The following is a 144179-nucleotide window of genomic DNA, read 5'->3' as shown; positions in this document are numbered from 1 at the left end:
AAGAAGAAAGGGGGAGAGGGAGAGAAGAAGAGATGTTAGTTCACCTCTTCAGCCAAACATTTACCCCACAACTACTCTTAAATAAGTAAGAACAAAGGCATTGGGAGAGATTTTTCAGGGGATACCAAAAACACCAGTCAGGGTGGAGTCCGAAGGATTATGCCATAAGCATAAGAGTTCCTTTTTAATATCATAAAATTTCATGGGTCTTTATATAAGAACAGAGCCATACCTAATGATTAAAAAGCTATTAAAATGAAGCCTTTACATGAATTTATATTTCATTAATCACAATATCTAAATATATTTAAACATAACAAAACATATATAAATGATATGTCTGATCAGAAAAGGTCTGCATTTCCCATGACACCATGACCCAGATCATAAGCATTACTTGCCAGAGAAGGTGGATCCCTTTTTCCATTTCCCTTTTGCCCCCAGCAGATCTATCCATATTATTGTGTGGAAAGTCTTCTAGGAAGGATAAAAAAGACCACTGCAGTGTTGAGAAGCCCAGAGGTCCAGATCTTAGAGCAATCCTGTGGTCCCATGGCGCATGAAGTGAAGACATCTTGGCTGCAGAGTTACTGAACTTGGATGAAGTAGGAGACATGTCCCAAACACATACAGCTGGCTTTCCCAACTCCACACTGACTACAAGGATTTCCCCAAGCATTCTATAGTGGAATGGTGAGTTTTTAGAGAGGTTTAAAGCCCAGATTATTTTGAGAGGAAGAGAATGAGATCCTTCACCATGAATATAGGTAGTGAAAACTTTCCGTTGTTTTACTGTGTATATTTATATCTTAAATGAATGTCTTCTTATTTCAAAGTTATTTCTAGCCTGGGTCGCTAATATGGTGAGCTACTAAATACCTGGGGACTAACTTAACTTCGCAAATAACCAGAGTTATCTGGATGAAAATTTAAAAAGAAACAAACCAGAGAAATTAATTATTGAGAAACCCCAAGATATAAACCTGGGTCCGTGTGAATTCACAGCTGTTTGGGGACATAAGTTATATTTTAGAGGTAAATTACTCCAGGAGGTATTCAGCAGAGATGTTTTTAAGTCTAGAATGATACCAGAGAATTCAAAATCATAATTTTCATCACACCTGACCAAACACAGGAATCCTGATGCTTAAGCAGAAGGGTCACTAGAGTCACTATGTGGCCTTTTTAATGTATGAATGCCATCATAAACAGTTGGGATTTTGACTCTGTTCTTGTCGACACTGGACCAAAGATGATGCTTTGAAGTCTGGGAAGAGAGAGAAAAGATGCATGACAAGGACACCACTTGAATAAGAGAGGCATAGCATATATTGTAAGCTCCTTGAGGGAATTGATTCTTTTGCCTCTTTTTCTATCCCCAGTGTTTAGCACAGTGCCTGGCATACAATAGATGTTTAATAAAGGTTTATTTATTTATTGGAAAGAATGCTGAACTTGGATTTTGAAGGCCTACATTTGTTTCCTGGCTCTGCAACTTATTACCTGATTGATGTTGGGCAAGTCAACTTTCCCCCCCCTGATTTCCATTTTCCCCTGTGTAAAAATGAAGACTTTGGTCTGTATGACCTCTGAGGTCATTTTCAGCTCTAGATCTATGATTGATTCTATGTATGACTTTGGGCAAGTCAATCTTGTCTACCTCAGTTTCCTAAAGGTGTTAGACTAGGTATTCTTTAAGGAATCTTCCATTTCTGGAGCTTGGATCCTATCACCTAACTTGGAACTAAACTCATAAGAACACAAAGAAGAACAAGCAACAGAATGATGTACAAGTTTATTGTCAGGAACTCCAGCCAGGAGAGAGGATAGTCCTAAGAAAGCTGATTCCCAGAAAAACACAAGAGAGAAAGACAGTGGAAGACCACCCCATCTAAAGTAAAGATTGGGTGATCCTCTAGTCTACAAAAGTCTCGGAGAATGTTCGTGGCTCTGCAAAAATGACACATTAGGTAGGTGTGTCACAACTAGGTCAGCAGATATAGTGCTGGCCCTGGCTGTAGTCAGGAAAACCCAAACTGCCTCAGATACTTATTGACTGTGTGACCCTGGACAAGTCACTTAACTCTGTGAACTTCTGACATTTGTAAAATGGGCTTAATAACAGCACCCTCTTCCCATCATTGTTGTGAGGATCCACTGAGATAATATTCGTAAAGAACTTTGCAGGTGTCAAAGCACTATATAAATGCCAGCTATTATTGTTAACTACCAGCTTTCCTGATGGGTACTCCCTAACAAAGAGAGTTGCAGATAATGGTCCATATGGGGACCATTTCCCAGAGATTGAGATGAAAAACTTGCCAGAGATTGGGATGAAAATGTTAACACCATTCCTAAGAATGCTGGGAAAGATGCTCTAGCTGAAGGGAAACCTCAGCCCTAACAAAGTTGGAGTGCTAAATCCAAGGACTTTCTTGCATGTCTGAAACTCTAACTATGGAGCCTTGGGGGAACAGGAGCCACCTACAGAGCCCCACTCCTTAGAGGTGGGAAGAAGTAAGGTTTACTCAGTGAGAACCACAGGACCAGAAGTGGGTCTACAAGTTAGTGTGCTTGTTGTTGTTCAGTTGTTTTTCAGTCCTGCCTGATTCTTTGTGAGCCCATTAGGGGGTTTCTTGGCAGAGTTACTGGAGCAGTTTGCCATTTCCTTCTCCAGCTCATTTTACAGGTGAGGAAATGGGAGGTAGACATGATTAAAGTGACTTGCCCAGGATCACACAACTAGTAAATGCCTGAGGTTGAACTCAGCAAGACTTATCTTCCTGACTCTAGGCCCAGCACTCTATCCACTTTAATGCCACCTAACTGCCCCAATCAATGGGCTAGAACAACACTTCTTAAACTTTTTCTACTCAGGATTTCTTTTCAACTGAGAATTTTTTGCGTGACCCTAGGCATATAGGCATATAAAGTAGATATACAAATCAAACATTTACTGATAATTCATACAGAAATCTATTTTAAAACAATTGTTTGGTTATACATATAATTTTACCATTTATAAGATGAAAGGAAATCTGCATACTAATATGCTTGTTTATTTTTACATAAAGAATTAAATCTTGGTGGAATTAAATTTTGGTGGAATATTTGATATTTTTTTCTGTTGCCAAATTTTTCACAACCTCCATATTCACTTGCATGACCCCATATGGGGTCTCGACCAATCACAATTGAAGAAGTTTTGGGGGAAGCTTATGGAAGACATATAACCTTCTACAAGAGGTGTGGAGGTTGACCAAAGGTACAGAAGTAAAGGATATTTTGGGAGAACATCTATAAAGTCCAAGAAACCTGGAATGACAGTGTCCCAGAAATCTCATGGTCCTAAGAGAGAAGAGAAGACATCTGATTGCAAAGAGATGCCAACAGTAAACAGATGTAAGAAGCTGCAAAGAGTGAATTTTACAATTCTGCCCCACCCTTGCCATCACAGAGTGGTTTCATTCAGACATTACTTATCAGAACAACAATTTTTGTAGCAGGTTTGAGACCTAAAGGAGACCTGGAAGGAGGAGAAATGAGATTATGCTCTTTGAAAATGTGAGGAATAACTATTTATGATTGTATTACTGTGCCTTTTTATCCTAGATAAATGTCTTATTTCAATACTATTTCTAATATGGTAAACTGTTGAATACCTGGACCTATGTACCTTGATATTGGATATTGTTGGGTGAGAGAGTGAAGTGTTGAAGCTGATGCCAAGATTGATAAGCCTACTAACAAGAAGCAATAAGGGTTAAAGGTAGAGTACGTAAAAGGGAATGACGTTTTATAGTCTGAAAAGATAGGGTGGAACCAGATTGTTAAGGATTTAACTTCTTAAAGGTGTAAAATGAGCCAGAGACACAATTTGGAAGACCCAAATTATTCATTTGAATTACTGTGTTTAGAACTATTTTGTAACAAAAACAACACAATACTTCAGCATGGTATTCACAGGACTCTTGAGTTCTTGAAGTCTAAGCCAAAATAATGCATGGTCTACCTGGTTTTACCATTCTAGAAAGTCTAACCGTAGCAATAGACCTGTGTATGCTGTAAGAGACCCAGTCCAACTAAGACAGAGAGGTTCATCACCAGTAAACTAGCAACTAACTGTAGAGACCCATGTAACCAAGAAAAATGCAAATGAACCCCTTCTACTTTTCCAGAGATAATGGCAGAAAGAATGCAAAGAGTCCCACAGCTTTTATATGGGCTATAAATAGTAACTAAACTCTAAAGTAGATAAGTGGTTATTCCATTTCCACCTTTTGGGGGGAGAAACTGGTAGGAAATTGGAGTTAAGGAGAGAGATTGGGGCTAGATGGAGATTTGGAAGCCATCTGCATAGGGATGCTCATTGAACCCATGGGACCATGCTGATGAGGTCACCAAGGGAGTGAATATATAGATATAATGAGAAATAAATCTAATGTGGAGGGAAAACAGTAGGCATTTTAAAAGACTGAAAAAATTGCACAGAGAAACCAGCTTGGATTTTAAAAAGCCATGATCATAAGATGAAAGCAAGGTCAGGTTCAGGGGGCAAATACAAAAATGTGGCCATGTGTCATAAAACTTGAAATGAGCTTGGATCTGCAAGAAAAGCTAAAGATGGGCTTCTTGTATTGGTTTTTTTAAGCTAAAGTGGAGAAAATAGAAAGATCAAAGTAAGGAGGAGAGCTCTACTCAGGCATAGATAGGTCAATTTACTACAGAGGTCAGGTAGAACTACAAGTCTCATTTTGTTTGTGTTTTCTAAGTTGAGGAGAAGAATTTTTGCCCTGCATAAGAAGAAAAATGGCTATTATACAGCTGATCCCCATTAGAAGTGAGAAGCCAGAAAGGGAGCATTTAGCTGCCCTTGACAAATATGAATTAACAGAATATATCCCACAGCACTTAAGGAATTAGGGGATCTAATTGCAGAGCCATTGTCATTTTTTCTTTAAAAAATCATGGAGAATGGGAGAAATTTCTTAGGACTGATTTCTCTTCTGAGTCCCAGTCCAGCATCACCAATTGCTTATCAGTTCTTTTGAATTGGATGTACACTATAGGCATTGCAAGCTAAACATGTTCAAAATAAAACTTCTTTACCCCCAAAAAATACCTTCCCCCCCTCCAAAATTCTCTATCAGACAAAACTATCTTTCCTATTATCATGGTGGCAATCTTGGCATCATCCTTAATCTTTCACTGTTTCACCCAATAAATCCAATGAGTTGTCAAATCTTGTCAATTCAACTTCCCCAAACATTCTCCCATTTGCCCCCTTCTCTCCACTCACACAACCAGCAGCCTAAGTTAAGATCTCAACTCTTACCTGGACTACTGTAACAGTTTCCCAATTAGCCTCTCAGCCTCGAGTCAACAAATGTTTACTGAGCACCCACTATGTACCCAGTACTTTTGCTAAGCACCCACTGTGTACCAGATACTGTGCTAAACACTAGGGTTACACGGAAAGACAAAATCAGTATCTCCGACTTCAAGGAACTCAAATACATATAAGATACATGAAGAGTAGATAGACGGTAATCTAAAAGGAGAAGTTACTAAAAGTTAAGAGGACCAATAAAAGTCTACCTCAAAAGGTGGGATTTGAGATGAGTCTTATAAGCCTTGTAAGGAAAGCTAAGAGGCAGAGGTGAGGAGGCAAAGCATCACAGGCTTAGGGGAACAAGGGCAAATGCATATAGATAGGGATAATAAACAGGCCTTTGTAGCAGATTATAGAATGGATTTACCACACAGCTGTCAAAGTAACAGGCCTAAAGTGTAGGCCTATCTAGCCCTTCTGCTTAAGAATCAATCTTCATTGGCTCCTTCTTCCTTCTAGGATCAAAAAGAAACTCCTCTTTGGGACATCTGAAATTTTTGACAAATGAGATACTACATGGAATGTAGTTTTGTGGAGTTTTTTTTCCCCCACTTTCTTCCTTTATCCATACTCCATTGTAAAGGATGGCTTCTTAAGAGGGGGATGAAGAATAGAGTCAGAAATACAGGTGTCAAAATAAAAACAATAAAAATGAATTTTTAAAAATTGTCCTTTATAATCTGGCTCCAACCTGTCTTTCCAGACTAAGAAACATCATTCCCCTTTATGTACTCTGCAATCCAATCAAACTTGCCTTCTGACAACCTGTTGTCCCCTCCTTCCTATGCCTCTTCCTATAACTCAATCCTTCCTTACCTCTGCCCAGTTTCCTTCAAGTCTTTGGCTCTACTAGAGGCTCTTCCTAATCTTTCTAGCTGCTAGTCCTCCTCTCCCTATTCCCACAACCTTAGATATGATTTTTTTTAATGAAAATTATTTATTTTAACTTTCTTTTCTTTTTTAACTTTGAGTTCCAAATTCTTTCCCTCTCTCCTAGTCCTCTCCCACCTACTGAGAAGATAAATAATATATCAATTATATGTGTGAAATCATACAAAACATAACACTATTAGCATATCACAAAACAACAAAAAAGTGAGAAAATCAAATTTCAATTTGCACTCAGAGGTCATTATGAAATATGCTATTTCATCACAAGTCCTTTGGAATCATCTTAGATCATTGTAATGATCTGAGTAGCCAAGTCTTTCATAGGTCATCCTCATGACAATATTGCTGTTACTGTGTGCAGTGATCTCCTGATTCTTTGCACGCAGGTTTTTCTGACAGCATCCTGCTCATCATTACTTATGGCATAATAGTACTCCATCACAATCATATGCCACAACTTGTTCAGCTATTATTGAATTGATCAGTTTTCAATTCTTTGTCACCACAAAAAGAATTGCTATAAATATTTTTCCTTTTTCTTTGATCTCTTTGGGACACAGACCTAGTAGTGGTATTGCTGGATCAAAGGTAGGCACTTTATAGCTATTTGGACATGGTTCCATATTGTTTTCCAAAATGGTTGGGCCAATTCATTATACCACCAACAATTCATTAATATACATATTTTCCCTCATCTTTTCCAACATTTGTAATATCTGATAAGTGTGAGATGTTTTAGTTTGCCTTCCTTTAATCAAGAGTGATTTGAAGCATTGTTTGCATGACTCTAGATAGCTTTGATTTCTTCTTCTGAAAACAATTTATTCATTTGACCATTTATCAGTTGGGGAATTGCTCTTATTTTTATAAATTTGTCTTAGTTTTCTATATATTTGAGAAATGAGGCCTTTAGCAGAGAAACTTGTTATAAATCTTTTATATTATTACTTCTTTGTCTATAGTATCTTTTAACAAAATTTAGTTTCTCTGATTATTTCTTTTAATTAGTAATTTTTACTTTTCTTTTGTCTGTGATCACTATTGCTACAGCAACAGCTGTGCCTTTTTTATTTCAGCTGAAGCATAACAGATTCTGCTCTAATCCTTTATTTTAACTCTGTGTCTTTCTGTTTCAAGCAGTCTCTTATAAACAATATATTATTGGATTCTTGATTCTAATCCATTCTGCTATCTGTTTCTCTTTTAAAGGTAACCACATTTCATTCAAATTCATAGTTATGATTACTATTTTCCATCTATCTTATTTTCTTCTGATTATCCTTATCTTTCTCTCTTTTTATCCTGTCCCCCTCAAAAGTCTGTTTTGCTTCTTATTACTGCCTCCATTAGCCTCCCTTCCATTTTATCATTCACCCCCATTTTTTATCCCCTTCTCCTTCCATTTCCCTATTGAGTAATATAGATTTCTATACCCAAATGAGTGGGTATATATATATATATATATATATATATATACATATATATATATACATATATATATATATATACATATATATATATATATTCTTCCCTTTTTGAACCAATTCCAATGAGTGATGTTCAAACACTGCCTCCCATTCACACATTTTCCCCTAATTATAAAAGATCTTCCTTATGTACTTCTATTATGTGAGAAATAGTTTCCCATTCTACTTCTCCCTTTCTCCTTCTATAAATGCACCACCTTTTCTCACCTCTATTTTTTTTGGAGATCATTCCAACATAATCAACTCACACCTAGGCCCTCTGTCTATTCAGACTCCTAACTACCCTAATAATGATAAAGTTCTTAAAAGTTACATGTATCATCATCTCATATTTATATAAATAGTTTAATTTTACTTTTTTATGATTCTCTTGATTCTTTTATTTGAATGTCTAATTTCTATTCAGCTCTGATCTTTTCATTAGGAATGATGAGATACAGTTCTCTATTTAATTAAATATCTACTTTTTCTCTAAAGGATTATGTCCATTTTTACTGAGTAGGTTATTCTTGATTATAACCCTAGCCTTGTAGAATATCATATTCGAAGCCCTCTGATCCTTTAACATGAAAGCTGCCAGATCTTCATTGTGGCTCCACAATATATGATTTGTTTTTTTTTTTTCCTGGATATATATATATATATATATATATATATATATATATATATATATATATATATATATATATTTTTTTTTTTTTTTCTCTTTGACTTGTGAGTTTTGGAATTTGTCTACAATATTCTTGGGAGTTTTCCTTTTGAGATCCCTTTCAAGAGGTGATTGGTAGATTATTTTAATTTCTATTTTACCTTCTGGATCTAAGATATCAGGGGCAGTTTTCCTTGATAATTTCTTGAAATATGATGTCTAGGTTTTTTTTATCATGGTTTTCAGGTAGTTCAGTAAATCTTAATTTATTTCTCTTCAATTTATTGTTTTTCCAATGAAATATGACATTTTTTTCATCCTTTTGACTTAATTTATTGTTTCTTGATGTTTCATGGAATCATTAGTTTCCACATGCCCAATTCTAATTTTTAAGGAATTATTTTCTTCATTGAGCTTTTGTACCTTTTTTTTCCATTTGGCCAATTCTGCTTTTTTTTTTTTTTATTCATTTTTCCAAATTATCCCCTCCCTCCCTCTACTCACTCCCCCCAATGGCAGGTAATCCCATACATTTTACATGTGTTACAGTATAACCTAGATACAATATATGTGTGAAAATACCATTTTCTTGTTGCATATTAAGTATTAGATTCCGAAGGTATAAGTAACCTGGGTAGATAGACAGTAGTGCTAACAATTTACATTCACTTCCCAGTGTTCCTTCTCTGGGTGTAGTTGTTTCTGTCCATCATTGATCAACTGGAAGTGAGTTGGATCTCCTTTATGTTGAAGATATCCACTTCCATCAGAATACATCTTCATACAACATTGAAGTGTACAGCGATCTTCTGGTTATTCATTTCACTCAGCATCAGTTGATTCAAGTCTCTCCAGGCCTCTCTGTATTCCTCCTGCTGGTCATTTCTTACAGAGCAATAATATTCCATAACCTTCATATACCACAATTTACCCAACCATTCTCCAATTGATGGACATCCATTCAACTTCCAGTTTCTAGCTACAGCAAAAAGAGCTGCCACAAACATTTTGGCACATACAGGTCCCTTTCCGCTCTTTAGTATTTCTTTGGGATATAAGCCCAGTAGTAACACTGCTGGGTCAAAGGGTATGCACAGTTTGACAACTTTTTGGGCATAGTTCCAAATTGCTCTCCAGAATGGCTGGATTCTTTGGCCAATTCTGCTTTTTAAGGAGAATTTTGCTCCCGTGGATTTTTGTGCCTCTTTTACCACGTTGTTAATTCTCTTTTCATTATTTTCTTGTATCATTCTCATTTCTTTTCCAATTTTTTCCTCTACCATCCTTATCTGTTTCTTTCATTCTTCCAATCAAGGTAGAACCCCCACATATGACCGGGATATGCCTAACAGTTAAAACATACTGAGTATACAACAGAGAGATTTGTGCAGTTGGCAACAGAATTTTGAGGATGCTAAAGGAGCAATTGGAAAGCACCATGGATGTTACTGCTATGGAAATAAGGCAATCATTACAATCATTAGAATTACCAGCCCAATACTTATTATGTCAAATCTTTGAGAATAATCTATACACATATCTAAGAAAGCATTAAAGAAAATATGAACAGGAAACAGGAAGACTTTTGTAAATGATTGTCTACAGCAGAACACATCTTTATAATCACACAACTGATTTGAAAGATAAATAAAATACAAGATCTCACTGTGTTCACTAGTTCTTGATTTAAAAAACATTTGATTCAGGAATATAAAATGTAGTTTTAGGACTACAACTGAGTATGATAGTTCTGAAAGTAATGTTTTGAATTGATTATATACTTAAAAAGAAAAGCAGCTGGGATGCAATCTAGATTCACAGCTTCCTGTGCAATTCTTGTTATGTGCTCTACTTTGCATATGGGAATGTTCATTTTATTTAGTGAAGAATAAAAATATTTAAATCCAGCTTTATAGCAGTCCACCTAGGAACCTCCAATGCATATGTTTAAGTCACATAAGATTCCTTGAAAGACACAACAGAGATAACTTTAACAAACTTCTATTGATGAATATTAAGCAAAAGAAGACATATGTTCACCAATGCTGACTCAGAGCCCAAATGGAAGAAGGATTATGAGCACTATCACCTCAGAGATGGCAAAGTCCTCTAGATGCTCGTATTTGCCAGTGACATTTTGCTGATTGCTTCAAACTCTGAAACACTGTGGATTCTCTGAAATAAGATACATAATCACCCAAGAGTTTGGCCCAACCCTAATAATCCACACAGGAAAAAACATGAAAAAAAATGTATTGTCTGGACTATAATATGTAGTCGAATGAACAGCCCATTGAGCTGCTTGATTAACACCTATATTATGGATTATAGACACTGAAGATAGACATTGAAGTGGAGTAGAAAGATGAGCATGGAATGGATTGTATCTTGGAAATCGTGCAGCTTTTTCAATGACTTTCAAGCTAAGTTTGAAATGAAAACTCATCTTTCTAAGTGATATTCTTTGGATGGTGCAATTTGGCTGAGAATCATGGAATATCACAATATCCAAAGAATCAAAATCATAGGTTATATGGAAAGATGCACAGTGGGAAGAAAGATGTTATAATAAATTATCATAAAAGTCAATCTGAAATATGTGGTTGGAAATGAAGCTTTGTAGGTCTTGTAGCAAAATCAAGGAACAACTGCTAGACAGCCTACCCTGCTGCAATGGTAACTTCACAATGTTAAGGAAGAAAGCCTCAGCCCTTCTCCTTCTTAGATCCAAACAAATAGAAAGACTTGTCTACACTCATTGCCTTCATTTCATCACTTCTCAACTTTGTCTGGGAACGTTACCATTCAACACTGTAATCAACAATACCTTTGCTGTGACATAGGGTAGCCTTTTCTAAGTTCCTATTCTATTTGATTTCTCTCCAGTTCCTTATTTTCTATTGACCACACTTTCTTCCATTTGTGTCCATATCACAACTTTCTTAGAATTCTCTTCCTCTTGAGTGTTCTGAGTCTCCTTCGCCAGATTACCATCCTCTTTCAGCTAACCAAGGGGGAACATTTCCAAAAACTCTGTTCTGAACACTCTTCTCTATCACCTATAGTCTCTACTCTGATTCTCCCATCTGATTCCATATGTTTGAATATCTCCATGTAAATGACTTTCAAATGCATATAGCCACATGACATCTGTTCTGAGCTCCAGCTCTGTGCTATCAGCTGCTTGTAGCCCACCTCAGCTGAGTATCTTACAGTCATTTCACCTCAATATGTCTATGCTAGAACTTTTCCCCCAAAACTTATCCCTCTCCCTATCCCTATTTCTGCTGAGGGCACAACCTTTTAAGTAACCCAGGTCTACAATCTTGGGGTCAGTGTTGATTCTTCCCTCTCCTCCCCTCTCACCATACCCAATCAGTTTTCAAGGGACCTGAGACCATAACATGTGAAGACCTTAGAGCTTCTATAGTCGAATTGTGCAAGTGAGAAACTGAGGCCCCCAAAGCAAAAGTGGCCTGTCTAAAGTCACCTAATGAAATAGTGGTAAAAGCAGGACTAAAACTCACATCTCACAGACCAGTGTTCTTTTCTTTAATCTCTTAATCAATCTAAAATGTGACCATGTGTTTTATAAACTAAATTAATAACTACTTTTACCTGATTTTATTAATTTTGTCCCAGAACAGATGCTATCCAACAGGTTCATATGTGAAGAAAGTTCACTATATTTTATGAACAATGAATGAAGTAGTGAAACAATAATTTATTAAGTACCTACTATCTGCTATACACTCTGCTAAGTGCTTTATAAATATTATCATATTGGATCCTCACAAGCAAGGTAGGTGCATTATTATCCCCATTTTACAGTTAAGGAAACTGAGGCAGGCAGAAGTTAAGGGGACTTGCCCAAGGTCATGGAGCTAAAAAGTGTTTGAGGTCAAATAAATTTGAACGTGGGTCTTTCTGACTCCAAGTCAAAAACTCTGCACTACCTAGCTGCCTTGAATAATCGTTAGGATTGACTTTTATCCAGTAAGCTGGCTTCTATGATGGCCAGAAACATGGTGACTTTCCTTTCTTCCTTTCTTCTATTTGTTACCTGGAATAATTGCTGAACATTCTAAATTCATGGCAACATTTTTTGGGAATTTATTTTCTATTGAGTTACTAGAAAAAACAATTTCAAGATTCTACTAAAGTCTCTATTTAATCAATTCTCAACCAGGCAGATTTTACAGAGTAAATTTAGTGGAGAGATTTTCAGGTGATTCAACTTGTGACTAAGAATAATTCTCATTATTTTCCAATAAGAGAATAAAATGTTAGAGACAGGCTATACTACTAGTTTGAATCCAAAATGCTAATACAAAATTAATGGGGAAAACAACACAGTATCTACCAAGAAGTTCATTTATTGATTATGTTGTACTTATAAGTGAGTCAGTATTCACCCATTTGAAGGGAATTTAGATTAAGAGCTGGGAGACATGTCAACTGGTCCAACCATACCAGAAACCAATTTGAAATAATGCTTTTTAAAAGTAATTAAGTTGTCTAAATGTTCTGTGACCTGAAGATACCATTGCTAGGCCCAAGGAGAACAAAAGATGCTATTTAATGACAAAATTAATATCACTTTTTTGTGGTACCAAAGAATAGGAAACAAAGCCCAATCACTGGGAAATGGTGAAACCAGTTTCATGAATATGATAGGCTATAATTGTATAATAACAAACAGTGAATATGAAGAATCCAACTATATTCAACTGTTTAGTTTCCCTCTTTTAAAATTATTTTTGCAAGGGTAGGAGACAGAAAGGGCCATCTAGTGAATTGCTTCTCATTTTTTTTAAAGTACCTAGGATTAAAAAGGAAATTGATTACATAGAAATGAAGTTATGATTTTTTAAATTCATAGATTCCAGATTGAGAATTTCTGTTTTAAAATCTCCCATATCTGCAATTGAAAGATGTTAGGGATCCAGATAACCAATCAAGATCACAGTAAAGAAAATGTTCATCCTGGCTACAAATCCATTATAATGAGTATTTTCTAGTGTGAAAAAGTAAATGTAGGTTCGTGTTTTGAGATTGGCTTTGGAATTGGAGAACATGAGTTCAGATGCATGCTATGCAACCTTCTAGCTGTGTGACTGCATTGCAAAATGGAGGTAATAACATTCACACACCTCACCTCACAGCAGTATTCTAAAGATCAGCAATAGATCAGATAAGATCAGCAATAGAAATGTTTTGTAAAAAACCATACACTATAGAGACAGCAATTATTATTAGTAGTAGTTGTCACCACTGAAGTGACATTCATGAAAAAGAAATGGGAATTGATATCTTAATCTTAGCACAATTTAAAAATGTAAACTTGAAATACATGAAAACATTCCTTTTAGCAGCTCTTTTTGTAATGGCTAGAAACTGGAAGTTGAATGGATGTCCATCAATTGGAGAATGGTTGGGTAAATTATGGTATATGAAGGTTATGGAATATTATTGCTCTGTAAGAAATGACCAGCAGGATGAATACAGAGAGGCTTGGAGAGACTTACATCAACTGATGCTGAGTGAAATGAGATCACTGTACACTTCAACAATTCTGTATGAAGATGTATTCTGAAGGAAGTGGATATCTTTAACATAAAGAAGATCCAACTCACTTCCAGCTGATCAATGATGGATAGAAACAACTTTACACAGAGAAGGAACACTGGGAAGTGAATGTAAATTGTTAGCACTACTGTCTATCTACCCAGGTTACTTATACCTTCGGAATCTAATACTTAATGTGCAACAAGAAAATTGGATTTACACACATATATTGTATCTAGGTTATACTGTAACACATGTAAAATGTATGGGATTGCCTGTCATCTAGGGGAGGGAATAGAGGGAGGGAGGGGATAATCTGGAAAAATGAATACAAGGGATAATGTTATTAAAAATTACTCATGCATATATACTGTCAAAAATGTATAATTATAAAATTAATAAATTTTTTTAAAAAACCATTCCTTTTCCCATGCCAAAAACCAAGGTGAAGAGCTCCCATTAAGAATAAAGAAATATTTTTGGTAGCTATGATCATTATTGTGATTCAGTGGAATATTCATTTTTGAGTCACAGGATCCATCTTCAAATCCTGCCTCTGCTTGGGTGACATTGGCTAAATCTTTTCCTCCCCTTGGGCCTCTTTCCTCTTCCATAAAATAAGGCAGCTGGACTTGATGTCCTCTAAAGTCCATTCTAGGTCTCAATGAGCCTATGACATATTCCATCAGAGGGCCATGGCACTGTGGGAACTGTCCAAGATTCCTAAGTACAAACATGGTGCTCCAAGACACTATTTGCTGCACTGTTTGCTGGCTGATGTTTTGATGGCAAGCCTTCCCCTTCTCCCCCTCTGCCCCCAACACATGCACATGATGGCTGCATGCTACAGTCAAGGTTTCTTGAGCTGGGGTCTATGAACTTAAACACTTATGACTGTATCTCAGTATAATTGCTTTCCTTTAAAAGCATCTGTGTTTTATTTTATGCATTTCAAAACAATAGCAGAGGCAATTGGTAACAGAGGCAGTTGGTGGCACAGGGTGTGGAGTCAAGAAGACATGAATCTCAAACCTTGCCTCAGAGACTTCCTAGCTGCGTGACCTTAGACAAGTCACTTAATGTTGTTTGCTTCAGTTTCCTCAACTGTAAAACTGGAATAAGAGCATCCACCTCCCAGCATTGTTGTGAGGATCTGATGAAATAATAATTGTAAAGCACAGTGCCTGGTACGTAATAAGTGCTTAATAATTGCTTATACCCTTTCTACTCTTCCCATTCTTCTGAGTAAGAATTTCTACATTTCATCAGAATCCCAGAGGGGTCCATGACACAAAAATGGTTCAGAATACCTGATGTATCAAAAGACCATTGGTTTATATCCTGGCTCTGCTACCTCCTAACCACTTTTCATTTCCCCAAACCTGTCTCTTCATCTATACAATGAGAGATAACACCACCAATGTCCTCCTTCAAGGTGAAAAAAGTACTGTCAGTCCTAAAGTGCCAGAGAAAAATGCCTATCAGCATTTCATCACACTCCATATTAAAAGTGAAAAAATTATTAGCAGAAGACACAATCAAGGAAATTTTTTAATACCATAAATTAACAAGGGCAGCTAGGTAGCACCATAATGCACAAAGGACCAGGCCTGGAGTCAGGAAGACTCATCTTCCTAAGTTCAAATCTGGCCTTATATACTTACTAGTTATGAGGCTTTGGACAAATCATTTCACCCTGTTTGCCTCAGTTTCCTCATTTGTAAAATGATCTGGGGACGATAATGGCAAACCACTGCAATATCTTTGCCAAGAAAACACCAAATGGGGACAACCAAAAGTCAGACATGACTAAAAAACAACTCAACAACAACAAATACACATTTTTAATATACACTTAAAAAAAACTTTCAAACTATAAGGAACAGGAATTAACAGTTTCATCTTTTTTGTTCATCTTTGCATATTGAAATGTTCCTACTTGTTGATTAAGTTTATAATAAAAGAAAGTTTAAGTAAAAATAAGCCCTTGCCCAAACTGAGTTATCCAACACATTCTCATTTCAAAATCTTTCTATTTCTTCACTCATTCTCTCCTCCTTTACTCCAATCTCTAAAGAAGAAGAAGCCCTTCTTTTAACCAAAGCTAAATCCTCTACTTATGCTTCATTATACACCATCTACTCTAGAAGTTCACCCCATCACTCATTCTTTCTCCTTTTCTCTCTGCCAATTTCTTCCCACAAACATACTCAACTCTCTCCAGTTTTAAAACCTTTTGATCTAGCTTCTAAACCCACCACTCTAATAAAACCATCTCAGTGGTTTCTTGGGAGGAAAGTACCTTATAAATATACCTTAAAATATGATAGGCCACCATGTGAGTGGTCATTAAATTTCCTCCACTATGTCTTTAGTCAGTTTAAGGTTGTATATCCTTTTGACCTACACAGACACAAGTAGATGAAATTCCTACTACTAGTTCAGCTTTGCCATGTAGACTTAAGCAATTGTCTTAAACTCAGTACTAAGGTAACTTCAAGAGGAAGAGAAATGGCTGTCTCTACAAGTTTATCTTTGAAGTCCTTTGAGACCCACATATGAAAGAACCTTTAGAAAACATTATTTTAGTTCACCTAAGGAAAGATACTGGAAACTCTAAAGTGTCTTTCACCTTTTAACAGGGAAAAAATTGATTTTATCATGTTCATTACAATAAATACTGTTTGTGCCAAGACAAAGTCATTTGTCCTCATCTCACTCTAGGATAATATGTTCTAACAGGAAAGGAACTGCAAAAGGGGCATCCTCCCCCCTCAACTATCAATGTCCCTGAAGTATCTGTGCAACTCAAATTGTACTTGTCAATACGGGGCTTCATGCACTAATGAGATCTTCTAGTCCCTGGAAAATTAGAATCATAGGAGAACATTTTGATTTCATTTAATGGATTTTTAAAAAGTAATGTGATATCAGTCTCAACACATTAGTCTGAAGTTTCACCACTGTCACTTTGAAGGCAATTTGTCACTTTAAAAATTAAATTTTAGACAAAAAAATTACCTTACTTCAGAGAGGTTGGCCAAGAAAAAACTGACTTTAGCTGCCACTCTTTGCTCAAAGCCCACCTGAAGATCACCATCCAGAGGGTCTGCAATGTCTAGACTCAAATGAATGGCTGCTCTTGTTTAGGTTAGCTCTTTTCTTTTTTTTTTTTTTTTTTTAACTCAGTTCAGATGTAATTTGATTGATTGATCTGGTATTTGATTTATTTGTTTACATTCAAAACTTTTTTATATTTGCTTTAAAATTTTTGACTTCTAGGTTCTCTCCCTTCTCCCCATCCACAATAAAGAAACCACTTGTGAAGTTATGCACAACATTTCCATAAAAGGAAACATGGACCTCCTATCCTAATGAAAATAAAATCCCTCAAGAAAAATTAAATTAAAAAAAGAGATAGAGAGAGAAAGGGTGCTTCATTCTGTATTCAGATACAATAAGTTCTTCTCTGGGTATAGATAGATAGGATTTTTTTTTTTATCTTAAGTCCTTCAGTGTTATGGGCTAGAACTCTGAACTTGAAACAAGGTGTTAAGTCAGTGGAATTGATAAAGACAATGGTAGTTGAGTACATGTACTTAGTACTTAATATAATTGTTTTACAAGATTCATACCTACAATAAGAGCATATAACCCCGGACAAACTCAGCCAGAATCAGAACTAGGGAATACAGAGACCGTGGTGGTGATCTTCTGCCTTCCCCACAGAAACCAAGATACATTCAGGAGGACCTCAAGAAAGCTGGCTCGGGCCCCAGGCAAGGAGATAATAAAGGATTTGGGCTGGCTACACTTGTTGTGATTACTGAACTGAAACAAGGCTGCTCCCAGAGACCCCAAAGAAACTGAACCAAAGATAACACTACACTGGAATAGTCGTGGATGATTGCAGTACTGGAAAAAGCAAATTTATTTATACCTGGTCATTCCGGAATATTACTATTACTTTGTATACAGTACATTTCACTTTGCTTGACTTCATGAAGGACTTTACAAGTTGTCTTTTTTTTTCTTGAGAGGATCTTACTCATCATTTTCTTGGGTTAATTCTTAACAAGCAATGCCTGTGTACCTGGTTAGCATGTTCCACAAGAAGATATAAAAATTCCTTCAGTGGAATGAGTATTGAAGCTTATACATTTATAAAGTCAATAAAATATATCTCAAGGCATGGTTAATCCTTCTTTCTCCTTATTTGCTGTCCCTCCTGTCTTTAAAAGACTCCAAAACACTTAAGACCCAAAGAAAACTTCAATTAATGATCACATGCAAAAAACCCCAACTATATGTGGGCAGTTGAGGATTTCTTTATGTCATGGTATAAAATTGTAAGGGCCAGTTTGGGATATGAAAATAAGCCTCTGAACAGATTCTTTATAGAACTGGGGGACCACTGGTATGGAGCATTTCATAGAAACAATTAGACTGTTTTGGTTAGATGAAACTTGGTTTTTTTCCTTTCTCATAAACATCTTAAGTCATGCTCTCTGGAAGGGAGAAGATATAACAGGAGAGGTAAATGATATAAAAACAAAATTAAAGCTGAAAACCATTAGTTTGGGAAGAACTAAGTACCTTGCATTGAGAGTGTGTTGCCTGGATTTCTAGGCTATTATATCTATTCTAAAAACAGACTGGCCTTTTTCCTAGAAAAAAAAAAAAGGTGAAGGGATGGGAGAAATACTTCTCCATGATTCCAGTTATCAGTGGCAATGAAAGTGTTCCTAAACCAAAAACAAGACTCCAATGAGGAAGGGGAAAAAAAGCAATATGAAGGGAGAGACTGGAACCTTGATTCTCAAAAAAGAGGTTCGAGAGCAAAGAAATCATACATAGATGAGGAAAGGAAGGAATTATTTTTTTAAATTGAAGATCACCTTGAAGAACTAACTTGGCTACACTGAGAAGAGCAGCCACTTCAAATCAGAAAGCAGATTTGAAGAAATTGACATTTGTTAGAAATCATCCAATAAGGGTCAGAGGAAGAGGAATGAAATTGTAGTTGTCAGAACTATCCTGCTCAGGGGTACTGAGGCAGACATTTGATGACCTGATGACAGTAGAAACCATCTGTAAGCTGCCTCTCCTCAAATGTTTATACTCAAATGTCCAAAGTTTAGGCAACAAGTGCAAGCAAGAAGAATCCAAGGAGACAAAGTTGATCTCATAGGTACCATTGAAACTTGGTGAGAGGAAACCTATGACTAAAATATGATACTGAATAGGTATAACTTATTTCAAAGAAAAAAAGATAAATAAAAGGGTGGGTGGAGCCAGTACTGTATATGAATAAGATAAACTTGTGAGGCTATCTAAGCATAGTGGAAAACATTTGGTTAAAGATTAGCTGAGAGGTAAAACGAAGCAATTTTGTCACTAGAGTATATCATCTAGACAAAATAGAGAAAATAAGATAAGAATTTAAGAAACAGATCACAAATCTGGCCCAGAAGTATAATATAATGGTGATGAAGGACTTCAATTATTCAGATGTCTGTTTGAACTCCCTCTTTGTCAAAAGCACAGCAGCTAATAGCTTCCTGACTTGCTTTAATTATAATTCCATTCTTCAAAAGGTAGAAGAATCTCAAAAGGAAATTTTATTCTTGATCTGTTTCTCAGTAATAGGAAGAAACTGGTTACTGAGCTGAAGATGACAGGAACTTTGGGGAGGGGGAAGTGACAGTTCTGTCCCAGAGTTTATGATAGATATGGGGAGGAAAGATAGGCATAATCAGATTATTCACCCTAGATTTTGGGAGAAGAGATTTCAGAGGGTTGATAAAGGATATGGGTAATTGAGATAGAAACTCTCAAGAATGCAATTCTAAATGCACCAAAGTAAATAATTCTAATAAAAGGAGAAAATGAGAGTGTTCTAAGGAGATTGATATAGATAAATGTGTAGGGAAATCATTAACCCATTTAGGTTTTCAAAAACTATCTAAAACAAAAAATAGGCACTGCAAAGCTGTGGCTATAGGAGTTGGTGACCTGTACAAATACTGGTGCTTTACCTGCTCTCTTGGCTTACTTTTGGGTCTACTCCTCTTTACAGTGCTGGGCTCCTAGTACTTGAATTTTATGCCTACCTCATCATCATATTTCTATTTTGGGCTTTTATTTAAGTGGTCCTCTCCAGTAAGAGGGATGGAAATGGAAGAAAATAAAGATACCCAGAGAATAAATGTGAATCAGGTCTTGAATAGGCAGTTTTATTCCCACATAGAAAGGGAATGATCATTGATAAGGAATAAGAGATCACACCTTATTGGAAAACATGCAGTTTCTTGGAAAGAGCTGTTTATGTTCTAGTTTACATGTGCACTGAATACAGCTCAAGCAGTGCTGAGTGGATTCATTCTTCCCCTCTTTTCCGGTTCCTTTCCTTTAAAGATTCATTGTTTCTTATTTGTCCCATAAAGACCTTATTTGTATATATTTGTTTGCTTCTCTAGATTGTGAGATCCCAGAGTGGATCAGCAATCTACTCATAGGAAACCATCTATCCTGGATGACAGGACCTTTCCATGATTCCCTCGGTGCCTAAGGCAATTGAAATAGCCTAGAAAAATATTTCATGTTCCTTTCTTTACAGGGCACAACAAAATTTCTCTAGGGATCCTTATATCATAGTCTAGCTACAGGCAAATATTCTCTGGATCATTATTCCAAAACCATCTCAAATTTTCCCCAATTGGAATGCTAAACTAGATAGAATTCTACCTCACCCATCAGGGATAAGTAGGCTCAGTTTGAGAAAACAGCAAACAGTTCAATAATCTTATGATATGGGGAATCCTAAAGCACTAAGGGCTTTATTTTTTTTATTTTTATTTTATTATATATTTTTATTTATATTATATATTATATATAATATATATATTATATATTTATTATATATTTTTAATTTGGGATTTCCAGGCATACAGGCAAAATTTACCCTAATAGACTTGCAAAGCCTAAGGATTTCACAATAAAACAATATTCTAGGTATATTTAAATGTAACAAGAAAAATATAAATATTTCTCAATTAAACACAGTTCCCCATGATCCCAGATCAGAACTCAGTGGTGTATAAACAGGACTTCTGAAGAATAGTCTGTTGTTTCTTTTCTGGGTCTATCTACTTTGATGATGGTATGACTATTTCCTTCAATTGAAGACAGTAGCAATATATATATATATATATATATATATATATATATATATATATATATATATACATATATATATATATATATATATATATATATATATATATATATATATATGTATATATATATATATATATTTACTATCCTGCTGCAAATATATTTAAAATTTTCAGCAATTACTCCCAATTTAATTTGAGCTACTGAAACTCCAATTCCCCTATCTCCCAGCGTTTTCCTAGTCCATTATATTATTGATGACATATATCTTGTTTAAGAAGTGATCCAGGCTACCTTTATGGCTATTCAAACTCAAAGAGACTGGTTAGATAGCCTCAGTTATGACTTTCTACAATCAGCTGGGAGAAGCTTTTGTCTAAAAAGGAAGCTAGCCATCTCATTCATTAGACCCTGGATTTGGGGGAGTGCATATCTCTTACCTGGGCTCTCATTTATGGCTTACTACACTTACCCTAATGAGACCCAGAAAATCAGCAGACCCTCAAATGTATTATCCAGTAAAAGTCTTGAAATAGGTAGCAACTCACTACTGCCTACAAACATGACCATTTCTTCCCCATCCTCAGGTTTGTGAAAGCCACAAACTGCATTGATTCTGGGCCTCTAGGTCCTGCTACTAAAGCACATTCTGACTAGAACCTGTGGCAATAGGCAGTGAACAGCTGCCATTCCAATCAGACCTTAAAGTACACACTGTTCATAGACAGTTTCTGGTCTGCTACTGGTCTGTGATAGGGAAAGTACGCTGGCCATATTGCTAATCTCCAAATGGAACTCCTCATCACATTCTAGGGATTCTCCCAACCTCAAGTCACCCACAATTGGTCCTGTCCAGAATGATTCTGTTGTTGAGTAGAAACTATGTATGCTAGATCTAGTTATCAAATGAATACTTTGGTCAACAATGTCAGCACAACATATCAAGATTCCACTCACCTGTGGCAAGCCATGGCCATCTCTCCAGAAGACACAGAGAAGCTCCTCACTGCTACCACACTGTCCTCCTAACATGTAGTCATAGGAATGTCTGTCAGCATTGGAGATTTCTACCATGAAGGTAGAGGTTCCCCTTAACATTGGCCAGGTTGGGATTGGTTATAATAGCTTCCCCTTTAGAAAGGAACCTCAACACTGCTACCCTATGTGTATGCCAGAGTGGGTCCCTCACATTGTTGTGTTACATAGTATTAGGCAGTCTGAAGGGGTCAGACTAAAGCATAGATTGTAGTGACATACCCATGGAAGGTCTCTGAGTATAGTTGAATATGGAAGCTGGCCTATCTTTAGACCTCAGTTTCTTAAACTGTGGTTTGCAACTCCATATGGGGGTCTCATAAATGAATATGGGGGTTGTGAAATTATGAATTATTAAAAGTAAATGTTTTATTTGTATATCTATTTTATATATCTACCTATACCCAGGGTCACAAAAATTTCTTGGGCAAAAAGGGGTTACAAGTGGAAAAAAGTTTAAAAAGTCCTGCCCTTGACTAGGGTAATGTATGCCTCCTTGGATGGTTTAGAGACTTGTGTATTATTTTCTAGGCCCTGTAGATTATGCTTACAAATGCTTGGGATCTCTCCGTTCATGGTAGGAATCTCTAATACTGACAGATATCATGGATCAGCTACCAGAAACCTAAGAAAAGGGAAGTAAAACCTGAGAATATACAGTCATCCAACATTACAATAGAAGTGAAACCTGATACAGTTAGGAGAGGACTTAGCCAATGTAGGCTTTTGTTTGTCCTAAGTTCAATTATGATCAGATAGATATATTTACCTGAGATCCCTCTGTTCTCACATGGGCATAGCTAATAGGTGGATCAGACCTCTACTTTCTTTGACCTAGTGCCAGGAATGTTAAATCTGTGCTCAATATCAAAAGTTAATGCCTAATCATTTCAAGTACAATTGAATCAGAAGTAGATTATGATAAGACCTACTTGGGCTCACCAATGGCAAGTGATTCCTTCACTTCCAAAGATCTCTGAGTTAGTGAAATTTTCTTACAAGATGCAGAAGCACAAATAAGCAGCTTGCTAGCATCACTCAACCATGATACTTTCTCTCCACTGATGATCTATCTCCTTCCCTGATCACTCATTTTCTGTCTTCTTTGTTGGATCTGCCTACACAAACACCCGTTAGCTGTGGATGTCCCCAAGACCTCTGTCCTGTGCTTTCTCCTCTGCTCCCTCTATGCTATCTTATAGTGATTTTCTTTAAAACTCAACTTCTTTAAGACTTTAAGACTCAAAGAATATGAACAGATAATTTTCAGATGATGTAATTGAAACTATTTCCACTCATATGAAAGTGTTCCAAATCACTGTTGATCAGAGAAATGCAAATTAAGACAACTCTGAGATACCACTACACACCTATCAGATTGGTTAAGATGACAGGAAAAGATAATGATAAATGTTGGAAAACTGGGACACTGATGCATAGTTAGTGGAGTTGTGAACAAATCCAACCATTATGGAGAGCAGTTTGGAACTATGCCCAAAGGGCTATCAAACTGTACATATTCTTTAATCCAGCAGTGCTACTACTGGGCATATATCTCAGAGAAATACTAAAGAAGGGAAAGGGACTTGTATGTGCAAGAATGTTTGTGGCAGCCTTCTTTGTAGTGGCTAGAAATTGGAAAATGAATGGATGGGACTTCCAGCCAAGATGGCGGCGTGGAGGCAGACAGCTGCTTGAGCTCCTCGTTTTCTCTCAGAACTTACTTCATGACAAGCCTCTGATTTAATGCTTGACCAAGAAAGAAATCCACAAATAATTACCAGAGAAGACATCCTTGAAAGTCGCCAGAAAAGGTCTGTGTTTGCTCGGGGGAGGGTCAATCAGACTGGGCGCAGACTGAGGGCAGGCAAGCCAGAGAGAGACAGGCAGCTCGCACAGCTCAGACCGGAGGGGGAGGGGTGTGATCTCTGCCGTTTCTGTGAAAGGGCTTTTGCCCCAGTGTGGATGCTCCATCTTGGCAGCAAGCCAGGAGCAGCGGAGAGGGTGTAAACACCGGAGGTGAAGATTAAAACCCCAGAAAGCCAGCGGCTCTCAGAGCCCGGCCACCCCCAACCCCCACCTGGACTGACTCGGTGCGTTCTCGGAGCCTCAGAGCGCAGACTCAGTACAGTCATTGCTGTTCTGTTAGTGGCTCTCTGCTGCCCTACCCCCAGTCTGTAGAGGAAGCCCATTAATAACATCCAGCCCTATCCCCCACAAAACAGACCAATTGTTTCTCTCGTCAGTTTGTTTTCTTTGATTCCTACTTTGACAAAATGAACAAAAAATTCAAAAGGGCTCTAACCATTGACAGCTTCTGTGTGGAGAGGGAGCAGACTTCAAATGCTGAGGAGACTAGGAACAGACTGTCCCCAGATGTATCCCCTGGGAGGGATATAAGCTGCTCCTCAATACAAAAGAACCTCATAGAGGAAATCAAAAAGGCTCTCACAAGAGACCTGGAAGAGAAATGGGAAAAGGAAAGGGAAGCTTGGCAAGAGAGCCTGGAGAAGTCATCCCATGCATTCAAAGACAGAGTGGATAAAGAAATCAAATCATTGAGAAACAAGATTAGTGAGCTGGAAAAGGTAAACAACTCCAAGGAAAACAGGATTAGTGAGCTGGAAAAAGAAATCAGCTCTCTAAAAAATAAAATGGATAATATGGGAAAAAATTGCATAGAAGATAAAAACTCAATTGGACAATTACAAAGAGATATAAAAAAAGTGAATGAAGAAAATACATCAGTGAAAATCAGACTGGAACAAGTAGAAATAAATGACTCAATGAGAAACCAAGAGGTAGTCAAGCAAAACCAGAGAAATGAAACAATTGAAAAGAATGTCAAGTACCTTACCAGAAAGACAACAAATCTGGAAAACAGATCCAGGAGAGACAATTTGAGAATAATCGGACTCCCTGAAAAATGGGAGGAAAAAAAGAGCTTGGACACCATTTTCGAGGAAATTATCAAAGAGAACTGCCCAGACATTCTGGAAACAGAGGGTAAAATAGACATTGAAAAAATTCATTGATCACCTACTGAAAGGGACCCTAAAATCAAAACGCCAAGAAATATAGTGGCCAAGTTCAAGAACCATCAGACAAAAAAAAAAGATATTGGAAGCTGCTAGAAAAAAGCAATTCAGATATGGAGGATCCACAATAAGGATAACCCAGGATCTAGCAGCGTCCACATTAAAAGAACGCAGGGCCTGGAACATGATATTCCGAAAGGCTAAGGAACTTGGTATGCAGCCAAGAATAACTTACCCAGCAAGAATGAGCATCGTTTTCCAGGGAAAAAGATGGACATTTAACGAAATAAATGAATTCCATCTATTTTTGATGAAAAAACCAGACCTACATAAAAGGTTTGATCTTCAAATACAGAACTCAAGAGATTTCTAAAAAGGTAAAAAGAAATCTTGAGAACTATACTTCTATCAAAAAAATATGTAAAGAACATATGTACAATTTGTCTTAGAAACTAGAGGTGGAAAGGAGATTATATCATAAAAAAGTGTAAAGTGGTGGCACTACATCTCATGAAGAGGCAAAGGTAACCTATTATATCTGAGAGAAAGAAAGGAGGGAGATGAACATAGCGTGTATCAATAGACATATTCGATTTATGGTGAAACTTCTTCCACTTCATTGAAAAGTGAAAGGGAAGGAGTAAGCTAAGGGGAAGGGAATACAGTAATTTCGAGGAAAAGGGGTAAAATAAGGGGAGGATCTTTAAGGTGGGGGAGGGATCCTAAAAAGAGAGGGCTGTGAAAAGCAAGTGGTGTTCACCAGTTTAATACTGGATAGGAGGGTAAAAGGGAAGGAAAGGGGAAAAGCATAAGCAGGGGTTAATAGGATGGCAAGCAATATAGAATTAGTCCTTCCAACCATAAATGTGAATGGGGCAAACTGCCTCATAAAGAGGAAGCAGTTAGCAGACTGGATTAAAAGTCAGAATCCTACTATATGTTGTTTACAGGAAACACACCTGAAACAGGGTGAGACATTCAAACTAAAAGTAAAAGGATGGAGCAGAATCTATTATGCTTCAGGCAAAACCAAAAAAGCAGGAGTAGCCATCCTCATCTCAGATCAAGCAAAAACAAAAATTGATCTAATTAAAAGAGATAAGGAAGGGCATTATATCCTGCTAAAGGGCAGCATCAATAATGAAGCAGTATCAATATTAAAGATATATGCACCAAGTGGTGCAGCATCTAAATTCTTAAAAGAGAAATTAAGAGAGCTGCAAGAGGAAATAGATAGCAAAACTATAATAGTGGGAGATCTCAACCTTGCACTCTCAGAATTAGATAAATCACACCACAAAATAAATAAGAAAGAAGTCAAAGAGGTAAATAGAATACTAGAAAAGTTTGATATGATAGATCTTTGGCGAAAGCTAAATGGAGACAGAAAGGAATATACTTTCTTCTCAGCAGTTCATGGAACCTATACAAAAATTGATCATATACTAGGCATAAAAACCTCAAAATCAAATGCAGTAAGGCAGAAATAGTAAATGCATCCTTTTCAGATCACAATGCAATCAAAATTACATGTAATAAAAAGCCAGGGGAAAATAGACCAAAAAATATTTGGAAACTAAATAATCTTATACTAAAGAATGATTGGGTAAAACAGCAAATCATAGACATAATTAATAACTTCACCCAAGAAAATGACAATAATGAGACATCACACCGAAATGTGTGGGATACAGCCAAAGCAGTAATAAGGGGAAGTTTTATATCTCTACAGGCCTACTTACATAAAATAGAGAAAGAGAGGGCCAACGAATTGGGCTTACAACTAAAATTGCTAGAAAAGGAACAAATTAAAAACCCCCAGACAAACACAAAACTTGAAATTCAAAAAATAAAAGGTGAGATTAATAAAATTGAAAGTAAAAAAAACTACTGAATTAATTAATAAAACTCAGAGTTGGTTTTATGAAAAAAAAAAACAACAACAAAATAGACAAAAAGGAAAGAGAAAAAGCAAATTGATAGTCTTGAAAATGAAAAGGGTGAACTCACCACTAATGAAGAGGAAATTAGAACAATAGTTAGGAGCTACTTTGCTCAACTTTATGCCGATAAATTTGATAACTTAAATGAAATGGAAGAATACCTTCAAAAATATAGCTTGCCCAGATTAACAGAGGAAGAAGTAAGTAGTCTAAATAGTCCCATCTCAGAAAAAGAAATAGACCAAGCTATTAACCAACTTGCTAAGAAAAAGTCCCCAGGACTAGATGGATTTACAGGTGAATTCTACCAAACATTTAAAGAACAACTAACTCCAATGCTATGTAAACTATTTGAAAAAATAGGGATTGAAGGAGGCCTACCAAATTCCTTCTATGACACAGACATGGTACTGATACCTAAACCAGGTAGATCGAAAACTGAGAAAGAAAACTATAGACCAATTTCCTTAATGAATATTGAGGCTAAAATCTTAAATAAGATATTATCAAATAGACTTCAGAAAATCATCCCCAGGATAATACACTATGACCAAGTGGGATTTATACCAGAAATGCAGGGCTGGTTTAATATTAGGAAAACTATTAGTATAATTGACCATATTAATAATCAAATTAATAAAAACCATATGATCATCTCAATAGATGCAGAAAAAGCATTTGATAAAATCCAACATCCATTCCTACTAAAAACGCTTGAGAGTATAGGAATAAATGGACTATTCCTTAAAATAATAAGGAGCATATATTTAAAACCTTCAGTAAACATCATATGTAATGGTGATAAACTAGAACCTTTCCCTGTAAGATCAGGAGTGAAACAAGGTTGCCCACTATCACCATTACTATTCAATATAGTACTAGAAACTCTAGCCTCGGCAATAAAAGCCGAGAAAGAGATTGAAGGAATTAGAGTAGGAAATGAAGAAATCAAATTGTCACTTTTCACAGATGACATGATGGTATACTTAGAGAACCCCAAAGACTCTGCTAAAAAGCTATTAGAAATAATTCAGAATTTTAGCAAAGTTGCAGGATACAAAATAAATCCACATAAATCCTCAGGATTTTTATACATTAGCAACACAATCCAACAGCAAGAGATACAAAGAGAAATTCCATTCAAAATAACAGTCGATAGTATCAAATATTTGGGAATATATCTACCAAAGGAGAGTCAGGAATTATATGAGCAAAATTACAAAACACTTGCCACAAAAATAAAGTCAGATTTAAATAATTGGAAAGACATTCAGTGTTCTTGGATAGGCCGAGCGAATATAATAAAGATGACAATACTCCCCAAACTAATCTATTTATTTAGTGCTATACCAATCAGACTCCCAAGAAACTATTTTAATGACCTAGAAAAAATAACAACAAAATTCATATGGAAGAATAAAAGGTCGAGAATTGCAAGGGAACTAATGAAAAAAAAAGTCAGAGGAAGGTGGTCTAAGTGTACCTGATTTAAAGCTATATTATAAAGCAACAGTCACCAAAACCATTTGGTATTGGCTAAGAAATAGACTAGTTGATCAGTGGCATAGGTTAGGTTCACAGGGCAAGATAGTGAATAAAAATAGCAATCTAATCTTTGACAAACCCAAAGATCCCAAATTTTGGGATAAGAATTCATTATTTGACAAAAACTGCTGGGAAAACTGGAAATTAGTATGGCAGAAACTAGGCATGGACCCACATTTAACACCACATACTAAGATTAGATCAAAATGGGTCCAAGATTTAGGCATAAAGAACGAAATCATAAATAAATTGGAGGAACACGGGATGGTTTACCTCTCAGACTTGTGGAGGAGGAAGGAGTTTGTGTCCAAGGGAGAACTAGAGACCATTATTGATCACAAAATAGAACATTTTGATTACACCAAATTAAAAAGTTTCTGCACAAACAAAACTAATGCAAACAAGATTAGAAGGGAAGTAACAAATTGGGAAAACATTTTTACAGTTAAAGGTTCTGATAAAGGCCTCATCTCCAAAATATACAGAGAATTGACTTTAATTTATAAGAAATCAAGCAATTCTCCAATTGATAAATGGTCAAAGGATATGAACAGACAATTTTCAGATGATGAAATTAAAACTATTTCCACTCATATGAAAGAGTGTTCCAAATCACTATTGATCAGAGAAATGCAAATTAAGACAACTCTGAGGTATCATTACACACCTGTCAGATTGGCTAAGATGACAGGAACAAATAACGATGAATGTTGGAGGGGCTGTGGGAAAACTGGGACACTGATGCATTGTTGGTGGAGTTGTGAAAGAATCCAACCATTCTGGAGAGCAATCTGGAATTATGCCCAAAAAGTTATCAAAATGTGCATATCCTTTGACCCAGCCATACTACTACTGGGCTTATACCCCAAGGAACTACTAAAGAAGGGAAAGGGACCTGTATGTGCCAAAATGTTTGTGGCAGCCCTTTTCATAGTGGCTAGAAGCTGGAAGATGAATGGATGTCCATCAATTGGGGATTGGTTGGGTAAACTATGGTATATGAATGTTATGGAATATTATTGTTCTGTAAGAAATGACCAACAGGAGGAATACAGAAAGGCTTGGAGAGACTTACATCAACTGATGCTGAGTGAAACGAGCAGAACCAGAAGATCATTATACACTTCAACAATGATACTGTACGAGGATGTATGCTGATGGAAGTGGATTTCTTCAACATAGAGAAGAGCTAATCCAATTCCAATTGATTAATGATGGACAGAACCAGCTACATCCAGAAAAGGAACACTGGGAAATGAATGTAAACTGTTATTTTTACCTTCTGAATCCAATTCTTCCTGTGCAACAAAAAATTCGGTTCTACACACATATATTGTATCTAGAATATACTGTAATATATTTAACATATATAAGACTGCTTGCCATCTGGGGGAGGGGGTTGGGGGAGGAAGGGAAAAAATCTGAATAGAAGTAAGTGCAAGGGATAATGTTGTAAAAAATTACCCATGCATATGTACTGTCAAAAAAATGTTATAATTATAAAATAAAATTAAAAAATTAAAAAAAGAAAATGAATGGATGCCCATCAGTTGGAGAATGATTGGGTAAATTAAGGTATAAGAATGTTATGGAATATTATTGCTCTGTAAAAAATAACCAGCAGGATGAATACAGAGAGGCTTGGAGACACTTACATGAACTGATGCTGAGTGAAATGAGCAGAATCATTATACACTTTAACAACAATACTGTATGAGGATGTATTCTGATGGAAGTGGATATCTTCAACATAGAGAAGATCTAATTCAGTTCCAGTTGATCAATGATGGACAGAATCAGCTACACCCAGAGAAGGAACACTGGGAAATTAGTGTGAACTGTTTGCATTTTTGTTTTTCTTCCCAGGTTATTTTTACCTTCTGAATCCAATTCTTCCTGTGCAACCAAAAAAAAAAAATTGGTTCTGCACACATATATTTTATCTAGGATATACTATAACATATTTAACATGTAGAAGACCACTTGCCATCTAGAGGAAGGGGCGGAGGGAGGGAAGGGATAAGTCAGAACAGAAGTGAGTGCAAGGGACAATGTTGTAAAAAATTACCAATGCATATGTACTGTCAATAAAAAGTTACAATAAAAAAAAAGACTTTAAGACTCATTCTCTTCTTCTGGATTTGCATCTTGAGCATCCCTGTCAACTAGGATTCTTTTTTTGTTTGCTCTTTCTTCTAGCCTACTTACTGATTTCAAGGCAAGGCTTTGTGCACTTCTGGACGGAATGTCTGAGCTGAAATTTTGTCCTATTGAGTCATTCTTCTGCTTTCTGAGGGATATTGAATTTTGTGTTATTCTAGTACCTCAGGGACAGCTCAAGTTGGATATCTGCAAGCTTTCAATGATCTGATCTGGACAAAGTCTGATTGTAGCCCTGGTTTGAACTCTGCAAATTCCTGATCTGGTTTTGGCATATACATTCCCTTTGGTCTAGGAGTCTTGTGCTAATTATTTTCCCCCTCAGGCAATTGGGGTTAAGTAACTTGCCTAGGGTCACATAGCTAGGAAGCGTTAGGCATCTAAGGTCAAATTTGAACTCATGTCCTCCTGACTTCAGGGCTGGTGCCCTATCCACGGCACCACATAGCTGCCCCATATGCTGGTTATTCTGCTGCCGGTTCCAGACTGAGCTAAGAAGCTGAATCGGAAATCCTGATTAACTCTTGGAGAGAGAATCACAGAGTTTCTGTCTGCTTCTGAACTTGTTCCTCACTCAGTATATTGTCTAAGTACTAGACTTCTATACATCTTGTAGTGCTATTCCTAGGCATAGACCCCTCCCTCAGTCCACTCTGGATCTGTGATTGTGAACAACAAAGCTGCCAATTAGCAACTGTTCTCTACATCCTGCATAAGGTCAAAGTACTTTCATTATGGATCTGGAACCTCTTGTTGCTATGGTGCACAACTTCAGTCTTTTTTCAATTCCAGTGAGCTAGAATGTTACTTAGGGTGAACCCCTGCCCTGACTCAGACTTCAGTGTCCACAGACTTCTCTGTCTCTCTCTGTTGACAAAGACTAGAAATACAATCCACTCTATTATTTTTCTTGGTTTGGTATATTTTCTAGATTTCTATGAATTTGGGCCATATGCTTTCCTGCTACCCACCACCTTCTCCTCTAAATATCTCAAATTCAACATGTCCAAAACAGAATTTGTTATCTTTCCTCATACAATTTCCTCTCTTTCAAACTAGAAGGATGATCAAGGGCATTACTATTTTCCCAGTGATCCAAACTCACAAGTTATCCGTTATTTTTCACCCACACTTAGCCACACATATCCAATCTATTGCCATACTTTATTATTTCTACCTTCTTATCTCTTCTAATCCCCTTCTCTCAACTCTCACAGCCACCTGATACAGGATCTTCTTAGCTCATGCCTGGACTATCACAAAAGCCTAATGGTTGATCTCCCTACCTCAGTGGCCAAAGTAAATTTTTTAAGTATAGGTTTCACCATGTCACTCCCCTACTCAATAAACACCAATAGCTCTAGAATCAAATAAAAAATCCTTTCTTCATCTTTTAAGTCCTTCACAACTTGATTCCTTCATAGTTTCCCAATCTTTTTCTACTTTATTCTCTCCATATAGTATCTAATCTAGGGACACCAGTCTTCTTGCTATTCCCATTTCTAGACCTGGTGCCTTTTCACTGGCTGCCCCTCATGCCTGAAATACTCTAGCTCCCCACCTCAGCCTTCTGGCTTCCTTGTTTTCTGTCAAAAGTCAACTTAAATTCTGCCTTCTACTAGCTTTTCCCACAACCTCCAATCCCTATTGGGATTGTCTGATTATCTCTTCACATTACCGCCCCATTGCATAAATTCCTATTAACTCCAAAGTCAAATATTAAAACATCTGCTTGGCATTTAAAGCTCTTTTCATAGCCTGGCCCTTTCCCATCTTTCTATTCTCCTTGTATTTTGGCCTCTGAATATTCTACACCTAGTGACACAGTCTGCTCATTGCTTCCTGAATCTGTGCTTTTTCACTGTCTTTTGGGCTTGGAATTCTCTCCCCCTCAGCCCTGCCTCTTCTGTTCAAATCCCACCTTGTGCTGAAGGACTTTCCTGGTCCTCCTTCCCTTCCCTTTGATATGACCTTCCACCTAATCTTTATATATTTTCTCTATAGTTATTTACATAATATCTCCCACATCCATATGGAAGTTTCTTCAAGGCAAGGACTGTGTTTTGTCATTCTTTGTGTCTCAGTATCTTAGTACAAACATATAATAAATGCTTAATAATGCTTGTTGATTAGCAGAACATCTTAGTGGATCCCTCCTTGTCTACCAACACAACATTCTTATGTGTTCCATAGGTAGGGTAAAGTCATAGATCATGAGAGTTGAGAAAGATGATTAAGAGGAGTGCAAAATTATTCAAGTGGGAACATCAACACTGACACTGAAATCCTCAAGTACAAGTAAAAGAGACTGGACTAAAGAGGAAGATTATAAACCAGGTTGTAAAATCCTCAGGAAATACAGAATAGCAGGTAACTAATACTAGGATCTAGGTTGGGTGATTGATGGGAGAGAATTAAACTTAAAAAAAGAGGATTTGCTGAGTGATGGCAGTAAGAAAAGGACCTGGAAGTGATATTAAGAAGCAAGAAGTATACCTCCTCAATCAAACTGTCACTCTTTGCAGATGATATGATGGTATACTTAGAGAACCCCCAGAGATTCTAATAAAAAGTTATTAGAAATAACTCACAACTTTAGCAAAGTTGCTGGATACAAAATAAATCCACATAAATCCTCAGCATTTTTATACATCACCAACAAAATGCAACAGCAAGAGATACAAAGAGAAATTCCATTCCAAACAACAGGCAAGAGTATAAAATATTTGGGAATCCATCTACCAAAGAAAAATCAGGAATTATATGAGCAAAATTACACAACACTTGCCACAAAAATAGTCAGATTTAAATAACTGGAAAGAGGCCGAGCGAATATAATAAAGATGACAATACTCCCTAAACTAATCTATTTATTTAGTGCTATACCAATCAGATTCCCAAGAAACTATTTTAATGACCTAGAAAAAATAACAACAAAATTCATATGGAAGAACAAAATGTCAAGAATTTCAAGGGAAGTAATGAAAAAAAAAGTCAGAGGAAGGTGGTCTAGCTGTACCTGATCTAAAGCTACATTATAAAGCAGCAGTCACCAAAACCATTTGGTATTGGCTAAGAAATAGAGCAGTCGATCAGTGGAAAAGATTAGGTACAAAGGACAAAATAACGTACATCTATAGCAATCTGATCTTTGACAAACCCAAAGATACCAACATTAGGGATAAAAATTCATTATTTGGAAAAAACTGTTGGGAAAACTGGAAATTAGTATGGCAGAAATTAGATATGGATCCACACTTAACACCATATACCAAGATAAGATCAAAATGGGTCCATGATTTAGGCATAAAGAGGGAGATCATAAATAGATTAGAGGAACAGAGGATAGTCTACCTCTCAGACCTGTGGAGGAGGAAGGAATTTATGACCAGAGGAGAACTAAAGATTATTATTAATCACAAAATAGAAAATTTTGATTACATCAAATTAAAAAGCTTTTGTACAAACAAAACTAATGCAAACAAGATTAGAAGGGAAGTAACAAATTGGGAAAACATTTTTACAGCTAAAGGTTCTGATAAAGGCCTAATTTCCAAAATATATAGAAAACTGAGTCTAATTCATAAGAAATCAAACCATTCTCCAATTGATAAATGGTCAAAGGATATGAACAGACAATTTTCCACTCACATGAAAGAGTGTTCCAAATCACTATTGATCAGAGAAATGCAAATTAAGACAACTCTGAGATACCACTACACACCTGTCAGATTGACTCAGATGACAGGAACAAATAATGATGAATGTTGGAGGGGCTGTGGGAAAACTGGGCACTGATGCATTGTTGATGGAGTTGTGAAAGAATCCAACCATTCTGGAGAGCAATTTGAAACTATACCCCAAATTTTATCAAACTGTGCATACCCTTTGATCCAGCAGTGTTACTACTGGGCTTCCCAAAGAAATACTAAAGAAGGGAAAGGGACCTGTATGTGCCAAAATGTTTGTGGCAGCTCTTTTTGTAGTGGCTAGAAACTGGAAAATGAATGGATGCCCATCAATTAGAGAATGGTTGGGTAAATTATAGTATATGAATGTTATGGAATATTATTGCTCTGTAAGAAATGACCAGCAGGATGAATACAGAGAGGCTTGAAGAGACTTACATGATCTGATGCTGAGTGAAATGAGCAGAACCAGGAGATCATTATACACTTCAACAACGATACTATATGAAGATGTATTCTGATTGAAGTGTATATTTAACATAGAGAAGATCTAATTCAGTTCCAGTTGATCAATGATGGACAGAAACAGCTACACCCAGAGAAGGAACACTGGGAAATGAGTGTAAACTATTTGCACTATTATTGTCTTTTTATCCTGGTTACTTTTACCTTTGGAATCCAATTCATATCGTGCAACAAGAAATTTGGTTTTACACACATATATTGTATCTAGTATATACTGTAACACATTTAACATGTATGGGATTGCCTACCATCTAGGGAAGGGAGTAGAGGAAGGTATGGGAAAATTTGGAAAAGAAGTGAATACAAGGGATAATGCTGTAAAAATAAATTACCCATGCATATGTACTGTCAAAAAAATTATAATTATAAAATTAAAAAAAAAAGATGTATGCCTCCTCTTCTAGTGGCCCAGGATGTTGGTGGGATATGAGACAAAATACATTCAGCCCTATAGAGGGCAAACATGGAAGCAGTGCCTTCTAGAGAAAGCCATGTTAAATGCTTCACCAATACTATCTCATTTCATCCTACAACAACCCTGTGAGTTAAGTTTTGTTATTATCCCCATTTTGTAGTTGAGGAAACTGAAATAAATAAATGACTTATGCAGAGTCACATAGCTAGTATCTAAAACTAGAAGGAAGAGGTCTAATATGAAATTCCATTTGTTAACAATATAATAGGTAGGACGTCAGGCCAAGATGGTGGAAAGGACACACACATCTGTTTAAGCTCCGTCTTGCTCTCAGAAAATTTTTTTCATATCAAGGCCTCGGAATTAGTGATTGACTGAAAAAAAACACAAATAATTACCAACAGAAGATATCCTCAAAATTAGCCATAAAAGGTCTGTTTTTGCTCATGGGCAAGACAGTTAGATCAGGCGCAGTGTGTAGGAAGACAAGGACAGAAGAGAAGGCAGCTCACACTGAGCAGACCTGAGTGGGGAACAGTGTGATCTCAGCCATTTCTGTGGGAAGAACTTTAACACAGTGTGGCTACTTTGCCCTGGCAGCAAACCAGCAGATCAGCAGAGAAGCTAAAAACACAGGGGGTGAAGACTATAACCCCAAAAAGCTAGGGTCTCTCAGGACTTGTCCACACCCACCCCAGAGTGTCTCAGAGCCTCAGAGCATAGACACAGCACAGCCATTTCTGTCCTGCTAGTGCCTCACTGCTACCCCTGCAGTCTGTAGAGAAAGCTCGGTAATACCATCCACTCCCCGACCCCCCCCAAAAAAAAAGCAGACTGCATTTGTTTTTCTTGTTAGTTTGTTTTCTTTGATTCTTCTTTGACAAAATGAGCAAAAAATTAAAGTGCACTCTAACTACTGATAGCTTCTATATGGATAGAGAGCAGACTTTAAACCCTGAAGAGACTAAAAACAGACTGTCTCCAGATGAATCCCCAAAGGGGGATATGATCTGGTCCCCAACACACAAGGCTCTCACAGAAGAAATTAAAAAGGCTCTCACAAGAGAGCTAGAAGAAAAATGGGAAAAGGAAACAGAAGCTTGGCAAGAGGGTCTGGATAAGTCATCCCACTCATTTAAAGATAGAGTGGATAAAGAAATCAAATCCTTGAAAATAGAATTAGTGAAATGGAAAAGGTAAACATTTCCAAGGAAAACAGAATAAGAGAATTGGAAAAAGAAAATAGTTCTCTAAAAAATAAAATTGGCGAAATGGAAAAAAATTCCATAGTTAGTATGGCAGAAATTAGGCATGGGGCCCACACTTAACACCATACACCAAGATAAGATTAAAATGGGTCCATGCATATATTGTATTTAATTTATACTCTAACATATTTAACATGTATTGGTCAACCTGCCATCTTGGGGGGGGGGCAGGAGGGGAAAAATTAGAACAAAATGTTTGACAATTGTCAGTGTTGTAAAATTACCCATGCATATATCTGGTAAATAAAAACTATTAAAATATTTTTTAAAATGGGTCCATAATTTAGGCACAAAGAACGAGACATATATAAATTAGAGGAATATAGGATAGTTTACCTTTCAGACTTGTGGAGGAGGAAGAAATTTGTGACCAAAGAAGAACTAGAGATCATTATTGATCACAAAATAGAAAATTTTCATTATATCAAAATAAAATGCCTTTGTACAAACAAAACTAATGCAAACAAGATTAGAAAACACAATAAACATAATAAATTGGGAAAACATTTTTACAGTTAAAGGGCTCATTTCTAAAATATGTAGAGAATTGACTCTAATCTATAAGAAATCAAGCCATTCTCCAATTGATAAATGGTCAAAGGATATGAATAGACAATTTTCAGATGATGAAATTGAAACTATTACTATTCATATGAAAGGGTGTTCCAAATCACTATTGAGCAGAGAAATGCAAATTAAGACAACTCTGAGATACCACTACACACCTGTCAGATTGGCTAAGATGACAGGAGAAAATAACGATGAATGTTGGAGGGGATGTGGGAAAACTGGGACACTAATACATTGTTGGTGGAGTTGTGAATGAATCCAACCATTCTGGAGAGCAATATGGAATTATGCCCCCCAAAATTATCAAATTCTGCATACCCTTTGATCCAACAGTGTTACTACTGGGCTTATATCCCAAGGAAATACTAAAGAAGGGAAAGGGACCTGTATGTGCCAAAATGTTTGTGGCAGCTCTTTTTGTAGTTGCTAAAAACTGGAAAACGAATGGATGTCCATCAATTGGAGAATGGTTGGGTAAATTATGGTATATGAATTTTATGGAGTATTATTGTTCTGTAAGAAATTACCAGCAGGATAACTACAGAGAGGCTTGGAAAGACTTCATGTAAGTCTGCTGAGTAAAATGAGCAGAACCAGGAGATCATTATACACTTCAATAACGATACTGTATGAAGATGTATTCAGATTGAAGTGTATATTTAACATAGAGAAGATCTAATTCAGTTCCTGTTGATCAATGATGGACAGAAACAGCTATACCAAGGGAAGCTACACTGGGAATTGAATGCAAACTGTTTGCATTATTGTCTTTCTATCCAGGTTACTTTTACTTTTTCAATCCAATTCTTCTTTTTCAGCAAGAGAACTGTACAGTTCTGCACACATATATTGTATCTAGGATATACTATAACATATTTAACATGTATGAGATTGCCTGCCATCTAGGGGAGCGGGTGGAGGGAGGGAAGGGAAAAATCGGAACAGAAGTGAGTGCAACAGATAATGTTGTAAAAAATTACCCATGCATATGTTCTGTCAATAAAAAGTTATAAAAAAAAGTACACACTTCTTTATATGAAGTGTGGTATACGAGAAAGGACACAGGACTTGGAGTCAGGAAAAAATTAGGTTTAAATACTTCTTTGTTTACTTCTTAGGTAGCTTTAAATTTCTATAGGCAAGTCAATCATAAAACCTTTCTGATATTCAGCTCATATACATTGGGGGTGATAATACTTATGGAACTATGTAATAATGTTGTAGCAAGAACCAAATGATTTAATGTATAAGTATAATGTAAGTACTTAAAAAAATAAAGCATTATATATATGGCTGTTTTAAAAAAAAAAAAAAGTGGAACAGTTGTTCCACAGGGCACAATGCATAGGTACAAAGAAAGGTTAGGGCTAACATGGAATGTTATGAAGGGAATGGTAGCTAAGGAGAGAAGCTGCCTCCTAAGTAAGCTATAACTCTAATTCACTTGTATTTTAAGTAGAGCCATAAGCATAATCCATTGATTATCATACTTTTACTAATAGATGGAATAATATTATCTTGATTATTAATCTCTAAGTAGTAGAAAGGTATATAGACATACCTAAGCTACCAAATTCAGGAGTTAGAATGTTGAGGGGTTCTATTTTGGGTCCTGGTTGGTTACAGAATGTTGAAATGAATTTGATTTATTCATCTTTCTTTATTCTTTTATATCTATATCTTTTCTTTATTCATCAACAGCCAGGGCATCTTCCTCATGGTGCAAGCTCCAAATAAGAGAAACACAAAGAAGGTACAAGAGAACAATTATAAAGAAAAGATAAAACAAGTATCCCTAAGTATCCCACGCCTATAGGCCCTTGCTTTCCATTTCTTGCCTCCCTCCCAACCTACCATCCCTTGGTCCCTGACTTGGTAATGAAACAACTTTAGGTACTTAACCTGAAGGCTCTCTATTCTTATCTCCTCCATCATCACCACCACTTAGACCAGATTCCAATGCAGTTAGTGAAAGCTGAACTGCAGGTCCCCCACTTCCAATTTCCTGCTTGAACCTGACCTCCTGCCATCCAAATTATACCCAGTGATGAGGTACTTGTGGGGTTATGGGCCAGTACTCCGAACTTGAAACAAAGGATTCTTACAAGGTACTAAATCAGTAGAATTGATAGCAGAAATAGTTACCTAAATTAGTTAAGCTAAATTTAGCATGGTTTAGTAGGATTGATTTAATCCTACAAGGAGATGTTATGGGCCAGAACTTGAAACAAGGTACTAAGTGGAATTCAGGAGATAATGGTTAAATCTATTTTAGCATTGATTTAATCCTATAGGAAATAATGGTTTCCTAGTGATATAATGATTGGTGTATACTCAGTGTGGGGCATATAAGCTAGGAGCCTCAGGCAGGATTCAGTTGGGGAGATTCAGAAGCCAGAGAAGGTAGGCAGGAGCTCAAGCTCTTGGAAGGAGAGATAGGCCTTCAGAAAAACTAACTGAGCCCCAGTGAAGGAGACAAGACTTGGAAGGAGACAATAAAAGATTTGGACTTTAACCCCTGGTTACTCTCCTGGTGATTACTGAACTGAAACAAAGGCTGTCTCCAGAGACCCCCAGAAAACCTCAATAGAGAACATTTTATTTTAGAGAGAATATTACACACAAGTGCCTACTTTCCATATCTCCATTACCCACCACCAAGACCCCATGACAAGGCAACCCCCAAGAGGCTGTTAGCAAATGTCTGCTTCCCTTGTCCCCCGATTTAACACAATCCATTCCTAATGGCATCACAAAACGTAGAGAAATCCATGTTCCAGCAATGATTAAGAAGGCTTCAGATAAAACAGCAATAAAAACCACCACCACGACCATCACCACAAGAAAGCCAAAGCATGTCCATTAGTCCAGAAAAGCTTTTCTGGACTAAAAGCAATATAAAAAGACATCCAGAAGCCAGTAATAACCAGAATAGTGGTTTTGCCAAAGAAACTAATTCAAACGTGATAAATGGAACAAAAGCCTGTGAACTTGGGAAGAAGGGTCACAACAGAGAAAATATGATATAACACAAAAACCCCACTAAACATAATGAAAAAAATATTATGAGATTAGAGAAGTTAAGAAAATAAGTCTGCAACAAAAACTAGTAAAGCCACAGAGAAAAGATTCCTTGGCCACAAAGACTACTAAAATGGTAAGAAGAAATGAAGCAAGAAATAAAAAATTAATTTAGAATTGAAACAAGGCTCTTGAAAAAAAACAGTAGAAGAATAAATACTTTAGAACAAAAAGTACAAAATCTTACCCAAATAATGGAGTTCCTGCAAAATAGAAAAAGTAATCAGAAACTCATAATTCCGTAAAATTAGAAATATTTGAACAAATTCAAAATACTATAAAAATTTTGAAGAAAATATAAGGAATCTACTATTGAAAACTACTGACCAAGGAGAAAGAATTTAATTTAAAATTATTTAATAGTATAAGATAAAAATGGATCTTTAATAGAAGAAAGTACTTTCAAACATTCCTGATGAAAAAATTAGAGCAGGGCAGAAACTTTGAAATATAAACATGTGAGTCAAGAGAAACTTAGAAGGGTAATTAATTACATAAGAATAATTGGAAAAGGGCTAAATGATAAAGTGCTTAATATTTAATTATGAAAAAGGGACAAACCTCCTTTGAGAATTTAATTTGTCTAATAATCATAAAGGGAGTTAAGTAGTAACATAGGGACTTTGTGCATTGGTTTTTTTTTTCTATTTTGTTGGGTTTAGGAGAGGAAATAAAGGGAAAAGAAATATATTGGGAAGGAATATAAACTTAAGTGGGACAGATGAAAAGAAGATACAAATATGAAGGAAGAATTGAGGGAAGCAGGCATCTTATGAATCATATAAGAAATAGACAAAGGAGGGAAGAACACACACATAACACAACACATACACACATACACACAAACCCTAACATAAAAATTCATTAAACTTAACAGGGAAACAGAAAAGAAAAAAGAAAAGTTTGATATGAAGGAGGGGGAGAACCAAGGAGGGAATAGTCATAAACAAAATAAATGTCACCCTTGGAATTCTGAACATAAAGGGATGGGAATTTTTTAAAAAGAGAGAAAGTGTAAAAACCAGAGATGAGTATCTTAACTAGGTGAAGGGAGTAGAGAATTAGTAACTGGTCACTTCAATTCTACACTAGACTAGACTAGAAAGAGAAATAAGAAAACAGAAATAAAGGAAAAACTTGTTGGGAAGGACACAACCAAATACTAGCTATAGATATATACATACACATGATTTGACATAACATCCCAATTCATAAAGGAAAAAGTAGAAATCCATGGATGTGCTGGAGCCAGCACTGACCTCAGTGTGAGAATTTGTATCTCATAAATTGACAAATACTACAAACTAAGTCTTGAGTGTTTTGTTGATGCTCTAGACTCAAGGAAGTGATGGAGAAATTGTCAATAATACATATTAAAATTAAAAGTATATCATGTATACATGATTAATTTTTTCAGAGAGCCAGTTTTAAACATTTAACAATACATTTATGAATATAACTCAGGTCTTCCTAACTCTGAGGCTGACTTTCTAGATCCTACATCATACTCCTCCATAAAGGCATAAAAAAACTTTGGTATAGATCGATTTATGGGGGAATGCTATCAAACATGTAGTGAGAAATTAATACCTATGTTACATAAGTAATTGTCTAAAATTGAGAGGGAAAGCTCTTCTTTCAGACTCATTTTTAAGGCAAATATTTTTCTTTGTTTTATCTTTTTAGAATCATAACTATATACCAACATCAATAATACATCAATATGCAAACATTTTAAATAAAATCTTAGCAAAAAGATTACAGCAATGAATCCCCCCAAAATTCACTATGAACAATTTGGATTTAAACCAGTGATATAAAGATGATTCAATAGTAGGAAAAAAATAAGTAACATATAACTAAAATATACAAAAGCCATATAATTATATCATTATATTAGTATATACATATGATACAATGGAAAGAACACAGACTTTGAAGTAAGAGAAATTGGGTTTAAAGCCTACTTTAATCTCCTTCAGCCTCAGTTTCCTCATCTGTAAAATGAAAGATTGGGATTAGATGACCTCCGAGGTTCCTTCCAGCTCTACATGTATGATCATATTAAGAAAAAACCTGAAAAATATAATATTAATTTATGATGAAAATTCTAAAAAGCAATACACAAGAAAACCAGTTTAAATACAATAAAAAGTACATATCTTAAACAAAAAGTAGTATTATTTGCAATGGAAAATTCCTAGAAATTTTCCCAACAAATAACAGTAATCAAACAAGATTACTCCACTGCTATTTGACATAGTTCTAGAAATGCTGTGAAAAAGTTTTGAGAACTGACTGACATTTATGATTTTTAGTTCACATGGAGAAGTATTCTCTAAGCCTTGAGTAGTGATTTCTAATTGAGCATCACAATCTTCTATAAGGAATTAAGTCACGTCCTAGAGTTTTTAAAGAGACTTTAATAATTCGAAGGAAGAGAGACTAAAAGGAAGTAGTGGGGCCACAAGAAGTAAACAGCATAAGCAGTGATATCAGTCCCTCCCCCCCCAACCATTTCTACTCAGGGCTTGCTGAACTAAGTAAGAAGGACATATCCACTGGTGTTAAACTAGAAATAGCAATAAAACAAAAGATTAAAATTAAAAGCATAAATGCAAACAAAGAGGAGACAAAGATCCATATTTACATGTGACAAACTTAGAAAACTCTAGAGAATCAACAAAGAAACCGAGACCACTAACAGTAACACTAAAATCAGAGAACAAAATAAGTATACCAAAGGCACCAGCATTTTTAAATAACAGTAACTAATAGGAAGGAAACAAGAGGAAATAATAACATTTAAAATGGCATTCAAATAATTACATATTGCATAAAACATCTGTGAGCCATCTAGCAAGATGCACCCAATTTAAGAATATTAAGAATGACAAAGAATTGGAGAGGTCATTTTGAAGCAGCACCAGTATAACAAAATTAAATTAGCTTACAGATTTGGTGCTATAACAATTTGAACTACTCAGTGAATTTTTAAAAGCTAAACAAGATAATGATAAAATTCATTCAGAGGAACAAAAAGTTCTCAGTGAAAATAATGAAAAAATAGAAATGAAGTGGGAATGTTCAATTATATCATTCCACAGTAAACATAAAAATTGTTTGGTACTAATTACAAAAAAAAAAGACAAAGCAGTGAAACTACCTAAAGCTCAAATGCAATTATACTTTGACAGTCCATATTTAACAAACTCAAGAATATAAAATGCCTGAGAAAAACATTATTTGACAAGAATTGCTGGGAAAACTAGAAAGAAGTTTATCAAAAATTTGGTTTAGATCAGTATATTACATCAAATGATCAATAATCTCACAATGAAAACCATCTGAATATCAAAAATCACACTACAAAAAAATTGGAAAATAATGGCATCAGTAATTTTCCCAGTCATATCCAAGAAGGAAAATGCTTAACCAAACAAGGAATAGAGATAATGACAAGAAAATAAGAGAGAACAATTGATTATATAAAATTAAAAAGCTTTTTCTCACTAGGATAAGGGAAACTGTTGATTAGGGAAATTTTTTTGCATCAAATATCCCTGGTAAGAATCTGATACCTAGATAGACAGACAGATAGATGGATGGATGGACAGATAGATAGATAGATAGATATGAAATTAACTTAAACATAGGAAACATAGGGGACTAAAGAGCATTTTCCAAGGGATAAGTGGTCAAACTGTGTAACAACCAGTTCTGATGTGAGCAGCAAGATGACAGAATAGACATTTTCTCTGATTTCCATGAACTATCAGACTTCTCCAAAACATAAATTATGTTCTAAAGATAAGACAACTTCAGCAATTAACATGGTCTAGGACACTCAGAATCCAAAAGAAAGTAACCCCTATCCCTCCCAAAAAAAGTCCAGGAATTGATGGTCACTGAGCCTGAGCTCAAGTTATCCCTAATCCACCTGCCTCCCCCCCAAACATTGGCAGTGAAGCCAAACTAACAGACTACAGGACACAACACAAGCTTACCTCAAAAATTATCTCTGCACCCTGGTATCCCTTCCCTTTTTCCAGTACTGTGGAAACCCCAGATCCAGGCAGCATAAATTTACTTGGGCCTTGACAGCCAGCTTGGCCATATCAGGATTGAAAGTCTGCCAGAGGCAGCAATGCAGAAATGCCAAGGCTACAAAACACTGAACTACCTGTATTAGGCTAGGGAACTGAATAACACGAGGAGCTGTGACAGGTCACCAAGACAAGACACTGTGCATACAGAGTGTGCTGTATAGCACTCCAACAAAGAGAAAGCACACAACATCCAGCTGGGGTCATTTCTGACCACCCTAAACTCACTTAGGGCAAAAGCTTCATCTAATGAATGATGAATTATCTATGATGGGAGGAGGCTGAGAATTTGAGATTTAAAACTCTAAAGGAAACTATAATCAGAGGGGAGGGAGTCAGGAAGCGACTGATAAGCGACTGAAAATGAATGAGGGGTAAGACTGAAAGTAGCAAAGATCTCAGGAAGAAGAAACATCAAAGACCTTAAACATAAGAAGATAGTTAATAGAAAGAAACAGTAACAAAATAAGAAAATATGGCCTTCAGAGCTACTAAGCAAGTTCAACACTCTTTAAATGAATACTGGAAAATAAAGGGAAATGATCCAACATTTGATGAGAAAGAAGACCCTGTGGAATGTGAGAACATAGAACTACCACAAATTCCAAAGTGCTTTAAAAGATAAATGAGTATTATGTAGCAAGACTTATGTCCTAAAGATAAAAATAATATAATAGGAAAACTGGAATCTGCAATGCTAAACATCACCAAAAAAAGAATGAAAGAGTGGGAATATATATATACATAGAAGTAAAAATTAATCTAGAAGAAGAGAAGCAAAAAGAAAACACTAAAATAAAATATGCTCTATACAAGCAAAACATATCTTGCAGATAGCATGCACAAAGACAAGCTAAAGTTCATAGATTTCTTAAAAGAACACAATTAGCCAAAATTTCTAATAAGAGAAAACAAAATTCCAATTAAAATAATTCACATATCACCTTCAGAAAAAAACCCAAGGTTGCAAACTCTAAGATACATAGTGGTTTAATTTAATAATTCAGTTTAGAAACAAGTTCTGCAAGCTATGAAGAGAAGGATCTTCAAATACAAAGGAAAGAATATTCAAATAATTGAAGATTATTCTACAACCACTAGAAAATGTATGAGAAAAAAATAAAATAATGTGTTCCAAAGAGTCCTGAAGCTCAGAAGGTAGCCTAAGATGAACATGATCTATAAGAAATATTTGTGATGAATACATAAAAGCACAGAAAGACCTAAATGAAACTGATACAGCATGAAGTAAGCAGACCCAAGACAACAATACACACAGTGATAACAATAAGGTAAGTAGAAAGAACAATACACGCCAAAATCAAAAGTAAATATAATTAAACTATAAAGATCAAATGGGACTTGAATGAAGATGCTCCCAAGCTACTCCTTCATGGAAGTGGAAAGTTCACAGGTGTTTTGTTATATGCATTTTTTTATTACTTCCATGTGTCAATCAATTTGCTGACATTTTTTTTCCTTTTCTTCTCTAAAATATACTATTTGTCATATGGGATGACTATTTGGGAAGAAAATGGAAGGGATACATTGGATACTATTATGATTTAAGAAACAGAAAATATTAATGAAAATGTATTTAAATTAAAAATTGCTCTCATAAAATGAAAGCTATTTACCACAAGAAAAACTGTTTCAGATATTTAATAAATAGAATAAATCAAAATGATTGTGAGCTTTTACCTCAAACCTAACGGACTGGCAAAAATGACAAGAAGATATGAATGGTCAATGCTAAAGGGACTGTTGCAGGCCAGACACATTAATGTATTATTGGTGTATCTGGGAATTGCCCCAACTATTCTAGAAAGCAATTTAGAATTGGGCTCTTTAAAAAAAAGGACCTAAATGCTCAAAGCTTTTGACACAGATATTCAAGAAGATCACAGAAAGTTGGTATATACATACACATATACATATGTGTACATGTGTGTATGTATACATACATATATATATATATAAATCAATAAGTTCAAAGCAGAAATTTTCATGCTAGCAAGGAATTATAAACGGAATACATACCTATTAGATAGGGAATGGAATATCACTGGGCCACACACTATGAATTTGAATAATAAGAATAGCTAGAGAAGCATAGGAAGACTTTTATGAGGTAATGCAGTGATTAAAGCAGAACCAGGCAAACAATAAACACAATGTCTTCAGCAAAGTAATATGAGAGAACAATAAAAAAATTAAATACTATAACAACTAAAAATATCTTGCTTATGAGGTGTGACCTATAATCTGATCTAAAGCTCTGAGTAATAAAGACCAAGACATTTTCACAAATTCTTTAAAGTAGAAATATTAATTCTCTACATAACTGAATTATTTTGAGGGGTCTCTTTAATACATTGTAAAAAACAAAAACAAAAACAAAACAAAAACAAAAACAAAAAAAAAAAAACAAAAACAAAAACAAAAAAAAAACCAAAAAAAAAAAAAGGCAATACCAAATAAAACTGTTGCAAAGAGATAAGAGAGGGTGTGGGACTGGTCTCATAGCAACAAGGACTGCTTCAGCTTGCAAACCCACACAGTGAAATATGGTCCTGCAAAGCTTACAAATAGCTCTGTGTTCCACAGTTTAACAATTTGTACTTCTCAACAGAAAATTTTGTTTGTCTGCTTAGGGAAGTCACTTGTGTTTAAAGAATAACTAATGTTGCTCAAATTAGCTTTTAAAAGAAAAAGCAATCAATTTAAAAATAACACTTATACAATTCCTCCATTTCTTTAAGGAGGCCTAACTTAGTTCTCACCTTTTGGAAAGATCACCTGGATTTGGAGGCAGAAGTCTTGTGTTTAATTCTCAACTCTTTACAAATAAGAGGATGAATTGCATGATCTTTAAGACACTTCCTTGCTAAATCATCCGGTGATTTTATGTAGCTTATCACTTCCTCCAGCTGGGAAAGATCTTTTTTCCCCTAGAATCTGCCAGACCACTTTGGCCCACTCCTTTGTATTTCTTGAATTCCATTTTATTCACAGTTGCTTGTGCATATTCTATCTTTTCATTGAATGCAAGATCATTGAGGGACGGGACAAGGTTTGTTTCATCCATATTCCCCAGTCTCCAGTAAATAGGGCTCCCATCTATGATTTCACTACTGTAGGAAATGCTCAGTGTAATTTAGTGTAAAACCTCCTTCCAACAATGCAGATTAGTAATTTGTCTGTAACTTAGAGTTTTAGAAAGTTGCCTGGGACATAGGTTAAGTGAATTGCCCATGGTCATATAGCTAGTATATGTAAAAGATTAAGACTTGAATTTGGTCCTTCCTGACTCCGAAGCCAGATGATCTCCATATACTACATCACATTATCTCCTAACTAGTAACATGCTTAATTTTTTACTGTTCAATTGAGTTTAAAATAACAGGATTACATAGGCTTAAATGAAGGAATTTCTCTTCGAATTAACTTTCATCTTTGTGTAGAACTATATTGATGTATTGTTGGCTATGGTTTTGACAAAATCCCTTTTTTTCACTCAAGTCCTTCTCTAATGCATTACTTTTTGACCCAGATGCTAGACATTTGCTATAAGAAAGTCAAGAAAGGAAATACATAGAGACATACATACATTCATATACATGAAATCAATAAATTCATAGGAGAAATTTTCATGATAGCAAGAAATTGTAAATATATATATATATATATAAAGGGGAATGGAATATAACTGGGCCATACAATGAATTTGTTGTCATAGAGGTAACTCATTCACGAGTGGAATAGCCACCCTAATGAAATCATTGAACTTTTGAAATATCTAAATATTAAAATGTCTTGATTACTTAACTTGGGGACAAAGATACTTCATGCCAGTGTAAAAGTCATCACACATACCATGCTGATCCATGTGTTCCATGATCAAGGTTTTCTCTGGAGAAGCATAAGGAGATAATGAAGAAAGTGATATAAGGGACTTGATAAGATTTATCTGTTTACAATGTTACATGGGAGGATATTTGTAACTTATTAAAACATTCTCATTATTATGGCAGTTAGAAGAAGTATAAACAGGGCACAGATGTGAGTTGAATATGAATGGATTTTTGTAAAAATTATGAAATTAAGGAGTGAGAGAGAAATGTACTAGGAGAAAGGGAAAGGGATAAGTGGAATGGTACACATTATCTGCCATAAAAAAGAAGCAAGAAAAAGCTTTTATATTGGGGGTAAGAGGGGGAAGAAAGAGTAAGTGAGTGAACCTTACTCTCATCAGAATTGGCTCAAATAAGAAATAACATACATATTTAATAGGGGTACAGAAATTTATCTTACACTGCAGGAAAATAGGAGAGGAATGAGATATGGGAAGGAGGGGTGATAAAAGAGAGGACCTATTAGAAGAGGGAGTGGTCAGGTAATTGTTTTTCATGTAATTGGGGGAAAATACCAAATAAATAAATACGAACATCCCATGAAAGCAATTATGACATTCTTCCTGCTCTCTGAACTTCCCAGAAGTAAGATCATCAGTCCTCTACCATTATTGGTAGAGTTTTTCCTGCAGATCCTTTAAGACAAATTGCTTTTGGTGGGGGGGGGGGCAATTCTGGAGTTGTCACTCTCCTCAGCAAGTCATCATATTGCCAGCCATATACTTCCTTTCCTTTGTCTCACCAATACCATTCTATTCAGTTCAAACTTGAAATCCTCTCCTTCCCAAATTCAATTGATGGTTTTCTTCACCACTTTAGACCTCTAAAAATCATCTTCAAAATTCCTTCTTTTCCTTCTTTAGCTCAAGTCCTTCTGTGCCTCACAACTAAATGTAAAAGTCCTTCTACTAATTAACACTCACACAAATAGTAAGGGGCAAAATTAGGACTCAAACCCAGGTCTTCTGATACCAAATCTCATGAGCTTTCTACTATATGCAGGAAAAATTTCAAAAGTGAAGATGGGGAGGTATCAACTCTAAGAAGATCCATGTGAGCACAAACTTGATAATGACAACATTTATTACATCAAATTTATATATCACTTTAATGTTTACAAAGTAATTTTCTCACAATGATAATATGAGATAGGTTGCACAGCCTTTATTGTCCCATATCATACAACTACTAAATAGCATTGCTAGGACTCAAGCCCTGGGTTCTTTTCACCACATCACAATTACCAGTTCTATTCTCCCAAGTCAAAATGAAATAAGGTAGCCTTAGCAGCTTCAGTTTGGGGATTTTAGTGAAACCTACAAACCTTTTATAATAATGAAAAAAGAGATATTGTGTAAGGGTCAGGTCACATACAAGTGCAATAGGAAGTAAACAGGCAATAATACTTGAGACTCCCAGAAGTGATTTCTGTGAGTAAACAGAGACTGCCTAATGGGCAGGAACTCTGGCCACATTGAGATGGCATTGTTAACAGGAGGAGTCTCCATCTCTGATTGGCTGTTGTGTGTACTCATAGACCCTATTTAAACTGTGGGGAGGAAGTTGCCCTCTTTGACCTGGTGTTCAGTGGGAGTCAGCAGGAGGTCAGCTAGGCAGGATGTAAACACGTGAATAAAAGATATTGAGCTTGCACATGGCTGTTCTCAAGCACTCTACCATGTATCTAAACTATCATTCCTATGAAATGATGGCCAAAGATCTCTGAAGACCTCAGACAGAGGTAGCTTGGTAAAATTGGTTTAAGCACTGCAAAAAACAGTGACCAGAGATTTCTCTGAGGGCCTGGGAATTAGAAGAGATTGGCAAAGCAGAACAAGGATATTTGCAAATGTAGTGAATGCCTAGAGTTAACATTCACAATATTCCAAAAATTAATCCTTTCATAAAAACTGCTATGTTGTTGGTAGGTTACTGATGATCATTATTCGTAAAGCAATTCATATCTGCAGGCATTTGACACATTTCATCAATATTTTTTCCCATTGTATAGATGAGGAAATGAGTGTTGTGTATTAAATTACGTACCCAGTAAATTGGTTGCACACAAGGAGGACTCATAGTACTCAACTAGATGTTTAGTTCAATGAGCTTTTCTATACTGCCTCATGAGATATATTTCAATAAGTTCTTTTCCTGTGGACACATCTACACTACTAGTACAGTAGAATAATCAAACCCAAATTGCCCAAAGGGCATCTAGGTGGTGTAGTAGGTTATAACAGCAGGCCTGCAGTCAGAAAGACAAGTTCAAATCCAGCCTCTGACACTTACTAGTTGTATGATGTGGGTAAGTCACTTCACCCCCATCTGCCTCAGTTCCTCATCTGTAGAATGACCTGGGATGGGCAAAGCACGTAGTATCTTCCAAGAAAACCCCAATGGGGTCACAAAGAATCAGACATGACTAAGAAAACTAAACAATAATTAACCAAATATGTAAAGTGAATCTATTGTATAGATTGAGAGACAATATGGGTTAGGGAAAAGTGCTAGACTTCAAATCAGGCAAACAGATTTGAGCTTCAACTTCCTGCTTTGTAAAACGCAGCTTATACTTTCTGATTTACCACTCTGACAAAGTAGTGAGGAAAATGCTGTGTAAACCTTAAAGTTCTTTATAATATGAAATGTTATTGTTATTAAACCTACATATATGAGAATCTTCCTAAGTGAACAAAATCTTATGAAAAACAAAATAATTAAAGAAGTATTTCCTCCCCTTATCCTACCTTCTTCTATCTCTGTGGCTTTGACCATGACTGAATTGAATACCTCCCCCTTGCTTCCCCAAAAAACATCTGTTGACATTCTTCTCTTCCTTCAAAATCCATTTAAGGTGTCAACTTTTCTATGACAACTCCCCAGATCTGCAGTATGGTATTGTGGAAATATGGATTTGAAATCAGAACCTTTTGCTTTTTTTCTGTCTTCAAGCATAGTTGAGCAAACAGTGATCCTAAGATAGCCATTCCCAGCATCAGTGTCTGTGCTCAGGCTTTGGCACAGTAAGGAAGCAATACTAGAGTGGGATGGAGCTCCATTAAAGAAGTACCAAATCTAACCCTTTAGGAGGCTTTGTTTTTTATTGAAGTTTTTTATTTTCAAAACATATGCAAGGATCATTTTTCAACACTGACCCTTGAAAAACCTTATGTTCCCATTTCTCCCCTTTCCCCCACCCCCTCCTCTAGATGGCATGTAATCCAATATATGTTAAACATGGTAAAAAATATATGTTAAATCCAATATAGACATACATAATTATACCATTTTCTTGCTGGACAAGAAAAATAAGATCAAAAAGGGAAAAAATGGAGAAAAAAATAAATTCAAGCAAACCACAACAAAAAGAGTGAGGATACTATGTTGTGTTCCACCCTCAGTTCCCACAGTCTTCTCTCTGAGTGTGGATGACTCTCTCCATTACAAGATCATTGGAACTGGCCTCCATCATCTGGGAGCCTTTGCTGAGAGACTTCTCCCTTATTCCACAGGGACTAAGCAAATAATGTTACCTACTTTTTGTCATTAGAAGCTAGGCACCTCCCAAACATCCTAGTCTATGATACCTATATATCGGACACTCTAGCATCAATGTGGAAGAACATTATTTGTTCCAGATTATACCAAGCAAAGAGTTATGCTAGATTTGCCACTGGCTATTCCACTGCTGCTAGGACTACTCCATTGCTAGTGGAATCTGTGTTGCTGTCCACTTTACTGCCACTAGGTCACAAGTGCTGCTACTCTAGAACAGGGCAGAGTGCTTCTCCTAACCCACTATACCAAAATCCAAACATCTCCCCCACCCAGGCCAAACTTTGTATCCTTTCAGTGAGGAAAGAGGAGTTAGCTGTGCCCCTCCTTTTCTGTCCTGTAAAAAAAAAAGCAAAAGAGGAAATCAGAAACTTAGCTAAGTTAAACGATATGTGCTATTGTTGTCATGTGAGAACGGTCACCATTTCTGCTGAGCTTGGGAAGAATACTCAGTGGTCTGCCCTAGGGGGTCCTCCACTCAGGTTTCCACCCACTTTTCACTGGAAGTACCACAGAGGAAAAAGAATTAGTCTTTATAGCTCTGGAGTGAAAATAAAAGCTGTTTTCTACTTTTAAATGGACCTAACCCTAATCTTTCCCCTCGGAAAATTGTGTTGGGTACATTTGTCCATGTCTTTAATTCAGGAAAGGTCTCTAGGATCTTGGGAGTTTCCAGCACTGTCCTTTGAAGTGACTTCCCCTAAATAATCTTAAGAAAGTCTACATAATGGGATTGCCTGTCATCTAGGGGAGGGAGTAGAGGAAGGGAGGGGAAATTTTGGAAAAATGAATACAAGGGATAATGTTATAAAAAAAATTACTCATAAAAAAAGAAAGTCTACATAGTTCAGTTCTTAATATAAAAAGTCCCAAGTAGTCATAGGATCATGAATTTAAAGCTGGAAGATACCTAAAAATTCATCAAGTCCATCAGGTCCATTCCCCCTCATTTTATAGAGAAAGAAACTGAAATCCAAGTTATGATTTGATACAAGTAGCAAGTAACAAAGATTTGCAAACTGATTGAAAATCTAGTCCTCCAGTGAATTCAATTCAATCCCCAAATTCCAGTTGTTAGGAAGAGCCCTGATCCATTTTAATTGGTGAATCTGAACATTTTAATCATCCCAAATATAAAGTTAAGCAAATTCCACAAATGACTATTGACATTTATCAACTTTGGAACATGGCTATTAAAGACCTAGCTCATGAACTTCGGAGTCACAGGATGGTAGACTTAAAATTTTCTCTGATCCCCACAATCTCTCAAAGCTCTTCAAAACAGAAATTATATATCCAACACACACACACACACACACACACACACACACACACACACACACACACACCCTTCATCTGCCTCCATGGTTGAGGATATACAGAATCTAAAATAATATGAAAAATAAACCAACCAATCCAAAACCTGATGCTCACTGACCTTGAATTCACTTAACATTCCCTCCCTTACCTTCCATACAACATGGAGCAAGCATGCACTAGCAAATCCAAGGCCCCAACTCTTACAACCTCGTTCCCTCTCCTTCTTTCCAAAACTGTGGACACCATGGCTACAAGCTGCAAAAATCTTTCCTTGTGATGATAGACAACTGTGCAGCCAGAGCACATCAGGAGTAAAAAGCCTGTAGGGGCCATAAAGTCATAGCACCAGTTTGACAGCTCTCTGGCAGATGAAAGCGCCAAGCCAAGGGAATTAAGTAAACTGGTGTGGAACAGGACATGTGTGGCAGCACTTCACCAAGTCTGAAGGAAAGAGCACGGTATCCAGCTAGGGTCAGTTCTTACACAGGTGAACTGTGAATTGCTCAGCATGAGAGGAGACTGAGACACTTTAAGATAGAGTCCTCAAGAAAATCACCATCAGAGGAGAGAGTCAGTGTAAGGGCCCTTTAAATGGGTGGACACAGTGCATCGGGAGATTTGAGTCCCGCAGGAAGTAATCTCTGTGGATATTAGGACTGACTGCCTTGTAGGTGAGATCTTGGCCACATTGAGATAGTTTTGTAATGGGTGACTCTCTCGCTGGTTGGCTGTGTGTGTGACCTCACAGGCCCTTTATAAGCCCACTGCAGGCAGCAGTCGCTCTCTTTACTCTGGCTCCCTAGCCTGGGTGGCCAAGGTGAGATGGGTAGCCAAAAGAGGTAAGGATTTTGGTAGTGAACACATAGGTCTTCAAACCAGGTGTTCACTCGGGAACCAACAAGTCAGGGCATCAGTCAGGGCATTATGTGAGTAGGTATAATAAAGGCTTTTAAGATTACATGTGGCTCTTCTTGAGCGCGCTACCGGTTATTAAGCTATAGATTCAAGAGATTGTGGCCAGAGACCTTTGAAGGCCTCAGGGGAGGTGAGCCGGGTAGAGTTGACACTGCAAAGGTTAGTGGTCAAAGGTACTCTGTTGGGCCTAGGGCAGACTAGTAATCATAACTGCCAGGAGGGCACATTACAAGTCAGAAAGTGAATAGGGGAAAATCAAGAAGAAAATTAAGACAGAAGTGAACAAAGATTTCAGGAAGAAGAAATATCAAACACGTTGAACATTAGCAGATAAGTAAACATGGAAAACATTAACAACAGAAAGAAATATGACACCCAGAGCTTATAAACAAGTTAAGACATCTATGAATAAATACTGAAAAACAAAAGAAAATTATTGAACATTTGATGAGACAAGAAGTCAGTGGAATGTGAGGGGAATGAACTGTATGTAAGAGCAGAATTAATGGCCTGTGCTGTAAAAAATAATGGGCAAATTTGAATCTGTGAGGGCGTTTCACTAAAAAACAAACAAAAAAGGGAGAGAGAGCAATAAACTGGGAAGGCAAATATACAGAAGAGAAGGATAATCTAGAAAAAGGGAAACAAAAATAATCATTAAAAAAATTAAGCTCACTTGCAAGCAAAAACTGATCTTGAAAACAGCATGCACAGGGACAATGTAAAGATGACATCTTCCAAAAGAACATGACAGGGTAGAAAACCTGTAATACCATAATGCAAGAAGTAATACAAGATAATTAAGATAATTAATCCTTCTGATCACAGGAAAATGAAATACCAATTGAAAAAATTACAGATCACCTTCAGGAAAAACAAGTCTGCCACCTCCAAGACATACAATGGTTAATGTTAAGAATTAAATTCAGAAAAAAGCTTCATAAGCCATCAAAAGAAAGACCTTCAAATACTATGGAAAGGAAATTCAAACAACAGAAGACTGTACCAATTTAATTTTTTTTCAATTTAATAAACATTAATTAATTAAGCATCTATTATGTGCCACGCACTCTGCTAAGCAGAGGGGATTTAAAAAAAAAAAAGAAAAGAAAGAAAAAGCAAAAGACTATCCTCATCCCTGTCCCTAAGTAATTTGAAAGTCTAATGCATACAAATATATACAAAGCAAGCTATATCAATTTGTGTTTGTTTCTTTTTTCTTTTCTTTCTTACTCTATCCCTTTTTTGAGATAAGTGAGATAGTATGGTACCTCTAGTAGCTTTTCTTTATCATGTTGGATAATTAAAGAGTCTTCTCCCCTATGGGTCAATTTGGAATGGAAAATGTGCCAAGTACAATTTAATTAGGTAGGTCAGTAAATTTGATGTTTGAAGAGCATTTCAATTCATATCTAGGTCAGATTTAGTCAGTGGTCTCTGATGAGCCCAGTTGTGATATTAGTCTTTGATAACTGCAATTGGTTTCAGTTTAATGGCTTTTTTGATGATTCAAGCAGCATGGTAGGTATTCACAACATATTCACAAAATCAGTTTAAGGAAAAAGACCTGGATCACAAAGCTCATTCAGCCAATTTATCTAAAACATTCTGGAAATCGAAAGTTACATCAAAATTTTACTCAAGATAGGTTTTTCCAAAGGTTTCAAACATGCTCTGCTTAGTACCAGCATGAACATAGCTACAGGTTCCCATGGGTCATCCCAAAAGGACTGGCTGTCCAGTCAACTAATAATGTACAGTAGTGAGTGGTTGGTCCAGAGGAAAGGATTGAGTGGACCCCTTCTTCTGTACCAAGAGTGTCCATTCTTTCCCATCCACCACTACTTATTGTTCCACCTTGGTGATGTGTCAGAAATGTCATAGATCCTGAACAACTAGTTGACTCAAGAGTAGTTTCCAGTGGCTGCTGTCCCCTTCAGGTAGTCCCTCTCCTCAGGGGACCTGATCTGTGCACATGCCAACTTACTGTCATTCACAATAACTTTGTCTCTCTTCATAGCTTTTTCTAAGGCTACCAGCATAAATGTAACTCCTTAAAGGCCCAGGCCTCTGCTTCCTCTATGGATCATCACATATCTCTGTCCCTTGTGGTCAATGTCCATCTTCTTAGCAACATACCCATTAAAGATGTCATGTACAACTTGAATTTCAGCATAATGACCCTGATCCTAGGGTCCCAAGTGGAGGAAGGCCTCCATTCTTACCCCTGAGGAAGACCTTACTGGGGTCAACCTATGCCCATACCCATATTCCTCACAGTGCTCATTATTAACCCAGGCATAGCTTTCTCATAGAGACTAGAACATTCCCATCTCCTAAGCCTCCTCTAAATCCCTGGAATTCACTAGTATAACTCCTTTTGATTCCACCTCAACAGTAATGTGGTCAAACATGACTTAAGCAAGTTGCTCCTTCACAGTCTGGACATTACTTTTATTAAGACTGGTTCTCAGAAAGCAGGGACCACAGTTGATGTCAAATCTGATGCTATCTGGGGCACTATATCTGAGTTACTTATATCAAAGGCAGCCATATTTTCAATAGTAAATCCATAATCAGAATGGACATCAGGAAGATAATCAAATTATGTATGAACAATTCCAGATAAGACAGCCACATTGCCAATCTGTTTCATTGCTGGCAAGAAGTCACCAAATATCTCCATTTCTTAACTCTTCAAACAATAATTTCTCCATGGGATCATTCACATAGAATATTTCTTTTACCTATATATTGGGCATGAAACCTTTCTTGATCCTCCAACAGCTCTTGTGGATCTTGTCCAGGCACCGAAGCTCATATTGTAGAGGCTCACAGCAACTCCTGGCTGCAGCCCTGCTTCAGCTTCTTCTGTCCACAATGAATCACCTCTGCTACATAGTGTAACACTTCCCCTTTTTGTGCTTCTCTTTTGAAAATTGAATTTTCTGTTCAGTTCTGGTCTTTTCATCAGGAAAGTTTCAAAGTCCCCCATTTCATTGAATTTTCATTTTTTTCCTCTGTTTGGTTTTGTTTTGTTGGGGGTTTTGTTGTTTTTGTTTTGTTTTGCTGAGGCAATTGGGATTAAGTGACTTGCCCAGGGTCACATAGCTAGGAAGTGTTAAGTGTCTGAAGCCAGATTTGAACTCAGGTCCTCCTGACTTCAGGGTTCTCTGATCTCTAAGCTCTCTGATCCTTTTACATGGAAGCTGATAGATCTCCCGTGATCCTAACTGTGGCTCCTTGATGTCTGAATTATTTCTGTCTGCTTACAGTATTTCCTCCTTGACCTAAGAGTTCTGGAATTTGGCTATAATATTATTTGATAGTTCCATTTTGAAATTTCTTTCAGGAAGTAATCAGTTGGAGTCTTTTGATTACTACTTTATCCTCTGTGTTTATAGATCAGGGATGTTTTCCTTAAAATTTCTTAAAGGATGTTATCCAGGCTCTTTTTATGGTCATGGTTTTCAGGTAGCCCAAAAGTTTTTAAATAATCTCTCCTGGGTCTATTTCCAGTTGTTTTTCTAGTGAGGTATTTTATATTTACTTCTGTTTTTCATTCTTTTGATTTAACTTGATTGATTTGTAATGTCTCATGGAGTCATTAGCTTCCACTTGCCCAATTCTTATTTTTAAGGAATTATTTTCTTCAGTTAACTTTTGTACCTTCTTTTCCATTTGGTCAATTCTACTTTTTAAGAAGTTATTTTTTTTCCCTAAACTACTGACTCTTTTTTCATGATTCTCTTGCATAACAATCATTTATTTTCCCAACCTTTCACAACTGGTCCACTATGCCACTGTCATAGTGAGCTAATACCATGTGTGTCAGTTGTTGATCTATGCTAGGGTTAGGAGCCTCCCACTGGCTTGTACAGACACTGCCTGCACTGGGTTGTACTCCCTTTTTACCTAAGTAAAACAGACAATTCCTGCAGTTCTAAGTCTTTTAGAGTTGGAAAATAGTTTTATCCCATCCTTTTATGGATTTTGTCACTCCAGAATTTGTTTTGAATAATAATTTAAAGTTGTTTCAAGGAAAGCTGGGGAGACCTAAGGCAACTTCCTGCTTTTTCTTCACCTCCTATATACAAGCTAAAGAAGAAATAATAAACAAAGGGAAGGTACTGGAATTAAGAGGGGCTGGAAACACTTCCTGTAGGAGATGTGATTTTAGCTAGGATTAAAAGGAAGTCAGGGAGGTCAGTAAAAAGGGAGAGCATTCCAGACATAGGGAACAGTCATAAAAAATACCCTGAACTTTTCTTATTTATAAAATAGCCACAAGGCTGTATTATTGGATTGAAGAGTACACTTTGGGGGAATAAAATGTAAGGAAACTGTATAGGTAGGAGAAGTTTAGGTTATGAAGGGCTTTGAATGTCAAACAAAACATTTTTATTTGCTTCTAGAGGTAACGGGGAGTTCCTAAAATTTATTGAGCAGGGAGGTGACAAGGTCAGACCTATACTTTAGGAAAATCATTTTGGTGATTGAATGGAGAATGGACTGGAATGTGGAGAGATTTAAGGCAGGCAGAACCACACCCCTTTCCAGCAGCTACTACAACAGTTAAGGAGAAAGGTAATGAAGGCCAACATTAAAGTAGTAACAGTACCAGAGGTAAAAAGGGGACATATTCAAGAGAAAATGCAGGAAGAAATGGAATAACATTTTCCAAAGAGCATAGTAAACATAGGCTTCACCCTGGGTGACTTACTTGAAAAGCTGAGCTTAACCATACATGAACATGTATAGATAGCCAACAATAAAAATGCATTTCAAAATACTTTCAGAAAGAAAACAAGAAATGAAGAGATTGCTTGCTTCTCAAACACCTCAAGCAACAGAAATGCTGGAGGTGTGAATAAAACAGCAATCAAGGACAGCAACAGCAATAGCAAGATAGCAGGGACAGTAAAGAGACTTCTTTTTAAATAGGATGAAGGTGAAAATTTAGTAGAGGTAACAGTAAAGAAGCATTATGAACAATTCCTAATGACACCCTGACTACACATGAATCAATGTTTTTCTGTGCTTTGGGACCACATTAATAATAAACATAAAAGGACATCTGGCCAAGATAGCGAAGAGGACAAACACACGTACTTAAGCTCCACATTTTCTCTCAGAATAATTTATTTCATGGCAAGCCTCGGAATTAGTGCTTGACTGAAAAATAACAGAAATAATTACCAAAAGAAGATATCCTCGAAATTTGCCAGAAAAGGCCTGTTTTTGCTCGTGGGCATAAACTGAAGGCAGGCAGCGGCAACACAGCAGACAGTGAGAGTAAGACAGGCAGCTCACATCTGAGCAGACCTGAGGGGGGGGGGTGCGGTGTGATCTCAACCATTTCTTCAGGAAGAACTTTAACACAGTGTTGGTTACTTTGCCCTGGCAGCAAGCCAGTAGACAAGCAGAGAAGGTAAAAACACAGGGGATGAAGACTATAACCCCAAAAAGCTAGGGTCTCTCAGGACCTGTCCACACACACCCCAGAGTTTCTCAGAGCCTCAGAGCGTAGACACAGCACAGCCATTTCTGTTCTGCTAGTGCCTCACTGCTGCCCCTGCAGTCTGTAGAGAAAGCTCGGTAATACCATCCAGCCCTCTCCCCTCCCCCCCAAAAAAAAGCAGACTGCATTTGTTTTTCTTGTTAGATTGTTTTCTTTGACTCTTCTTTGACAAAATGAGCAAAAAATTAAAATGGACTCTTAACTACTGATAGCTTCTATATGGCTAGAGAGCAGACTTTAAACCCTGAGGAGACTAAAAACAGACTGTCTCCAGATGAATGCCCAAAGAGGATATGATCTGGTCCTCAACACATAAGACTCTAATAGAAGAAATTTAAAAAGGCTCTCACAAGAGAGCTAGAAGAAAAATGGGAAAAGGAAAGGGAAGCTTGGCAAGAGAGTCTGGACAAGTCATCCCACTCATATAAAGATAAAGTGGATAAAGAAATCAAATCCTTGAAAAACAATTAGTGAGTTGGAAAAAGAAAATAAGTCTTTAAAAAATAAAATTAGCAAAATGGAAAAAAAATTCCATAGAACAAAACAACTCACTTAAAAACTCAATTGGACAATTAGAAAAAGATATAAAAAAGTGAGTGAATAACTCATTAAAAATCAGAATCAAAAATGGTCAAAGGAAATGAACAGACAATTCTCAGATGCATACATTGAAACTACTTATAGCCATATGAAAAGATGTTCCAAATCATTATTAATCAGAGAATGCAAATTAAGACAACTCTGAGATACCACTACACACCTGTCAGATTGGCTAAGATGACAAGAAAAAATAATGATGAATGTTGGAGGGGATGTGGGAAACCAGGAACACTGATACATCGTTGGTGGAACTGTGAATACATCCAGCCATTCTGGAGAACAATTTGGACCTATGCTCAAAAAGTTATCAAACTGTGCATACCCTTTGATCCAGCAGTGTAACTACTGGGCTTATATCCCAAAGAGATTTTAAAGAAGGGAAAGGGACCTGTATGTGCAAGAACGTTTGTGGCAGCCCTCTTTGTACTGGCCAGAAACTGGAAACTGAGTGGATGCCCATCAATTGGAGAATGGCTGAATAAATTGTGATATATGGATATTATGGAATATTATTGTTCTGTAAGAAATGACCAACAGGATGATTTCAGAAAGGCCTGAAGAGATTTACATGAACTGTTGCTGAGTGAAATGAGCAGGACCAGGAGATCATTATATACCTCAACAACAATACTATATGATGATCAATTCTGATGGTCATGGCCCTTTTCATCAATGAAGTAAACCAAATCAGTTCCAATAGAGCAGTAATGAATTGAACCAGCTACACCGCAACAAAAGAACTCTGGGATGATGACTAAGAACCACTATGTAGAATTCCCAATCCCTCTATTTTTGTCTGCCTGCATTTTTTATTTCCTTGACAGGCTAATTGTACACTATTTCAAAGTCCGACTTTTTTGTACAGCAAAATAACTGTTTGGATATATATATATATATATATATATATATATATATATATATATATAATATTTATATATAATATATATAATATTTATATATAATATATATAATATATATAATATTTAATTTAATTTAAACTTTTTAACATATTTAACATATAACCTGCCATCAGGGGGAGGGGGGAGGGGGAAGGAGGAGAAAAATTATAACAAAAGGTTTGGCAATTGTCAATGCTGTAAAAAAATCCATGCATATTTCTGGTAAATTAAAAGCTATAATAAAAAAAATCAGAATTGAACAAATGGAATTGAATGACTCGAGGAGACATGAAGAATCAGTCAAACAAAACCAAAAATATGACACAATGGGAAAAAATGTCAAATACCTTCTTGGGAAAACAACAGACCTGGAAAATAGATCTAGGAGAGATAATCTGAGAATTATTGGACTTCCTGAAAAATATGATGAAAAAAAAAGACTCTGGAAACTATCTTCCAGAGAGAACTGCCCAGATGTTATAGAAACAGAGGGTAAAATAAATATTGAAAGAATTCATCGATTACTTACTGAAAGGGGACTCTAAAATCAAAACTCCAAGAAATTTAGTGGCCAAATTCCAGAACTATCAGATGAAGGAAAAAGTACTGCAAACTGCCAGAAAAAAATCAATTCATATATAGAGGAGGCACAATAAGGATTACTCAGGATCTAACAGCATCCAACAGCATCCATATTAAAGGATTAAAGGGCCTGGAATCTGATATTCCGAAAAGGCTAAGGAACTTGGTATGCAGCCAAAAATAACTTAAACCAGCATCTTTTTCCAGGGAAGAAGTTGAATACTCAACAAAATAAATGAATTTCATCTATTTTTGATGAAAAACTAGATCTAAACAAAAAGTTTGATCTACAAATATAGAACTTAAGAGAAACCTAAAAAGGTAAAAAAAAATCTTGGGAATTATATTTCTGCTATACAAACATATAAAGAACACATGTATACTTCGTTCTAGAAACTAGAGGTGGGAAGGAAATTGTACCAGAAAAAGGGTAAAGTGTGGGTACTACCTCTCACGAAGAGTCAAAGGAAACCTATCATATCTGAGAGAAAGAATGGAAGGGGATGAACATAGTGTGTATCTTACTACCATTAGAATTGGCTTAAAGAGAAAAATATTAGACATATTCGATTTATGGTGAAACTTCTCCCACCTCATGGGAAAAGTGAAAAGGGAAGGAATAAGCTAAGGGGAAGGGAATACAGAAATTGTGAGGAAAAGGGGTAAGATATGAGGAGGAACTCTAAGGTGAGGGGAGGGATACTAAAAAGGGAGGGCTATGAGAAGCAAGTGGTGCTCACAAGTTTAATACTGGGGAGGGAGATAAGGGGGAAGGAAATGAAAAAAGCATAAGCAGTGGTTAACAAGATGGCAAGTAATACAGAATTAGTCATTTTAACCATAAATGTGAATGGGATAAAGTCCCCCATAAAGAGGAAGCAGTTAGTAGACTGGATTAAAGCCAGAAACCTACAATATGTTGTTTACATGAAACACACTTGAAGAAGGCAATACATACAGAGTAAAGGTAAAAAGGTTGGAACATAACCTACTATGCTTCAGGTGAAGTAAAAAAAGCAGGGGTAGCCATCCTGATCTCAGATCAAACAAAAGCAAAAATTGATCTAATTAAAAGAGATAAGGAAGGCCACTATATCTTGCTGAAGTGTAGCATAGATGATGAAGCAATAACAATATTAAACATATATGCACCAAGTGGTGCAGCATCTAAATTCTTAAAAGAGAAATTAAGAGAGCTGCAAGAAGAAATAGATAGCAAAACTATAATAGTGTGATATCTCAACTTTGCAATCTCAGAATTAGATAAATCAAACCACAAAATAAATAAGGAACAAGTCAAAGAGGTATATAGAATACTAGAAAAGTTAGATATGATAGATCTTTGGAGAAAACTAAATGGAGGCAGAAAAGAGTACACTTTCTTCTCAGCAGTTCATGGAATCTATACAAAAATTGACCTTATATTATGATATAAAAATCTCAAACTCAAATGCAGTAAGGCAGAAATAGTAAATGCATCCTTTTCAGACCACAATGCAATGAAAAATTACATTCAATAAAAATCCAGGGGAAAATAGACCAAAAAATAATTGGAAACTAAATAATATCATACTAAAGAATGATTGGCCAAAACAGCAAATCATAGACATAATTAATAACTTCAACAAAGAAAATGACAATAATGAGACGTCATACCAAATGTTGTGGGATGCAGCCAAAGCAGTAATAAGGGGAAATGTTATAACTCTACAGGCCTACTTGCATAAAATAGAGAAAGGGAAGGTCAATGAATATATGTACTGACTTAACACTTAGTAAGAACCTAATATCTCATTATCTCATTAGCACTTAGTAAAAACCTAACATTCTCCTCCTTTCTTTTGATTTAGAACATAGGGTGGTCATGACCTTGAAACATAAATCCATCAATATGGGAGGCATTACACATAATTACATAGATTACATAAACACATAGTAACATAGTACATAGTAACATAACACATGCTAGAAGTATGTAACAAATAACATGATCAAATAATCATAAATTGAGAATTTATAAATGTCCATAAGTCCATTGTCCATTAGTCTCATCTTGTGTTAGGAAATCCAATGATTCCTGCTGGTTTTTAAAGTTCTTTAACAGTCTTCTTATTAGCCATGCTCTTTCAGTGTCAGATGTTTCTTAGATTGTCTCCTTTGTTTTGAGGTCTTTCTCTTTTTCTGTCTCTCCGATGGACAAGGCGAATACAACTCGTTGGCACCCATCTGATTCCTTCTCCATCTGAAGAAATACAAGCAAACGCTCTCTCCCAGGAAGTTAACCTATCTAATTACCTTCCATTTACCGCTTTCTAAATCTTTTCTCATCATCTGACAATTACATTGGAGTTGTTGACACTGGACACAGCCCTGTTGGTTTAAAAGGCCTGGATTCTTTCAACTAAAAATGCCAAAAAAATAACAAATTAAAACCCCCCCAAGGCTAACATTAACTCGAAATTCTAAAAATAAAAGGGGAGATTAATAAAATTGAAAGTAAAAAAAAACATTGAATTAATTAATAAAACTAAGAGTTGGTTCTATGAAAAAACCAACAAAATAGATAAACCTAAGGGTAAATCTGAGTTAAAAAAGGAAAGAGGAAAATCAAATTGGTAGTCTTAAAAATGAAAAAGGAGAACTCACCACTAATGAAAAGTAAATGAGAGCAATAATTAGGAATTACTTTGCCCATCTTTATGCCAATAAATTTGATAATGGAAGAATACCTTCAAAAATATAGCTTGCCCAGATGAACAGAGGAAGAAGTAAATTGGTTAAACAGTCCCATCTTAGACACAAAAAATAGAACAAGGTATTAATCAACTACCTAAGAAAAAACCCCCAGTAACAGATGGATTTACATATGAATTCTACCAAACATTTAAAGAAAATTAACTCCAATGCTATATAAACTATTTGAAAAAATAGGGATTGAAGGAGTCCTACCAAATTCCTTTTATGACACAGACATGGTACTGATACCTAAACCAGGTAGGCTAAAAACAGAGAAAGAAAATTATAGACCAATATCCCTAATGAATATTGATACTAAAATCTTAAATAAAATATTAGCAAAAAGATTACAGAAAATCATTCCCAGGATACTACACTATGATCAAGTAGGATTTATACCAGGAATGCAGGGCTGGTTCAACATTAGGAAAACTGTTAGCATAATTGACTATATCAATAACCAAATTAGCAAAAACCATATGATTATCTAAATAGATGCAGAAAAAGCATTTGATAAAATCCAACATCCATTCCTAATAAAAGCACTTGAGAGTATAGGAATAAATGGACTTTTCCTTAAAATAATGAGGAACATATATTTAAAACTATCAGTAAGCATCACACATAATGGGGATAAACTGGAACCAATCCCAATAAGATCAGGAGTGAAAGAAGTTTGCCCACTATCACCTTTTACTATTCAATATTGTATTAGAAATGCTAGCCTCAGCAATAAGAGTAAAGAAAGAGATTAAAGGAATTAGAGTAGCTAATGAGGAAATCAAATTATCACTCTTTGCAGATCATATGATGGTAAACTTAGAGAACCCCAGAGATTCTACTAAAAGGCCATTAGAAATAATTTACAACTTTAGCAAAGTTGCAGGATACAAACTAAATCCACATAAATCCTCAGCATTTTTATGCATCACCAACAAAATCCAACAACAAGAGATACAAAGAGAAATTCCATTCAAAATAACTGTCGATAGCATAAAATATTTGGGAATCTACCTATCAAAGGAAAGTCAGGAATTATATGAGCAAAATTACAGAACATTTTCCACATAAATAAAGTCAGATTTAAATAATTGGAAAAATATTAAATGCTCTTGGATAGGCCAAGCGAATATAATAAAGATAACAATACTCCCTAAACTAATCTATTTATTTAGTGCTATACCAATCAGACTCCCAAGAAACTATTTTAATGAACTAGAAAAAATAACAACAAAATTCATATGGAAGAACAAAAGGTCAAGAATTTCAAGGGAATTAATGAAAAAAAATTAAATGAAGGTGGCCTAGCTGTACCTGATCTAAAACTCTATTATAAAGCAGAAGTCATCAAAATCATTTGGTATTGGCTAAGAAATAGATTAGTTGATCAGTGGAATACATTAGGTTCACAAGACAAAATAGTCAATAACTATAGCAATCTAGTGATTGACAAACCCAAAGATCCCAACTTTTGGGATAAGAATTCATTGTTTGACAAAAACTGCTGGGAAAACTGGAAATTAGTATGGCAGAAATTAGGCATGGACCCACACTTAACACCACATACCAAGATAAGATCAAAATGGGTCCATGATTTAGGCATAAAGAATGAGATCATAAATAGATTAGAGGAACATAGGATAGTTTACCTCTCAGACTTGTGGAGGAGGAAGGAATTTGTATCCAAAGGAGATCATTATTGATCACAAAATAGAAAATGTTGATTATTTCAAATTAAAAAGCCTTTGTGCAAACAAAACTAATGCAAACAAGATTAGAAGGGAAGCAACAAACTGGGAAAACATTTATACAGTTAAAGGGTCTGATAAAGGCCTCATTTCCAAAATATATAGAGAATTGACTCTAATTTATAAGAAATCAAGCCATTCTCCAATTGATAAATGGTCAAAGGATATGAACAATTTTCAGATGATGAAATTGAAACTATTTCCACTCATATGAAAGAGTGTTCCAAATCACTATTGATCAGAGAAATGCAAATTAAGATAACTCTGTGATACCACTACACACCTGTCAGATTGGCTAAGATGACAGGAGAAAATAATGATGAATGTTGGAGGGGATGTGGGAAAACTGGGACACTAATACATTATTGGTGGAGTTGTGAACGAATCCAGCCATTCTGGAGAGCAATTTGGAATTATGCCCAAAAAGTTATCAATCTATGCATACCCTTTGATCCAGCAGTGTTACTACTGGGCTTATATCCCAAAGAGATACTAAAGAAGGGAAAAGCACTTGCATGTGCCAATGTTTGTGGCAGCTCTTTTTGTGGTGACTAGAAACTGGAAAATGAATGGATGCCCATCAATTGGAGAATGGTTGGGTAAATTGTGGTATATGAATGTTATGGAATATTATTGTTCTCTAAGAAATGACCAGCAAGATGAATAAAGAGAGACTTGGAAAGACTTATATGAACTGATGCTGAGTGAAATGAGCAGAATCAGGAGATCATTATACACTTCAACAGCAATAATGTAATGAGGATGTATTCTGATGCAAGCGGACATCTTCAACATACATAAGATCTAATTCAGTTCCAATTGATCAATGATGGACAGAAGCAGCTACACTCAGAGAAGGAACACTAGGAAATGAATGTGAACTGTTTGCATTTTTGTTTTTCTTCTCAGGTTATTTTTACCTTCTGAATCCAATTGTTCCTATGCAACATGAGAACTGTTAGGTTCTGCACACATATATTGTATCTAGGATATACTATAACATATCTAACATGTATAAGACTGCCTGCCATCTAGGGGAGGGGATAGAGGGAGGGAAAGGAAAAGTCAGAACAGAAGTGAGTGCAAGGGATAATGTTGTAAAAAATTACCCATGCATATGTACTATCAATAAAAAGTTATCAAAAAAAATAAAAATAATAAACATAATAAAAGGTACCATGTATGTACTACTTACACTATTCATTGCCCCATTACAACATAGAAGGGTACATGAAGGGGTAGAGGTAAAAAGAAGAGGGGGATAGAGAGGAATATGTGTCTTACAATAAGGGGAAGGTGACCCCTATGTTTTCATAAAGAGAAGATCCTGTAGGAAAGTGAGTTACGGCTGGGAGTGAGAGTAAAACTACACTAATTTGCTAATGGTATGATGGTTTACGTGGAAAAACTTAGGGAATCAACAAAAAAGCTAACAGACAATAGTTTCCAAAAAATTGCAGACTACAAAATAAGTTCTCAAAAGTCAATACTATTTTTATATAATAATAAAACAAAACACAAGAAATGATAATAGAAAGTAAAATCCCACTCCGAATAACAATAAAATGCATGAAATATCTGGGGAACTGACCTATCAAAGCACACAAAAGACTTATATCGATTCAATTGTGAAGTACTCCTTAAAGAAATTTAAACAGCTGGTGGAATACTCAGTCCTCATGGCCAGGCTCTGTCAGTATAATAAAAACAATAATGCCAAGTTTAATTTATACTTTTAATGCTATCTCAATCAAATTTTTGTGATACAGCTAAAGCAGTCTTCAGGCGGAAAATCATATCCTTACAATCATATATTAACAAAATAGAGAGAGGATTAATGAATTTAATACGTATCTAACAAATTAGAAAGCCAACAATTTTTAAAATCTAAAATAAGCACAAAAGAGCAGATATTACAAACTGAAGAGTAAGTAGACAAAATGGAAATGAAAAAAATAATAACAATTCAATAACAACAATTTTGGGATACTTTATGGAACCTAATAAAATAAGGACATTCATCTGGAAAAACAAAAAGATCTAGAATATCAAGGGAAATGGTTTCCAGTCTTCAAACAATATTATAAAGAAGCAATCATCTAAATTATTTTGTTTTGGTTAAAAATAAAGCAATAGATTTATGTAGCTACAAAGAGAATGAGAAATAAAAGAATTCAATAGCCCAATGTTTGATTGGAAAATATAATGTTTGAGTGGAAAATATAATTTACCTAGGGAAAAACTTATTTGATAAAAATTTCTAGGAAAACTGGAAAACAGTCTGACTGAAATAAGGTTTAGACCAATATCTTACACCATATTCTATAATGCATTCTAAAAGATGTCATAATATTAAAGATCATACCTTAAAAAAAATTAGAAGAGAAGCACATCACATACCTTTCAAAGCTATGGGTAGGAGATGTATTATTGACCAAACGAAAAATAGGGGCAATTGCAAAAGAGAAATAGATTATTTTGATTACATGAACCTGAAAGGCTTCTCTCTACCCAGATAAAAATTAATGCACCTAGGATAAGAAAAAAAGTGATCGAATATATCAAATTTCTCTGACAAGGATATAGTATCCAAGATGTACAAACAATTTCTGTGTGTATATGTATATGTGTACATACACTTTTTTGTATATGATAGCCATTCCCTAATAGATAAATGGTCAAGGAACATGAACAAATAGTTTTCAAAAAAAGAACTGCAAAATGGGAAAGGACCCACATGTGCAAAAATGTTTGTAACAGTCCTTTTTGCAGTGGGAAGAAACTGGAAACTGAGTAGATCCCCAGTTGGTATATGTATGTTCTGAAATATTATTGTTCTTTAAGCAACAAAAACAGGATGATTTCAGGAAGACCTGGAGAGACTTACATGAACCGATGTTAATTGAAGTGAGTAGAATCAACAGATCATTGTACATGGCAACAAGATTATGTTATTATCAACTGTGATAGATTTGGCTCTTTTCAACAATGAGAAGATTCAGGCCAATTCCAATGAACTTGTGATAGTGAGAGCCATCTCTATCCAGAGAGAGGACAATGGGGACTGAATGTGGATCACAACATTGTATCTCTACCTTTTTTGTTGTTTGATTGCTTTTTCCTTTCTCATTTTTTCCCTTTTTTATTTGATTTTTTTGTGCAGCTTGATAATTGTGGAAACATGTATAGAAGAATTGCACATGTTTAACATATATTAGATTGCTTGCTTCTAGGGGAGGAGTTGGGTAAGGGAGGGAGAAAAACTTGGAATACAGGGTTTTACAAGGGTGAATGTTGAAAATTATTTTGCATGTATTTTGAAAATAAAAAGCTATTATTAAAAATTAATTAATTTTAAAAAGAACTGCAAAGCATTTACAACCACATAAAAAACTTCTCCAAATCACTATTAAATACCTGAGGTTTCTCCTGACATCCTACAAATTGGCAAAAATTGCAAAAAATGGCAATAGCTAATGTTGGAGAAGCTATACAAAGGTAGGCACACTAATTCATTGTAGGTGGAGCTGTGAAATATTACAATCATTTTGGAAAACAATTTGGAATTATGAAAATAAAGTAACTAAAATGTCCATATCTTTTTGAACCAGAAACTCTAATACTAGACTTATACCCCAAGAAGGCCATCAATACAAGATATATATATATATATATATATATATATATATATATATATATATATATATATATATATATATATATATATATATATACTCCAAAATGTTTATAGCAGTACTGTTTGTGATAATTAAGAACTGGAGGAATAGGGGCAGCCAGGTGGGCGCAGTGGATAGAGCACCAGCCCTGAATTCAGGAGGACCCGAGTTCAAATCTGGTCTCAGACCCTGTGTGACCCTGGGCAAGTCACTTAACCCCAGCCTCAGAAAAAAAAGAAAAGAAAAGAAAGAAAGAAAAAAGAACTGGAGAATAATCAAGCAAATTGTGATACATAATTTGTAATAGAATTACAATTATATATCTATATCTATATCTATCTATCTATATCTATCTATCTATCTATAAATCTATATTCTGCTGTAAGAATTTGTAAAAATAAAGGGATTTGACTGCTTTATCTCTACTAGTAGTAGTAGTTCTAAATCTTATAGACAAGGTTGATGAGACTGCTAATATGAGTCTTTTAAAAATGGGAAAAGGAATAGATTTCAAAATATTTCTCTAGTTCAACTATAAGTGTCAGAAATTTTACTCTCCTAAGTTAAGTAATTGTCTTCAGTAGATCCTATTAAATGCCAGGATCAATTACATATAAACCCATTGTCACTTATCAATCTATTAACAATGATTTGTTTATTAGATTGGTGAGAGAGTAGACATCTGGATATGGATCAGAGGAGAGATAAATTCTGATGAATAAATAGATTTTGAGAATGAAATATTTCTTAGGTACGGTGTCACAATGTGGATAGCTGAAGATAAAACATGACTATTTAGGGAAGGATATTGAACTTTGAAGAGTAGATAAATGATTTCATAATATTATTTAGGTAAGACCTATGGCAATACCAAAAGACCTAAGAAAGATTCCTGATATCTGTAAAATATTGCACAGATTCAAAAATGAACAAATTATATTTTTGGAAAGTAAATACTTTCTTATAGAGACATGTTCATTTTCATGCTCTGATATGCATCCCTGAATTTGGTATTGGTTTTTAAATTGCCCAATAGATCAGTACAGTAAATAGAACTCAATAATCCAGTGTTTGATAAAGTAGAAAATATAAATTATCTTGGAAAACAACTCCTGATTTGATAAAATTGCTAGGAAAACTGGAAAACAGCCAGGCTTAGACCATAATGCATTCTAAGAGAAGAGACCCAATATTAAAGATCATACTGAAAGGAATGATGATGAAAATGGTCTATTTTGCAGTATTAATTTCTCTATATTTTCTCTCTTATATCTAACATAGGTTTATTAACTCTCCCACAGGGCTAATAAATATTAAAGGTTTTTGCAGCCTTCTCACTTTAGAAGATCCCTCTCTCCTGGCAACTCTCTCCTTCAACTAATGATTTTCTCCTGGAAACTCATTTTTGAGAAAGTGTAACCATGCTCATGCCTTTACTCCCTCTTCATGCTCTATTTCTTACTCTGTAAATATCATCAATAACATTAGCATTTACAAATCTTTAAAGGTTTGCAAAATACTTTATGAATATTACTTCATTTGATACACAACAACCTTGAATTCAGAGAAGCCTGGAAAGATCTATATGAAATGATGCAGAATGCAGAGTCTATAAAGTAAAATATGTTGACTTAAACAATGTAAATGGAATAACAACCAATTCCAAAAAGTCAAAAGTAAATGTAACAAAATTATAAAGATCAAATAAACTCAAGTGAAGACATAAGAGAAAACATATCTCAATCATTTTTTGTGGAGTAGGAGGTGCACAGGTGTTATACAATGCACATATTTTTGGGCTTGTTTAAATATATTGATCAGTTGTGCTGATTTGTTTTCTCTATAAAATTACTACTTATTATATGGGATGACTCTCTGGAAGGGGGAGCATAAGAGTTACTTAGGATAATTATGATGATGTAAGAAATAGAAGATGTTAAGCTTACAAGGTGATAATTCAGGTTGTCTAAACAATTCTCTAGCTCAGAGTTCACACTTTTAGTTCAACCTTTAAAAGGAGTTTGCACCTTTTGACTTCTGGGGGGAGTTTACATGTTTAAAGGAGTTTGCACCTTTAAGAGAAGCAAGTTCATTGGTTGAAGTATTTCCCACAGGCCCCTGAGTTCTCACGGGCCCATTCTCAGCTAGGATAAAAGAGGAGGGCAGTGGGGCAAGGAGTCAGTCTAGACTGGGAGATTAAGTTTAGACAGCAGTCTGGAAGGAGAGTCTAGACTGGGAGAAGAACAAGACTTCCTGGGAGAACTTCAGGGAAGCTCAAGGAGATTCAGAGCCAGGATTCAGGAAGAAGAGGATTCAAGATTCTACCTTCCCTCTGGCTGGAGGCTCCAGAAGCTTCCCAAGAAACCTGCTCACAGAGGAAAAGATTGTACAGAAAAGAGACCTCCTCCCAGAGAAGGATTATAACTTAGAGATGAGAGGAATATTACATTTTGGCGCCCAAAGTGGGGCAAAGACTTTTGCTTATCCTGACTAGGGATGATTCTGAGCCCTTCAGAGGAGCTAGCCCAGACCTTCACAATCTGGCACCCAAACAGGGACAGACACGATCCTGATTCTAGTGGAAAAGCCTCAGATCCAGATCTCAGTGGAAAAGTCTTTCTGACCCAGAAGTGTGAGTAACAAGGAAACTTTGTTAAAGAGCTAAAGCAGAATTTCAGTGAAATGGGGCAAATGTTTAGAAAACAGCCTTCTGTTTCTGTTCAAGGAAAATGTTTAGAGAGCGTTGTCAAGGTTATGAAAAGCCAAGGATTGATTGTAATTTTGGAGGAGATCACTGAACTTTTAAAAACTGTAGAGCACACATCTCCTTGGTTCTCCAAGGAACAAGAATTGGATATAGACGAGTGGAAATTAGTAGGAGAGCAACTAGGTGAACACTACAGTTCCAAACCAAACTTAATTTCCAAAGATATACTTCATACATACAATTTAATTCAAGTGGCTTTAAGAAATTATATAAATGTTAGATTAAGGAAAAAGAAGAAGGAGCAAGAAGGGGAGGTGCCAACTAAACAAGGTGAATCAGATAACAATGGAGTTAAGTACAATTCTGAGCAACAGAAGCATTTCCCATCTCCTCCCTCAATTAACCGTTCAGGGGTGGAGCAAGAAGGAGGAGGGGAAGAGGCAGAAACACAAACAGAATCGCCTGTTAAGCAGCCTATGACAAGATTAGAAAAAGCATTGGTTAAAGCTAAGAGAGAAGGACAGGATATAAGTGATTTTACACATGCATATCCTGTGATTGAAGAAATTGACTCTTTAGGTCAAAAAAGGAGAAGATATACAACCTTTAGATTTGAATAAAATTAAAGATTTGAAAAAAAAGTTGTACCCTTTATGGGGCTACATCAGCTTATGCTAAAATAATGCTAGGTGGTTTGTCTTATGAAGTCCTAACCCCAAATGATTGGAAATCCAGAACCTGGACAAAATCTGTTGTGGCTTGTGGAGTTTCATGAATTATGTAAGATCCAAGTCAGACGCAATTTGGAAACAGGATAATACACAATTCACTTTTGAGCAATTAGTTGGTGAAGGTCAGTATGGAGAGAATTCAGAATAGATTAATTATACCATGACAGTGTATGAGCAAATTGCTAAGGCTGCAATAAAAGCTTGGGGTTCCCTCCCCGGACAGAAAGATAGAGGGTAAACTTTCACTAAAATAGAGCAAGGTCCCAATGAACCTTTTGCAGATTTTGTTTGCAAACTGCTGGAGAAAATGCAGCTACAGAAATAATGACCAGACATCTAGCTAAGGAAAATGCCAATGAGATTTGCAAAAGAATTATATGAGGATTAGACAAAGATGCTCCTTTAAAGGAGATCATAAGACACTGTGCTACAGTGGGAACAAATACTTTTTTAAATAATTTTTTATTAATTTTAAAAATTATAACATTTTCTTTGACAGTACATATTCATAGGTAATTTTTTTACAACATTATCCCTTGTACTCCCTTCTGTTCCAAATTTTTCCCCTCCTTCCCTCCACCCCCTCCCCTAGATGGCAGGAATTCCCATACATATTAAATATCTTATAGTATATCCTAGGTACAATATATATGTGCAGAACTGAATTTTTTTGTTGTTGTTGTTGCAAAGGAAGGATTGTATTCGGAAGCTAAAAATAATCTGGGAAGAAAAACAAAACAAAACAAAACAGTGCTCACAGTTTATACTCATTTCCCAGTGTTCCTTTTCTGGATGTAGCTGATTCTATCCATCACTGATCAATTGGAATTCGATTAGCTCTTCTCTATGTTGAAGATATCCACTTCCATCAGAATACATCCTCATACAATATCATTGTTGAAGTGTATAATGATCTCCTAGTTCTGCTCGTTTCACTCAGCATCAGTTGATGTAAGTCTCTCCAAGCCTCTCTGTATTCTTCCTGTTGGTCATTTCTTACAATGATATTCCATAACATTCATATACCATAATTTACCCAACCATTCTCCAATTGATGGACATCCATTCATTTTCCAGTTTCTAGCCACTACAAAAAGGGCTGCCATAAACATTTTGGCACACACAGGTCCCTTTCCCTTCTTTAGTATTTCCTTGGGATATAAGCCCAGGAGTAGCACTGCTGGGTCAAAGGGTATGCACATTTTGATAACTTTTTGGGCATAATTCCAGATTGCTCTCCAGAATGGTTGGATTCTTTCACAACTCCACCAACAATGCATCAGTGTCCCAGTTTTCCCACAGCCCCATCCAACATTCATCATTATTTGTTCCTGTCATCTTAGCCAATCTGACGGTATGTAATGATATCTCAGAGTGAACAAATACTTTTTACACCCAGACTATGATGAACATGGAAAGACAGGGTCCCTCCTGGCAAAGGACTTCTAGAGAAACTCGTAGATGTTTTCAATGTGGAAAAATTGGACATCTAAGAGCTCAGTGTAGATATGGAGATAGAGTGAGAAGACAGGGTGAGAGAAGACCTAAAACTCCATCTTTTGGTATTGTAAGGCAGAAGGAGAAGTGGAATGATAATAGATTGTAATTAGGTAAGGGAATTTCAGAATTCATGAACATGGAAGTGGTGCATTTATGAGTGATATCAAGATCATGGGAATCTTTTGTTTAGCTGAGGTGGACATCATATAGTTTCCCAAATATCCAGCCCAGTCTCTTTTTCCTATTATCTCCAGGTCTAGCTCATTGTGAATATATAGTGTCTCTCTTAGATACCTGTATTAATGCATATACAAGTACACACACATATGTATATACATTCATACATATGTAAACATATATGGCCAAACTCAGTGTACTGCTCATTTAGTTCCAGATCATAATCTTACCACAGATTTTTTCTATTTTGATTTTCCAGTGCAGATGTTCAAGTCAATCTCTTTAAAACTATAGGAATTTAGCATTAAATAATTAGATAGAATTTTAAGTCTCCTTTGGTTATATGCTTCAGTAAATGTAGTTGCTTTCTCCTCCCTTTTGTTCATTTGGAATTTGAATTGTGTGTTGGTAATGTTTTCATGTCTCCTTTTCTTTAGATAAACCTGTTCACTTAGAAGGCATCTCGTCCAATGTACACCTTACTAACAAGAAATCATCCAAATTTTGCTTGAAGTCTTCTAGATACAGAAAACTCAGCCTTAATGGTTAGGAAATTTTTTCTTTATATAAACTAAAAAGCATCCTCTCTTCTTATTCTGTTATTTTAACTCCTTCAATATTCTTGGAATGCATTAAGGTTCTGAAGGGATACTGGTTTCTTCCCCCTCATTAGAATATTAGCAATATATTGTCATGTGATTCCTTTAAATTATTTAAATAAATTTACTTTTCTAGGATTCCTTGAACTCTTGAATTTGTATTTTAAAGTTAAAACATAGCTCTGGCTTTTCATTAGAAATATTTGAAAGTTCTTTATTCCATTTATATTTCATTCCCCCCCCAACCCATCCCCCCTCCCTCCATGTGGAATAATACTAAATTTTGCATAGTAAGTTATTCTTGATTTGAAAGTGCATATCTTTTGCTTTTTGAAATACTATATTCCAGGATTTTCTCTCTTTTTTCATAGAAGCTACCAGGTTTTATGTTATCCTGACCATAGTTCCTTGGAATCTGAACTCTTTTCTGTATGTTCATAATATTTTTTTCTTTGCTATGATGTCTCTGAATTGATATTTCTGGTACTTTTTTCCTTTTGGAGTTCCTTTCAGGAGGTGATCAGGGGATTATTTCTAACTATACTTTGATCTCTGGTATTAAAGTTTTCATTTATGACTTCTTAAAACAGTGTCCAGGATTTTTTTTTAAATATGGTTTTCAGGAATTCCAATGAATTTTAAATGATGTCTTTTTGATTTGTTTTGCATATCACTTGTTTTTTTTAATATATATATTTATGTGGGGGTTTATGTGTGTGTGTGTGTGTGTATACACACACACACATATGTATGCATAAATATGCTTGGGGTGGAGGGAGATATAAAAGGGAAAAAAGAATAAAGTAAAAAAGGTATACAGCATATCACATGTTTATATCAACTATCTTTAATTTTTCTAATCTTTTAATTGTGTTTGAATATTTCTTCCTGTTTCAAGGAGTCAACTTTTAATAGAAAATAACAGAAATTTAATTATTTAATTAATTAAATAGAAATTAATAAAATTTAATAGAAAATAACTTTTAAATAGAAATAACTTCTATTTAGTCTTTTTCACTTCTTGAAAGTGATTTCTTGGTGTAGTTTACCAATTTTCTATTTCCATTCTGTCTTCCAGAGCTTTTATTTAATTTATCTTTTGTTTCTTATCTCTTAAGTATAAATGTAGTTTTTATGAAAAACCCAATTTTTCTTTTGAGTTTCTGCTTGCAGTAGTTATGGAGTAAGATGCGAAATAATTTTTATACTACTTAGTATTTCCTTTGAAATATTCATCTCTTTAGTTTTAGTTCCTTAATTGGGGTTTTCTTCCAGGGTCAGGCTCTATACTCTGCTACATTTTTGGGTTAAGTCCACTTAGATCTACGAGATTGACAGTGCTGGGCCTTATCTGACATCTCACAACAGTATGACAAACTTCAGAGCTTGGACTATCCAGATCTGAGTGTTATGGCCCTAGTGCTGGTCACAGGCTAATGCTAGTCTCTAGGACCTTCAAAGTCCCAACACTGGAGCTTTTTCATAGGAATTCCCACCTGTTTCTGTCTCTAGACATTGAATCTATAATCTTCCCATATCCAACCTCTGGTTGATGAGAGCAAAACTCTGACCTGAGACAGCCCTGTAAAGTTATGTAAAATCACCAATAAAAAGTTACATCCTCTGGAGACAGGAAGATGAGTCTTCAGAAAATGTCTCCTTTCATATACAAACTCAAATGGTCTTGCATACAGAATGTCAATTCTTAGATTCTTGTATAAAATAGGTCTTCAGAAAATGTCTCTTTACAAATCACTTTTCTTTCTTGAAAATGATATTGCCCGCCAAAGAAGTATGTTTTCATTTCAAGTATGTTTTGTTTTGCTTGGCCACAGAAGGGAATTTTACCTTTCCATTCTGTAAACCACATTTTGTTTGCATTATTTTTTTTTCTAGTTTATAATGAGCAGACTTTTGAAGCATGAATAATTTTGTTTGCTTTCTGGTTGTACCCTGGAATTATTTCTTTTATACTTTTTATTTCCTAGTGGCATAAAGTACTTATTCAAACTACTTGATGCTAACATAAAAATAATATTATGAAATTGCTGGGGGAGGAGTGTTTGGATATACTATATAAGCCAGTTTTGAATACTATTGTATGCATACTCAACCAAAGTATGCTGATACATGAAAAAGACATTGATACTGTTTCTAGCTTGTCGTCCTCTCTGGAAACTCTGCTCTCTTATATCATATTGTGGGTTACACACAGCACAGTCTCAGTCTTGGTCAATCTCACCATCTTCCACCTTCACTTCTACATACATGCTGCTGAAATAAGATGGGGAGCAATCATATCCTCATTCTCTAAGTATCCACGACCAATTTATGTTACACAACCTCACCTACTTCCTCACTGCTGATAGGCAATCCCCTTCTAACCCCTTACCAACTGCCCCTCCTCCTCTTGACAATGACTTTTTCAAACCTTGTCATACTTCCTCCAATCTCCTATGGCTCCTAACCTCCAACGCTTATCCAGCCCCTATCTTGATTCTGTTTTGATTCTAGAATTTTATAACTTTACAACATGAAAACTTAGTACATGATAATCTCCCAACAATAATAAAAGTATGCTCATATCTTATTGAGGATACAAGATGATTTCACTGAATGTTTTATTAGACCACAGAGTAGTTTTTAAAGATTCTGGATGTGAGTAATTTAACCCCTCCCCTTTGCCTTTTTTCTCCTGGTTTCTGGTCAGAGGGACTAGTAGTCCCCTTTTATTCCATGAGATCACACAACTACCAGCAACTCTTAATGCTGTCACTGAAGACAACCAGTGACTCTTAATGCTGTCAAATTGAAGACAGAGTTGGGAAAGATCCTTAAGAACTGTGCTAAAACCAAGGTGTTGTGACAGTGAGGCAGACCAGTGAGGGACAAGTCTAATAATTTGGGACCAAACCAACAGCTGCCAAAAGCCTCAGCAGTTGGTGAAATCAGGCAGACAGACTAATCCTACTTGTCATTTATCTCATTTTTCGGTTGTTTGTAGAGTTAATCTGAGCAGGTTCCAAACATCCAATCCTCTCCCTTAATCTTTTCCGTAATCTGCTGATATAAAATCTTCCTAATTTGTCTCTTCTATAATTCAACAAAGGATATGGCCAGTGAAGAGCCAAATCCCTAAGTCTTGTGAATGACTCTGGTTAACAAAGGGCAGGGAATGTAAAGGATGAGGGGTCCAGAGCAATTATTTGTCTTATTTAGTTCATTCTCTTAGTACTGTTAATTACCTTCTCTACTTAATGTACAACTAGGCTCTGGGAAGTGGGAATGGGAGGCAGGCTGAGAATCTGTGGGCTGATCACCTTGTAGGAGGCGTTGCAGTCTTCAGGAAGTCCATGCCAGTGCCCTCTGACAAACTACTTTGCTGGTGACTTGAGAGCCATATGATAAATAAATTATATATTATTCTCAAGTTTTCATTATTTAATCAGTAATTGACAAGCCTGCTTTTCTGTAGTCCTGGAAAAAGTGGATTATGAGGAAGTATCAGTTGGAAATGTCCCTCCAGCATATTTCAAGTATCCAGTCACAAAGACTATAATAAACAAACAAAATTGTCCCTGCCTTCAAGAAGTTCACATTTGACTTGGAAATACAATGTGTACATAAATACATAAATACAAATGAAAACTAACAGAAGTCTGATCAATTGATCATGACTGCAGTGTATTTATCATGAAGTATGCTTCTCTCCCTCTCAGCAAAACACCAGTGGATAAAGAACACTGTTAGACAGGACCAATATGTTCATTTACTTTACTTAGCTGTATTTTGTTGTAAGGGACGGTTCCACCAGTACAGGTAGAGGGAGGACACTGAAAAATGACAGTAATATAAAAAGAGAATATCAACAAAACACTTAATTTCTAAGTAAATAAAGATGATTTCAAGAAAGATCAGAAGATCAGTAAAGAGGTCTGGTAAAAAAGTGGCACTTGCATGTATTTGAAGAAGATGGAGAATATTACAGACAGATACTATCTGGGAAAGGGTATGAAAGAGGTGGAAGTTCATTTTAAATACCAGACTGAGGAAGAATCACTAAAAACTTGAATAGAAGAATTACATAGTTCTGTGTTTTGTAATATCAATTCGGAAGCCAAGGGGAAAATGGATTGAAGGGAGAAATGAGAAACAGGGAGACCAATAAAAGATTATTGCAATAATTCAAACATGAGATGATGAAATGTTTAATAAATGTTACCTGGCTGACAGACTGAAGATATTTGCATAGAGAAATAACTAAATCTGTGGGAACTGATGAGATCACCAAAGGAATGAGACAAGAAATATTAAAAGAAAATAGAAATAAATGTAAAGTACATGCTATTTAAAAATTGATCTGGAAAACATCAAAGAAAAATAATCTAAGAACCAGAAGTCTGCCTTAAAATCATGACAAAATCTGATTATTATATTTTAAGATATCATAAACATAAGTGAAACAGATTTGTGTTAGTGGCTGTAAATTGAAGGAGGAATTCAAAAGACAGAAAGAGTAAAAGTTCATGATAAAAATGCAACATGAAGAATAGACAAGAAGTACAAATGAGAACAATTTACAGATCACTAGTATTAAGCACAATTTTCTGTCAAGATCTTCTATTTTGTAAAGACGGGTGGGATGCAAAGAGAAAAAAAAAAAAGAACAAGAGGATAGGCTAGAGGGAAATAACACAATTAGCAGTCATAACCACAAATGTTGATGGGATGAATTCACCTATAAAATTACAAAATGGATTAGTAAGCAAATTGTTGACTAGAAACACAAAACAGAAAGATTCACAGAGTTAATGAATTGTGCTTTCAGGTTGAACTAAAAAAAAAAAAAAAAAAAAAAAAAAAAAAAGACAAAACCAGGAGGGCAATTAGGACCTCATACAGGACAACAGTAAAACCAAAAAAGATTAAAAAGATAAATAGGGAAACAATACTTAAAGATACCATAGATAATAAAACAATATCTGTGACCTAAATAATACATCTTCTAAGTATTTAAAAGAAAAATTCATTGATTTACTGAAATAGAAATAAAAATAACATCTACATATTTAAAAGAAAAATTAGTCAATTTACTGGAAGAAATAGACAATAAAATTATAACAGTGAGGGGACTCAATGTATTCATTTTAGAATTAAACAAATCTAAAAAGAAAAGAAAGAAAAAGGAAAGGAAAGGAAATTAAAACCCCTAATGGAAATTAAGAATAATTATATGTGATAGATCTCTGGCAATTACAGAATAGGAATGGAAATGTTTCTCATCTGTGCATGGTACTTTTACAAAATTGACTGTATATTAGGGCATAAAAACCTCACAAACAAATGCAGAAAAAGTAAAAATTTTAACTGATTTCTTGCTGACCACAAGGTAATAAAATTATATTCAATAAAAGGTCTTCAATAAAGAATTAAAAATTAATTAGAGATCATAAGATTCTGGATAATTAAAAAAAACAAATCATAGAAAAATAGAAAACTTTATCAAAGAAAGTAACAAGACAACATAATAAAACTTTTGCAATGTAGTTAATGCAGTCCTTAAGGGAAATTTTATATTTCAAAATGTGTTCATGACCAGAGAGAAAGAATAGATTAATGAATAAAAACCATATACATCAATAGATACTGAAAAATCCTTTGACAAAATTCAATACCTAGTTCTATTAAAAACACTAAAAAGCACAAGACTAAATGAATTCTCCATTATTATGTTAAATAGCTGCTATCTAAAACTAAGGCCAATATTATATATATAAAGATTAGAGGCCTTTCCAATAAAAAAAAAGGGGAAGGATAATAATAACAAGACTGTCCATTTTCAACATTGTTATTTGATATAGTTCTAGACATGGTAGTTATAGCAATAAGACAAGAAAAAGAAATCAAAACAATGCATGCAGGCAAAGTATTTAAAATACAAAGCTATCACTTTTTGTATATGATATAATGATCTATTTAAAGAACCCTAAAGAATCATTGAAAATTTATTTGAGGCAAAAACTTTAGCAAAGTTGCAAAATATAAAATAAACCCATATAAATCACAAGTATTTCTGTATATTCCCAAAATAACCCAGCAGAAAGAAATAGGAAAAGAGATTCCATTCAAAATAACTTCACAATCTATAGAATATTTAGAAATTTGCTTGTGAAGACACACAGAAACTATATGATTACAACTACAAAACACTTTATGAAAATAAAGACATCTAAGTAATTAGATAAATATGAAATGTTCATAGTTAGGCCATGTGAATATCATAAAATGATAATGCTACCTAAAAATTTATGTATTCAAGGCCAACTACCAAAGAATTATTTACTTTATAGAGCTAGGAAAAACAATAGCAAAATTCATCTTAAGGAACAGTCAAGAATCTCAGTTGAAACAGTGAAAAAGTGAAAAGGAAGGGAACCTAACAGCATCACATCTAACACTCTATTTACAAAACATTAATTATCAAAACTATTTGATTTTGTTTAAAAAATAGAGAGGCTGATCACAACACATAAACATATGACCAGGATAGTATAGTGGTTCCATGATCTTCAGATATAAAACTTTAGCTCTGTTCTCAGCATTTTCACTGATAGGCCCCCTCCTCATTTCTGATTCCTGGCTTCCCTGAGTTTCTTCGAGTCTTAGCTGAATTCCTACCTTTTGTAAAAAGCCTTTCCCAAGGCATCTTTACTCTTAGTGCCTTCCATTTGAGATTACACCCAATTTATCCTTTATATAACTTGTTCATATATTATTCTTCCCCAATAGATTGTGACCTCTTTGAGAGCTTGGACTGGGTTTTGTAATTTGTGGGGGGTATCTCTTAATGTCCACAGAGCTTTAACACAGTGTCTAACACATAATAAGCTCTTAATAAATATTAGTTCACTGACTAATGCAAAGAATCCAACTCCTGAGATAAGGACTCACTATTTGACAAAACCAAACTAGAGATCAATGTGACAGACATCAATAACAATTATAGAGAATTCATTATTGAATGAAGTATGCTACCTACAACATAACAGAGAGGTTATATATTTAAAGTACAAAAGGAAACATAATTTTTTTTGCAAAGCAGAAAACACATCTTGAGAGATAACAAATGCAGAAATTTATATTGTTGTGCTTAACTGCATATTATTATTGAAAAGTTTTTCTAGATGCTCCAAGTCATTATTAATCAGAGAAATGCAAATTAAGACAACTCTGAGATACCACTACACACCTGTCAGACTGGCTAAGATGAGAGGAAAAATAATGATGAATGTTGGAGGGGATGTGGGAAAACTGGGACACTGATACATTGTTGGTGGAACTGTGACTACATTCAACCATTCTGGAGAGCAATTTGGAACTATGCCCAAAAAATTACAAAAATGTGCATACCCTTTGATCCAGCAGTGTTACTACTAGGCTTACATCCCAAAGAGATTTTAAAGAAAGGAAAGGGACCTAAATGTGCCAAAATGTTTGTAGCAGCCCTCTCTGTAGTGGCCAGAAACTGAGTGGATGCTTATCAATTGGAGAATGGCTGAATAAATTGTGGTATATGAATATTATGGAATATTATTGTTCTGTAAGAAATGACCAACAGGATGATTTCAGAAAGGCCTGGAGATACTTACATCAACTGATGCTGAGTGAAATGAGCTTCAACAACAATACTATATAATGATCAATTGTGATGGACGAGGCCCTCCTCAACAATGAGATGAAGCAAATCAGTTCCAATAGAGCAGTAATGAATTGAACCAGCTACACCCAGGGAAAGAACTCTGGGAGACAACTATGAACCACTACATAGAATTCCCAATACATCTATTTTTGTCTGCCTGCATATTTTTCCCTGAGGCTAGAGTTAAGTGACTTGCCCAGGGTCACACAGCTAGGAAGTGTTAAGTGTCTGAGACCAGATTTGAACTCGGGTCCTCCTGAATTCAAGGCTGGTGCTCTATCCACTGCGCCACCGAGCTCCCCCTCCCCGCCTGCATTTTTGATTTCCTTCACAGGCTAATTGTACACTATTTCAAAGTCTGATTCTTTTTGCACATATATTGTATTTAATTTATACTTTAACATATTTAACATGTATTGGTCAACCTGCCATCTGAGGGAGGGGGTGGGGAGACGGAGGGGAAAAATTGGAACAAAAGGTTTGGCAATTGTCAATGCTATAAAATTACCCATGCATGTATCTGGTAAATAAAATGCCATATACAAAACAAAATACATATTGTTGATTTATTCCCCCCCCAAAAAAAAAAGAAAAGAAAAGAATCTTTCTTTCCTTTGTTTTTCCTTTTTTTGCAATGGAAGGGAGAGGGTAGAGAGGAGATAGTGATAGGGTTGTCCCCCAAAATTGAAATTATATTTCTAAATACACAGAAGAAAACAGAAATGAGGTCAGAAGAAAAAATAGAGAAGCAGCCTGAAGGTTGCATGTTGAATTTTTTCTATACTTTAAAAGAAAAGCAAGGTATACATAACAGAAACTTGCAGTTCCAGTTTTTTATGTGGAAATGCTCATTTTACTGAGTGTTGGGCAAGTTCAGAATTTTTTAAATGGGATCTTATTTTTCCAAATACTTGGAAAATATTTTTCCAACACTTTCCAACATTCACCTTCACAAAATTTTGTGTTTCAAATTTTTCTCCCTCTCCTCCACCCACCTCCCCAAGACAGAACACAATCTGATATAGGTTAAATGCGTGCAATTTTTCTAAAGATATTTCCATACTTGTCATGCTAAGTACAGAATTTTTTTAAAAGCCAAAAGCAAAGTCAACTTTTGAAACCAGATCCTACAGCTCCAGATTCAACACTTTCTACTTTCTCTAGCACAATGTTCAGAGCAGAACAGCAAGGCAGAGGCTTCAACTTGAGAAACAGTATCTTCTCAGTAGCTTTATGAACTTTAACTTGGGCACAATAAATAGAACACCTTTGGATGGGGTGAAGGCATCCATCCTGCTAAGTCTATATTATGGTTGATAATTTGTTCTCATTTCAAACAATGAATTCCATATACTAGGAAGAGAGTCTTTTATAAAAAGTAGGGAAGGCTTCTCTTTGGCAATTTACATCCCCCTGAAGTGAGTTCTTCTTAAGATCCAAGGAAGCACCAGCCATGGTTGTGGTTCAGAAATGCAATCCTCCCTTCAATAACAATGAATGACAATAATTACCATAGTTCTGAGACAGGCTCACAGGATCAAAGATTTCAAACTGGAGGAGAGCTTAGGATTCATCTAGAGCTTCATTTTACAAAGTAGGAAAGAGGTCAAAAGGGTCTGAGTGACTTACCAAGGAAATACAGATACTAAGTGGCTGACATTGGATTTAGATTCAGTTCTTCAGACTCCAGGTCTATCCATATGAAAAGAAGAAGAAAGGGAAAGTATTTGCCTCTAAATTCTCCCCTCCCAAAATAAAAAATCCTTGAGTCACTTCATCCAATCTCAGCATTGGCCCAATATAAGCCACGCCTTGGAAAAGGGTAAAATGGTATACATTCAGACTGTAAATTATACAAAATGATGCTGTTCATGTTTCATCACTCCGGTTCATTATCCCTACAAAGTCTAAAACTACAAGGTTAAGAACAAGTTAAACTAACAAGATTAGGGACAAAAAAGTTGACTATCTTCAAGCCAGTACAGGAAGTCTTTAAGGACATAATGAATCATATTGTGTTAACTTATCATTCAGATGAGAACTGTGTTATCTATACTTTGTTCCTTTCTCCATGGTATACCAAAATGCTCTGTTCAAGCATCTGTTTAATGTGACCAAGGAGAAAGGAATCATTCCAAGTAGCCAGTGGCTTTCCTTAAATGAAGACACATTCCTTTGGGGTGGCTATCTACTCATGGAGACTGCTAAGGTCTTTCAACATGAGGAATAGGGGGCACTTGTAAGAAAAGATGCAAAGAATTCTCTGTTGTGTGGCTCCTTGTACTGCCTCAGACAGAGAAAGGAGGAGCACACAATTAGGTCCCTCTTGTTGCAAGCAACATGCCTGGGGCATGCTTTGGGGTCCCAAGAGCTTTCCTTCCTGAGAATCCGACATTTGACCTGTGATTGCCTTATAGTATCTTTAGTGACCACATGATTCAGCTACCCTGAAGTATGGAAAGAATACCATTATGGAGTTGGTCTTCAATAACAGAGTCACACAGACAGAAGAAGCCCACAATCCCACACTCTTGGAGGCAGAGTCTGATTCATTCCCAAGTCTACCTTCATGCTGGCTGGAGGCTTTGGATTCAGAGGGAGCTAGAGGCTGCAGCTGGCTGGAGACATTCTGACAAGAGATCATTGGGGAACTCAAGGAAAGAGATAGGCCTCTATTAAAGCTAGCTGGATCCTAGGAAAAGATTCAAGACTTCGAAGGACACAATAAAGGATCCGGATTTTAACTCTTGGCTGCATTTTGGGATTACTGGTACTGGAACTAAAATTATGGCTGCCTCCCCAGAAGTTCCCCAAGAGATCTCCTCCCAGAGAACAATTATGATTTAGACAGAACAGAAGAACATCACATCAGGACTCTTTGAAACCATTCCCTTCTTCCAACAAATGCCCAATATGCTAGGAATATGAAGCTATGCTATGATATAATCTGTCACCTTTATCTAGAAATTCCACTAATAATTCAGTTAAAGAGGGAAGGGACCATGGAAATAATGCTGAACTTGACATCAAGAAGATCCAGAGTCAAGTCCTAGTTTGGCCATATGCTACCCAAATGAGCAAATCACCTAACCACTAAGACTTGTTATTCTCATCTATAAAATGAAAATAATACTGGCACTACAAAGCTAGATCACAGGGTTAATGTGAGGAAAGGCTTGGATACTTCTTGACTATTCCCTCTCTCAAGGATACTCTCTCTTTCATTGTTTCCTTGATGCTCCAGCTCCTGTGCTAATTCATCATCCATCTTCTACCCCCATCCATGGCTATGGGTGCTTCTCTGCTGCATGCATCCTCTTCTATTCTTTTTTTTTTAATTTTATAATTATAACATTTTTGACAGTACATATGCATAGGTAATTTTTTTTACAACATTATCCCTTGTACTCCCTTCTGTTCCAAGTTTTTCCCCTCCTTCCCTCCACCCCCTCCCCTAGATGGCAAGCATTCCCATACATATTAAATATCTTATAGTATATCCTAGGTACAATATATATGTGCAGAACCGAATTTTGTTGTTGTTGTTGTTATTGCAAAGGAAGGATTGTATTTGGAAGGTAAAAATAATCTGGGAAGAAAAACAAACAAAAAAAAATGCTCACAGTTTATACTCATTTCCCAGTGTTCCTTTTCTGGGTGTAGCTGATTCTATCCATCACTGATCAATTGGAATTGGATTAGCTCTTCTCTATGTTGAAGATTTCCACTTCCATCAGATTACATCCTCATACAGTATCAGTGTTGAAGTGTATAATGATCCCCTAGTTCTGCTCGTTTCACTCAGCATCAGTTGATGTAAGTCTCTCCAAGCCTCTCTGTATTCCTCCTGTTGGTCATTTCTTACAGAGCAATAATATTCCATGACCTTCATATACCATAATTTACCCAACCATTCTCCAATTAATGGGCATCCATTCATTTTCCAGTTTCTAGCCACTACAAAAAGGGCTGCCACAAACATTGTGGCACACACAGGTCCCTTTCCCTTCTTTAGTATTTCCTTGGGATATAAGCCCAGGAGTAGCACTGCTGGATCAAAGGGTATGCACAGTTTGATAACTTTTTGGGCATAATTCCAGATTGCTCTCCAGAATGGTTGGATTCTTTCACAACTCCACCAACAATGCATCAGTGTCCCAGTTTTCCCACAGCCCCTCCAACATTCATCGTTATTTGTTCCTGTCATCTTAGCCAATCTGACAGGTGTGTAGTAGTATCTGAGTTGTCTTAATTTGCATTTCTCTGATCAATAGTGATTTGGAACACTCTTTCATATGAATGGAAATAGTTTTAATTTCATCATCTGAAAATTGTCTGTTCATATCCTTTGACCATTTATCAATTGGAGAATGGCTTGATTAAATTAAAAAGTCAAATAAATTAAAGTCAATTCTCTGTATATTTTGGAGATGAGGCCTTTATCAGAACCTTTAACTGTAAAAATGTTTTCCCAATTTGTTACTTCCCTTCTGATCTTGTTTGCATTAGTTGTGTTTGTGCAAAAAACTTTTTAATTTGATGTAATCAAAATTTTCTATTTTGTGATCAATAATGATCTCTAGTTCTCCTTTGGACACAAATTCCTTCCTCTTCCACAAGTCTGAGAGGTAAACTATCCTATGTTCCTCCAATTTATTTATGATCTCGTTCTTTATGCCTAAATCTTGGACCCATTTTGATCTAATCTTAGTATGTGGTGTTAAATGTGGGTCCATGCCTAGTTTCTGCCATACTAATTTCCAGTTTTCCCAGCAGTTTTTGTCAAATAATGAATTCTTATCCCAAAATTTGGGATCTTTGGGTTTGTCAAACATTAGATTGCTATTTTTATTCAATATCTTGCCATGTGAATCTAATCTATTCCACTGATCTATTAGTGTATTTCTTAATCAATACCAAATGGTTTTGGTGACTGCCGCTTTACAATACAGTTCTAGATCAGGTACAGCTAGACCACCTTCACTTAATTTTTTTTTCATTACTTCCCTTGAAATTCTCGACCTTTTGTTGTTCCATATGAATTCTGTTGTTATTTTTTCTAGGTTATTTAAATAGTTTCTTGGAAGTCTGATTGGTATAGCACTAAATAAATAGATTAGTTTAGGGAGTATTATCATCTTAATTATATTCACTCGGCCTATCCAAGAGTAGTTAATGTCTTTCCAATTATTTAAATCTGACTTTATTTTTGTGGCAAGTGTTTTGTAATTTTGCTCATATAATTCCTGACTCTCCTTTGGTAGATATATTCCCAAATATTTTATACTCTCGACCGTTATTTTGGATGGAATTTCTCTTTGTATCTCTTTCTGTTGGATTGTGTTGGTAATGTATAAAAATGCTGTGGATTTATGTGGATTTATTTTGTATCCTGCAACTTTGCTAAAGTTCTGAATTATTTCTAATAGCTTTTTAGCAGAGCCTCTTCTATTCTTTAGTGATCTTTCTTACCTGTTCTACACAGATCACCTAGAGCTCTCTAGTTAGTCCAAATCATCCCTCAATAGAGAGTAAACTCCTTGCATGCAATCAGCATCTCAAATTTCTCAGGTAAAAAGGGATCATGAGTATAAAAAGTTTAAGAAACCCTGGTTTAGAGCCCTGATACTCTTTGTTTTAATGTTCCTTTCAGTGTTTGAACATTTCACGTTATATGCTCTAAAGTGATTTCATTTTACCAATCGTATCAGCTTCCAGTCTTCTCCAAGAGATTGATTTGTACTATTCCCATTCTCACTTATCTTCCATCTCTCCCTGCCTATAGGCTTCTTTATTATGACTAAAATGCCCATGCCTCTCTCATCTTCTCACTTTATCCTTCCTTCCCCATTCTCATGCTTTCTTCTGTTTTATGTGGCTAAACTCCTGGAAAAGGGTGTCTATATTGGGTGCCTCCACTTTCTCACCTCTCATTCTTTTCTTAACCTTTTATAAACTGGCTTCTGACTAAATCATTCAACCCAAACTTCTCTCTCTCAAGTTACAATAATCTCTTAATTGTCAATTTGAATGGCCTTTTCTCAACCCCCATCCTTCTTGAATTCTCATTGACACTGTTGATTTTCCTTTTCTCCTTGATATTCTCTTCTCTCTAGGTTTTAAGGACACCTATTCCTCCTGGTTTTCCGCCTACCTATAGGCACCACTTCTCAGTATCCTTTTCTGGATCCACCTCTAGATCATACACCCTTATTGACAGGTGCCCCCCAGGACTTTGTCCTGGGTCCTTTTCTCTCTCCACACTATTTTATTTGGTGATTTCATCATTAGCCTCCATGTATTCAACTATACTCTCAAATCTACTTCTCTGCTGACCTTAGCCTTAAGTCTCAACCACCAATGTGATTTCCCTAAAATGCAGGTCTGATCATGTTAATCCTCTGCTAAATAAACTCTAGGGGCTTCGTCAGGCCTCCAAGAACAAATACAAATTCTCTGGTTTTGACTTTTACCTGTTTCCCTTTCCCCCCTCCTGTTTTCAGTCTTCTTACATTTTATATACTTTTCAATCCACCGACACTGGCCTTCTTGCTTTTCCTCAAACAAGATACTCTATTTCCCAACTGTGGGCATTTTTACTGACTGCTCTCCCTCCTCATCTCTGCCTTCTAGCCTCTCTGGTTTCCTTTAAGTCCTAGCCAAGATTTTACCTCTTACTAGAAGCCTTTTCTGATACCTCTCTTAATTCAAGTGCATTCCCTCTGTTGATTATTTCCAATTTATGTTGCATATTTCTTGTTTCCAAGAGACTAAAGTTTATTTATCCCTAGTGTATTCCTTTATGTTACATAGGATGTAGTTGACATTTTATAGGTAAAAAAGTGGTCATTAGAATATTGGCTCTCCCCTATTAGATAGTGAGCTCTTAGAGAGCCAGGATTGCTTTTACTTTTCTTTGAATTTCCTAGTTCTTAGTACAGTGCTTGGCACATAGTAGTCACTTAATAAATGCTTATTGACTTACTGGTTCAAAAAAAAGTTCTAAGGTCCTTCCATTTGTTCTGTTATTGCATTCTACTCTTCAAAGTGTTTCAAGTGTCTTCTAGCTCTAACACTGACAGAATTACAGAATTTCAGATCTCATAATAAAAATCTTCAGAATAAAAGTGTTCATTGAGTTTTCCCTTATGGACCTCCAAAAACAATCTATTCCACTTTTGGGTAGCTCTAATGTTAGGAATTCGAATATTATCTCAAGTTTAAATTGATTTACATAAAATGTAAGCCCATTGCTCCCAGTTCACAACTAAGAAAACATATTTTAAAGCAATAATAAGGAGACATACAAATCAAACAACTTTGAGGTTTTAACTTAACATTTATGAGGTTGACAAAGTTGACAAAAGATGAAAATGATCAATTTTAAGAGTTCATGGAATGAGCAGACCTGGAAAAAGTCATTAAAATGCCTACTACAAATTGTTGTTTCAGAATGTTAACTGGTCACTTATTGCAACAAGGCAATCAACCCTTTTATACTCCTCTAACCAATCCACTCACCACAGTGGCTATTCCAATTATTTTCATACTTTTAGTCTCTCCCACACCAATTCTCTTTCCTTACCCTCTCAACTTACCTAATAGTTCACTAAAAAATTGAAGTCATTCACTAAGAACTCCCTCTTCTTACCTCCTCATCTCACATTATCCATATGTCTTACTCCACTATTTCCTCCTTTGCTTCTACTGACATAACAGGTGGCCCATGCCCTTCCAACACACACCCCTGTCTATGTGCCCTTGAGCCAATTACCATCCCATCTTCTCTAGAAGGCTTCTCCTTTATAATCTATATTCTCTCTTTAATACTGTCCCTATTTATTGGGTTATTCCCTGCTGCCTATAAAAACATTCATGTCTCCCTTATATTAAAAAAAAAAAACCCTCTTCAGTTGATCCTACCACTCCACCTCTTATCCTATATCTTTCCTCCCTCTTCTAGGCTAAACTCTCTGAGAAAAACAATTATACTGGAAGCCTCCACTTCCTCTCTTCTTACTCTCTTCTAAATCTTCTGTAATCTAGCTTCCAATATCATCATAAATAAATGGATGAATGAAAAAGGCATTATTAATGTGCAAAGCATTATGCCAAGCACTAGGAATACAAATAGAAAGTAAGATGGTCTCCTTGGTCTTAATGGGGAGATAACACTTATGGGAGGTTTTAGCTGCAAGTTGGATGGAAAGGTTCCATGGTCCTTAGGGTGAGGCAGCAAAGCACATATTAATGCTTATTCTTTAATGGCATTTCTGCTAACAAAATCATGTCAGTTTCTGATGAAGAATCATTTGACAGAGTCAAGGAACTTTCTTTTCTAGGACTTCAGTAACTATGGCTGTAGTACACATGGGGAGGACTGCCAGGTTGAATTGCTAGGAGCTGGTTACCAGGATGTGCTATTTCCAAGATTTGGGATCAGGATCCTGACCTGCATCCATCAGGGTCTGGGGGAAATGGTTGTCATGGTGATCTCATTGGCCTGGAACATATTGCCTCTTGTCTTTCCTCTTAAGGTGCCTTGCTGCATCATTCAATTAAAACTGCTCTCTTGGACCTCTTCCTGCCTGTCTACCCTATACAAATTGGTCAATATAGTCAGCCTTGGTTTCTCTTTGGATATCTAATACTGTATCACCAACTACCTTTTAGTCACCTTGAAAAGGTAAAGAACAATTCCTAACCTCAAGGAACTTATAATTTAATGGGAGGGGAGAAACAACATATGAATAAATATATAGAAAGCAAGCTGTATACAGAATTAACAGGAAATAATCAAGGGGAGGTACTATTTTAATTAAGAGGGATAAGGGAAGACTTCCTGTAAGAGAAGGGATTTAAATTGGAAGTTCAATAGCATGGGACCTATAGTCAGAAAGACCCGAGTTCAAATATGACTTCAGACACAGACTTTGGGCATTTAACCGCTCTGGCTTGTTTTCCTCAACTGTAAAATGAGGACAATAATAACATCTATCTCCCAGCATTATTGTGAAGATCAAAATATTGGGGGAGTTGAGAGAGCGAGGAGTCCAGGATGACTCTTAGGATATGAGTGTGAGGGACAGGGAGGATGGTATTGCCCTGTACAGTAATAGGGAAGTTTAGAGGTAAGAGAGTTTCAAAGGAAAGATAATGAATGAGTTCTGTTTTGGCCAGACTGAGTTTAAGTTGTCTTCTGAACACTCAGTTTGAGATATTTGAAAGGCAATTGGAGATGAGAACAGAGGTCATCAGAGAGATTGGAACAGAAACAGTAGATTTGAGAATTTTCAGCATAGAGATGGTCATTAAATCCATAGGAGCTGATGAAATCACTAAGTGAGGTAGTATGAAGAAGGAAGAGGAATCTGCCAACAAGTCTTCTCTCTTCCACATTACAGCTTCTCTGGTATTTGTCTCCTACATAGCTACCACTCTCATGATCTCACACCTGGATTATTTCCGGGCTGCCCTACTTCAAGTCTTCCCCACTGCAGTCTATTTTCCATTCAGCTGCAAAAGAGGATGTCCTAAAGTACAGGTTTAATCCTATAACCTCACACCCCCACCAACTCAAATGACAATGACTCCGTTACCTCCAGGTTCAACTATAAAAAAAACAAACCTTCGTTTGGCTTTTAAAGCCCTTTGACAATCTGGACCCTTTATTTCCACTCTTTCTCCCTTCTACCAAACTCTGAAATCCAGTGGCCTTGACTTTCTTGCTATTCCTCAAACATGATGATGGTCCATTTCCCTTTTCATTGGCTGTCCCCCAGGCCTGGAAAATTCTTCCTTTTTATTCCCAACTTCTGGTTTTCTTTAAATCAGCTGAAATCCCAAGATCACTCCCATTTCTAGAGTCCTCCCTCTGAGACCACCTGCCACTGTGTACTGTACAGCTTTTGTATGTACAGCATTGTTTGCATGTTGTTTCCTTTTGCGGTAGCTAAGTGGTAGAATAGACAAAGTGCTAGGACTGGAGACAACGAGACAGACCTTGGTTCAAATTTGGACTCATTTTATTTTTGTTAAGTTTGAGAACTATCTAGGTGAACATGCAAAGAGATGAGAACTAGATATGTAGATCTGAGAGTTATGTGCACTGAGATGGTATCTGCTAACACATCCAACAGAACCAAGGAGATCTGTCACCAGGGAGAGAGGCAAAGAGAGAAGAGGGCCCAAGACAAGATCTAGGGAGATACTCACACTCTGGGTAAAAGGACATTAACTCCTCCTAAGGGCAGGAAGAGAGCCAAGAGGACAGTGTCATGAAAGTTGTGAAGAATGTGGCCAGTGAGCAAACAAGGGTCAGTTTCTATGGACGTAGGTGAGACAGAAAGAGGATTTAAAAGAAGCTACTGGAGTTAACAGGAAGAAATTGTTGGTAATCTTGGACAGCCAGCAGTAGCAGCTGGATTGTATGGAAGGAAATCTGATTGCAAGGGCCTGTGAGCAGAAGGAAAGGAAACAGAAGCAGCCATTGTGGGCAACTATTGTTAGTAGCAGATCTCTTTCTCTGAAGAACTCCAGTTTGATGATAAAATCTCACACTTCTCTACTTTTCCAAACCATACAAAGTCCATTCCTGACAACCATCTTCCCCTTCTCAATTCCCTCCCCCAAACTCTCCAACCCCTCCCTCTCCTTCAAATCTCTCCCCGAACCCTTCTCCCTTTTCCTGCCTTAGAGGCTCTTCTACATCGCTCTCCATTTCTATCCTTTGTCTTTCCATTTTTTTTTCTCTCTCTCTCTCTTCTCCTCCACTCTTTTCCCTATCCCTCTCTATGTGTTTGTGTGCTATGTGTGAGTCATGGGAGCTATCAGAATTTCTACTCCACACTCAAAGCCTGTGATTGTCCAGAAACCTCCCCACCCTGATAAGCATTGGAAGAAAATGTCACTGTACCCTTTAGTATTCCTACTTCACAACTCATTCCTATAGAGGGGGAGATAAAGGATTGAAAAAGTGTCCTCGCTTAGATTTGAATCCACACAAGCTAGGAGCAACAGAGACCTCATAGACCTTATAGACATGAGGACATTGAATGTGCTCTGGGTCAAAAGGCCAGATAATACAAATAAAGCCACTTCCTTAAAATCTCAGTCAGGCAACAGCCAACAAGTACTTAGTAAGCATTTATTGGGCACCAAGCGCTGCACTAAGCACTGGGAATATGAAGAAAAGCAAAAAACAGTCCTTGCCCTCCAAACTAGCTTTTCTTTCCAAGACTCTTGTAACTTTCTTCTCCTATTGAAAACTAGAGACCTAGGCTATTTTCTGGAATCAAAGCAGGCCCAGGGAATTCCTAAATGAAAAGTCACCTTTTGCAGATGACTCTTCACTTTTCTCCTGCCAGAGAACTAGAGTTTTGATCTCCCCCATCATTCAAAGGAAGGAGGCAATCGTGTGGGGTCTATGCCAACATATTATTCACCCATATTATTCAAAGAGATGAAGTATAGAATTTCTGCTGCCAAGGCTCTTCACTAGCAGGTAATTCTCTTGACATTTCCAGCTCAAGCAGCACACTGGCCAGGAAACCCTGGGTCTCCAGTTTTCATTTGCATGCTCTCCAGGAAGCAAATCTGACAACTTCCCAGTAGGGTATTGCATAGTATTCAACAACCATTTGTCAACTTCAAAATACTAGTGATCTAGATTCATAATAACTACCTGTCAGTCACAGAATAGCAGATTCAGGAGATGAAAGCCCATGAATTCTGGGCAACTAAGATTTATTAAATCCATCTGTCCCCAAAAATCTATTCTGCTCATTTCCTCATCAAAAAATTTTTAGCTATTTTGACATCCTACAAACAAAATATATTCATTAAGATATTTAAGACTCACTATGTAATAGGACCAAGTGTCTAACAGGGGTTCTCCTTCACCCCACCCCCAATGTAAATTATGGATTTGTACCCTAAATGGTGACAAAGCTGAGACTTGTTTGTCCCATGGATGGGGCAAAGATAAGGCTACACTACTTTGGATGCAGCTGCTACTCAGGTAGCTTCCTGCTCATCTAAGGGCATAAAGGCCCACCCAAAATGGGGATGGTAAATGTACTGAAAACACAGAAGTCACCACACTCTATCCCCTGACTAGACATGTCTTTACAGATTGCCAGAGAGGGGATCCTACTCCTCTGGGAGTACAGGCCTCAGATACACTCCCTTTGCTGCCAGATTTCCTATACCCACAGCCACAGCCATAAATTGGTTTCTGGAGTTAAGCCTCTGAGAGTCACATCAAGAACCCTTGCATCAGAGCAGCAAAGTAACCTACACCTAGCTGAGACAAGTGGTACTATATCCTTGTTGAATATCATTTATATGTTAGGCCCCAGTAAATCTCTTTTTATTAACTATTCAGTGACCCAAGTGGCTCATTTCATTCCAATGTCAAATCTAAACCGGATGCCAGACTGATCAGATTTACCCCTAATACCTCACTATACAAATCTTGACAATCTGATTTTAAGTATTTCATTTAAATATATATATTATATATAATTTAAAGGATCTTTTCATTCCAACCCTGTCTCTACTACTCTAGATAATAATGTTTGATGTGTGTATCTATATATAATCTATAATCTCCTTTCCCTTCCCCCCATTTGTTTCTTTTCTCCCCTTGGCCCCCAATTAAGCTAGTTATCCTAATGCTAATAATAATATTAATTAATAATATCAATAATGCTAATATGTTCATTAGTTTGTCAGTAATATACCTACAACCTATGAGGAGAATTACAGCTATAGACTATAATAACAGCTGATATTTATATAATGGTCCAAAATCTACAAAGCACTTTTCACACAAGTGGACTAATTAATGTGATAGCCTTGAGAGTGCACAGAAGCAAAATTATCTGTAGGGTTGATATGAATTATATAGAAATAGCTAAAATAAAACCTGCAGTAAGTAATAGCATCCATATACAATACATTACAAAGTATGAGATTTGACCCTAAATAATAATACTTCAGAGGCAACGAGTGGCATAGTAGGTAGAGTCCTGGGCCTGGAATTAGAAGATCTGAGGCCAGACTCAGACATTAGTTAGGTGACTCTGGCTAAGTCATTTAACCTGTTTGCCTCAGTGTTCCTGTAAAATGGAATAAAATTAGTGCCTATCTCCCAAGGTTGTGTGAAGGATCAAATGAGATAACAATTGTAAAGCACGTAGCACAGGGCCTGCTACATAACAAGTGTTACATAACTGTTAGCTCTTATTAATAGTATCTCACTGGAGCAGACTGGGCCTGGCATCAAAACTTTGGGTTCCATATCTGGCATTTACACTTCGACCTGTGCAATTTGAGGTGAATCCCTTCCAAAAGAAGGGGATGAAACAGATGGTTTTCAAGGTACTTTCCCTTCCAGTTTGAAATCCCAGGATCCAGAACCTGGAAAGTGATAGTGATAGTATTGGAGGGATAGCTTCCTTTTACTACTAGAAAGAAATCAAGTAACCAGAGCACCAATAACAAGAAAATGAAAGGAAAAAGCTTTCCACAAGGTTCCCTGAAGGGGAAATAAATTTCTGAAGAAAAAAAAGTAACAGATCAAATCAGCAGCCTGGCCTTTGCATTGTTCTCAGCTTGTCCCACTGCCACAAGCAGTCCCCTGCTTGATTGGATCCCTGTGGTTGCTGAAATTTTGGAACCTGGTTTTTGAAATTCATTTCTTTTCAGGTGGTCAGAGGGGACCCCACTCCCAGGACAGCAGAGGCCTCAAGGTCCTTTCTTGCTGAATTTTCTATAGCCATAGCACTGTTGCTGAAGTTGAAGCCTCTGACAGTCACAGCAAGAACCCTACTATTGGGGCAAGCTGTAGTACCTGTATCAGACTAGTTCTAAATGTTGAGAAGGAAAGGGTGTCACTACAGAGTAGGGAGCCTGGGGAACAACAAAGTGTAGGAGGTAGGAGATTAAAAATAATTAAAAGAGTATAGGAAGAAAGGCAGCCACAGAAAGGTGAAGGGAAGGGGGAACATGAAAAATCAGACTACATGGAGGAAGAGAATTAATATTTCAGGGGGAAAGAATCTCATTCTTTCATTAACAAATCAATATTATAGATAGTAGGATAATATAGAAGAACATCTCTAAGTTGGGAAGAGAAGAGGATAAAAACAATCCTTAAAAAAAAGAGAATTTGCAACTATGATCTCAGATAAAGGAACAAAAATTGACAATTAAGAGTGACAAATAAGAAAACTACCTTATGCTTAAAGGCACCAAAACCAATGAAAAATAGCAATATTAATTGTATATGTGCCTAATACTACAGAGGTCTTAGTTCTTAAAGGAGAGTCTAGGAAAAATTCAAGACCATATTGATGAATATAATAATGTAGGAGAATTTAATTTCAGAGTGCATAAATCCAACAGATAGATAAGCAAGAAGAAAAATACAGACCTGAATAAAATGGAGAAACTAGATTTTATTGAACTGTGGTGACTTTTGGATGGAAATATTAGGGAATGTATATATTTCTCAACATCTTTCACAAAAAATTAATTATACGAGGGCATAAATAAATTATAAACAAATATTAAAATGGCAGATAAAATAAACATTCTTTACAGACCGAAACACAATAACATTAGTGATAAGTAAAGGAAGTAGGAGCAAAATATACAGAAGTGATGAGTGTCCTGAATAATTATTAGGTAAAAGAATGAATCATAAAAATAATAAATAATTATGTTAAAGATGGTGATGATATAATGGAATAATATACCAATACTTTTGAGATGTGTCAGAGGTAGACATCAGAGGAAAATGTGTCTCTAACAAAATTGAAAAAGATCGAGTCAATAAATTAAGTATACAATTAGAAAGACTAGAAGATAAATTGGCAACTCTAAAACAACTGTGGAAATTAGAGGAAAATAGAGAAACTTGAAAAATAAAGACAATAGGGTTAATAAATAGAGCTTTAAAACAGAGATTAACAAAAGCTATCAACAATTACCTTAATTGATCAAAAAAGACAGAGAGAGGAAAATTAAATTTCAAAATTAAAAATTAACAAGGTGTATTCACAAGGGAGGAAACAAAATAACTAACAGAAAGTGCTACACACAAGTATATGTCATGAAAAGTGAGAATTCCAAGGAAATCTATATCTACAAAAATAGGAAATGTTCAAACTAACAAAATTAGAAAGTGAGATATTAACTCCATCTTTGAGGGGAGGGGAGAAAATGGAATAAGTTATAGATGAATTTCAAAGGGAAAAAAGCCTTGATGGATGTAAAGCAAATTCTATCAAACACTTTAAGAACTATTAACAACTATGGTAACTCTCTATTTTCCATCAGCAAACTATCATGCCTTATCCCACAATAAGCTGATCACCAGAAATCTCATCTCCATGCTGATTGACATAGTTTTTGGTTTTTGATACCTTCTCAATTAGGTGGCCTAATGAGTAGAGTGCCAGCCCTAGAGACAGGAAGACCTGAGTTCAAATTCAGACCCTTACTAGCTGTGTTATGATACTAGGCAAGTCACTTAACTCTGTCTTCCTCAGTTTTTTCATCTGTAAAATGAGCTAGAAAAGGAAATGGCAAATCACTCCTGTATCTTTGCCAAGAAAACACCAAATGGGGTCACAAAGAATCAGACACAACTGAACAGCAACAAAACCTTCTTAACTCCCTCAGTTTTCTCTCCTCTCTGATAGAAGACTGACAACAACCTGTGTAAACTAAGTTTACCAAAGTAAACAGTATTGTTTATACTGTTACAATACACTGAATAAGTATTCATATTTGATACTTAAAATATGCCACCTTGTCCTAGGGAGATATTGTTTTGTACAACTATATCTGTACTCTATGTATAGTCTAAATATGCTTCAAGGGTGACTTAGCTCCAGGATCTAATCACATGAAAATAAATGTATAAAAAGCAAACTATACACAAGATAAGCAGGAAATAATGCTCAAAGGGAAGGCCCTAGAAATTAAAGGGGATGGAGAAGACTTCCAATAAAAGAAGTAATTTTAATTGGGGTTTAAAAGAAGCCAGGAAGATCAGTAGGCAGCCTGGAAGAAGGAGGCTGTTCCACACATGCAAGACAATCAGAGAAAATGCCTAGAGCCAAGAGATGAAATCTCTTGCTTGAGGAATGGCCAGAAGGCCATTAATCCTATAATTAAATAATTAATAGCACCTGCATTTAGTATTTTACACTAGGAAATAAGCATTTATCAAGCGTCTAATGTGTTCAAGGCACATTAATAAGTACCTTGTTTGATTTTTATTTGATCTCACACCAACCCTGAGAATTAGGCTATTATTAGCTCCATTTTACAGTTGAAGAAACTGAGGGAAACAGTAAGTTACGTACCCAGGGACACACAAATATTAAGTAAGACTAAATCTGTACTCAAGTCTCCTTGATTCCAGGCCCAGTTTTCTATGTACTATGCCACCTAGCTGCCCCCAGAAGGCAACATTATAACCACCTTTACCTACTTACATTCAAAGAAAGAAAATAGAACTTATCCCATTAGCTGGTGGTGCCCCTCATTTAACCGAATTGTTGAAAGGAACCACGGAGTTCATGCAGCTCAAACCATATCTAAGCAAGACTGACTCTCTATAGCAACCTTGACAGGTGTAGTGAGATTCACTAACTGCTGGAGTCAATTCCCCTTTTGGGTGGCTCTAATTAGCAGGAAGATTTTCTTTATATAAAATCAAGCCAAATGCCTTAAATTATTAAACTCTAGAAGGAACTTTATTGATCAATGAAGAGAGACCCCAGTAGCTAAAGGGAGAGTAAGGACTTGACCTAAGATCTCAGAGTACATTTAGAGACACTGAGAAACATGTCAAAGCTAGATGTGGCCTTAGACCAGAAATGCTGGAAGTGGACAGAGCCTTTGAAAAGAAAAGAAAACATAAAATATTTGCACTGGGGAGAGATCTTATAAATAACCTAGAGCAATCCCCTTCTTTGATAAGAGGAGGAAATAGGTCCAGAGGAAGAAAAGCAAGGGCCTAGCCTTCTAACTCCCAATCCATTGTTCTTTGCATGGTTCTAACGAGTCAAATTACCTCAAGGCTGCACCAACTGTTTTTCTGATTCTTACCCCCCATTGCTTTGGCCCAACTAACCCTCCCCCCCAGGATAGATGTATTGATGTATTTGAATATTCATTCAATTCATTCATTCAATAAACATTTATTAAGTATCTACCAGGCGAAGTGAATGTAAATTGTTAGCACTACTGTCTATCTACCCAGGTTACTTATACCTTCGGAATCTAATACTTAATGTGCAACAAGAAAATGGTATTTACACACATATATTGTATCTAGGTTATATTGTAACACATGTAAAATGTATGGGATTGCCTGTCATGGGGGGGAGGGAGTGGAGGGAGGGGGGATAATTTGGAAAAATGAATACAAGGGATAAAATTATAAAAAAAATTACTCATACATATGTACTGTGGGAAAAAAATTCTAAATAAAAAAAAAAGTATCTACCAGGCACTATGTATGTATGTATACACAAATATGCATGCATACATACTATAAATTTTATCATGACATTTTAAATGATTGTTTTGCCTTTTTATATAAATTAAAATCTGTTACCTAAAATCAGCTGCAAAAAAAATTTCTGTGAAATGAATTCCACTTTTTCTATCAACTTCTGTTATAAACATCTGAGATGACAAAAACAATTATACTTAAGAACACAGAAAACCTTTTCAAATATCTATCTGAAAAAAAAATCACCACAACTTCTGGGAAAACAATATACAATGAGTCCACAATGCCAATAAAAGTCAACAAATGCAAGTAAGACAACATTCCAGTGCCAGGAACTTCATGGCTTCTCATGAACATTCTTCCTCCTCTCCCCTCCTGCCTCCCATTAAGCCCTTCACAACAGGAGAAAGTTGGAAAGCTCAGTTGTTAATTCATGCTCAATGATCCATCAACTCAGTGTTTACACACTCTAATTGCCTGAACATTTCTAACTGTCCATCCAAGGCCGTCTTTACTTTGGGAGTACTTTCTCATCTTTGTGTTTACTTGCTTCTTTCCATATGTCTTTCAATTTCTGAATAAATGGTGTAAGTCAAATTCCAGCTTGGCCCCTTACTTGGCTGCATGACCCAGAAGAAATCACCTCATAGGGCTTGTTACCTCATTTATGAAATGTATGAAATCTGGGTTTTGTAACATGATAGTTAAGATTCCTATCAGTTAGAAATAATTTGTTTCAGTAAACAGAAGAACTGAAATGTAGAATTTTTCCTTAGCAGTATAAGCTCACCAATTAGCATCAAATTAGCTGATTTTTTTTCCCCTAAGGGGAATTCTGTTTCAAAACTGATAGTTTACTCATTCATTAATGGATAATATCCGTGAGTAATAGGCTGTCTGTAATTCAAAATTAGTTGAGCTTGGAAATTGTTGAGTGTTTTTTAAAAGGAGTTTATTAATACCACACAAGGTAAGTAAGGCATGCCAGTTGATGGGAATGATATAAGAGGTATAAAATTGTTGCAACAGCAACTCTAAATTTCTTAAGTCTGAAGAACACTATTCCTTAGAGAGAATCTTTAGCAGAATTCATCAAACACTTAAGTCTGAAATTAAGGGCAATAAATCTCTGTTAAGTGAGGGATCCATTTGCATTTTATATTACCCATTTTAATTATGTCTCGTTGCTATTTTTCCATATGTAACAGAAGTGATCTTTATCTGCTAAACATACTTGCTTTGTTTTAATGCAGAAATAATGTTTTAATGCTAAAATAATACCTGTGATGGGCTGTTCTACATTGCTCTTGTGTCCCTATGACTAGGGGCTGTGTCAAAGAGAATTTGAGCCTGAGATAAGAAAAACCAGCCACTCTGTGGGCTACAAGGAGAGATGTCCTTTTGACGAGGGTGAACCCTGAAATGTCCTTGACTTTTGGGGTGAGCCCTGAAACTGTCCTGACAGGGACCCACCCTTCAGGGCAGTTAAGTGGTTTCATTAACAGGACCACTCCCTACTTAGCTCAAACTTAAGTGGTCTCATTTAGCTAGAGAGCTGGACCTGATATTTCTATTGAATAGCTGGCTTCACCCTCTACTGAGCTGAAAATTAGTCCAAGACCACTCCTACTTAGCTCAAACTTAAGTAATCTTATTCAACTGGAAATCTAGGCCTGGGAGCAGTGACAACATTGAATTTCATTCAATTGAAACTTCAATCTCAGATTTCCTATTAAAGGGCAATTTTAAACTCATTTCTTTGCAGAGGTCCAAAGTGGCATAGCTGTCGGTCAGAACCCCTGCCCGGTGTGAAGACATTCTCTTCTCAGGGTTAACACCTCTGTTTATCTCTCTGCCAAGATTTCTCTGCTAGGACCTTTATCTCTCTGTCAGGACTGTCACTCAGAAGTCAGTCTTCCTAGCAAAAGCTGACTTCTGCAGTGCCAACAATAAACTTCCTTTTTGCCAGTCTAATATTTTAGGTTCCTGAATTCTTTCACGTTTGACCTGCGCCATCCAAAGTGGGGTTCCTACAATTCTCTTCACCATATCATTTGGTTCCCTAACTGCATCACTTTGGCTTCATTAAAGGGGTCTTTCTGTTGAGACACAATCAATACTAGTCCTTCCTTAGTCTTCCAGCAAAGGAGGAAGGAAGAAAAGAGAGGGCTTCTCTTCCTATAGCTCATGACATCCCACTAGCACATGGCCAAGAACATGTAGATGCCTAAGGGATTCTGACACTGAGCCTCAAAACCCTTGACTCTCACTTCTGTTTCCCTTAAGTCTATCACAGCAATCCTGAGAAATGGACATTTCCAATCCTGCATGCAAGTAAGCTTATGAATTTATAAGGACTGAATTGATTGCCAAAAGGAGGTTATTTCTACAACAACTAGGAGGTGACAGAGACCACAGCTAGGATTCTGGAGCTAAAAGAACTAGAGTCATGTCTGGCTGGGCAGATGATCTGTGCTTAGGAGTTGCTCAAACAGTAGAGATCTGAAGTGAATGTGAACTATCTCTTGAACAGTACTATAAAGTTGTCTTTACCTTTCCAGGAAAGTATAATTGGAATGCTAGCTCATCCGGAGGCAATTTCAAGTCCCTGTTGACCCTTTCTGTTTTTATGTTTCTTTCTCTGGGCCCAAGTCACCAAACAGTTAGAGTATTCTTTTTGGGCTCACTCCACCAACTCACCACACTAGGTTCTAATAGCAACACTGTGGATAGATTCTTAAAGCATAGTTTATCAGCCCCTACTAGTATGTGTCCTCTTAACAATCAATCAATAGATTTAATTAACTTTTTAATAAGGGCATTTACTCAAATGGGATAGCAAATTACAAAAAATTTCTATCAAAATTCTGGGGTGGGGCACATGTTCCCATAAACACACAGCATCTATGGGGAGTGAGAAAGGAGTGGGCACATTTCCTAAAGTACAAAGCAAGTAAGGCACATATGTAGGGAAAACATGAAACCCAACTCAACTCACAATTCTGGAATAGCATGATTTTAATGTCCTTTATTTCTTTGGAGACTCTTCATGAATGAATAAATGAAGTATTTATTAAATGCTTACTATGTGCAAAGCATAGCACTAAGTGTTGGAAATACAAAGAGAAAAACAACTGCTGCCCTCAAGGAGCTCACATTCTAATTGGATAAACAATATACATGGAAGATTTCAGCTGCAAGTTAGATGGAAAGGTCCTACAATCCATAAAATGCAGCAGCAAAGCAGATACTAATTAATGCTTTTTCTTTAATGTTATTTCTACTGATAATAAAATCACATTAGTTTCTGGTGCTGAAACATTTGACAGTGCCAAGGATTTAGGTTGTAAAAACTTTCTTTTCTGGGTCTTTAATAGCTCTGGCTACAGCACATACACAAGCAGCTCACAGGCTAGATAATGCACAGAAATTGCTTCCCAGGATGATGGCTAAGGTCACTCTATTCCTCATTTTTTTTTTAATTTTAAGTTCTGGGCTGTGTCCATCAAGGTTTGAAAGAAAATAGTGGTCAAGGTGGTGATGGTAATCTGATTTACTTGGCAGATGATTTTTCCTGCATCTCCCTCAAAATGTCTTGCCATTTCAATTAGGCTGGCTTTCTTGCCCTATAGGTGGCTGGTAGTTGGTGGGCATGGCTGCCTCTTTTACAAAAAAGTCACAAATGATGCCTGTGAATACTGGGCTGGAAGCAGCAATGATGGTCAGAAGTGGGAATGTGCCTATAGTTATTATGGCCATTTACCTTTTGATGGCAGTTGGTCAGTAGTCTTGCTGCTAGAGTTAGGCTAGGCTAACTTTCTACAGGATATTGCATCTTCATTTTCCTAGATGGTATGATTCTCATAGGGTAGGGCATCTTGACCAGATCCACCCCCAGGCAGACTCAAATAAGTCATTCACCTGCTCAGCCCGATCCTGACCGGGCTCAGCTGCTGCCATACTGAGTAAGGCTGGGTACCCAACCACTGGGCTCTTCACAGGATATGGCATCTTTGCTGAAGAGAATATTTAATTGGTCTCCCAGGACTCAGACCTTTCTGGGGGCCACAGATAGTATTCTACTCTAAGACAAAGGGTTCATATACCTTAAAGGAGCCATCACACTTGGGTGCTGGTCTTTCCCTATTTGTTACCACTTCCATTCCTGCTCTGGTGGCTGCTTCTACTGATGCTATTCAGCTCCAACCACCAATAGGATCTATCATGGGAATTCCAGATCTTCCAAACTTACCAGGTCACTTAGACACTTCCATCTTAAGATTGCTACTTAGTTACCTACTCAGAGAAGGAAACAGAAAAAAGGTGGCCCTATTGCAGGTGACCAGGTGGAAAACTGGAAAGGTGTCTTTTTCCCATCTAGCAGGCAAGAAGCAATTTAATACAGCCAACTCCCCTAAAAATCAAGAGTTAGAGATAAAAACAGGGAAAGAGCTCAAGGTCGGGGAAGAAAGAGAGGAAGAGGGAGGGGAAAAGGGAGAAAGAAAGAACAAGATTGAGAGTAGGGAGGGAAAGACATGAGGAGGGGTGGTTGGCTTCTTTTGTGTGGTAATTCAATTTCAAATCAACAACCCAAATTACCATTTCTTCCAGCTTCATTTTCTTCACCTATAAAACATGGATGATAGCATTTGAGAGAGTTGTTTTAAGATATTTTAAAGGGCTTAGCATAATGCCTAGCACATAGTAGGTACTCTGAAAAAAAGTTTCTTCCCTCCCGCACCATCACACTCAACCAGCTCTGAGTTATCCCGGCTGGAAATATGCTTCCCCAAGCTTCCATATAGTTCTGTGGACTGGACTCACATAGGTAATATCTTTTATTGGCTCAAGGGTTGGCCTGATGGCCAACCCACCTTCATTATATAGCAATCTTGGGGGGGGGGAATGGATATTTCCAACCCTGTTAGTAACCTCACAAGTTCAAAAAATTGGAGCTAGTTGTCTAATAGGAGGTAAGTTCTACAACAGCTTCTAGGAAGAGAAGGGCACCACAGTTAGAACTCTGAAAGGATTCAAACCAGATCAATTGTACTTCTAAGCGGGTCAGAGAGTACAGATCTGAGGTTAATGTGAAATAGCTATTGAACAGTGCTTCAAAGTTATCTTTATCTTCCAGGAGAGTATAATAGGAGTGATGGGTGACTGTTTCATGTTTTAAGTATTTAAAGTATTATGTATTCACACTTATGAGTCTTCTGTGTTTTGAGCATTTCTGTTGTGGTAGAAGAAAGGAATAAAACAGATATCCTATATCTGATAGCTATTCTAAATAGTTAGAAAGGTACTCTAAGTACCTTTCTAAAAGGAAATCTATTAATCCACTTTAAGGGAGACCCTAAAACTAAACCATCTTTTAACAAGAAGCCAGAACATATATCCCTCCATACAGAGCCATGACATACATACCCAACTCCATAAAAGGTACCCTAGTCTAGACGATCAGGAGAGTGTCTTGATTATCCCACTAATATTTATGTGTATATACATATAGGTATGTACATATGTCATTTTTTGATGGTTGCCTTAAAACATAAATAATTACTCAAAAGACTCAAGAAAATAGATTCATTAAAGTAAACCCTGCAGTAGTTCAGTGGAATATAACAAAATTTTTTAAAAAGCATCATAAACAAGTGAACTCAATGGGGCATGTTTGGTAAACCCAAGAACAAAAAACTCCTTGGGAAAAATGTTCATATTCATTAAGAACTGTTGGAAAAGTGGAAACCACTTAAGCAAAAAAAAATGTTTAGAATAGCACTTGACCCCATAGACCAAAACAAAAAAAAAAAAATCTCCTAATAGACATGATAGGAATATTTTTAAAATCACTGTTTAAAAAAAATGGAGGAAAATGGATAGAGACACATGCCATGGGTGAAACAAGAGATGAAGATCATACGAGATGAAATAGACAACTTCAAGTACCTGTAACTGAAAAGCTTCTGCACAAATATAAATAACATAGCTTGGATAAGAGGGGGAACTTGCCAAATAGGGAAAATTTTTTGCAGTAAGTGTCTCTAATAATGATTTGGCATCTAAGATTGATAGGAAATTAACAAATATATAAAAACAATAGCTACTGTCAATAGCTAAATAGTCAAAGAATATGAAGTGTTTTCAACAGAATTGAAATTTACCTCCCAAAACAGTTCAATGCACTTTTAAGAGCTCGAATTGGCAAGAAGTTTTTCCTTACATAAAATCTAACTCTAACTGTGCAATTTTAATCCACTGTTTCGAATTTTGTCCTCAGGGGCCAATCAGAACCATTTAATCCTTCTTTTATTTGACAGCTCACTCTTCTACTACCTTGAGGTAGCACTTATGTTCCCCTTGAATCTCCAGCCTAAACATCCATAAACATCTAGCAAAGCTGGACTTCACATAAGGAACTATATATAATACAAGTGGATTTTACTTCCACTGATGTGAGCTCAGTTTTTTTTTTTTTTTTTCTAGAGGACAAAAAAAAAATAAACACAAAGATTAACATCACAACTAAGGACCCTTGGCTCATGCTTCTTCCCTCCATCTCTGACCCCTAATTCAAAGCCTATGCTTCCTTCAAAGACAACTTCAAATAGCAACTGCTCAATAAAGTCTTCCCAGACTAACCTCAGATCAGCAGGATCTTCCTCCTTATTTTGAATGTATATAGCATTTATACTTTTACACATTTGTTTTTATACTATCTTGAACCATTTGCTAATTACCTTATGTGGATAACGAGTCAATTGGATTGTAAGTGCCTCTACGCTGGGAATCATACTTTCTCAACTAGCATAACATCCCTCCCCTCAACCAGTAGTAGGAAATAGGTATTTAAAAGCTTGTTGAAATTCACCCAAGGGGGTGGGGGTGGGGAGAAACTAATCATTTTCAGACAACTAACACAGTATCTGGTCCTTATCCAGCTGTTTTTGTAGTTGTTGTTTTGGAGTGATAGACTGATATGTGCCTTTCAATAATAAGAGAAGAGAGAATGCGTTCACAGGCTAAGTGTTTTGACAATAGCTGCAAAATGAATTATCACCATTACCTAACAATATCATTTACAATAAGACACATACTTCTCTGGTAAAAATGCAGGGTAATGGATAAAACCCATGGGGGGTTAGCTCAATGGCATTTTCATTGTCATACTCATTAACAACAGAATTCCAAATGGCATTCTAGGGGCAGCAAGAGTCTGAAAAACAAGTGCAAGTAATGAATCCCCCAAGGATCTTGTTTTTAAAAATACTGATGTGTATTACATGTTGACACAACTCTAAAAGCTAGACAATGTGGTAGCCTCTAATGAAAACAGGCTGATGAGTCAGAAGAGCTGGATTCCTCTCCATCACTTTACAAATTTACAATTCTGTGACCTTGATCAAGTCATTCTGGATTTGCTTTTTCATCTTAAAGTGAGGGGGTTGGACTAGAGGATCTCCAAGGTCCCTACCCACTTTAACACTGTGTAGTCTGGGATTCTTTCTCCTCTGTGACATTCTAGGTTCTGAGGTCCCTTCTGATTAGGGCATTCTATTTGCAAAACAAAACCATCAATAAACTTGGGCATCTAGTGATTACAAGCAAGTTGAGTCATTAGCACAAGAATAAGAGGTATTAGAGAAGCTCTGGGCTTACTATGCAGTGTACCAGAAGTATATTGTTCTTAAAACAGTACCCAGGAGGACCTCATGCAGCATGAAAGCTGCCAAAACAAAGCATCTTAACTCAAAACTATCAGGGTATTGGCCGACTTGACAGAACCATTAAAAGATTCCTCATCACAAAAGCCACCAATCCTTTTAAAACCTTAACACTTTTAAAAGAAACTCAAATTCGTTTCTCCTTGTATTGCTTTGTTTTCTTTATTTATTCTTCTCAGTCATATGATGCTCTGGGAGGCAACCTGGCCTCTTAGTGCGCTGAAAAGACCTGGGTCCAAATGCCATCTCGGGCACCTATTAAGCGATCTATCCGGGCAAGGCTTGATGTCTCCGTTAACTCAAAACAACTCCCTAGGACTCATCCATCAAGTCAAATACAGTTGCAATCTGCGTGCGTAGCTACCTTTCCCCCGGAACTCCCAAATGACAACTTCAATAGAGCCAACTCTAACCTGGCAAAAATGCAGGGCTCAAGAAGAGAGGTGAGTGTTTCCTAAGTCTTACTGAATATGAGAAGTGGTTGTCAGAAAGTCCACAGGTACCAATTGCCCTCAAAAGTGAGAGGCCGCAGAGTGGCCGGGCAGCAACAATAGCTAAGGCTTCCAAAGAACAGAGAAGCAAAGGATGTTCGGTTAACAAGTACCAGATCACGGTACTAGGGACTCTGGCAGCAAATAATTGTGTAATTTTGGGCAACTTAAAGAAACAAAACCTAAAACAAATCATAAACAAAAACGAAAACAAAAAATCCCAATCCATCACCTTGAGTTGGACGACACAATAGTAGTTCTTGGGTCCTAAGATCCCTTTACCATATCTGTCCTGCTGAGTTTTGTGTTCAGGTCTTTGCCCACAACGTCTCTAACATTCTATAGCAAGGCAACTGAAGCATTCTAGCATTTATTAAGCAGGTCCTCCCGTGGGCACTGGGTCCGAAAATCACCCCAGGCCAAGAGTCCCGAGTCCCTTTCAGGTCTGACATTCTCTAATCTCTAAGTCACCTCCATTGGACTCCAAAAACGAGTGCCAGAGGCCTCGAAGCTGGCAGGTCTGCCCCGGGGGCATCGAGGGGCAGAAGACGAGATTGTTGCCACAGCTACCATCGCAGCAGCTCGAGATCCCGGAGAGCCAGGAAAAGTGAGCGAGCGCCCTCGGGGTCGGGGGGAGGGAGGGAGAGAGGGAGAGAGGGAGGGGGGCGGCTGCTACTCACCCCCCGCTCTCCTACGTCCCTGTCGTCGCCCCACTCGCGGCAACCCCAGCAGGGGGGGCAGGGGCGGGGGCGGGGGCGGGGGCGAGGGAAGGAGGCGGCGGCTCTGTCGTCCGCGGGCGAGTGCAGGGGGCGGCCAGCTGGTAGGGGGCCGGGCCGGGCCGGGCCGGGGGAGCGCGAGGAGTGCGCGGGGGCGCGCGCCGGTTGCGGGCGCGCGCCGCGACACCCAGGCGGGCTGGCGGGCGCGCAGGGGGAGGGAAGCGCCCTGCGCTCGCCGGCACTACCAAAGCCAGCACCATCGACGGGGCGCGGGGCGGCTGCCGGCCGGCCGGCTGCCCCGACCCTCCCGCGGGACCTAGGCCCGAGCCCCGGGCGGGAGCGCTGGCTGCGCCCTCGCCCTCGGGCCCCGGCTCCCGGCCCTCGGCCCAGGAGGCCACACAACGGCGGCGGCGGTTCCCTCGCGGGGCCGCGGCCGCAGCCGCATCCTCTTCCTCCTTCTCCTGCCTCCTGCCTCCTCCTCAGCAGACACACGCGCTCGCACACACAGGCTCATACACACACACATACATACACACACGCGCGCACACTCACACACACAGCCTCGCTGCCACCGCCGCCGCCGCCGCCGCCGCCGCCGCCGCCGCGGCGGCCGCCGCGACTCCCTGGCCGCCGTCGCCTAGCAACTGCGCGCATGCGTCTTCTCTCCACTCTCCCCTAGCTTCCCAGCTACCACTGTGGGCTCCCGAAGCGCTGCCCAGGCTCTAAACTCGGAGGTCGGAGCGGGGGAGAGAGGCGGTGCTAGGGGGCTCCTTTGTCACGGACGTTCGGATGGACGTGGACTTGCTCTGTCATAAGATGGCACAGCTAGAAGGGATATGAGATATCATAGAGATCAACTCTTTGAGAAATGAGGAAACTGAGGCCCACAGAGAGGAAATAAGTTGCCCAAGGTCATGCGCAGACGGCCGAGGAGAGATGGGAACCGAAGCTCCTGATTCTCCAGTACAGAGAAAAGGGCATCGAACCTGGGGGTCAGAGGACTTTGGTTCAGATGCTTCCTATGCGGATTATATTTACGGAATTGGGCAGATCACCTCTTTGAACCTCAGTTTTTTCTTCTCTAAAAAGAAAGAGGTTAAATCCAACTAGCCTCTGAGGCCCGTTCCAGCTTTAGTTCCAAGATCCTATGTGTAACCTTGGGCAAACCTCATCCCGGTCTCTGGGCCTCAGTTTCCTCCTCTGAGAGGAGAGGGTGGCTCCCTCCTTTACCGTCTGAGGTTCCTTCTAGCTTTCAATCTGGGGTCTAAAGTCAAAGAATCGCTGAGATCTCAGCCTTGGAAGAGACATTAGAGACCAGTCATTTGCTGAAGGTCACTGGGGCTGTTCCTGGAAGATCCTGGAATTGCATAAAGGATTTGTTGGAATTAGCTTTTTAGTGCTTACTACTACTACAGCTTGCCCAGGTTTTCCCAGCCAGACTTGGGCTTCCTAAACTGCTGCCTTCAGGCAGTTAAGGATGCGCATTTCAAAAACCCCTTAAAGTTTTCCTGACCACAACCCCATAGACACCTAAGGAAAGTAGTAATATAACCATTTTACTGAAGAGAGTTTAAATGACCTTCTGAAAACCCTTATTTCTAAATTCCATGTGTACATATTTTCACAAGAACAGTATGTCTTTGTAGTATACTTGATAACCAGGGGAACTGTGTTTAAATACTAATTTTCTACTTGCTAGCTGTGTGGCCTCAAATAAGACACTTATCTGGGCCTCAGTTACCTCATCTGTTAGACTAGAAGTCCTTCAGGCCCTTGAATCTTTAAATACATGTGGCCTGAAAAACACAGCCAACTTCAAATTGGTGTTCTTTCCACTAAATTACACACAGCATGAGAAAATCTCTAGCTTCATATGTACCTGAGTGCAACCACAGACCCCTTCTCCCATGTGCTAATTAACTAAAAGGAGCCTGAACTATCTTCATCTTTATCTCACATCCAAAGACATGTGAAAAAGAAATAGGAAAAAAGCAAGCCAGCAAAAGCAATCAATCAATTCATCAACCATAACCCCCAAGTAATACTCCACACCCTAAATGCCAAAGAAACTTAAAGGAGGGAAAGAGGAAATGTTTGTGGCAGCCTTTTTTGGAGTGGCAAGAAACTGGAAACTGAGTGGATGCCCATCAATTGGAGAATGGCTGAATAAGTTATGGTATATGAATGTTATGGAATATTATTGTTCTATAAGAAATGAGGAACAGATTTCCCACTTTCTTTTGTTTTAGAACATAGGTGGTCACGCCCTCCCTGACTTCTCAGGGAGGGAGGTAAAAACAACAAACCAGATATTGTTAGCAGGTTTCCTCCCGGCCTAAGGGTCTTGAAACAAGTATACATAAATCCATCAGCATGGGAGGTATTACACAGGTTAGTAGTGATGTAACAAACAACATGAGGAATTATACATGTCCTAGAAGGAAGGTATATAAATAACAATCACACATATGCCTCCTTCAGCAGCCAAGAAATAGTCCAAAACTAATCTATTGTCCATTACTTCATGTGTCAAGAAATCCAATGATTACTGCAAGTTTTGAAGTCCTGCAACAGTCTCATTATCAGCCATGCTCTTTCAGTATCAGATGATTCTTAGGTCTTCTCCTTTGTTTTGAGGTTTTTTTTCTCTTTTTCTGTCTCTCTCCAATGGACAAGGGGAATCGGTAGAGAAATAAGCAAACCCTTTCCCCCAAGCAGTTAACCTATCTGGTCCCTTCCATTCACTACTTTCTGGATTTCTTCATATCACCTGACGATTATATTGGAGCTGCCCTTCTGTGGGGTTATAAAACCTATATTCTTCCCAGTTGTAATCCCTTTCTCCCATTAGATTACTTTTCAGCTGATTGATCATGTCTGAACATTGAACTTCTAAAGACTTTCTGTGTGTAACATCGGCTGCCATCATGCCCACCTGTTTTTGGCTTGGGGCTCTGGAGCTGGACACTGCCTCTCGTTTCCCTGAGTCAATCTACATGCCCAATGGAAGCCTCTGTTGCATTTTGGACGTAGGGTTTTGGGTCTTGTTCTCTAATGCTGTTTTCTCACTCTGTCTCTATGCCAAGTTACAATCAAGAGAGCCATCTACACCCAGAGAGAGGGCTATGGAAACTGAGTGTGGTTCACAACATGGCATTTTCATTCTTTTTGTTGTTGCTTGCTTGCATTTTATTTTGCTTTCTTTTTTTTACTGGTTTGATTCGATTTTTCTTGTGCAGCACAATAATTGTATAAATATCTATGCATATATTGGATTTAACATATATTTCTACCATGTTTAGCATATATTGGACTACTTGCCATCTAGGGGAGGACATGGGAGAAGGGACGAAAAATTGGAACACAAAGTTTTGCAAGGGCTAATGTTAAAGAATTGTCCATGCATATGTTTTAGAAAATAAAAAAAACTTAAATAAAAAAATAATTAATTAATTAAAATTTTCTCTTTGATCTGGAGGTTCTAAATTAGCAGTGATATTCCTGTAAATTTTTCTCATAAATCAGTGGATTTTTTTTCCTACTTTTCCCTCTTGTTCTGACATCTCAGGACAATTTTCTTTAATTATTTCTTGTATTATTGTGTCAAGATTCTTTTTTTGATCATAGCTTTCAGGTATCCATTTATTCTTAACTTCTTTCTTCTTGATCTGTTGTTGTTGTTGTTGTTGTTGTTGTTGTTGTTGTGTTGTTGTTGTTTTATTATTTTTTGGTCTTATAACTTTTTTATTTTATTTTGTTTTATTATTTGTGGTCTCATAACTTTGCTGGCTTCCTCTTGCTCAATACTAAATTTTAAATAGTCATTTTCTTCCTTAAGACTCTTTCCCCCCCCCCCTCAATCTCACTTGACTTTTAAAGTCTTTTTAAAAAATTTTTCCATGCATTCTTTTTGGAAAGGTGACCAACATTACTCTTTGGGATAGGAGAGGCTTCTTTTAAATTTTAGTATCCTCGTCTGAAGATGAACTCCAGTCTTCCCTATTCCCAAAATAACTTTAAATACAGTTGGGTTCTTTCTCCTTCTCCTATCATTAAAAAAAATAAGAACTTTAAGAACTTGTTAGTATAATTACCTCTACTCCTGGAGTGAGGGGGATGGTGCTTCTGGCTCAGGTCCTCCTTCTGTTTTTTCCTCTGACCTAGAACAGAAACCAAGTACTCCATCTTCCTGTAAGTACCCAAAGCCAGCAGTATCCCTGCCCTACTGCTTCTGTACTCACCTTGAGTGTGCTGGTTCCTTCTCATCCAGGGCCCCACCTCTGCAGCACAGCTGGATCTCGAATACCTAATCAGCAGAGATTCCCTTCCCTCAGTATTTCTGAGCCCAGGACTCCCCACACTTTCCTGGCAAGTTACTATGATTGGGGTCAGACTAGCCCCAGGGTTCACTGATGGCTGTTTCAGTGGAAATAGCCATGTGTTTACACTTGAAGTGAGCCAAACCTCAGTCTTGTTTCTTTCTTTATATTTTCTCCCACTATCCCAGGAGGACCATCGTTAGGCCCCAACTCCTATTTGTTTTTAATCTCTCTATATTTTCCCTGAGGCACAGTTTAATTTCATTTGTAGGGGAAATCTGGAGAGCTTGGAATTTTCTGATCTACCCACTCATCTTCCCTGAATTGTCTCCACAGAGCTTACTTTCTACATGAACACACATGTGTACATCCATGTGAGCATGTGAACATACATATACAATACACAATGCATCTTTGTATACACATACATGAGTACACATATTAAAGATAATATATATATTAATTTATATAACTATCTATCTATATCTATCAATAGATAGATAGCAAGACAGATAATGTATGGGACAGTGACCCTTATACAAACTAAAATCAGAGAATAAGGTAGAAAAGCAAAAAAAAAAAAAAAAAAGATTGCATTTGAGAAAAGCAAAAAAAAAAAAAAAAAAAAAGATTTACTATGATCTCATGAAAAAGGACAAGGTGTCTGAGTAAAGGAGTGCAAAGCACAAACTGCAAAACACAAGATTTATAGACCAGAAGACCCCACCCTCACCCCTGACCCTTTCTCCCATTGTCTGGGGGAGTCCAGGATTACACTCTAAACACGAAAGTCTATCTCAGAAACAAAAGAATATTAGTAAATAACAAACTCTTAATTTAAATTTCTCTAGAGAACTGCTATATGAGCAGATATTCTTGGATGAGAGACAGGTAATGTTGATTTGGAGGTAAAAGTGGAAAAAATAGAGGAGTTTACTAGCTTTCAACAATCAGAAACGCAGAGGTGAAGGCTAGAGTACAGAATCATGGACAAGGGATGGCCAGTGTGGGTCTGGGTTAGGCTATAATCTGAATTACAAAGAGATTCAGTAGACCTAACATACTAGAACAGAGCACACTAGCAGCCAAATTAAATAAACAAAAAACAATTAAAACATGAAGTTTGAAGATATCAATCAGTGATTGAGCCATGGAAATGGTCAGCTCTTTGACAATCCCTTCATTTTACCTTCTTGACCTTTGTGTTCCCTGGTCCTGAATCCCTGATCTAGCAAATAGCCATTCAGATAGTCAATAAACATTATTGAGCACCTACCATGTGCCAGACATTGTACCAAACACTGGGATGCAAAGAAAGGCAAGAGACAATCCTTTCTCTAAAGGATCTCAGAGTCTGATGGGAGACAATTTGCATGCCAATATATACAAACAAGCTACAAACAGGAAAGAAGGCACTAGAATTGAGGAGGATCAGGAAAACCTTCTTGTGAAAAGGTAAAATTTTATCTAGGACTTGAAGGAAATTAAGACAAAGAGATAAGAAGTTAGAGAATTCCAGGCATGGGAGACACAGCTAGGGAAAATTACCAGAGTTAAGAAATGGAAGATTTTGTGTGAGGAGACCAGTGTCACTAAACAGCAGACTGGTGAGAGACAGGAAATTATCTGATGTCTAAACAGGGAGGATTAGAGCAGAGAGCAAAGTGAACATAGTCTAGGCACAATTGTGTTCTGAGCCAGGGACTCACGAATCCAAAGGGAAAATCATAGGATGGAGGCATCTCCAGGATGAGAAGGCTTCTGGTGAACTCTGAAGTTCAAGTAAGGAATAGAGCTTTGCCTTTCATTCACAGACACTTGGTACCAACTTAGCTTGTTTTTGTTTTTGTTTTGTTTTGTTTTCACATGATCACACTCTTTTATTCCAAGTCTGAACTCATCTTCTCTGTCCTGCCATTCTTCCTACCTGAAGGTTTGATGAATCACCATCAACAATCTGTAAAGTTTAATACTTTTGAAGAGGTTTAGAAAAATTTTATACATTTTAAAGTTATCCTTTCCCCCCAATATAAATAAATCCATCTTCAAATTATTTTTCTTTTTAAAAAATTAATTAATTAAATTTTTAAAAAATGTTATACATGGGTAATTTTCCAGCATCAAAAATTGCAAAACCTTTTGTTTCAACTTTTCCCCTCCTTCCCCCCCACCACTTCCCCTAGATGGCAGGTTAACCAATACATGTTAAATATGTGAAAGTAAAAGTTAAATACAATATATGTATATATGTCCAAACAGTTATTTTGCTGTACAAAAAGAATCGGACTTTGAAACAGTGTATAATTAGCCTGTGAAGGAAGTCAAAAATGTAGGCAAACAAAAATAAAGGGATTGGGAATTCTATGTAGTGGTTCATAGTCAACTCCCAGAGTTCTTTTGCTAGGTGTAGCTGGTTCAGTTCATTACTGCTCTCTTGGAACTGATTTGGTGGAGAGGGACACCTCCATCAGAATACATCCTCATACAGTATTGTTGTTGAAGTATATAATGATCTCCTAGTCCTGCTCATTTCACTCAGCATCAGTTCATGTAATTCTCTCCAGGCCTTTATGAAATCATCCTGGTGGTAATTTCTTACAGAACAATAATATTCCATAATATTTATATACCACAATTTATTCAGCCATTCTCCAATTGATGGGCATCCACTCAGTTTCCAGTTTCTGGCCACTATAAAGAGGACTGCCACAAACATTCTTGCACATAAGGTCCCTTTCCCTTCTTTAAAATCTCTTTGGGATATAAGCCCACTAGTAACACTGGTATGCACAAAGGGTTAACTTTTTGAGCATAGTTCCAAATTGCTCTCCAGAATGGCTGGATGTATTCACAATTCCACCAACAATGTATCAGTGTCCCAGTTTTCCCACATCCCCTTCAACATTATCTTTCCCTGTCATTCTAGCCAATCGGACAGGTGTGTAGTGGTATCTCAGAGTTGTCTTAATTTAAATTTCTCTGATTAATAATAACTTGGAGCAACTTTTCATATGGCTAGAAATTGTTTCAATTTCTTCATCTGAGAATTGTCTGTTCATATCCTTTGACCATTTATCAGTTAGAGAATGGCTTGATTTCTTATAAATTAGAGTCAATTCTCCATATATTTTGGAGATGAGGCCTTTATCAGAACCTTTCACTGTAAAAATGTTTTCCCATTTTATTACTTCCCTTCTAATCTTATCTGCATTAGTTTTGTTTGCACAAAACCTTTTTAATTTGATATAATCAAATTTTTCTATTTTGTGATCAATAATGACCTCTAATTCTTCTTTGGTTATAAACTTCTTCCTTTTCCACAGATCTGAGAGGTAAACTATCCTATGCTCTTCTAATTTATTTATAATCTCATTCTTTATACCTAGGTCATCAACTCATTTTGATCTGATCTTGGTGTATAGTGTTAAGTGTGGGTCCATGCCTAGTTTCTGCCATACTAATTTCCAATTTTCCCAGCAATTTTTGTCAAACAGTGAGTTCTTATCCCAAAAGCAGGGGTTTTTTGTTTTGTCAAACACTAGATTATTGAAGTTATTGGCTGTTTTTTCCTTTGAACCTAACCTATTGCACTGATCAACTAGTCTACTTCTTAGCCAATACCATTTTGGTAACCACTGCTTTATAATATAATTTTAGATCTGGTACAGCTAGGCCACCCTCATTTTATTTTTTTCATTAATTCCCTTGAAATTCTTGACCTTTTGTTCTTCAATATGAATTTTGTTGTTATTTTCTCTAGGTCATTAAAATAAAAATTGATTCTAGGGAGTCTGATTGGTATAGCACTAAATAAAGAGATTAGTTTAGGTAGTATTGTCATCTTTATTATATTTGCTCACCCAATCTAAGAGCATTTAATATTTTTCCAATTGGTTAGATCTGACTTTATTTGTGTGGAAAGTGTTCTGTAGTTTTGCTCATATAGCTTCTGATTTTCCCTTGGCAGATAGATTCCTAAATACTCTATACTATCAGTAGTTACTTTAAATGGAATTTCTCTTTGTAGCTCTAACTGTTGGATTTTGCTAGTGATATATAAGAATGCTGATGATTTATGTGGATTTATTTTGTATCCTGTCAAATTATTTTTGAAAGAACCCATAAGGACTTCTAATGAATTACAATATTTGTAGTTGAAATGAAGGAACTGAGAAAATAAGCAATAATTAAAAGAATGAAGAAAATTAGAGCAAGTTCTCGAGCAGGAAGAGTTGGAAAAGGTATAGACAGATGTATCACTGCAGTATATGACTCAACCCCCCCCCCTTTTTTTTTTTTTTTTTTTTTTTTGGTGACTGGGCCACAAAGAGAAAAATAAAGGGAGAAATGGCTATAGTTCCTATAAAATCTATATTAAATCAGTTAAATAAACTATTAATAACAAGGTATTTGTCAAAACAGAGTTATAAATAGCATAGATGTGATGCCTTGCTCCTGTCATATGCATTATGATTATCCTATCATATCAAATCCCATCAAGATTATCCTAAATTTATCTCTAGTATGTCTGTCATTCAGACATTACAGGAAATGGTGAGTAATGCTTTGAACTACACATTCTTTTACATGGATTCATTCAATACTGGCTCTCTACTTATTCTCCCCCTTTTTTATTCAGAAGATGAAATCTATGAACTTCAGTTTCCATGGTTGACAACTGAAAAACATACCATAAAGGACAAAAGGCTGGGTCAATGAGTATAAGAATTAACAAATTTAAGAGGAAAAAATGCAAAAGCATAGAAGTCAGATTATTTGCAGGATTTATCTTTTTAACCACTCGAATATTTGGTTTGCTATACTATTACCACCAATTCCAGGGACACTATTTTTTGTCATGTTTTCTGCAAAAGCAGCTGAGATATATCCCAAGCAAGGATGGAGTTATGTATAGCTCCATTTATTCTGTTCCTTATTTGAAGCCATGTCACATTGATGGTATCATTATCCCATCTATATGGAGTTACACATACATAAGTGAATCTATAATCACAAGTTGTTATCAAGTTCCCAAATTGTTCACATGATCCCTGAATCATATTAATGATTGTTCCATTAACTTTAGTCCTTGTTTTAACTCATTATCTATATTTGTTCTTTAAGAGCTTGTGATACATTTTTACTGATCTATGAATTGGGCAGTCTGAATAGATTCTGCTAGAGCTATAGCTGAAATGGCAAGTGATGTAATAATGGCTATTACTGCTAGAACCCCAGCAATGAGAAATTCAACAAATCTCTTTTTCCTACTTCTATTGTTTCTAATTTGTTTATGTTATCCCAAGCCTGGTGACAAGCTGACCTGTATCAATTGTGATTAATCTTAGTAGGCACCATCATATAGGATGGGTGTTCAATAACAAGAGCCACAGATAGTGAATTAAAAGTAAGACATTGTATTAAAACACAATTGTAACATTTTACAATATATCCTCCTAGCACATTCATGATTTGGATTCCAGTGCCATTTCTTAAAGCAGTACCTGTAGTTAGAAACATCTGTGGATATTTTAAACATGCCTGTATAGTATATTGCTGAGGGGTCTGAAAACATAATGGAATCCCATATCTGAGATGTGAAAATTTGTCCCATCCTAAGTCCAAAATACATTGTAACAGGAGATCCATCCAGACACTGGACAGTTGGGGTCCATTCAATAACCAGTTCAAGTTCCTCCCCAAACCAATGGGGCCCCAAATCTTCTGGGAGCAGGGGCAAAGATCTCATTTTCTGAAACTACTTTCTGCTGAGAATGGGCCTAGAGTGGACTCACCCACAGGGTCCCATCTTTTTATGGAGGGTGTGGTAAGCTGGAAGAGATTGAAGCATCCAATGGTTGATTCAACTCCTTGAAGCTGGCCAATGCAACTGTAACTGACTAAAATATAGAAAAAAATCAAACAAATAGAGGTTAGGATAATCTGAGATAGACAAGTTCACAAGGACTGCTATAAGATGTAGAGAGGCCAATATAGAATGGCCAGTAACTTTTCATGTAAAGAAGTATATTTGTGTCACATGACACACAGTACATACAAATATTAAAGATATGTTAAATGTTAAAAATGTTAAAGCTGAAACCAACTTTAGTTTCAATAAACAATAAAATAACAGTTACGTCTTATGGGATAATCATGCTAATTGTTCTTAATTTAATTTGGACACCTTTAAGGACTATTTCATACACATGTATCTATAGATTAGGCCACTCATTCATCAAATTATTTAGGTATAATAAATACATATTTTCATATTGAAAACAACAAGATATTATATAATTGAATTGTGTTCATGGCTTGTGTTGACCATTTGCTCTGATTATAGAAATTTGCTATAAGAGGAAAATACAGGGGTATGATTACAATACCATCAAAACTGGTTCTTCAGGACTTATCCTGGGAGCATACCCATGATGAGATAACATATCCTTAGCTTGGTTTGATATCCAATTATAACAGCTCTACCTTATAGGCAGACTTTGTAAAAATCAGATGGGTTTTTATTTAAGGAGACACAACTGGGGAACTGAGTCAGAAGGATCCCACCTTGAGCAAAAGCCAAGGTTGTCCCCCCAACTATTGTTCAAATACAAACATCCACCTGTAATAGTTCAGGGTCAGATTTCTCTGAGTAGCTTATGGTATTTCTCTTAAGTGGTGGGTTACTGACTTAATGATCAGGAAATGAGGTTCAAAACTCAAGAGAGTTTTAAAGTTACAGTCCCAAGAGAGTATTTCTAATACCAAATTCACAAAATCACAAATTCACAAAATCACAGCTTAGGCCTAGATAAATTGTTTTTTTTAAGTTTACCAGAACTTATACACATAAGAGATTTTGTTTAACTTGTTTTATATGTTTAACTCATCCTGGTGAAAAGTATTAATCACTAAACAAACTTATATATTTTTAGTAAACCCATTCCTTGTTTAGGTGTAAGGGGACAGAACTCTGGATAAATGTATTTGAAACAAAGATTCTTACAACAAGGTGTTAACTCAGTGGAATTAATAAGACAATGGTTATAGAGTTTACATATACTTAGTACTTACCATGGGGATGTAATAGTTCTACAATTGATGTAATTGTAATTGAGTGTTTAAACTGAGGACGAAATCAGCCACAGGCATTCCAAATTTGATCAGCCTCATTGTGGCTCTCCTGCTTCCTGCAATATTTTGATAAATAATTTTTGGGGAGCCCAGATCCTTCCCAGTCAATTGCTGGACAGAAACTGATGAAGGCTGGTGTACCTGGTGCCAGGATCTCCTTTTGATGGTAGTTTCAGGTGCCAGGGCTCAGGGAATGCTGGCCATGGGGCCTGGCCCCTACTCTATCCCAATTCCCCCAAGGTAGGTTGGGGAGGAGTTTGAACAAGGTTATGTGGATTCTCTATGTCTATGGCTGCTTTTCCTATTTCTATAGGTGAGGCAGAATTTGAGTTTCCCTACAGTATTTTAGCACTCTTTTCATAATCTAATCTGAGATGATAGAAGTTATCAAATAGAGAGATTTGGGCTATATTGATCTTGTTAGCAATCCTTACAACTGATATGTATTCAGGACTCTGGGGAGCAGAGCAGCTGAATGATCAGGGTGTTTTCCCAATGGAGTAAAAGGAAAGTCCAGACAAGATAGAAGTTAAAGAGGGATTAGCAAAAAATTGCTATTTTTTTCTAGTTGTTGTTTTTACTAGTTGCCAAATTCTTTAATCAATTTCTCTCAAAACCTTGAGAATCTGCTGTCATTTTCACAGGCCTTTTCCCTTTTTAAAGTGGAATCAAGAATGTTAAGAAATCTTTCCATATAATAAAATCTAGTTCACAGAACAAAAACGACACAGACATTCTGCACAGAGACACAGACACAGACAAAAATGACATGGAAGAAAACTGTTCCAGCTTTGTCAAAAGCCATAAACTTGAAAAATAAAAACAACTACTCAGTTACTAACATCATGCAAACATAAACCATTCTTTTAAACAATAGAAATAATTAATGTTAAAGGAATCTCATTTAAATGGCTGGGTGTCCAGGGCTGAAACTGTTTCTATGTCATGTGTTAATATAAACAGCATATTTGCTATCTGAAAAAAATATTGAGAGGTTCTTAAACAGTATACAGTGCAATAATAATTGCATATAACTCATTCTGCTGTATATATTCAAACAGGGTGTCAAAAGCATATTAAGGGGGGAGGGAGCCAAGATGGCAGAATCAACACACGTTTCTCTCTGACCTTCTTTACAACCCTCACAATAATTACAAAATCCAGCCTGTGAATTAGATCTGGATGGGCAGAACCCACAAACATTGGGAGTGCAACAAATTATCAGCAGAAGATAATTTCAAAGATTGCCAAAAAAGGTCTATTTCAATTGGAAATGGGAGGGAGGCAGCCAGGGCAACCAGTACAAACACCAGCACAGGCAGCTTAGAGCCCTGGGGCAGAGAATTTATTAGAAGAAACAGACCAGAAAAGATCTGCTTCAATCAGAAACGGGAGAGAGGCAGCAAAGCACAAACAGCTGACCACAAATGCCAGCCACAGAGCAGAGTCCCGGGGCAGAGCAGGTTCAGTGTGGCAGTGTTACTTCCACAGGGAAGAGACTTAGGGGAAGGAAGCAGACCAGAGAAGATCTGTTTCAATCAGAAGCAGGAGAGAGACAGCAAGGCCCGGGCAGCTGACCATAAATGCCACCAAAGCAGTGCAGTCTCAGTGCAGCTGAGCAGACTCCAACCACAAACACCAGGGCAGACAGCACAGAGCTCCTGGGACATTGCTAATGACTCCACTGTGGCAGAGTCAGCACCAGGAATGAATCAGCCCTGACCCAGCACAGCTGCAGTGGCTTGGAAAACCTCTCCCACCCTAAAGGTAGACCTTAACTTAATAAATTGAGTAAAAAAGTAAAGAGGACTCTAACAATTGACAGCTTTTATGGTGAAAGAGAACCAATTCCAACCCCAAGGAGAATAAAGGCAGATTGTCTCCAGATGAAGCTCCAAAAGGCAGAATAACCTGGTTCCCATCACACAAGGATCTTCTAGAAGAACTTACAAAGGATCTTAAAAGAGAACTAGAAAAAATGGGGAAAGGAAATGAAAACCCTGCAAGAGAGTTTGGAAAAGGCAACACAAAATAGACACAGTGAAATGGAAAAAAAAGCATATAACTCATTAAAAGATAGATTTGATAAATTGGAAAAAGAAAGCAACTCCCAGAAAAACAGAATTTGTGAAACAAAAAAAGAAACTAACTTCTTTAAAAACAAAATTTGTGAAATAGAAAAAGAAAATAATTCCTTAAAAAGCAGAATTTGTGAAATGTAAAAAAATGACATAGAACAAAACAACTCATTCAAAAATTCAATTGGACAAATACAAAAAGAAGTAAAAAAAGTAAATGAAGAAAATAACACACTAAAATTCAGAACTGAGCAAATGGAAATGAATGATTCAATAAGGCAACAAGAATAAATCAAGCAAAACCAAAAAAATAAAAAAATAGAAAAAAATGTAAAATACCTAATGGGGAAAATAACCAACTTGGAAAATATATCTAGAAGAGTCAATCTAAAGATTATTGGACTTCCTGAAACACATGATGAAAAAAATAGCCCAGACACTATTTTTCAGGAAATCATCAAAGAGAACTGCCCAGATGTCATAGAAACAGAAGGTAACATAGAAACTGAAAAAAATTCATTGATTACCTATACAAAGAGATCCCAAAATTAAAACTCCAAGAACTATTGTGGCTAAATTCCAGATCTATCAGATCAAGGAAAATATACTAAAAACAGCCAGAAAAAGCAATTCAAATACCGAGGAACCACAATAAGGATCACTCAGGATCAAAGGGCCTGGAATCTGAAATTCCAAAAGGCAAAGAAACTTGGCATGCAGCCAAGAATAACTTGCTCAGTCAAACTAAGCATTTTCTTCAAGGGAAGAAGATGGACATTCAGTGAAATATGTGAATTCCATTTATTTCTGATGAAAAAAAACCAGAGCTAAACAAAAAGTTTGCTCTCAAAATATAGGACTTAAGAGAAGCTTAAAAAGGTAAAAAGAACTCTTGAGAACTGTATTTCTGTTACTTATTATTATAATTACTTATTACCCAGGAGACGTAAATATAATTACTGATTCAGCCTATTCAGTAGGTGTAGTACAAAGAATTGCCACAGCCCAAATAAAATTTGCAGCCTCCAATATTTATCAGCTCTTTAAGGAACTTCAAGAGCAAGTGAGAAAACATCCAGGCAAGATTTATATCTTGCATGTCCACTCACATAGTGGACTTCCAGGTCCCATTTTTGATGGAAATTCAAAGGCAGATAGCCTTCTAACCATGTTAGCCAGTAGTCCTTTATTTCAGGAAGCACAAGAATCTCATTCTAAATATCATCAGGCTGCTCGAGCTTTACGTTTACAATTTGGAATCACAAGAGAGGAAGCTAGGAGCATAGTAAAAAGCTGTACAGCTTGTCTTCCTTTCCACGCTCCTACACTCCCTCCAGGGAAGAATCCTCGTGGTTTGAGACCCAATGAAATCTGGCAAATGGATGTGACCCACTATAAATCTTTTGGTCGTCTATCTTTTATTCATGTCGTGGTAGACACCTTTTCAGGATTCACATTTGCAATGCCAGCAGCAAAAGAGACAGCCCGAGTGGTCACTGAATTTCTTATACAAGCATTTGCAATTATGGGTGTGCCACAAGCAATAAAAACAGACAATGGATCTGCATATACGTCCAAACATTTTACACACTTTTGTGCACAGTATAAGATTTTACATACCACGGGCATACCCTTTAATCCTCAAGGGCAGACAATAGTAGAGAGAAGAAACAGAGATATTAAGACACTCCTCCAAAAACAAAAAAAAAGGGGGAGCCACAGGTAGCCCTAGGGAACTTCTAAATTTAGTTCTCTATACCATTAATTTTCTAATTTTTGACAAAGATGCACTGGCTCCGGCAGACAGGTTTTATAACCCACCAGAAGGGCAGTGTCCAGTGCGAGCATCTCCACTGTCCTTAGATAATCGCCAGGTGATGTGGAGAGATCCAGAAAGTGGTGAATGGAAGGGACCAGATAGGTTAACTGCCTGGGGGAGAGGGTTTGCTTGTATTTCTTCAGCAGGAGAAGGAATCAGATGGGTGCCAACGAGTCATATTCGCCTTGTCCATCAGAGAAAGACAGAAAAAGAGAAAGACCTCAAAATAAAGGAGAAGATCTAAGAAACATCTGACACTGAAAGAGCATGGATAATAAGAAGACTGTTAAAGAACTTTAAAAACCAGCAGGAATCATTGGACTTCCTCACACAAGATGAGACTAATGGACAATGGACTTATGGACATTTATAAATTTTCAATTTATGATTATTTGATTATGTTATTTGTCATATACTTCTAGCATGTATTATGTTACTATGTTACTATGTGCTTATGTAATTTATGTAATTATGTGAAATACTTCCCATATTGATGGATTTATGTTTCAAGATCATGACTGTCCTATGTTCTAAATCAAAAGAAAGGGGGAGATGTTAGGATTACTAGGTGAGAACTTAGGTTGTCTGGATAGTGACAAGGTGAGAATTCAGGTTGGACAATTACAAGGTGAGAACTCAGGTTGACTTGATAGAAGGAGCAAGCTCATTGGCTGAAGTGGTTCTTCCCAGAAGCCCTTGCATTATCCCACGCCCATTCTCTGGGAGAATAAAAGAGAGGGCACCCAGAGATAGAAGAAGACTCTGCATTGCATCAGGCTTGACGGGGCTCTCTGCAGAAAGGGAAGTCACTTCTCTGGACAAGAGTTAACAGCAACTGCCTGGAGACAACGGTTCGTTACAGGAAGAAGAATCTGTCGGAGAGATTTGAGTAGAAGACACAGCAGATCTCTTCCCAGAGAGTGATCCGGCAGCTTCTAGAGACGACAGCTCGCTACACATATTGAGATAGCTTTGTAATGGGTGACAGCTCTCTCGCTGGTTGGCTGTGTGTGTGACCTCACAGGCCTTTTATAAGCCCACTTCAGACAGCAGTTGCACTCTTTAACCTGGCTCCCTAGCCTGGAGTAGCCAAGCCAAGCCAAGCTGATGGATAGCCGAGAGGTAAGGAGTTTGGTAGTGAACACCTGGGTCTTCAGACCAGGTGTTCACTAGGGAGCTGACAAGTCAGGGCATTATGTGAGTAGGTATAATAAAGGCTTTTAAGATTACATGTAGCTGTTCTTGAGTGCGCTACTGGTTATTAAACTATAGATTCAAGAGATTGTGGCCAGAGATCTTTGAAGGCCTCAGAGGAAGTGAGCCAGGTAGAGTTGACACTGCAAAGGTCAGTGGTCAAAGGTACTCTGTTGGGCCTAGGACAGACTAGTATTTGTAACTGCCAGGAGGGCATGTTACAATTCTCCCTTGTATCTATTTTCCTAGTTCTTTAACCTACTTTTTGTGTTGAGGTATACATAAAGAGTATATGTATAATTAGGTTTACTGTTGTAATATAAAAAAAGGATCTAGAGGCAATTGTAACAGAAAAAGGGAAATGTGGAGGTACTACATCTCACAAAGAGGCAAAGGAAACCTATTATATCTGAGGGAAAGAAGGAAGGGGGATGATCATAGTGTAAATCTTACTCTCATCAGAATTGGCTCAAAGAGAAAATGTGAGACATATTTGGTTTACAGAGAAACTTCTCCCCCCTCATTGAAAAATGGGAGTAGAAAAGCAGAAAGGGAAGGGGTAGGTTAAATAGAAGGGAATACAGAAATTGAAAGGTCTAAGAAAAGGGGAGTGACTTTAAGGGGGAGGGAGGGATACTAAAGAGGAAGGCTTGCAAGAGGCAAGTGGTGCTCATAAATTTAATACTGGGGAGGGGGGTAAGGGGAAAAGGAAAGAGAAAAACATAACCTGGGGTTAACAAGATGACAGGAAATACAGAATTAGTAATTTTAACTATAAATGTGAATGGGGTAAACTCTCCCATAAAGCGGAGGCAGATAGCAGACTGGATTAAAAGTCAGAATCCTACAATATGTTGTTTACAGGAAACACACTTGAAGCAGGGTGATACATACAGAATAAAGGTAAAAGGCTGAAGCAGAATCTACTATACTTCAGGTGAAGTCAAAAAAGCAGGGATAGCCATCCTGATCTCAGATCAAGCAAAAGCAAAAATTGATCTAATTAAAAAAGATAAGGAAGGGCACTGTATCTTACTAAAGGGTAGCATAGACAATGAAGCAATATCAATACTAAGCATATGTGCACCAAGTGGTGTAGCATCTACCTTCCTAAAGGAGATGTTAAGAGAGCTGTAAGAAGGATTGGACAGCAAAACAATAATAGTGGAAGATCTCAATCTTGCACTCTCAGAACTAGATAAATCAAACCACAAAATAAATAAGAAAGAAATTAAAGAGGTAACTTAGAACATTAGAAAAGTTAGGTATGATAGATCTTTGGAGAAAACTAAATGGAGACAGAAAGGTGTACAATTTCTTCTCGGCAGTTCATGGAACCTATACAAAAACTGACCATATATTAGGAAATAAAGACCTCAAATTCAAATTCAAAAAGGCAGAAATGGTAAATGCATCCTTTTTAGATCATGATGCAATAAAAATTATTCAATAAAAAGCCAGGGGAAAATAGACTAAAAAGCCATTGGAAACTAAATAATCCCATCCTAAAGAATGAATGGGTGAAACAGCAAATCACAGAAACAATTAATAATTTCACCCAAGAGAATAACAATAATGAGACAACATACCAAAATTTGTGGGATGAAGCCAAAGCGGTAATAAGGGGAAATTTTATATCTTTAGAGGCTTACATGTATAAAATAGAGAAAGAGAAGATCAATGAATTAGGCTTACAATGAAAAAAAATAGAAAAAGAACAAATTAAAAACCCAATCAAACACTAAACTTGAAAAATCTAAAAATAAAAGGAGAGATTAATAAAATTGAAAGTAAAAACAAAAACTATTGAATTAATAAATAAAACTAAAAGTTGGTTCTATGAAAAAAACAACAAAATGGATAAACCCTTGGTAACTTTGATTAGAAAAAGAAAAAAAAAGAAAAATCAAATTGTTAGTCTTAAAAATGAAAAGGGAGACCTTTCCACTAATGAAGAGGAAATTAGAGCAATAATTAGGAGTTACTTTGACCAACTTTATGCCAATAAATTTGATAACTTAAAAGAAATGGTTGAATGCCTTCAAAAATATAGGTTGCCCAGATTAACAGAGGAAGAAGTAAATTGGTTAAACAGTCCCATTTTAGAAAAAGAAATAGAACAAGCTATTAATCAACTCCCTAAGAAAAAATCCCCAGGACCAGATGGATTTACATGTGAATTCCACCAAACATTTAAAGAACAATTAACTCCAAAGCTATAAATACTATTTGAAAAATTAGGGAATTAAGGAGTCCTACCAAATTCCTTTTATGACACAGACATGGTACTGATACCTAAACCAGGTAGATCAAAAACTGAGAAAGAAAATTATAGTCCTATCTCGCTAATGAATATTGATGCTAAAATCTTAAATAAGATATTAGCAAAAATATTACAGAAATTGAAACTTTCTAGTCATGTGAAAATGTGCTCCAAATTGATGAGAAATGCAAATTAAGACAACTCTGAGATACCACTACTCACTTGTCAGATAGGCTAAGATGACAGGAAAACATAATGATGAATGTTGGAGGGGATATGGGAAAACTGGGACACTTGATGCATTGTTGGTGGAGTTGTGAAAGAATCCAGCCATTCTGGAGAGCAATCTGGAATTATGCCCCAAAAGTTATCAAACTGTGCATACCCTTTGATCCCGCAGTGTTACTACTGGGTTTATATCCCAAAGAAATACTAAAGAAGGAAAAGGGACCTGTATGTACCAAAATGTTTGTGGCAGCCCTTTTTGTAGTTGCTAGAAACTGAAAAACGAATGGATGCCCATCAATTGGAGAATAGTTAGGTAAATTATAGTATATGAATGTTATGGAATATTATTGTTCTGTAAGAAATGCCCAGCAGGAAGACTACAGAGAAGGTTGGAGAGACTTATATGAACTGATGCTGAGTGAAATGAGCAGAACCAAGAGATCTTTATACACTTCAACAACAATACTGTATGAGGATGTATTCTGATGGAAGTGGATATCTTCAACATAGAGAAGATCTAATTCAGTTTCAATTGATCAATGATGGACAGAATCAGCTATACCCAGAGAAGGAACACTGGGAAATGAGTGTAAACTGTTTGCATTTTTGTTTTTCTTCCCAGGTTATTTTTACCTTCTGAATCCAATTCTTCCTGTGCAACAAGAAATTTGGTTCTGCACTCATATATTGTATCCAGGATATACTATAACATATCTAACATGTATAAGACTGCCTGCCATCTAGGGGAGGGGGTGGAGGGAGGGAAAGGAAAAGTCAGAACAGAAGTGAGTGCAAGGGATAATGTTGTAAAAAATTACCCATGCATATGTACTATCAAAAAAAGTTATAATTATAAAATTAAAAAATAAAGCGTCAAAAAAAAGAAAAAATAAGACTTCATGCAGTCTGCAACTCTCCTGAATGTGGACTGAACCAGATTAAAATGTAATTGGGAAATAGCTAACAAAATAAATACAATAAAACATAAAAAAGAAATGCTTGTTACAGCAATGAGATGAAAAAGAGAATAAAGAAATTAGAGTAGGTCATGAGGAAACCAAATTATCACTCTTTGCAGATGACATGATGGTACACTTATAGAACCCCAGAGATTCTACTAAAAAGCTATTAGAAATATTCTACAACTTTAGCAAATTTGCAAGATACAAAATAAGTTCACATAAATCATCAGCATTTTTATACATCATTAACAAAATCCAACAGCAAGAATACAAAGAGAAATTCAATTTAAAATAACTATCGATAGTATGAAATATTTGGGAATCAATCTGCCAAGGGAAAGTCAGAAATGATATGAGCAAAACTACAAAACACTTTCCACAAAAATAAAGTCAAATCTAACCAATTGGAAAAATATTATGTGTTCTTGGAGAGGTCGAGTGAATATAATAACGATCACAATACTACATAAACTAATATATATATATATATTTTAGTGCTATACCAATCAGACTCCCAAGAACCTATTTTAATGACCTAGAAAAAATAACAACAAAATTTATCTGGAAGAACAAAGGTCAAGAATTTCAAGGGAACTAATGAAAAAAATCAAATAAAGGTGGTCTAGCTGTACCTGATCTAAAACTATATTATAAAGCAGAGGACACCAAAACTATTTGTATTGGCTAAGAAACAGACTAGTTTATCAGTGGAATAGGTTAGGTTCACAGGACAAAATAGTCAATAACTATAGCAATCTAGTGTTTGACAAACACAAAGACCCCAGCTTTTGGGATAAGAACTCACCGTTTGACAAAAAGTGCTGGAAAAATTGGAAATTAGTATGGCAGAAACTAGGCATTGACCCACACTTAACACCATACACCAAGATAAGATCAAAATGGGTTCATTATTTAGGCATAAAAATAAGATTATAAATAAATTATAAGAACATAGGATTCTTTACCTCTCAGACCTGTGGAGGAGGAAGGAATTTGTGACCAAAGAAGAACTAGAGATCATCACTGATCACAAAAAAGGAAATTCTGATTATATCAAGTTAAAAAGCTTTTGTAGAAACAAAACTAATGCAGACAAGATTAGAATAGAAGCAATAAACTGGGAAAACATCTTTACAATTAAAGGTTCTGATAAAGGCCTCATCACCAAAATATAAAGAGAATTGACTCAAATTTTTAAGAAATCAAGCCATTCTCCAATTGATAAATGGTCAAAGGATATGAACAGATAATTTTGAGATGGTGAAATTGAAACTATTTCTAGTCATATGAAAAGGTATTCCAAATCATTATTGATCAGAGAAAAGCAAATTAAGACAACTCTGAGATACCAGTACCCACTTCTCAGATTGGCTAAGATGACAGGAAAAGATAGTGATGAATGTTGGAGGGGATGTGGAGAAACTGGGACACTGATGCATTGTTGGTGGAGTTGTGAATGGATCCAATCATTCTGGAGAGCAATTTGGAACTTTAGTCAAAAAGTTGTCAAACCCTGCATACCCTTTGATCCAGCAGTGCTACTACTGGGCTTGTATCTGAAAAAAATACTAAAGAAGGGAAAGGGACCTGTATGTTCAAAATGTTTACAGCAGCCTTTTTTGTAGTGGCTAGAAATAGGAAATTGAATGGATGCCCATCAATTGGAGAATGGCTGAGTAAATTGTGGTATATGAATGTTAGGGAATATTACTGTTCTGTAAGAAATGACCAGCAGGATGAATACAGAGAGGCTTGGAAAGACTTACATGATCTGATGCTGAGTGAAATGAGCAGAACCAGGAGATCATTATACACTTCAACAACAATACTATAGGATGATCAATTCTGATGGTCGTGGCCCTCTTCAACAAGGAGATGAACCAAATCAGTTCCAATAGAGCAGTAATGAATAGAACCAGCTACACCCAGAGAAAGAACTCTGGGAGATGACTATGAACCATTACATAGAATTTCCAATCCCTCTATTTTTGTCAGCCTGCATTTTTGATTTCCTTCACAGGCTAATTGTATACTATTTCAAAGTCCGATTCTTTTTGTACAACAAAAATAACTGTATGGATATGTATACATATATTGTATTTAACTTATACCTTAACATATTTAACATGTATTGGTCAACCTGACATCTGGGGGAAAGGGTGGGGGGAAAAAGGGGAAAAGTTTGTACAAAAGGTTTGGCAGTTGTCAATGCATATATCTTGTAAATAAAAAGCTATAATAAAAAATACTATATGAACATCAATTTTGATGGAAGTGGCTATCTTCAACAATGAGAAGATCCAAATCAGTTCCAATGGATTAGTAATGAACACAACCAACACACTGTGAAATCAGTGTGGACCACAACATAGCATTTACACTCTTTCTGTTATTGTTTGCTTGCATTTTTGTTTTCCTCCCCAGGTTATTTTGACCTTTCTAAATCTGATTTTTTTTGTAGCAAGATAACTGTATAAATATGTATGCATATATTGTATACATAAAGTATTTAACATATACTTTAAAATATTTAACATGTATAGGACTACCTGTCATCTAGGGGATGGGGTGTAGGGAAGGAGGGGAAAAGTTGGAACAGAAGTTTTTGCATGGATCAATGTTGAAAAATTACCCATGCATATGTTTTGTCAATAAATAGCTATAATAATAAAAAAACTTATTTAGTAGTAGGTGGAATATATATAAAAAAGCTAATTGTTTTATTAGTAGCATCTTTAAATACCATATACTGCTTGCAGCAAATCCTCAGATTTCTTTTTGAATTAGGGTTAGAAGCTCCTCTTAAAATGTTGAATAATTTTATCAATTCATGTGTTCCCAAGTTCAAATACCATTTTATTCATTTATTATCCCTCAACAATTTTGATGGGTCTTTACAGTAACTCAATTATCTCTTCTAATTTCTATTTTAAAATTGGACTAGAATCAATGATAGGTTGCATATAGAATACCTCTTTTCCTGTACTTCCAAAATCTTCACCATCCCGAATTAATTTTTTTTCTTTTCCTATTTTTGTAAGCAATTAATAACTGTGTTATCCTTTCAAACCGCTCCCCTCTATAAAAATCATGGTGAGGGGTGGCATAGCAAAGAACACATCTTTTCCCCAAAAACTAAGAATCTACTACTTCAGGCATAACTTTAAACTCTAGCAATGACTGTGAACTGCATCCTAAAATAAGACCTACCATACCAGAAGGAAGAGGACCCGAGATTCTAGTGGGGAAAGAACATATTCCATATGATCAGTAATTCGGTGTGACACTGAGGGAGATAAATCAAGAGCAGCACTTCTCCAGGTAGCATGCATTAAATCTTGTATTGTCAAAAAGTCTGATTATTTTCAGGCACCACTTGAGGGGGGAATAAGGGAAAGTGCAACTCCCATTGATTGATTTCCCAATATCAAATTACCTTCCTTATCATTCTGAGAATACTACACAGAAGCCCAACAAGTGTCCTTCCTGCATTTTGTACTTAAAGTCAAAGCGCTATCTGCTGAATTGTGATGAAGTGCAACCTTTTGAGTAATACAGTTCTTCTCTTATGACCCAATTGTCCACAATTATAGCATCTACTAGAATTTGAAGAATTCTGGGATTGAGTTTTGTCCTGATTTAGTGCAGCAATCATTACTGCAATTTAAAAAGTAGAAGTCCCAATATTTTGATAACTGAATCATTTCTATTATAGATATTTTTTTTTGTTTTCCCCCAGCTAATGCTTTCTTACAGTTGGCATTAAGCATTTTTGAGAGCAAGTTGTCTCAATAAAATTTGAGCTGCTTCCCTGTCATTAACAGGGAACTGCTTTAGTGTCCTGTTGTCTCTCAATTATAATCCTTCTCTGGGAGGAGGTTTCTTTTCTGTAAATGCTTTTCTCTGTGAGCAGGTTTCCTGGAAAGCTTCTGGAGCCTCCAGCCAGAGCGAAGGTAGAATCTCGAATCCTCTTCTTCCTGAATCCTGAATCTTGACTCTGAATCTCCTAGAGTGTGGGAATCAGACTTTGCCTCCAAGAGGGTGGGAAGCCTTCTCCTTGACCTTCACCAGACTGCTCTCCAGGCTCAATGTTGTCTCCTTTTATCCTCCCAGAGAATGGGCTTGTGGGTGCTCCCAGGGGCTTGTGAGAACTCCTACAGCCAATGGACTACCTCCTTTTAAAGTGTGTAAACTCCTTTTCAGAACTCTTTTTAAAGGTGTGAACCCTGAGCTAGAGAATTGTTAAGTACTGACTTAGCACCTAGTAAGAACCTAACAAACTGCCATCATTAAGTGATTAAGAAAGTCAGAAAAAGTCTCATTGGGTCCTTGCATGGTTTTTTGTATAGGATATTCCTCTGTCCCTACAACCTGATTGAGTTTGCCCTATTCTGATTCAGTATGTGTACTATATTAATAGTAGTTAGACAAGAATCAATCTTATAAATTTTATTTTATATATTTTTTGCATCTCATACTTTATATTTTATCCAATGTCTGATATCTTATATTTTATACCTCATATTTTTATCTAATCTCTAATATAACCTATTTTATATGTGATCTTATATCTTTTTTTAATTTGTTTTTTTCTTTTTATTGAAGCTTTTTATTTTCAAAATATATGCAAGTATAATTTTTCAACATTGACCCTTGCAAAACTTCGTATTCCAATATCCCCTCTTTCTCCCCACCCCCTCTCCAGATGGCAAGTAATCCAGCATATGTTAAACATGGTAAAAATATATGTAAATCCAATATAGGCATGTATATTTATACAATTATTTTGGTACACAAGAAAAATCAGATCAGAAAGAAAAAAATGAGAAATAAAATAAAATTCAAGCAAATAACAACAAAAGAAGTAAAAATGCTATGTTGTAATCCACCCTCAGTTCCCACAGTCCTCTTTTTGGGTGTAGATGGCTCTCATCATCACAAGATCACTGGAACTAATCTAGATTGTCTCATTTTTGAGAAGAGCCATGTTCCATCACAACTGTTCATTGTATAATCTTGCTGTTGCTGTGAACAATGATCTCCTGGTTCTGCTCATTTCACTTAACATCAGTTCATATCTCTCCAGGCCTCTCTGAAATCATCCTCCTGATCATTTCTCCTGAATATTCCATAATATTCATATACCATAACTTATTCAGCCAATCTCCAATTGATGGGCATCCACTCAGTTTCCAGTTTCTTGCCATTACAAAGAGGGCTGCCACAAACATTTTTGCATATATGAGTTCCTTTCCCTCCTTTATGATCTCTTTAGGATATAGGCCCAGTAGAAACATCAAAGGGTTTGATAACCCTTTGAGCATAGTTCCAAATTGCTCTCCAGAAAGGCTGAATCTGTTCCCAATTCCACCAATAATGTATTAGTGTCTCACTTTTCTCACATCCCCTCCAACATGTCATTATCTTTTCTTGTCATCTTAACCAACCTGAGAGGTGTGTAGTGGTACCTCAGAGTTGTCTTAATTTGCATTTCTCTCTTCAATAGTGATTTAGAGTACCTTTTTCACGTGACTAGAAATAGTTTAAATTTCTTCATCTAAAAATTATCTGTTCATATCCTTTGACCATTTATCAATTGGAGAATGGTTTGATTTCTTATAAATTAGAGTCAGTTCTCTATATATTTTGGAAATGAGGCCTTTATCAGAACCTTTAACTGTATAAATGTTTTCCCAGTTTGTTGCTTCCCTTCTAATCTTGTTTGCATTAGTTTTGTTTGCACAAAGGCTTTTTAATTTGAAATAATCAACATTTTCTATTTTGTGATCAATAATGATCTCCTTTGGATACAAATTCCTTCCTCCTCCACAAGTCTGAGAGGTAAACTATCCTATGTTCCTCTAATCTATGATCTCATTCTTTATGCCTAAATCATGGACCCCATTTTGATCTTATCTTGGTATATGGTGTTAAGTGTGGGTCCATATCTAATTTCTGGCATACTAATTTCCAGTGTTCCCAACAGTTTTTTTTTCAAATAATGAATTCTTATACCAAAAGTTGGGATCTTTGAGTTTGTCATACACTAGACTACTATAGCTGTACATATTTTGTCCTGTGAACCTAACCTATTCCACTGATCAACTAGTCTATTTCTTAGCCAACACCAAATGGTTTTGGTGTTTATAATATATTTGTAATATAATATTTATATGGTGTTTATAATATATTTACAATATAGCTTTAAATCAGGTACAGCTAGGCCACCTTCATCTGATTTTTTTTTTTCATTAATTCCCTTGAAATTCTTGACCTTTTGTTCTTCCATATGAATTTTGATGTTATTTTTTCTAGGTCATTAAAATAGTTTCTTGGAAGTCTGATTGGTATAGCACTAAATAAATAGACTAGTTTAGGGAGTATTGTCGTCTTTATTATATTCGCTCGACCTATCCAAGAGCACTTAATGTCTTTCCAATTATTTAAATCTGACTTTATTTTTATGGCAAGTGTTTTGTAATTTTGCTCATATAATTCCTGACTTTTCTTTAGTAGATGGATTCCCTAATATTTTATACTCTTGACAGTTGTTTTGAATGGAATTTCTCTTTGCATCTCTTGCTGTTGGATTTTGTTGGTGATGTATAAACATGCTGAGGATTTATGTGGATTTATTTTGTATCCAGCAACTTTGCTAAAATTGTGAATTATTTCTAATAACTTTTTATTAGAATCTCTGGGGTTCTCTAAGTATACCATCATGTCATCTGCAAAGAGTTATAGTTTGATTTCCTCATTATCTACTTTAATTCCTTTAATCTCTTTCTCAACTCTTATTGACAAGGCTAGCATTTCTAATACAATATTGAGTAGTAATGGTGATAGTGGGCAACCTTGTTTCACTCCTGATCTTACTGGAAAAGGTTCTAGTTTATCCCCATTATCTCCTTCTAGAAATTCTTACTGTTGGCTGTAACAACTTGATTTGTTCTGTGCATTGTTACATTGAGTTTGCAGCAAAATTAGTGGAAGAGTAAACATGAATTGGCTAAGTTCCGGAGTTACAGGAAATTTCAATTAACTGTGAAGTCTTCTGAAGGAAAATGCTATCTACCTGCAGAGAAAAAATTGATATATGGAAGCATGTAATGTATGGTTTCACATATATTTAACAAATGTTGACCTTTTCTAATGTGGGGTTGGGAGGGACAGAGGGAGACAACTGGGAACTGAAAATGCCAGGAAATAATTAATATTTTTTAATGTTGTAACTTCCACCTTATACTGGAAATGGAATTGGAGACGAAAATGTGAAGTGAAAGATTTTTTTTGTTCAAAGGACAATCATACCACTATCCCCATGTAAGCCCTTGGGAACAGCACCCAATTTCTCAAGATTACAACTTCCAGCTATAAAATAGAATGGTAGACTAAATTCAAAGCTTCTTAAACTTTTCCCTCTCACAGCCCCTTTTTGCTGAGGAATTTTTCCATGATCCAAGATATAAAAGTATCTAAAATAGATATCCAAATCAAGTATTTCCTCATAGCAAATCATAAAATAATGTATTTTAAACATATTTATATATTTATATCACACATATATCCTATAAATATATATGTTTATGCATCATATAAATATGTATATATATATATATTTGCTATAGTTATAATTTTATCATTTATGGAAAAGAAAATGTTCATACACATGAGATGGATTTTTTACCTACAGAATTAAATACTGGTGGAATATTAATTTTTCATGACCCCTACATTCAGTTACCTGACTCCATTAGGGGTTACAGCCCAAAGTTTAAGAAGCTTTGGACTAGATACCCATGGTCCCTTTCTGCTAAGGGGTTTCAGTGAACTGCAAACTCAATGTAATGATGCATAGAACAAACCAAGTTGTTACAGCCAACATTAAGAATTCCTAGAAGGAGAGGGTTGGAAATTGGGTTCAGTCATCTCTACCACATGGGGGTTCATTTTATAAAGTTGCAATATGTGGTCTACTGAAGATAAAAGACTTACCCACTTTTCAGTAAATTCTTTACTGCTGCTGTAGTATAGGAGTAAATGGCCTCCATTTTGATCCAGAGATCCTACTGTGAGTTTTGTCAAGTCACTTATCCACTCTGAGCTTCTATTTCCTTATCTATAAGATGGAAATTATTATAATAAAAATCCCATCCTACTTACCTTATAGGGCTACTTTTAAAAATAGGTGTGGTAATGTAACTTTACAAATATTACATACATTTATTTGATAAGTGATTTCTATTTCTAAATTAATGCCTTGTCTTTCTCAGCAATGTTTTTCAAGAAGTCATTCAGAAGGAAAGCTATCGTTCCATTTGTAGCTCTTTTATCCATGAGTGGCATTTAGTTCTTAAAGGAAATTTGAAATATAAGATTCTATTTTTTTTGCCTGTACTTTTGCATATGTAGGCATAATGGGTATGAAAGTCAATGACATCTGATTTTTGTTCACCATTGAGATATAGAGGATCTCTGAATTCCAATATGCCGGCCTTCCATTTTGAGATGTGTTACCAAAAAATATGGGTTTAATCATGTCAACACAAAACTGTCTGGTTTTCCTCTTTGCTGATTTCTCACATTTTTATGGAATCCACCACTTCTATTCTTTTACCTCTCTTCCATCCCCTCCCCAGTTTCTTAGCAACATGGAGAACAAAGCTGGCCCAGCCAGAGCTAACTTTATGCCTATCCCTTTTCTCAAATCTAAGAGCTCACCTAAGAAACCATGGTTCAGTATCAATAATCTCTAGTTCTAACACAATCTGGCTTGATTAATAGCCTCCTGATGAACCAAACAATCAAGAAAAATGTACTATCATCTTCATTATGAAGCCCTAAGGCACTGGGGTGGGCACCAATAATGAAGGAAATATGAAGGGCCATTTCCTCTTTCCCTTTCTCTCATCAGTATCACCACCCTGTTTTGTACAAGGACAGGAGATCTTTTTTCTTATAGATGTTACAGCCTAAACAAGGAGAGAGGACAGATGGATAGCAAATGATTACATTAGACACTTTGGGTAGAATTTTAATGTTTATTTTTAATTACCCTAATCATAGCTGGACTAATCTTCTTTATGCATAGATCTGGTCATATCATCCCTTTACTTAAAAATCTTCAATAATTCTCTATCACCATTAGAGCTGAAATAAAAGATGAATAAAGCATTTAAGACTTTATCATGTGCCAGGTACTATGCTAAGTAATGATGATACAAGTAAAGCAAAAACAAAACAAAACAACTAAAAAAACCAACAACCTTGTCCCTAATCTCAAGGAGCTTACATTCTGAGGGGGAGACAGCACACAGAGGGATGCTAGAAAGTTGGGGGAGGAGAAAGGGGATCATGACAAGGCTGCTGGTAGGGAGGAAGAGAAGTCTGGAGAGTAAAGAGTGGATCCAGGAGTAAAGCAACCATGGCTTGGGAGATTCATGAAATGGAGGTTTAAGCCAGGAACTCAAGCAATCAAAATAGACAGTTGTAGTGCAAAGGCATCTTCAAGATGAGAAAGTTGCTGGCAGAGAGCAATAAGTAAAGCTAGTAGTGACTCAGTAACCCAAGTCCATTTCTACCTGGCATTCAAGGTCCTCTGTGATCTTCTATCTCTGATTCTTTCCAGCGTTAGCTTATACTACGCACCATTACATAACCTACATTACAGACAATACATCTTAACTTCTGTCCGAATTTTGTACTCCTTTCCCACTGAAAGATCATATTTTATTTAGCATCCTCTCTGGGTTATTTCCTCAACTCTAGTTGGCAGTCATAGGTTGGGATCTCCAGAGGTCATCTATTAATACTCAGAATTTTAACCTGAGGGACCCAGTGTTTTCGTGTAAGTTTAGCTAAGTCATGAAAATCTTCCATTTCCCCCAAATAAATTTCTTTGGGCATATAGAGATGAATTCAGGTGACATAGTTGTCTCCTTATAACAAATACAGGGGAAAAGGTTTCCATGTGCAGGGTATGTGTCCAAAGGGGTTAACTCAGATGTGGGGCCCTGGAAATTCTTCTTTCCCTTTATGGACTTCTCATGAGTTTCCCCTTAGTTCCTTGATGGACTCCAATGCTTGGTGCCTATCTGGAGTAGTACATAGCCAACACTTCTCTCCATCATCAGAAGGGATCTTAGTTTCTAAATCTACTGCTACTCTTGAAGGGACTGTTTTACCATTATCAATCTATACATATTTCATGTCATTAACTACTACTTTTTTGTTACCAATTGGTGGCTGATGAGACCTCAGCTAGATCTCCTGGCCACAGGGGCATCCTCATCTCACAATACTCATCCACCCAACATCAGGAAAGAATAAATGCAAAAGAGGTAATGATTTCAAGGACACATGCTGACTGGTTGGAGAGGGGAGGCTGCTCTGCCTCCCATGCTGCAGTTCTCATCACTTCTACCAGATTCTCTACTAGGAAGAAGAAAAAGCAAAAAAATCAAAGAGATGGCTTCATCCCTTTTGTTATGTAAATTTAATTCTAGATCAAAACCTCTTGAGTCATCAGTCCTTCTGACTCCTCAGCCAATTAGATTTTTTTTTGTCACTATAAAGTACCAGCTCCTTATCATGAATGGCTCTCCAGGTTCTACCAGTTGGATTAAAAATAAGCAGAGAATATCTGCACATATTCTATTTTACCCACCAGAAAAGGTAAATCTGATCATTCACATAAGACTGCACTTTCACTGACAATCCTCTCATTCCACTTACTCTCCAATATTACTCTCCAATTCCACCCTCTCCAATAGCTATTTCCCTAACTTGACCCTTACAGGTTTTAGTTTGGGTCTCCAGGGTGCAGATGGGAGGGAAAAGTACTTTAGAGTTCCTTATGTATCCAGACCCCTAAAGCTCATGAGCTTACCATTCATTGATAATAACTGATAGTAAGGACAGTAGCTATAAAAAACATTTTCTCTGTAAACCTGAGGCTAATTCTTTTACAGCTACACACAATAGACACTTCATAAATGCTGGCTGATCAATTGAGAGGAATGGGCACAGAATACACACAAAGTACACAAGTTTGGTATTACAGGGCCATGATGTCCTTTTGTTTTTCATAGTACCCTAATGTTGCTCCTTTTTATCCCTTCTCCATCCCCATCCCCCACAAAATCTTTACCCCTGGAGCTCACTGGATCAAATCCTCTCTACAGCTCTACTCTCAGTTGCCAGAGAGATAGTTCCCTCCTGAATCTATAGTTGGTACTCTTCTCTGCTGCTAGAGGTGTGAGAGTGAACTCTATGACCTGAGTGAGCCCTGTAAAATCATGTAAAATCACCAAAAAAAAAAAAAGTCTCCTTTGATCTATAAACCCAAATGGTCTTGCATCCTCTCAAGAGCAAGATAAGCTTTCTTGGAGGAAGTCACAAGGCAAGATTTCACATTTACTTGAGACTTCCCTTAGACTTTTACATAAAATGGCTTCAAAAAAGTACTTTTTGCAGATCACTTCTTCCTTGAGAATGATATGCCCACCAAGAGAATCCCTCTTCGTGTCTCTTTAACAATAAAGCTTTTTACTATAGCCTCTGGGTTTAGCAAATTCCTTCTCTCAGAACTCTCCCTTTGAAGAGAAGGAACCCCACCCATTCCTGCCTAACTTCTTCATCAGTATCCTCATCCCTCGTCAGTGCTGATTCTTGCCCCCAATTCTGTTTCTGTTTCTAGAAAGTATTTCTTGTTTTTTAAATTGTTATTGGTAGTGGTGTTTTGAATATTTTCATATTTATCATACTGCACAAGAAAAATCAGATCAAAAGTGAAAAAATCATGAGAAATAAAGCAAGCAAACAACAACAATAATGTGAAAATACTATGCTTTAATCTAAATTTGGTCTCCATAGTTTTCTTTCTGGATGCAAATGGTATTTTTATCCCAAGTCTTGAATCATATTCTTGAAAAGAGCCAAATCCATCACATCTGATCATCAAAAATCTTGTTGTTGCTGTGTACAATGTTCTCTTGGTTCTGCTCACTTTACTCGGCATCAGTTCATGTAAGTCTTTCCAGGCTCTTCTGAAATCAGCCTAATTCAACATTTCTTATAAAACAATATTTCATTACATCCATATACCATAACTTATTCAACCATGTCCCTACTGATGGGAATCCACTCAATTTCCAATTCCTTGCCACTACAAAAAGGGCTGCTACAAACATTTTTTGCATGTGTGGGTCCTTTCATCTTGTTTATGATCTCTTTGGGATACAGACCAGTAGAGGCACTAGTGTGTCAAAGGTATGCACAATTTTATAGTCCTTTGGACTATGCTATTTTGTTAAATACCTTTACTGACAACTAACTGTGCTTCTCACTGAGTATTAAAATAAAAAGAACTGATGGGGACTTATGAGTTACAGTTTCAAGGGTGAGGATCTATACTTTTGATCAGAGGTAGTTATTTTCTCTTCTGTCCAGATGATGAATTGGGGGTTGCCCCCAGCCACTACATATAGCCATTATTCTATAACTCTTGTATTTCCCCCACCTCTAGTACAGTGTTTTGCCACAGTAGGTGCTCAATGACTATTTCCTGAATGGAAAAAAGAGCATGTACACATGGTTTCTTCTTCTGGATAGATTAATGTTTTAATAAGGATAGCTCGCATTTTATAGCATACATGATTTCTTCTCTTCTCCAAAGCAACTCTTGGAAGCAGGTAGTGTCAGAATTTTACAGAGTGAATTTTAATTTTACAATTTTATACTTTACAGAGAAGAAAACTGAGGATCACAGAGTGAAGGAATAAACAAAAGAACATTTAAGAGCTTATGATTTATAAATTATTGGATTAAATGTTGGAAGTATAAATACAAAAATGAAGAGAGTTCCTGATCTCAAAAAGTTTGCATTCTAGTAGAAATTGACAATATATAAAAGGGAGAAATATTTTGGTTTGGAAAATTACTGGAATGATAACAACAAAGGGATTGGATATTAACATATTCTTTGTAGTATCAATGGCAGTATTGATTTGATTATGGTTCCTGAGGGAAATGCAAAGAGTCCCTTCAGCTCTAACATTGGTTGTTGCAAGATCCCTCTTAGTTCTGATATTCAATGGTTTGAGGTCCCTCTGAACTATAATATTCTTTGTCCTAAGGTCCCAGCTCTGACATTTGAAAGTTGGGTTTTTTTAATTATCTCATTTCAATATCATGAAAATATAAAAACAATATAAGTTTCTCAAGCCAATACAGTTCTTGGATGTTACTTTTCTTTTACTTTTTTCCTAATTTTACTTTATTTTATTTTTATTCTGAAGTTAAACTTCCCCCAAAAAAACATTTCCATATAAAGAGCAAAATAAAAATGATTATCTGTGAAACTATGGTTTTCCATTTCATACTTTATTTTTGTAAGGTATGTAATAAATTCTATTACTTTTTAAACTATCCTGCTTTTCCAAGCCTCCTTCATGAGCCTTCCTTTTTTGTGTATTAAAAAAGTTTCAATTGTTCTCTTTCTTTATTGCCCACAATATTGCTAATCTCCATTATCACCACTACCATCACCCTCATCTCCATTAAAACTGAAAGGGGACAGAAATTCTTGTAATATATTAACACAATTAAGCAAAATGAATTTACACACTGGTCATGTCCAAAAATGTATGCATTTTCCCACATTTTGTGCCCATTACCTCTCTGTCAGGAGATAGATAACATGTATCATGATAGTTACTATGGAAATATTGAGGGTCATTGCATTAATCAATGTTTGTAAAATATCTCAGTCTTTTTTCCCCCTTCACATTGTTGTCCTTGAATTATCCTCCTGATTCTACTTACCTCACTCTGCCATCAAATGATACTATCTAGAATCCTCTGAAATAATTTTCCACCATTTATGTTTGTAGAAGAACATTCTATCACCATCACATGTCAGTTTATTCAGCCATTCTCAAGTTATCTACGAGGCAATGTAAATTACTTTATTAGATTCTAGTGCCTTTTAATCTTCAATTAGGAATAACGAAGTTTATTTTGCTTATTGTGATATTCTTTCACTGTTTATTTTTCTGTTTCTTTTGATATGAACTGATGTTTAATGAAACAAGCAGAACAGGAGATCATTGTACACAACAAGAAGATTATATGATGATCAATTCTGATGGACATGACTCTTTTCAACAAGGAGATGATTCAGACCAGTTCCAATAATCTTCTGGTGAGGAGAGCTATCTATACCCAGAGAGAGGACTGTGGGAATTGAGTGTGGATCACAACATAGCATTCTTGCTCTTTTTGTTATTGTTCAC

General features: G+C 36.5%; 1 pseudogene; it reads right to left on the bottom strand.

Moving 5' to 3' along the window:
- Positions 1-51642: 51642 nt before the first annotated feature.
- Positions 51643-110148, bottom strand: LOC141549076 (RNA-splicing ligase RtcB homolog; annotated as a pseudogene).
- Positions 110149-144179: the final 34031 nt, after the last annotated feature.

The sequence above is a fragment of the Sminthopsis crassicaudata genome, chromosome X (genome assembly GCF_048593235.1).
Source record: "Sminthopsis crassicaudata isolate SCR6 chromosome X, ASM4859323v1, whole genome shotgun sequence".
NCBI classification, from domain to species: domain Eukaryota; kingdom Metazoa; phylum Chordata; class Mammalia; order Dasyuromorphia; family Dasyuridae; genus Sminthopsis; species Sminthopsis crassicaudata.
The sequence above is the reverse complement of the archived record's forward strand: the minus strand, read 5'-3'. Positions and strand labels throughout refer to the sequence as shown.